General features: G+C 50.8%; 3 protein-coding genes across 36 annotated transcripts in view; 2 read left to right on the top strand and 1 right to left on the bottom strand.

Annotated features, from left to right (window-relative positions):
- Positions 1 to 574: 574 nt before the first annotated feature.
- Positions 575 to 66,027, top strand: DDC (dopa decarboxylase). The gene is made up of 14 exons (XM_007094768.3): positions 575 to 775; positions 3,512 to 3,625; positions 6,166 to 6,285; positions 11,815 to 11,949; positions 12,644 to 12,787; positions 27,694 to 27,760; positions 32,738 to 32,832; positions 37,982 to 38,049; positions 47,954 to 48,030; positions 52,871 to 52,890; positions 56,744 to 56,842; positions 60,220 to 60,321; positions 63,397 to 63,611; positions 65,622 to 66,027. Exons 1-13 carry the CDS (start codon positions 575 to 577, stop codon positions 63,595 to 63,597), a joined length of 1,443 nt encoding a protein of 480 aa, XP_007094830.2. The 3' UTR covers positions 63,598 to 63,611; positions 65,622 to 66,027.
- A 6,221-nt stretch (positions 66,028 to 72,248) lies between these two features.
- FIGNL1 (fidgetin like 1) lies at positions 72,249 to 79,169 on the top strand. Of its 4 annotated transcripts, none has more exons than XM_042963386.1 (2): positions 72,249 to 72,301; positions 75,464 to 79,169. In XM_042963386.1, the coding sequence occupies exon 2, from the start codon at positions 75,474 to 75,476 to the stop codon at positions 77,502 to 77,504; it is 2,031 nt and encodes a 676-aa protein (XP_042819320.1). In that variant the 5' UTR covers positions 72,249 to 72,301; positions 75,464 to 75,473; the 3' UTR covers positions 77,505 to 79,169. The 4 variants fall into 4 exon arrangements, with proteins under 4 accessions (XP_042819320.1, XP_042819335.1, XP_042819318.1 ...); XM_042963401.1 differs by having other exon boundaries at positions 72,261 to 72,275; XM_042963384.1 differs by lacking the exon at positions 72,249 to 72,301 and adding an exon at positions 73,207 to 73,573.
- A 32,562-nt stretch (positions 79,170 to 111,731) lies between these two features.
- IKZF1 (IKAROS family zinc finger 1) overlaps positions 111,732 to 121,896 on the bottom strand; it is a 102,208-nt gene continuing 92,043 nt past the window's right edge. For all 31 annotated transcript variants that reach the window (XM_042963260.1, XM_042963275.1, XM_042963256.1 and 28 more), the window contains one exon: positions 111,732 to 116,078. In XM_042963260.1, coding sequence (XP_042819194.1) covers positions 115,369 to 116,078 — 710 coding nt within the window. In that variant the 3' untranslated portion in view covers positions 111,732 to 115,368. The remainder of the gene's footprint in view (positions 116,079 to 121,896) is intronic.

Raw genomic sequence — 121,896 nt, 5'->3', positions numbered from 1 at the left:
AGGTTGCATACAGGAGTGCGGTCCCTGCTGGGCTGGCATCGTAAGGAAGCAGACACTAGCTGATGGGAACTTGCGCCCCCCGGGCTCCAGGCCGAGGGCCTGACGTGTGCCGGGAGTGCACCTCCACGCCTTCCTGAGGGGTCGGCATTGTGTGTCTCTTGTGCGGGCAGAGAGGCTCAGAAGGTTACGCTCGCTTGTCCCTGTCCGCTGGCTCGCAAGGGTCGAGGCCGGACTCGGTGGGTCGGTGGTCGTCATTAAGGTTGGGACGGGCCAGGAAAACGGTGTGTACTTCCCGCCCCTTTCACTGCCGTAGACGATGAAAAGTCGGGAGTGGCTGGCGAGCGGTAGAACCAGCGGTCTGCCGCCGTGTCCAAATCCGGTGGTGTATCCACCCATCTGGACACGGAGGGAGGTGCTCCTGACCCGGGATCTGGGGGTTTCCATGGCTGCCCAGGCGGTCCTAGCAGTCAGCTTGCTGGTAACTGCCCGACCCCAGTTGAGACACTGTCCTGTTTGCTAACTGATTTATTTTCTCTCGCGGTGAAGGTCCTGCCCCTGGCGGAGCCCACGCACCATGAACTCAAGCGAATTCCGGAGGAGAGGAAAGGAGATGACGGACTTTGTGGCGGACTATTTGGACGGCATCGAGGGACGCCAGGTCTACCCCGACGTGCAGCCTGGCTACCTTCGGTCGCTGGTCCCCTCTACTGCCCCCGAGGAGCCAGACGCTTTTGAGGACATCATCAATGACGTTGAGAGGATAATCATGCCAGGGGTAAGTGTATCCCCAAGGCTGGAAGAAGGGAGGGCTAGCCGTGAGGTAGCACCTACTGGGCACGGGGCAGGTCTCACGTGCTATTCTACCTGGTCCTCACAGCCCCCTTGCTGGAGAGAGACTTATCATTTCTGCTTTGTAGCTGAGGCAACTGACGCCCAGTGAGGTTAGGCGATCAGCCTGAGGTCACACAGCTAGTGAGCTGTGGAGCCAGGACCGCCACCCAGATGATGTGGGCTCCGAGGGCAGTGAGTATTCTTCCCCCCCCCACCCCGTCCCCCCGTAAGCCCCAGGTCAGGTCCCACCCCGAGCCCCTGGTACATGTGTGTGAGTCATACGACCTTTGGAGGACACAGGGCCCCGGTGGCTGTTTTCAAGGAAGTTCAGATTGAAGCACATTCCTAATATTCTTGTGTTTAGCAGACGGCACATATTTATTTCACTGGAGATGTGGGAGGCATCTGTTTCTGTGCAGACCCCTGTCCCCTGAAGCCAGTGCGTCCCAGGGCCACTGACCTGGGGCAGGGCTGCTCCTCAAGATGGAGAGCGCCTCTTTCAGACCCGCTGCTCACTTCTCATTCTCCCAGGGGTTTCCTTTGACATTTGTGCTTGGAGGCAAGTGCAGGATCCCAGTTCTCGCCCTGAGGTTGTGCAAACACGCTGAGCCCCTCCAGGGCAGGTGTGGTTAAATGTCAGGCCGAGAGGGCGCTCCTGCCAAATGTGCAAACACCCGGGGGCTGAGCGGCTCAGACAACAGAGGTTTGCTTCTGGGGCCGGGCCAGCGGATTTGATTCTTGGGGAGGATTCTCCCCCGGGCTTGCGGATGGCCGCCTTCTGGGCACATTTTCACCTGGCCTTTCCTCCTTGCCCAGACCCGCCTCGGGGTCCAATGGAGCCCTATTGCGCTCCAGAGGCCCCACTCCTAAGACCATCACAGTGCGCGTTAGGGCTTTGGCACAGGAATCTGGGGGCACAAACATGCCATCCACGGGGAAGGTGGGAGACAGCGGAACGTGAAGTCTTGGTATGAAGGGGGCGTTCAGTGTGCAGAGCCGCGCTGGGCAGTGCAAGGTCCTGGGTCCCTGGGTGGGATTCCAGCCCTCCCAGTGCTCTGTGCGGTTGCAGGGAAAGGAGGTGAGGTCCGGCGGGGTGGGGGTGGGAGGGACTCCGTCTGCAGGTCTTGCAGAGCGAGTGCAGGAACATCCATCTCGGGCGTGGGTGCGAGCTTGAGCTGGGAGGCAAAACAAAGTCATTCCTGTCCTTGGCCAGGTGTCCGGGCCGGCAGGGAGGGCACCCAGGGAGGGGCCTCTACAGGGCACTTATCAGTTGCAAAGGCATTGACTTAAAAGAGAACATAGTAGCATTAGGTTAATTTCTTTCCTGGCCCGGAGTGTTTCCTTCTTTCTTCTGATTCTTCAAAGAAATGAAAATGTTTTCCGGGCCCCTAAAATTTTCGTGGGGCCTGGACACTGGGCCCGTCTCAGCGCCACCACCAGCCTCGGTTGCCTGACCGCCACCACCCACCCCCAGGCTGGGGCTGTGCTCAGCTTCTCACTCGCTCCAGACCATCCACCATCTTTCACCGTCCCGCCGGCTGGCTTCTCCGTGGCTCTGCTGAGAGCTCCCGGCCACCCCCGCCCCCACCCCAGGCTGAATCGCCTCGTTCTCCCCGGGCTCCTGCTGCTCGTGTCCGTCCCTCCACCCCTCAGCGCTCCAGGCACGTCCCCGCAGCCCCCTCGTCCTCCTCAGGTGCTCGCCTGCGCTCAGCATGCAGATGTGGGGTGGCCTTGGTGGCTGTGGGACCGGTCTTAAGTCCCCAGGAGTCTGCACAAATCCTGTCGGCCGCTCCCAGTTCTCTGAGAGCTCCTGGGCAGCGACCTGCCCGATCAGGGGGTCTCTTGTGTCACGGGGGACCCTGTGGCCAGTTAGTAACTAGTTCCTTAGGGAAACGGGGTTTGCATTTTGCCGCAGACCACGAAAGTGACTCGTGTTGACAGAACACCTCCTCCACCTTTGGGGGTTTGGAGGCAGGCCACGAGAAGGGTAGAGGCGGAAACGCCCTGGTACTCCTTTTGTTTCCACCTGAGGGGGTGTCGGGGGCTCTGAGAGGGGCGGTCACCGGCCTGGGGTAACCCAGAAAATCCGACCGGCTGCCCGATTTGCAGTCCTGGGCGCTTTCAACATCCCTGCATTTGCTGCGGGCTGGATGGGGCGGTGCCGGGGTTGGGGGTGGCTGGGGGGCTGGGTCATGTCTCCTGGACACTGATAAAGAGGTGACAACCCCAAGTAGAGACTCCGTGACAATCCCTAGGGGTACAGGGCGTCTTGAGGGCTTTATTCTTTCTGTTGTCGCATGACAGGCATGTCAGCAGCAAGAACAAATTAAAGGAGCTAGAAGGGCCCCTCCCCCATCTTCTTCCCAAACTCTGGGGTATTCCCAGCCAGTCCTGCACGCCCTCCCCTAGATGTCCCCACTCCCAGTGGCCTTGCTGAGCCCCGGCTCCCCTGATGGGATGTGCCCTTGCACATCTGCTCCCCTCTCCCTGACACCTCGGCCCCAGGCCCCCCCAGCAAGGCTGGAACAGAAGAGACGAGGGGTGCAGGGGTGATGGAGCCATGGCTGCTGGAGGGGTGGCTTGCGTCAGAGATGGAGGAGGAGGGGGGCCAGCTGAAGAATCCTGGAAATGAGGGGCCCTGGGTCCTCCTCACGCGGGGCTGGGCTCTGTCTCCACGCAGGTGACGCACTGGCACAGCCCCTACTTCTTTGCCTACTTCCCCTCGGCCAACTCGTACCCGGCCATGCTCGCCGACATGCTGTGCGGGGCCATCGGCTGCATCGGCTTCTCCTGGGTGAGCTCGGGGGCCCTTGGGGGGCTCCTGGCAGTGCTGGGGGATCTGCCGTGGGGACCAGCCACCTGTGGGGAGCGGAGAAGGATCCAGCCCTGGACAGAGTGACCCCTAAGGGACTTAGGGACACAGGGAGGTACAGCCTCCTTTCCCGGAAGGGTGGCCGTAGGAATTCAAACCGCAGCCCAGACCCTGGAGTGTCTGCAGCCCAAGCCTGGGAATCTGCATTCTGCCAAGCATCCCAGAGCATTTCTGTGAACTCTGCAGCTGCCGGGGTCCTGGCCCATCTGTTGGCAGCCAAGGCTGCCGTGCCTAGAGAGGCCCCCTCCAGCCCATCACAAGTGGGCAGCGACACAGGGCAGGTGGCCCTGGAAATGGGGCCAGCCCGGCATCTGTGCCAGCTGTCCCAGGACCCCCGTATCTGGGGACAGAATGCCAGCGGAGTGGTGGGGCCGGCTCTTGCCTGTGGCTCCCTGCCCCCAGCCCTGGAGCTGCTGGAAGGATTCAGCTAGAGCCGTGCACTGACTGCCTCAGGGGCCCCGGGCTGCCCACACCAGGCTGACATCTTCCAAGGTCAGGGTCTTCTGTTGGCCTTCTGGGTCCAGAGTGCCACCTGGCTCGTGCCTTGCAGCTGAGTGGACGCATGAGCACTGACTCGTGCCGGGCTTGGCCTTGAGCATGTGAAAGAGGCGTTAGTTTGAGAACGAGCCGGGCCAAGCAGCAGGACCCAGCACCTGCCGGCTCGCCACTCCGGCAGGCTTGCTGTTTAGACAGGGGCGTCCGTCCATCCGGAGTTGCTGGGGGAGGAAGTCAGCCGCCCAGGAAGGATTGCGGGGGAGCCATCCCTGGCTCCTCTGCCGGGGGTCTCTGGACCGTCCCTCCGCACGTGCCCCAAGGCCTTCCTCTGCCCCCGGGACAGCAGCCTGGGCACTGACAGGGTGGCCTCGGTGCCCTCCCTGTATCTCTGCCGAGCACACCCCCTTCTGAGGGACGCCTTCTCTTATTAGATGCTGCAGCAGATTTCATTTCCCTCTGCCAGTCCAGAGCCATCGTGTCCCTTCTGGGTGACTCGGCATCTAGCCCATTGCGTGTGCTTTTTCTGAGGACACTGGTTTCTCTGGAAGCTTGGAGAACCGCCTCCCTGTCCCTCGCCTGTACTGGCCAGGACATGGGTTCCTCAGTGAGTGCAGGTTCCCAAGCCTGGAGCTGGTCGTAGCTGGGATGGGGTAGGACCTCCCCCGGGGCTGACCAGCTGGCTGTCACCAGCCGTGCATCATGGTGTGCACGTGGCCCTGGCACCCCAGTGAGACCCACCTGGCGAGAGGTGCTCCATGCATTCTCGGTGGAAACCAGGCCAACCTGCCCCATCCCCTGTGCGATGACAGGGGACAGTCCGGGATGGTAGAGCACCAGCTCGAGCTCCTAAAAGGCAAGGTCAGCGACCTGCCCCGGGGGCTCCCAGAGGACACGGGCCACCTAGAACCCACCTCCCCGACTCCGTCCAGTCTCACCGCACTCACTTGTGACTACGGAGGAGGGTCCACCGGTGCATCTTTCTAGATCCTTCTGTGAATACACAGATAACTAAACAGGGGCACACGAGGTGCTGGTGGAATGCAGCACAGGACGGTAGGGGCATTATGGGCTCTGCCTTCCTTCCCGGCCATTCTCCCAGGAGTCCTGGGCAGAGAGCACATGTTTGACGCTCATCCAGGCTTTTGAATAGCATCTGGGACTGGACTTTTTTTTTAATGTTTATTTCTTTTTGACAGAGAGAGAGAGAGAGAGAGAGGGAGAGAGAGGGAGAGCGTGTGTGCACGAGCGGGGGAGGGGCAGAGAGAGAGAGGGAGACACAGAACCCAAAGCAGGCTCGAGGCTCTAGGCTCTGAGCTGTCAGCACAAAGCCCGACTCGGGGCTCGAACCCATGAGCCATGAGATCATGACCTGAGCCGAAGTCGGACGCTCAACCAATTGAGCCACTCAGGTGCCCCCGGGGCAGGGGCACTAAACCCATCTGCTCCTGAAATTCTGCAAGACCGGGCCCCTTGCTCTGACGCCAGCCTCTAGAGATTTGTGGCAGAGAAGGGTGGGTGAGAGGGGGTGACGTCCCCAGGGAGCCGAGTCTGTGGGTGGAGGACGGTGAGGTCACCGAGAGGGCCGCACAAACCCTTGTCCCTTCTGGGGCACCTCTGGGATCTGGGGAGCGTGGCTGCGTCCGTCCTTCCAGAGCGAGACAGAACAGGGGTGTGGCGTGTGACATGGCCAGGGTGGCCCTCGGTGGTGCTTCAGAGCTGGCAGCGTGAGGGGTCCCTCTGTGGTGCTCACTCCGGGGGTCCCTGTCTCTGCTGGGCTGCCTCTTCTCCCCGGAACTGCCAGCGGGGAGAGCACAGTAATCCCGCCCAGAGACGGGCCTTTTGAAAATGCTGAAGGCTGTTGTGAAACCGATAGCGTCCAAGGGACAGAAGTGAGGAAGCGGGCCGCCTCGCGTCCCCATGGGTCATGGGCAGGCAGGTGGCTGATTCCTTTCCTCCCGCCCCGCTAGGCCGCGAGTCCGGCATGCACGGAGCTGGAGACGGTGATGATGGACTGGCTGGGGAAGATGCTGAAGCTGCCAGAGGCATTTTTGGCCGGGGAAGCGGGCGAAGGGGGTGGAGTGATCCAGGTAAGGCGGCGGGGGAGGGGCGTCCAGCATTCCGGGGGTGCTTGGGCTCCACTCCGGGGCCACAGCTGCAGGTGGACGAGAGAGGCCCTTGAACTTCCCGTGCGTCCTTGGACGCCTCCTGGAGAACCAGCATGGCTGAGCCCTTAGGAGCCCTCTGGATCTGGATTTGGGTCCCGGCGGTGTCTGCCACTCTCTCCCCCAGGCTCGGTGGATGGAACAGGGGCGGCCCCTGAACACGAGCGGAGGCTCGCGCAGCGTTCCAGGTGCCTGTCACCAGGCGTGAGCCCTCTGCGGGCATCAGCTCGTCTGATCCTACAAAAGCCTGGGAATCGGGCTGTTTTAACGCCGTTTTACAGGCCGGGGGACTGAGGCGTAGACCCGCAGGTGACCTGCCCGCCAGCCCCTGCCGGGAAGTCCCGGAGCCGGGTCTGAACCTACGTCTGCCATAGAGCTGTGACCTCCACCACCGCTGAGCGCCGTCCTCTGGGCGGTGAGTGCAGCCGTGACCACATCCTTCCAAGGCTCCTGGAAACCACTACATCAGTGAGAGCCGAGGTCCCCCGAAGATGCTGCCTTTTCTCCGCACCCTCTAATTCGTTCTCCCCATTGGACAAGTACCACTGACAGTGACCATGTGCCGGGGCGTGCCTCGAGGACATGACGGGCGCAAGTGACAGAGGTCTGTCCCACCAGGAGCCTCAGGACAGATGCCACCGAGGAGACATGGGCTTTGGGCTTTTCTTATTTCCTAGCCTGGACCATGGACTCTGTGGAAGCCACCACCCTCCCTGACTTCATTTTCCTCCGGTCAAGTGCCCAGTCGTGAGATTGAGAATGGAGAGTCAGTTACGGCGGCTGCTATTCTGCCCAGCGGCCCACGGAGACACGGAGACACGGAGACACGGGGGCATGTGTGGGCAGTCAGCGGCTGGCGTGGCCAAAGTCGCGTAGGAAGCAAGGGGTCCTGGGACCGCCCACCCAGACGGGGGCTTCTGACCTCCCGCGTGTCAGTTTTCGTTTGCTGCTGTAAATTTTGTTAGCTCCAAACGGCACAGACCTATTATCTTACAATTCTTTTTTTTTTTAATGTTGATTTATTTTTTGAGAGAGACAGAGCATGAGCGGGGGAGGGGCAGAGAGAGAGGGAGACACAGAATCTGAAACAGGCTCCAGGCTCTGAGCTGTCAGCACCGAGCCCGACGCGGGGCTCGAACTCACAGACGGTGAGATCATGACCTGAGCAGAAGTCGGGCTTTGTGCTGACAGCACAAAGCCTGCTTGGGGTTCTCCTCTCTCTCTCTCTCTCTCTCTCTCTCTCTCTGCCCCTCCCCCACTCCCTCTGTCTCTGTCTCTCTCAAACTTAACAAACTTAACAAAATAATAATACTGTACACGACTTACATTGTATCAAATCGTTCCCTTTATCAATAACACATCAGAAAATACTCTTTTAGGTCAAGGGGCGACAATATTCTAAAAAGATTATCAGCTTCCTCCTGGGGCTGCCTCCTGTCCAGATTCAGGATTCACGCTCCACCAAAAAATCAAAATAAAACAAAAATAAAGAGTGTTTCTGGGGTGTCAGATCTTACAACCAAAGCCATTTCTCATTCTCCTCCTTTCAACCGTCCAAGATGATTCTCGTAATTTGATACTTCTCACCAAGCTTACAAATACCCCATAATCTCAGGCGTGCCCTTCACACTAATAGCAGCTTTTTGCCGAATGCCCACTATGACCTATACTTATTCCTTGGGCTTCATGTGATCTTTTTTCAACCTCCAAGGGGTGGTGAGGGTTGCTGGCTTTGTTTACTGCAGACATTACTTTTTTGAACGTTTCTTCTTTTGAGAGAGAGAAAGAGAAGATGAGCAGGGGAGGGGCAGAGGGAGGGGGAGAGAGAGAATCCCGAGCAGGCTCCACGCTGTCAGCACAGAGCCCGACGCGGGGCTCGAACTCGCAAACCGTGAGCCGAAATCAAGAGTCAGATGCTTGAAGGACTGAGCCACCCAGGCGTCCCAGAGCGTGGATGGCTTTAGTGACGACTTTTTTCATAGGCGAGGAAGCTGGGGCCAAGAATGGGAGCGTGTGGTGTCCCAGGGCACAAGCTCGCCAGAGACAAGGCTAGGATAATGGTGGGCTGGACCCAGGAGCGTCCCTGACCATTTGCTTGGGTCAGAGTCTCCCGAGGTGTGCATGCTGGCCTGGGTTCAGTCTTTCCATGATCTCTACTTTAAAGACCGTGAGACCCTGGCAATCCCAATCCCAGCATCTCTCTGCCCTTGGAGTCAAGTCCTCTTTGGAGCCCAAGTTTTGCAGAATGGAAGCAGACACCCGTGTGTGTTTGCAGCAGGAGGCAACTGACAAGGTTGATTGTCTGTAATTTGTGAGGCCCCAGGGAGCACCCCAACTTGGTGACAGCCGTGGGGCTGGGCTGCGGGGGAGGCTGCACCCAGCTCCCCCCCCACCCGCCCCGAGCCACAATCCCAGCTACTAGATGTCCGTGCGGTGACAGGCAACAGAGTCAGACGGCAAGTCGTCGTGTGAGCTGCCCAAACTGGGCTGGAAAATGGTCTCTTAATTGGGTTTGAAAGCTCTTGTGGAAGAAAAGCCAATGCCTCGCCGTGTGCGAGGTGACACTTGAAAGGACATTTCTGGTCCCAGCGTCGGCTGTCACAGCATCTCTCTCTGCCGCGTAGCCGGCTTGCCATGGCAACCTTTGTCTGCTGCAGGGAAGAGGTGTCATTACGCGGCCCGAGCCCCGGAACAGAACCCCGGCTCCTTCTGCCCACTCCTCCCTCTGTTGGCTTCCCACAAAGGGCCAGAAATCTGCTCGAATTCCTGATCCACGGCAGGAGCTGGAACGTGTGGCTGCCATGGGCCTCTGAGCTCAGGACTCCCCACTGGCAATTTCTCCCGTTGGGCAATTTGTGTGTTCAATCACTTTCGGCTGCGTGGAGGGGGGGACTTTGCAAGGACCGAGAAGAAAGGCGACCCCAGGAGGAATCCGGTTGGTGATTCAAAGCCTTTCATTAGCATGTGGCTCAGTGGAGAACAGAGGTTGCGGGGGAAGGTGCGTTTCAAGGCCTCAGGCAGAGGGTGCCACACAGGGAGGGGGCTGTGATCCCGCGCGAGTGTTGGAGACAGAACCAGGCAGATGGATTCCAGCACCCGGGCGCCGTGCCTTTCAAGAAGCTTTGCGCGGTCCACTTCGGACGCGGAGTAGATGCTGGACCCAGGAGACACACGCCGTGGGGCGCAGGAGGAAACCCCCCACCCTGGAGCGGGAAACCCCGTGCCTGCTTTCAGGGAGCTTGGATTCCCTGCTTCTACCGATCTAGCATCACCAGCCCATGTTGACTGTTGATTTCGGCTCAGGTCAGGATCTCACGGTTCGTGAGTTCGAGCCCCACGTCCTGCCCTGCACTGACAGCACAGAGCCTGCTTCAAATTTTCTGTCTCCCTCTCTCTCTGCCCCTCCTCCCCCCTCTCAAAATAAATAAACAAACTTAAAAAAATACTACAATAAAATGACCGATAGTGACAATATGGCCCGAAGAAATGTAAAACCCACCCGAGAGGCCGGGTTAAGAAGATTGTATGTGTATATTTGAGTCCATGCATTTGAGCGGCAAAACTCCGAGTAAATGTATTTATGTTCGAACTTCACCTGTCTCCCCGGAAGATCTGAATTGGCTTAAAAGAATAAGTAAAAGCATCGAAATGGTAAAATAGAACAGGAAATCGGGTCAGTGAAGGGAAATGAGGATAAAACGAAGTTAGTGGGGGAAGTTGGCCTAATTATTTTATTGTGTATTTCTCTGCAAAATTCTCACATCTTACAAATCTCTCATAGTCGACCCAGATCTACCTTCTTTTATTTTATTTTTTCCTTTCTAATGTTAATACTGTTCAATTTGTTGGTTTCCTCTAGGATTTACTTAAGAGGTGGAGATTATGAGCAGTAGATGGGGGGGCATCGCTTCTAAATGTGGGGAGGCCCCCGTCCCCCTGCCACTTGCTAGAAGTTAGTTCCCCTCTTTCTTAGCATCCATTTCCCACCTGACAATGACCGAATTTAAAAACAAAGTTCTACCGGGGCACCTGGGTGGCTCAGTCGGCTTAGCTTCTGACATCGGCTCAGATCATGATCTCACAGTTCGTGGGTTTGAGCCCCGCGTCGGTCTCTCTGCTGTCAGCAGGGAGCCCACTTCAGATCCTCTGTCTCCCTGTCTCTCTGCCTCTCCCCCACTCACGCTCTCTGCCTCTCAAACATTAAAACAAATTTTTTTAATACATAAAAATAAAAACAGGGTTATTTTGCAAATTCTGCGGAACAGCATGGCGGGTGCTGAGTCCGTGTTATCTTTAACCCACTTGCAGCCTCCAAGGAGTGAAGACTGTGCCTTTCTTTTAGTTCTTTGCCAGGGTAAGTTGTTGAATTAGTCCGCTGGGCCGCCCTAACACAACACCACGGACCAGCAGCTTTAACAATAGACATTTGTTGTGTCCCAGTCCCGCAGGCTGGAAGTCGCCATCAGCGAGTGGGGAGCGATGGTTCCTCCTGATGCCTCTCTCCCTGGCTTGTAGAAGGCCGTCTCCTCCCCGTGTCCTCCCATGGCCTTTTCTCTGTGTGCGTGAATGTCTGGTGACCTATAAGGACACCAGTCAGACCTTTCAACCTAACGACCTCTTCAGACGCCTTATCTCCAAATACGGTTACATTCTGGCGGACTCGGGGTGAGGGCTTCAGCGTGCTGGATTGGGAAGGACGTAACGAACCCTGTGACATTAGTAACCGAGGGAGCACCTCCAAGGGCATTTCTGAATCTGGAGGGAAAGGCATCACATTTTGTAAACCAATACAAGTTTCTCTGCGTGAGTGGTTGTGAACACAGCTGGGCTGAGTGGCCGGTACCCCGGGTCCCAGTCTCCTCCTCTGGTGGACGTAGGACCAGCCCTCATTGGCCAGCCTGGGAGAACTCCATGGAAAAATGCATGCAAAGTGGGTCTTGCACTTGCTGCGAGCTGAGTGCTCGGAAGGGCCGGCCAACAGGTTACATAAAATAGACAAAGCAATGAATGATAAAGCTGAATGAATCTTAAGGCCTGCGGGCTGGGGGCATCTGGGTGCCTCAGTCCGTTAAGCATCCGACTTCGGCTCAGGTCATGATCTCACGGTCTGTGAGTTCAAGCCCCGAGTCAGGCTCTGTGCTGACAGCCCAGAGCCCGGAGCCTGGTTCAGATTCTGTGTCTCCCTCTCCCTCTCTCTGCCCCTCCCGGCTCACGCTCTGTCTCTCTCTCTCTCTCTCTCTCTCTCTCTCTCTCTCAAATGTAAATAAAAAAATAAAAAAAGAGCTGAAATGATTGTCACAGGTTGTTCCGATCTTTCCTGGGCGAAGGAGGATAAGCTTTGCAATTTCAGACTCATCTTTTAAGAACAGTATGGACAATAATGTCTCCCAGCAGTTTAGAGATTGATTTCTTTGCTGCACTTTGAAGCTCATTTTGACCCTTTCTTTGATCTAGGGAAGTGCCAGTGAGGCCACTCTGATGGCCCTGCTGGCCGCTCGAACCAAAGTGACCCGCCGCCTGCAGGCCGCCTCCCCCGGGCTGACACAGGGTGCCATCATGGACAAGCTAGTGGCTTACTCATCGGATCAGGTGAGTGTGTTGGCTGAGCGTGTTGGTCCAAAGCCCCACTGAGTCTCCAAGATCTGAATGTCTTGTTGGAGGTCAAATCAGATCAAAACAATACCATGCAACCTGTCAGTCGTTTTTATAACTGTGTTTGGAAGTGGACGTTCATTATTTTCTCAGTGTGCACGTGAGGTCTTGGAGGTCCACTGGGGTCACGGGGGAAGGGCCTGGAGTCCCCCCAGGCCCTCAGGTCTTGCGATCCCGCAACTGCTGTCACCAACTGGGAGCTGGGTCCCCATACCGGAGAGGTCCAGACCCCAGGATGGAGTCAAGTAGGAGACGGTGGCGGTGGGGGCCGCAGGGCAGCGAGGGGGAGCTGGCAGTAAGAACCGGCCTTCCTGGGGGCTCCTGAGACCCACCATCCAGGAACGATGCTGTGTCGTTGGCTTCTTCGCTCCAGACACCATGCACTGAACTTGGCCCCCGAGGTGCCCAAAGCCCCATGGTAAGAGGAACCCCCAGACAAGAAGCCGGGTGCTACCTCTACCTCAGACTTTATTTTGCTGCTCGTTCACTAAACCGCAAAGTGAGATTCCAGAATCAGGTGCAGGGGTGGGGGGGGCGGTGTGCAGCCCTGGAAGCTGTCTGCAGAGCCAGGGGCTCTGTCACCCGCACAGGACACGCACGCAAGAATCTAACTCTGCCGCTTTCTTTCCAGGCACACTCCTCAGTGGAAAGAGCCGGATTAATTGGAGGAGTGAAACTGAAAGCCATCCCTTCCGATGGCAAGTTTGCTATGCGTGGTTCTGCCCTGCAGGAAGCTATGGAGAGAGACAAGGCGGAGGGCCTGATTCCTTTCTTTGTAAGTCAACTATGCCTCTTGGGTAGCCCCCTGGGGGTCTCAGAGCCCTGCTTGGGTCTGGGGCAGGGTGCCATGCTGGTCACAGGATAGGCGGTTCATGCATCATCAGCTGACTGCTCCTTGAGGAAGGCTGGAGCATGACTCCATTTACATTTTTTTAATGTTGATTCATTTTTGAGAGAGAGAGAGAGAAAGCAGGGGAGGGGCAGAGAGGGGGTGGGGGACAGAGGATCCATAGCAGGTTCGGTGCCGACAACAACGGAGCCCGATGTGGGGCTCCAACTCATGAACTGTGAGATCATGACCCTAGCTCCAGTTGGACGCTCAACTGACTGAGCCACCGAGGCACCCCAGGAGCGTGACTCCCATTTATTTGTGCCTCCGCCTGCCTAGTCTCAGAAAGAAGTAAGCAGAGCACCCAGCCTGGAGGATCCTGGTTAAGCCAACAAGCCTTGTTTCTGCTCCTGTTAAATGCGACACCGTATGGTTGTCCCTTGACAGCACTCTGTGCCTCGGTAGGTGCTCTGTCGTGAGGAGGGCATGATGGACCCAGTGAACCACGTTAACCATAAAACACAGAAAGCCTTGGCCACCCAGACCGGTATTCTTAGCAGATACCAAGACGCATCACAAGCGATGTGTTGCAAGCCAGCACTGACTAATTCTAGGTAAAATACGTAACTGGCCAAATAGCACCAGGTTTTCTTGTGTACAGATGGGCATTTTCTAGCGGGGAAGAAATAGATAGTGTTACAGCGAGAGCCTGGAGTTGTCGCATCCGACGCGGCCATGGCAGCGTGCAGAGCTGAGGACTGATGCGTCACGCGTGATGACAATTAAGACGTGATCGTGGCCCCAGGCTGGTGGTGTCCAACCTGGCTGTATATTGGAGTTACCGGGGGAGCTCTGAAAACACGGTCACACCTTGGTTTGCGAGCATAATTCGTTCCGGAAACACGCTCGTCATCCAAAGCGCTCGTATATCAAAGCGAATTTCAAAAACCTTTAGCTCAGTTGTGATCATGTGACGTTCGGCATCACGTACGACTTGTATCACAAGACATCGCTCATTCATCAAGTTAAAATTTGCTAGAAACGTTTGCTCGTCTTGTGGAACATTCGCAGAACGAGTTACGCGCAGTCCGTGGTGTTACCGTATACTGATGCCCAGGCCCTGCCCCAGTTACTTTTACCAGAAGTTCTGGGAAGGGAGCTTTTCGAACAAACTGGGGAGATTTTAGAAACAAATCAAGATCCTCAGGTACCTCTTGAACATATCTGAGCATCTCCTACTTGTTAGAACAATCTAGGTGTGACAGACTTTATGGACCCCGTGTGAATCATGCCCACTCTTTTTTATTTAAGAATTAATCTTCGAGACAAGCTTTTATTCTCAAAAAAAAAAAAATTGTTTTCATCGATTTGAATCAACCACCACTCGTTGAATACCTAACGTGTGACCTGGGGAAGGCGCGGAAGGCATGATTTGATACAAACTTGGATCCCCACTTGTGGAGTTTCCACGGGAATCACTGTAGGAGTGAGCAGATTCAGACGTAGCTGGTAGGAGGGACTGACGGCCAAGGCAGCTGTCAGCCTGCAATAGGCTGAGCCAGAGGTCACCTTAGTCACCCTGTCCTGCTTCATTTTCCCATCTTGCATGAAATACACGTTTATTTGTATAGTTGTTACTGCCTCCCTCCTCCCACCACACTGTGAGCTACGCGGAGGGCGGGTCTGGTTAATAGTCGCTTTATCCAGCTCCTTGAACCTGCCCTGCCCCTTAGCAGAAGCACAATAAATATTTGTCATATAAAGATTCGGAAGGAAGATCCTTCTAGTTAGAAGGAAAGACTACCTTTAAAATTCCGACAGACAATCCCCTGATGGTCTGAAAGGATTCCTTTTACACAAGGTAAGCTTTTCTGCACCTATGCCATCACTAACTAAGACTCACCAGAATATCCTATCTCGGGAAAAATAAATACATTAAAACCCACTCTTGCAGATTTGAAGAACGAAGGCAATGGAATACACCACATAAAACGATGAGAAGATTTCATTTCATAAAAACCACAAGACTCGTAAACAAAACAAAAGGGCAAACGCTGGCAGGAAATACAGTATATATTATAAAGCAAATCTTAAAAGAAGGCTCAGATTTTCGAGAAGTCAAAGGACAACATTCCATTGGGAAAACAGACAAAATAGAAAAACAGTTGGTTCCCAGGTCAAGCCCAAGAAAGTGAGGACACAAAATCAATTTCAATCTTGTAACAAACAGGGCAATGCAACTTGTCTCCTTAGGGACGACTGGGAACATCTCAGCTGTGGCTTATAGACCTGCCCATGGCTTGTTTTATGTTTGACCCGGGTGTAGTTGACATATTTTGAAGTTTCTGTACCCAGCTGCACACGCGTCTAGAATCGTCAAACCTTCCCGCCGAACGACCCATTCGTCACCGCAAAATGCTCTCTTTATCTCTATGAAATCTGCATACAGTGAGGTCACTGCAGTTACATCCGGTTTCTATGGGTTAGTGGTCAGGGGATACGTTTTCCCAGTGTCTTCCTTTCCTTTCCTGTTCTCTTACACCTACAATGAGTCTCCTGTGTGCAGGCTACAGTTGCTGCTCGGTTTTTTTTTTTTTTTTTTCATTTGTTTATAAGTCCAACATGATAATTTTTCTCAAATTTGCCCATTTACTTAAAGTAATTGTTGGCACACTGAAGTGCATAGCTGTTTATCTGGTCCACCTCTTATATGATGGTTTTTCTCTGCTTTCTTGTCTTTTTTTTTTTTTTTTTAATGTTTATTCATTTTTGGAGAGAGACAGCATGGGGCAGGGGCAGGGAGAGAGGGAGAGACAGAATCTGAAGCAAGATCCAGGCTCTGAGCTGTCAGCACAGAGCCCGATGTGGGGCTCGAACCCATGAACCGTGAGATCATGACCTGAGCTGAAGTCGGACGCTCAGCCAACTGAGCCACAGAGGCACCCTGGTATTAACTCTCCTTTAAATGTTTAGTAGAACTCACGTGTGATGTCATCTGGTCTTGACTTTTACTTGTTGGGCATTTTTTGATTACGGATTCAATTTTGTTACTAGTAATCAATCTATTCAAATTTTCTATTTCCTTCTAATTGAGTTTTGGAAGATTGTGTGTTTCTAGGAATTTGCCCATTTCTTCTATGTTGTCCAGTTTGTTGGCATGTCATTTTTCATAGCATTCCAATACAATCCTTTTTATTTCTGTGGTATAGTTGTTACTTCTCCTTAATTTATGATGTATTTGGGTTTTCTCTCTTTTTTTTCTTATGGGTCTGGCTAAAAGGTTATCAATTTTGTTCATGTTTTCAAAGAACCAGCTCCTGGTTTTATTGATCCTTTCTTTCCTATTTTCTTTTTTTTTTTTTGGGGGGGGGAGGTCTCTATTTCATTTATTTCTACTTTAATCTTTATTATTTCCTTCCTTCTACTAACTTTACATTTTGTTTTTTTCTTTTTCTAGATCTTTTAGGCGTTAGATGGTTTGAGTTTTTCTTATTTCCTTTTTTTAATTATTATTTTTAATGTTTATTTTTGAGAGAGGGATAGAGTGTGGGGGGGGAGGGGCAGGGAGAGAGAGAGAGAGAGAGAGAGAGACAGAATCCGAAGCAGGATCCAGGCTCTGAGCCATCAGCACAGAGCCTGATGCAGGGCTTAAACCCACAAACCATGAGATCATGACCTGAGCTGAAGTCGGACACCCAATCGACTGAGCCACCCAGGTGCCCTGCCATTGATCTTTCTTTCCTATGTTTTCTTATTTTCACCTGGAATCATTTTTTTTCTGTCTGAAAAACTATCTTTATAATTTCTTTCCTATTTTGATACAATTCCCTCTGTTCTTGTTTCTCTGAAAATGTCTTTATTTTGCCTTCCCCTTTCAATATTTTTGCTGGGTCTAGAGTTCCAGGCTAGACGTTCTCTTCCTTTGGCAGATTAAATGCATAAGCCCATTGGCATCCTTCTCCCATCACCTCTGGTGGGATGTCACTCATCAGTCTCACTGTGACTTTTAGAGGTAATGTGGCAATGTGACTTCTTTCACCCTCTGATTGCTTGCAGTATTTGCCTTCTGTCTTTGCGTCTAGGCAGCTCTACTAGGATGAAAGTTGATTGCTTCTTCGTGCTTATTCTCCTTGGGTTTCACAGAGCTTCCAGAATCTGTAATTTGTCACTTGTCCTCAGTGTAGGGAAATTCTTACGCATAATCTCTCCAAAGTTTGCTTCTGCACATTCTTCCCTCCCCTTCTGGGACTCTGCACAGGTGTTGGGTTGTCCCTCCCAGCGCCCATGACCTCTGATGCTCTTCTGTATACCTGCCACCCATTCTTTTTTGTTTTTAATTTTTTTTAATGTTTATTTATTTTTGAGACCGAGAGAGACAGAGCATGAGTGGGGGAGGGGCAGAGAAAGAGAGGGAGACACAGAATCCAAAGCAGGCTCCAGGCTCTGAGCTGTCAGCACAGACCCTGACTCGGGGCTTGAACTCGTCAACTGCGAGATCATGACCTGAGCCAAAGTCGGATGCTCAACCGACTGAGCCACCCAGGCGCCCCCTGCTTCCCTCCATTCTTAAAATCCCTATGCTCAATCCCTATGTACAATTTACCCCTATTTATCGTTCACCAAGTCTTTCTCTAGTTATGTCTGGCTGATACATGAATATGTCATGTTCTTGGTTTAAAATATTGGAAGGTTTTAAGTTCTTATTTTGAACACTTGTAGATTAAAGAGAAAATAACAAGGTTCATATGCAGAGACCCCCCTCGTCCCTTTCACCCAGTTTCCCCCCGTTGTTACAGCTTGCACACGATAGTGCAGTAACAGAACCCAGAAGCTGACATTGTGTGCGTGTAGTCTTATGTCATTGTCACGCGTGTAAGTTCATGTCACCTCCCCCCACCCCCACAGCCAGGATGCAGAACTTCTCCATCACCACAAAGATGTCCCCTCCCCACCTCTTCACACACGCTAATGCCCTGCTGTCCTCACTTTGAGCGTGTTATACACACACAATCACAAAGCCTGTCGCCTTTTGCAGCCGGCTTTTCTCACTCGGCATAATGACCTTGAGGTCTGTCCAGAGTGTGGCATGAATCGATACACGGTTATTTTTACTGACTCACAACAGCAGTTTGGCACCACCTTCTTGGTAACCCAGCCTGTTTAACCATTTACCTACTGAGGACATCAGAGTTGTTTCCAGGGTTGGGTGATTGCACATAAAGAGTCCAAAAACACAAAACTGAAAATAAAGCTTCCGTGACCATTCACACATAGGTATTTGGGTGAACGTATGTTTTCATTTCTCTGGCAAAAATTCCCAAGAACGCAATTGAGTGTGATATGCTAGCTGTGAGTTTATTTACCTTTTCAAGAAACTGTCAAACTGTTTTCCAGAGAGGCTGTACCATTTTATGCCTCTACCAATGATGTGTGAGGAATTAAGGCTGTGCGTCCTCAACAGCATTTGTTATTCACCATTTTTAAATTCTAGGTGTTTTGGTAGGACAGTAGGGATATCATCGTTTGCATTTCCCTGATGACTAATGATGTCGAACATCTTTCGGTGTGTTTCTTTGCCACCCATATGGCCTTGGCAGTGAAATGTGTCTTCATGTCCTTTGCCCATGTTTAATTGGATGGATTAATTTTTAAAAAATTTAACGTTTATTCATTTTTGAGACACAAAGAGAGACAGAGCGTGAGCAGGGCAGGGGCAGAGAGAGGGAGACACAGAATTAGAAGCAGGCTCCAGTCTCCGAGCTGTCAGCGCAGAGCCCGACGTGGGGCTCGAACCCATGAACCGTGAGATCATGACCTGAGCCGAAGTCGGACGCTCAACCGACTGAGCCACCCAGGAGCCCCAGCTCTCTCTTTTTTTTTTTAAATCACCAAATAGTATCTCATTGTTTGGATGTACCTATTGAAGGACATTAATATCCCGCACCCACCTCTGACTCAGAGGTTTTCCAGTACCATTGAACAATTACCTCGATCTGATACTATCTACCTGGATAGTGGACTATTCGATCCCACAGTCTTACAAGACTGCCTCACTTCAGTTGCCAGTTGTAACTCCAGGTTGTCACCTGTCACCTGACCAACTGCTATAGATCAGAAATTCCAGCGACCCCCTCCCTTGGGTTTGATTAATTTGTTAGAGCAGCTCACAGAACTCAGACATCTTACTTGCTAAATCACTGGTTCGTTAGAGAAAGATAAAACTCAGGAAGGACCAGGTGGAGGAAACGTGGGGGGGGGCAAGATCTGGGGAAGGGGCGTGGAACTTCCATGTCCTCTCCTGGTCCCACTGTCCCCAAGTCTCCACCTGTTCACTGGCCCTCAGGTTCTACCAACCCGCTTTTGGGGTGTTATAGAGGCTTCATTACATAGGCATGACGGGTTGAATCACGGATCATTGGTGATTGAACTCAATCTTCAACGCCCTCCCCTCCCTAGAGGTCAGGGTTGGGACTTAACAGTTCCAATGCTCCAGTAACAGGATTGGTTCCCTTGAGAGCCAGCCAGCATCCTTAGGTGACCTAGCCGCTTCTCATTAACATGACAAAAGACGCCTTTATGGACTTCCTGGCTTATTCAGTTCCAAGGGTTTTAGGAGCTCTGTGCCGGAAATGGGGACAAAGACCAAATATATATATATTTCTTATTATAAATGACAATATCACAGACATCTCGGTTGCTTCCGAATTTCGGTAATTATTTGAAGAGTGCTATGAGCATCAAGTGCAGGTTTTTGTGTGGACACAGTTTTCAACTCATCTGGGTAAATGAACAGGAACGCACATAATTGCTTGGTCGTATGGTAAGAGAACATTTGGTTTTTATGAGAAACTGCCAGACTCTTCCAAAGCAGCTGTACCATTTTGCATTTCTACGAGCCATGAAATCAGAGTTACTGTTTTGCCACATCCGCACCAGCATTTGGTGTTGTCGGTGTTTTCAATTTTAGCCGTTCCCATAGGTGGCTGTTGGTATCTGAAAGTTGTTTTCATTTCAGACTCCCTACCGACGTACCCCGTAGAAGATTTTGTCATATGCTTATCTGACGTTTGAATATCTTCTTTGGTGAGGTGTCAGTTCCGATCTTTCGCCCCTGTGTTAGTTGGGTTGTTTATTTTCTTGTTGGGTTTGAGGACTTCCTTTTATAATTTGGATACCAGTCCTTTATCAAGAGATGCGTTTGGCAAATATATTCTCCCAATGGGTAGCTTTTCATTCTCTGCAATGTCTTTTGTGGAGCAGGAGTTTCTGATTTTCCTCAAGTCTGTCTCATCAATGTTTTCTTTCTTGGATCCTGCCTTTGGTGTGGTGGCCACAAATTCATCGCCGCACCCAAGAGGATGTAGGTTTTCTCCCGTGTCATCATTTAGGCATTTTACATTTTACATTTAGGTCTGTGATCCACTTTGAGTTAGTTTTTGTGAGGGGGGTAAGGTCGGTGGCCAGATGCAGTTGTGTTTTGGGCTTTGAATGTCCAGTTATTCCAACACGATTCGCTAATGGCAGGGATATTAGTGGGAGGCAGATGATGTATTATTTATCCAAAATGTTCCCTGCTCCCTTTTGCCCATTTATGTGCTCCTTCATTAGGATGTGAGCCTTTACTTACACTAGAATTTACATTTTTTTTTAATTTTTTTTTTTTAACGTTTATTTATTTTTGAGACAGAGAGAGATAGAGCATGAACGGGGGAGGGGCAGAGAGAGAGGGAGACACAGAATCGGAAGCAGGCTCCAGGCTCTGAGCCATCAGCCCAGAGCCCGACACGGGGCTCGAACTCGCGGACCGCGAGATCGTGACCTGAGCTGAAGTCGGACACCCAACCGACTGAGCCACCCAGGCGCCCCTTAAATTTTTTTTAACGTTTATTTATTTTTTTGAGACAGAGAGAGACAGAGCACGAACGGGGGAGGTCAGAGAGAGGGAGACACAGAATCTGAAACAGGCTCCAGGCTCTGAGCTGTCAGCCCAGAGCCCGACGCGGGGCTCGAACCCACGGACCGCGAGATCATGACCTGAGCCGAAGTCGGCCACTTAACCCACTGAGCCACCCAGGCGCCCCTAGAATTTACATTTTAATTACAGTCTTATATGTACCTGGCTTCGTGATTAGTTAATTCTGTGTGACTTATAATGGCAATACCAAAAACCAATGGTGTACTGAATGATAAGATCCCCCTCACCCATTTCCTCACCAATGTCAAAAGCTCTAATTTCTCTTAGTGCTTTTTTTCTTCATCTTTGATGGAAATCCAGATAGGTCTATGGAGTGATACAATGATCCAGAATGTTTTAGGGACGAGAGGTAGGGAAAGACTGAGTTTCATCTTATTTCATATAGAATTTTGTGGTCTTCCCTCGGGAATCGTGAGAAAAAAAAATTTGTATTGTCCTTATTTGAATATGCTCTACAGGATGTTGTCCCGAACACACATGTATTCATCACATATTCGTGATTCTGCACCAAGGAAGGGAGATCAGAACATGCGTTCATAATTCAGTGGTGGGATTTCGGAAGGCAGCATAGCATTTCACTTTGGCCACCGCTCTGTGCCCGTGACTTTGCGAGGACTTTGCAACAAGGCATCCTTTGGAGGCATTTCAGAGGGGCCGAAGCCTTTGTCGGGACATTTTAGGAGGCAGCTACCCTGAGTACGTTTTATAATCCTTGTTGGTGGGCTCTCAGGCAAATGGTGGACCAAGTCGTGGTCTTAGCAGCAGGTGCTGGATACATCCACTCGTTGTATTTCACAACTTACCCTGATGGGATGTGTAATAGTCGCCGATTCATTCACGTGTATTGGGTAACCGCTGCATGCTGGGCCTGTGGGCTGCGGATGACGGGGCCCTTGAGGATCTTATGGGTCAGACAGAGACGCTAAGTGAACAGTCATTCGCAGAAGGTGCAGCGTGATCAGCGAAACAAGCAAGCCAGTCGTTGTCACCATGGGAACACGGGGATCAGGAAAGAGTTGCTATGGGAGCCAGTCTTGGAAAAGTGAGGGATGTAGGCTGAGCCGGGGCGGGAGTGGGGTGGGGGTGCTGTTCATGGGCTGCTTGGGTCACACACTCCAGGGAAAGGAAATAGCGATGAGAATGTATTGCATCCAGCAGACCGAAGGGCAAGACAGGCTCAGAACTTGCTAGAGCCACGAAAGTTGCACTGTGACGTGATCCCAGAGTTCCCGCTTCACGCACCGTGTTGCACTGCTGTCCGCAGGAGGGCGGGGAGATCACGGATGTGAGGTCCCAGAAGCTGCGAGGGTCTTCACCGCCCGGGGCAGGAGTGTACGGAGGGGTGTAGGAGGCGGGCTGCAGAGGCAGTGGTGAGGAGATCATGAGGGGATGAGCGTGAGGAAGACGGGCCTTCCCTAAGGGCAACACATAGTCACTAAGGGAGTTTTTAGCTGAAGAGAGACACAGGCTGATGAGTATTTTCAGAACCCCTCTGGTGGCAGAGAGGCTCAGGTGGGCTTTGAAGCCTGGTGGGCAGAGCTCGGTGATGAATTGGCCTCCGGTGGTCTGTCCGTTATCACAGAGGCCTCAGACTGGGTGACTGTCTTCAGTCGGCATCAATTCAAAGTTACCCTACAAAACGACCCCCACACACGGCAGTGGCCTCCCCGGGGAGGGGGCGAGGTGGTGCAGAACACGGCGGGTGTGCAGAAATGAGCCCAAAGTGTGTGCCTACGCTCAGGGAAGAGGCCTGGTAAGAAGGGGAGATCCAAGTATTTGGGGGAAGACCACTCAGCGTCAGGAAGAACACACCCCAGTTTTATTTTCCTGAAGGGAGACTGGGCACCCGACGGAGGCGCCATGTTGGAATTTGGCTCTCGAGCCCAAGATTCCGGCTAACGTTTGAGGGCACCTGTGGCGGTCTGGCAGGAGCCGCAAACGCGGGCTGATCCCATGTTTCAGAGCACAGGCAGGTTTGCGGGCTCCTCCATAGGCACCTCCCTCTCTGTCCAGCGAAGGTCCGGGCCTTTAGGCCACGCGTGTGCCGGCCCCTTGGGGACCAATGAAGGGTGGGTCCCTTTCCCGAGGGAGTGGTTCTTGGTGGGAAGGTACACGTTCCCCAGTCTCTGCACTCTCTGGTCAGCGCTATACACACAGAGGGAAAGGGTGTGATTAACCCTCCAGGGGAGACAGGCGAACGCTTTGGCTAAGAGATCGCAGGTAAGCCGTGTGCTTAGGGGATAACGCAGGCAGCGCTGACAGGCACAGTCCCCTTCTTGTGGAAGAAAAGATTACGACAAAGGCACAGAGGCCTGAGAGGTCACAGGAGGCTCGAGGACCTGCGGTAGGTTTGGTATCTTAAACGGATCCCTCAACCAAGGGACCCCGAAGCCAGAGAGAGATCTAGAAGGGCTGCAGCTTGGACTTGGACGTATCGCCCGGTTGTTCCGTTGAAGCCGTCCATCCGGTGGGTCACAATTCTGAATAACAACCACGTGCATAATTCTGAGATGCAGACCCAACGCCTTCCGTACATTTGCGAAGTGACTGCAGACGTCTCAGGATCCGGGGACCTCTGCTGAGAGCACGGGCACGTTTGGCAGGTCTGCACCGGGGCCGATCCACGGACTTGCGTGGGGCTTGTAACAGTCTCCCTTTCTTCCCTGTGGGGGTTTGCGGTCCTTAGAGCCGACTTGACAAGGTCCGGCCATGGGCAGAGGGCTGTGCCCCCAGTGCGTGTCAGAGCCACGGCAACGAGGGCAGGGAGGCAGGTCTGCCCCCGAAGGGGACGTGCGCCTGGGGCCGCAGAACCACTGCGGGCTCTCAGGGGAGGGGTGCCTGCACTGTCCCTGCCCTCCCTCCCCCTGCACAAATGTGATTATGGCACCGAGGCACAGCCCAAATCAGGTTAGCGTCACTGAGCTGAGCCGGGGTAATCAGACCCCGGAGTGGAGCAGGTGCTGGGCTTCTGGGAATTAGGACGAGCTGACCGTAGCCATCTAGAACACAGCAGGCCAGGCCCTGCCACCCGCCAGCCCGGTCCTCACTGCCCGTCCACGGGCTGGGTCAGCGGGGGGCAGGGGGGGCCCGGCCCGGCTCAGGGCGCCAGGCTCTTTCTGTAGCTGGCAGGACAACGAGAGTTCATCACACCGGGGTTCATAATGCTGATCTGTTCCCGCCCCTCTGTGTGTCCACGATCCCCTGGCAAGGACTCACTTAAGCCAACTGTAAAGTACAGATCGTAGACCTACCCGGCTCCTGCAGCTCTTGAGGCCCCTGTGTATACTCTGCAGAGCCCCAGGCCGGGCCTAGTCAGTGCTCAGCACACCCACCCGCTTGCCTCCCAACTGAGGTCGCGTCCAAGACGAAGCAGGATTTTATTGTTTTGTTTTTTTTTACAGAAACGCTCCATACTCAGGACAAAAACATCAAGAATGAAGGTTTACCTTATGGGACCCAAAATCGCATCTTAAGACACAAGCACTATTGGGGTGCCTGGGGGGGGGGCGCTGAGTCGATTAAGCGTCCAACTTCAGCTCAGGTCGGGATCTCATGGTTTGTGGGTTCGAGCCCCATATTGGGCTCTGTGCTGACAGCTCGGAGCCTGGAGTCTGCTTCCGATTCTGTGTCTCCCTCTCTCTCTCTCTCTGCCCCTCCTCTGCTCGCACTCTGTCTCTCTCGAAAAAAATAAATAAACATTAAAGAAAAAGTTTAAGAGACAAGCACCATTAATATTTGGTGGATATCATCTCAGACACTCTCCTGTGCAAATGGTCACAGATAGAAAATAATTCTCACAAGGGGATATTTACCATATATGTTGTCTTTTTTAAAAAAAATGTTTTTTAATGTTTATTTATTTTCAAGAGGGAGAGAGGGAGAGAGCGCAAGCAGGGGAGGGCAGAGAGAAGGAGACACAGAATCCAAAGCAGGCTCCAGGCTCTGAGCTGTCAGCACAGAGCCTGATGCGGGGCTTGAACCCATGAACCGTGAGATCATGACCTGAGCTAAAGTCGGACGCTTAACCGCTGAGCCACCCAGGCGCCCCCCGTATATGTCATCTTAAAAACACAAGTGATTGCATTTATTTCGATTAGAATTTGTGGAAAACCAGATGAAACTGAAGGCACTGCTGAACAAGAGACAGGTCGTTCCTAAGAGATGGTTAAGATTGAGAAAAATACGTGACACACAATAGCAGGATGGTTGAGCCGTTCTGTGGTTTTTTTTTTTTTTAACCTGTATAATTGTTTGCTATTCCTTTAGCGACACGAAGCCTTTTAAGCGTCTCGGGTTCTATCTGCCAAACTGGGTGCCTTAGATGAAGCATTTTGGTCTTCAGTTTTAAATCAGGAAGCAAATGCAAATACAAGGGGAAAAGAGCACGCTGACCTGAAGTCCCATTAAATGAGTCATCTCGTGAAAATGAGGCGACGCGGAGGGTGGGTGACGAGGGGGCGCGTGCGGCGGTGGGAAGGAAGGGGGCTGAGGCACCACGATGTGGTGCATCTAGACCCAGTGGGACCTTGTAGGCTGGGCAGGCCCACCCCCGATGCCTTTGTGCTGTAAGTGGGCAAACAGAAGTCCGGCTGGCTGCAGGTGAGAGGCAGAGGTGGGCCTCCAACCCAGGTGTTTTTGCCCCAAGTGCATGGCTTAAATGTCGGTGTATTCATCGTGCATTTTTGTTTTCTGTATGTCTGAGGCTTTGACACCTTAAGGACCTTGCTCACCCTGCAGGGACAGCCCCTCCCAGGACTAGCCAATTCCTGGAGATGGTAATGGGTTGCCTTTCACCAAACTAACCAACCCAGAGCCCACACCCCAATCCATTTCCTCTATGGGGCTCTTCCTCTCCAGGCCTCTACCCCCCGCCCTCATCACCCCAGAGCCAGGGACACTAGGGACAGCTAGGGACAGCCCCCTTTGCCTTGGGGCCCATTGAAATTGATCAAAACAACCAACCCTCCACCCACTCACCCTGCCTCACCTGCTTCTTCCTGTGGGAACCGCAGGAAAGGTTCCCGTCCATGCTGCCCCTCTCCCTGTGCCTCCTGATGGTCCTGTACCTTCCCCGTGTGGCCCTGCATGGCACAGCATGGCCCCGCCTCTTGGGAACGGCACGGAAGACAAGCTATCCTGCCAACGGTACTAGGTTCCCAATCTGTTGGCTTCACCGCCCCTGAATAATAATAGAGCACTTGAAACACTCTGTTCCCTCTCAGGGGCCCAAATCCATTGCTGAGGTGAGTCCTGCCAGAGTCTGGCCAGGGCCTGCTTTGGAATCACTCCCTGCCGCTGGGCAGAGGACAACTCTGGTCCCCAGGCAGCTACTGTTTGGCCCAGGTGACAGTGTGAGCAGCGAGCCAGGACTTGTCAGCTGAACCATCCTTGGGGCAGGTACAATGCCTCCTTGGCAGGAGCGCTTTGATTTTCTCTGGCAAATTGGGTTCTCAGGTCAAGTGCAGGTGGCCCTCAGTGAAATGAAACCAGAAGGGCCTCCGACCAGGTTCTCAGGTTTACTAGTTTGTGCGGGTTTCTGCCCTTTGTGTCTTTACGTCTGTTCTCAGGGCCCGTGGCACCGCCGGGGTATTCCTGGGGGCTCGGGAAAGAGCTGAGTTGGATTCTCAAATCAGATTGAATGAAAATTCGCACTCTTGTCACACCGAGGGAGAAATTTCATCGTCCAGATGGCGCTGGCGTCGTAAATCAATTAGGCCCTTTGGTGTCATAAACACAACGTGCTTTTCATTCACTTGGCAAGTGATCGGTTCCTATTCCATGTTCAGCAAAGTGCAAACTCCTAGCAATACAAAGAAATAAGATGCAGAGGGTGCCTGGGTGGCTCAGTCGGTTGGGTGTCTGACTTTGGCTCAGGTCATGATCTCGTGGTTCATGAGTTTGAGCCCCACTGACAGTGCAAAGCCTGCTTGGGATTCTCTCTCTCTCCCTCTCTCTCCCTCTCTCTCTGCCTCTCCCCTGCTGGCGCTCTCTCTCTCTCTCTCAAAATAAATAAACTTAAAAAAAAAAGAAAAGAAAGAAAGAAGATTCGAACTGACCTGGCTTCAGCAGCTTCATGGGTCCAGAGAGACAGCCGTGGGTGTGGGGAAACCGGTCAGACGGTATCTGTGTTATCACCATGTTCCAAGGTGCTCAGAGGCCAGGAGCGGCCACAGGAATCGGGGCCACATTTCCCACTTGTGTGACCAACTGTGCCCAACGCTTTCTTGGAGCACACCTTTAAAAATTGTTTTCAGCATCTGTAGGGCTTTCTCATGAATCTAGGTAGAGCAAATCTGCATCTTTGAGGGTTGAAATTCCCTTCGGAGTGGTGCCATTTAGAAGGAAGGAGAGCGCATGAAAGCTGGTGGGCAGGACTCCGGGTCAAACTCTTGGGGTGGCTCTGAGCTGCCCGCGAGGCTGTTCCAGGGTGGTCAGAGCAAGGTTCCCACTGTTCTGCCGTGCACTCTGCCACACGCACCAGACTAAGACGGAGCTCCACACCTCCCATTCGCAGAAGCAACGATTCGCCATAACTGTAGTTCATATACATGCTCTTATTGGTCAACCAGAGCACAGGAGACACGGTCCGTGGGGCCAAGGGCTTCATTCCTGGATGCACGGGGAGTCCCGTGCAAATACTGTTTCCAGCCTCGCAGCCTAGTTTTCTGTGTGAAGATGTCTCTCCACCTGCTGGGAAGCTTCTGTGCGAAGACTTAAAGGTACATCCACAGATTCGTATCTTCAGCTAGCGGACGCTGATCGAACACCGAATCCGAAGCTCTGGGCTCGACCGGGGCGGGGCAGTGGTCGTGCATGAGGATGTTACGACCGTGACCAAAAAAAGGGAATAAAAAGAGGTCTGCTTTTTACTCTCCAGGTGGTGGCTACGCTGGGGACCACGTCCTGCTGCTCATTCGACAGTCTCTTAGAAGTGGGTCCGATCTGTAAGTACCTGATGGAGGTTTCTTTCGGAAAATGTTCTCAGTGTAGGAAGATATGAGGGGAACTCCTTCTCTGGGCTCTCCTCCTTCATAATATTAATGACATAAGTCATATGAGAGAATAATATGATTAAAGAGTCCAAGGCATGTTACAATATAATGTAATATGAACATAAAAATAACTTTATATGACGATGGTTTGCCGAACTCTCCTTGTTTTTTTTTTAATGTTTAAAAAAATTTTTTTAATGTTGATTTATTTTTGAAAGAGAGAGAGACAGAGTGTGAGCAGGGGAGGGGTAGAGAGAGGGGGAGACATAGAACTCGAAGCAGGTTCCAGGCTCCGAGCTCTCAGCACAGAGCCCGACGCGGGGCTCGAACCCACAAACCGTGAGATCACGACCTGAGCCAAAGTCGGACACTCAACCGCCTGAGCCACCCAGGCGCGCCTGCTGAACTCTCCTTGTATTTGCAATAGCACACATCTCATTAGCTTAAAGTGCACAAGCCCAGAAGGTGGCCCTAACTGGACAAGAGCTGAGCTTGGCTGAACCTGTACCTACACACTGTCTCCAAGAAAAGGTCCTTCCGTGCGTACGGAAGGGCTGCAAGGTTACGCCACCCAAGGGAATAAACTCGAACTTTTGGAGCGAGTCCCCCAAGGCTCATGGGGAACCTTTCAGTTAAGGCTTTCAGGTAAGTCCGACGTGTCTTCTTCTGGAATGACTGGAAGTGTGAAGCAAATGACCTAATGTGTGTAAGCAAATCAACACCAAAACCCTGGATTTCTCTGGAGAAGAATCTGCTGCCTGTGCTCTTCGGGGCCGCTCTCCTTCCCCCCCCCCACCTTCAGCACACAGGTGGTCTCCTGGGGATGACATTTCAGAGACTCCGAAAGATAGAACGTGAGTAAGGGCTCTGTTTCTAAAGGTTCCCCTTACACATGCGGCTCTGGGCACGCAGCAGGCCCAGGAGTGGGCGGTCAGGTGATGGAGACCTTCTCTTGGGCAGGGGCACGGGCTCATGACCCCTCCCCCATCCTCGGGGCATGGCCCCCCCACTCCTGTGGCTCTGGGGCAGCCGCCGCCTGCCCCAGGACGGCGGAGCTGATCATCCAAGCGGTCTGGGCTCACATGGAGGCTGTTCAAGGCCCCTGATCACGATCACGTCTTGGTGGCTTATGCTAGACAGCACTCCACCTGTGGGCACTGGCCCCCGGCCCCGTCTGCATGACCCCGCCTCTCCTCACGGGACCCCCCTGTGCCCACACTCGCACAGCTGGTGGCAGTGGTGATGGGCACGGCTTCAGGCCGTGGGCCCTCAGTTCCAAGCTTTGTCCCCCCGTCTGTACGGGGGTCGAGGAAGCAACACTTGTCATCGTCAAGCATCCGGGTTTCCCTCACAGGGCTCTTTAGAGGGAGCGCTTGTGCCCAGGAATTGGGTGAGACCCAGGGTAGCAGGTGTGCTGGGGACCGTCCGTGCTGAGGGGTGGCTGGCACGGGAGTGCCTGTTCCCACAGGATTTTTCTCCACCACATGTGATTTTTCACCACCACATTGGTGCAGAGCCCGGACTCAGAGGAGGGACTTGACCTACTGGCTCATGCCCGTGGCCAGGGCATGGGCCTCGTGAGCTGCAAACCCTTGTGAACCGGGCCAAGCCGCCGTGCACGCCTCTGACTCAGATGTCAGGCTGGGAACTGGACGTCCTGCACGGGGGCCGGCTGATGTCTCCCCGGGGCTCTTGGATTTCGGGGATTGAGGGGTTCGGCAGGGCAGAGCCCACATGGCCCCACAGGCCCTGAGCTCCAGGCTGGCCACCTGCCCACCTGCCCAGGCAGAGGATGGTCCAGCTGGTACAGTGTAGGGAAGCCTCATGAGGAAACACGCGGGCGGCGGGGACTCGAGGGGTGGGAAGCCTGAACCTTCCCTTCCGAGGGTGTCCACAATCTCCCGGCCAAGGTTCAGCTCGCTTGGGTGCTGGGTGGACCTTGGCCTGTGACAGGCGGCCCCCACGGCCTGGCCTCGGGGTCTGTGACCACCTGGCCTCTAGAGATACCCATGTTATCTGGAGGCACCAGATCGCTGCCAGCGGTCCCATACAAGACACGGATGGAGAGCTGGTGCTCTTGGCTCTTTGCCTCCCCGTGGACAGAAGAGAAACCCACCTGGAACTCCCCTTTTCTTGGGCACCTGCGAGTTCCTTCTGTGGGAGTTTTGTGCCGACTACAGGGACAGAGGGATCCTCGTGCCTCCGAGACCACCCTCAGGTTCACTAACCCTCCGGGAAGACTCACAGAATCCTCTGCAAGCATCTCATGGCCACGGTTTATTGCAGGCAGGAGGGGTGTGGGGCACAGTGTGGGGGGCGCCCAAACCCTTGTCCTCTCCCGTGAGGTTTGGGTGGCTGGCTTCCCCAGGTATGATGACTGTACACATAGAGTGAGACCCCCCCCCTCCACCAAGGAAGCTGGCCCAGCCCGCACCAATGGAGTTTTCTTGGGGCTCAGTCACTCGCTGCCCACCTGGTCGACCCTCAGTCTCCAGCTCCTGCTGGAGGTCCAGCTAACACCTGCCATCACTCGTTCCTGCAGAAGTCAGAACTCACATGGCCCAAGGCCCCCATCATCAGTCACACTGTCGCACCATCAGGGGACCAAAGACCCAGGTGGGAAAGGACTCCTATCAGGCAGGGCCCTCCACGGCTAGCGGTCGCCTCTCTGGAGCCAAGAGCTCTTCTGGACTAAAGTTAAGTCCCTGCTGTGCACCTTCCCCTGGAGGACCCCTGTCCCTGCCCTTCCGAGGACCCCGTCTTTCCCTCCCACTGCCCCCCTCTGGGTCTCTGATACATTCCGGAGTGGCAGAGTCCTGGGGGCTGGCATCATCCTGGCCCCTTCCTGAGGGCTTGGGCCGAACTTCCTCTCTGTCTGTCCTGGAGCTGACCCAGCTCACATTGGAAGGGTTGTGGTTTCTTTTTGCCTTCCTTTTTTTTTTTTTTTTTAATGTTTATTTGTTTTTGAGAGTGGGAGAAAGAGAAAGAGAGGCAGAGCGCGAGGGAAAGATCCCAAGCAGGCTCCTTGCTGTCAGCGCAGAGCCCATTGTGGGGCTCGAACCCCGTGAACCGTGAGATCATGACCTGAGCCAAAATCAAGAGTTGGACGCTTAACTGACTGAGTCACCCGGGCGCCCCATGACTTGCGGTTTCTACTCTTACCAAACGGTCCTCTCACAAGGGTGATGGAGAAGTGGAAGAAAAGAGAGCCCTTTCTCTTGCTGCTGGAACCTGGTCCCCACCTCCTACCCTCATGGCTCGTGTCCTTCCTGACTTGGCTGCCTGTTCAGGCCTTGGGGTCCTGCCCTGCCTCACCTCTTCCCTCGACGGTTCTGAACGGAGACACATGGGAGTCTCAAAGTCCCCCGAGGGGCCTCTAACAGAGAACGAAGTTTCCTGACCAGCGCAAACGGCCCCCTGGAGAGCACAGAGTGGATGTGAGATTTCATGTCTGTCCTATAAGAGCCTCTGAAGTTTCCACCTGCCCACAGCCTACGGAGCCACAGCAGTCGCACAATAAGCAACGGGAGCACTGTTGTGTTCCAGACTGGCTGAGCGGTGGTTTCCAAGCAGAAATCCCACATTGTCCTGAGGCTCTGTGCTCTCACTGGCTCCCGGCCACATCCACGTGGGGCCCTGTGGTGCCAGGGAGACGGCTCCACAAAGGGACCAGCCCACACGCCCTTCGCCTGTGAGACGTGCCTCCGGGTACACAGAGCTCACCCTCACCGTGACCCTCGGTGGCACTATCGCGTGTCCTTGGAGCGCATTTGGTCTGGATCCAACCGAGTGCTTTGATCCCTCCAATCCTGAAGCTCAGATGGAATCAAGGCTTTGAAACGCCTCTGAGAACTTGTGTCAGCAGAGCTCAGAGCCACCTGTCCCTCCTCACGGCATCGGGTGTGATTAGCGAGCATCACGCATGAGAAAGCGAGCCTTGCACCTATCAGTCGGCACAGATGCATTTGGCAGGGGCTGACTGAGCCCCGCAGGTGGTGTCTTGACCCAATACGGGCAGGGCGCCTCCTCCCCACCAAGACGCCCCAACCTTTCGTGGTTACGTGTCTCGTGATGTGCTACGTGCCCAGCACCCACGGAGGGACTCATCGCGATGATCACCCTTATTTCTCACGACCCCGAACTAGGTGTGGTAATAGGCAGTTACAGGCGGTATCTTGTCTCTCCCTGACGTTCCAGGTGTGATTTTTATACCCGTTTGCCTGGGAGGGGGCTGAGTTTGAAAGGACGTAAGGCCATAGAGCTGCTGGGTCGTTGGAGGCAGGGGTTGAACCCAGACAGTCCCAACTGAGGGAGCAAATTTAATCAGGATGCTATTCCACCTGTAAAGTCAGACGTGGTCCCTTCCGGCCAGGCTATTCTGGTGTGGTTGGAAAGCAGAAATCACATCCCAAAGGGGCCTGGGGTGGTTGCGGATGGCCTAAAATAAGCGAGTATGCTTTACGGGGGGATGGAATGGGGGGGCGGGAGGTCACTGGGGCCGCACACCCTGCTGATCCCCCAAGACTTTGTGGGGGAAGACTTTAGGACCGCTAATCCAGGAGAATGGGGAGCACATTCCCAGTGGGTGAAATGGCGGAAGACAGAGAAAGGCGGTGTGACTGCGAAACAGGAGCCCCAAGGGGTAGGGCGGGCTGAGCCCTTAGACCATGAGCATCCACCTTCAAGTCAAGCAGGGCGGGGGATCCCATTTTCCTTCCTTCAAGTCCACACATTCACTGAGCTCCTTGTCTGTGCTCTGCCACAGTCTGGGGTCAGCCACCTTCAGTTTCGTTGCCTTCAGACTCAAGGAGCCAGTTAGGGTCCACCATCGGGCCAGCAAATGCTGTTGATAGACCGTATGCAGCAAGTTATCAGGCCCCCGTGAGGAGGGCATCCATCAGGAACTCACAGGTCACCTCTGGATTTCAGGTAACAAGGAGGACATGTGGCTGCACATCGACGCTGCCTACGCAGGCAGCTCCTTCATCTGCCCTGAGTTCCGGCATCTTCTGAATGGAGTCGAGGTAGGTCGTGCTCTTTATCTTTAAGAAGATCACTGTTGAAAAGTGCTCTGCTGTCAGTGACATGTTCTCGCGAGGAGGTGACGTTCCATTTCTCATTGCTGGGGTTCATTGCAGCAGACGGCGTCCAAACACATTCCGAGATCGTCAGAAATTAGACTTCCTTATGATGGCGGTTGAGAATCTTCCCAGTCCTACGGCCGGTCTTCTCAAAATACACCGGACGTTTACAGCCATTTTTCAGTCTGCATGGGTCCTGGGCAAGGGTCTCATGACAGGATAAATGTTAGCACTGTGGGGAAACATTTAGGAAGGAAATAAGATCTTAATGCATTTCAGATCAAGAAGTAATGTACAAGGGCACCTGGGTGGCTCAGTCGGTGAAGTGTCCGACTTCGGCTCAGGTCACGATCTCACGGTTTGTGGGTTTGAGCCCCGCGTCGGGCTCTGCGCTGACAGCTCAGAGCCTGGAGCCTGCTTCAGGTTCCGTGTCTCCCTCTCTCTTTCTTTCCCTCTGCCCCTCCCCTGCTTTCTCTCTCTCTCTCTCTGAAAAATAAACATTTAAACAAATTTAACAAAAAGAAGTAATTTATAAGGCCAACCTACAACCCTATTCGATCTGGTTCAATATGATAGTCTATTCTGACCATGCAGTGGGCAAGGTGTTGACTTATTGAACAAGCAGCCACAGGTGCACTCAAATATCTTCTACTGCTTCTGGAAGTTGTAAAATGTGGCTTGTGATGCCCTTCAAAATACCTGCCGCTTCTGAGAACTAGTAAGCAAAACTATCGGCCAGTGCTCTGCTGCAGAGAGCCATGTGGCACAGACTAGAGGCGAGAACACGACGTGATGGTCGTGCTCTGATGTGTGATTTCAGACTCAAGGAGGATTTCGCTGTTGGCGGAGGCTCAGGGGCCGCAACGTTCCTCTCGGCCAGGAACTCAGTTGTAGCTGCAGGAAAGGGTCCAGAGAGAGCGACTTTGCAGGGAGTCCGGGGGAAGGAGACAGTGAGTCACTGGGGCCTCAGCGTTGGCTCTGTGCTCGGGGTCACGGGTTTCGCGAGCCCCGGGGCCACACGCGGTGCAGGGATTACGGGCACGGCCTTTGCCATTAAGTGACTGTTTGAATCCCAGCTTTACCCTACGACTAGCTGTGTCCCTGCGGGCACGTTAGTACCCTCCCTCCACCTCACAAAGTGGGTTTTGGTAGTGATCCCTCCTCCGAGGGGGTGTTGTAAGGATCAGGAGTTAATCATATTGAAAGGGCTTAAAAAGCAGCGTCTGGCACACGGCAAGGGCTGTGCGTGAGTTGGATTCTGTGATTTCGCCATGGCTGAGCAGACCGTCCCTCCAAACCTCTCTCCGCTGTCGGGCCACGCTGCCCATTCATTTGCTGATTACTCATGTGGATTCTCATGGGGCCATAATACCAGAAAAAGGGGTGTCAGGTATAGAATACCAGTGTTCCCCTCTTAGAAAAGAGTACCCTCTTATTACCAACGAATGAAATAGCATTCTGGTTCCTACCTCCTTCACGTCACATTCATTTATGTACTCTCTCACTCGGTATTTGCTTATTGATCGCTGAATACGGGCCAGTCCTCAGATCCGTCCTGGGGAGGGAGGGGCATGTGGGGCTTCCAAAGGCCCCGATAAATATTGGGGAGGGGGGTTGTGGCCTATGAGGAGTTCTGGTAACCATGCTGACGGCCAGCCCTCTGGGGTTCGCTGCCCGTAGCCGGTTTTGTGGGTGTTTGGGGCTGGGAAACGACAGACAGACCTCTTTACCACCTGCACACCTCACATCACAGAGACGGTACACATCACTGGCAGGGGAGGGCGTCTGTCCCCGCAGCCTCGGGGGACAGAAGGCAAAGCCATCTTCGGGGATGTGTGTGCCTGTACCCAAGGCCTGGTCTTTCTACATATCAGGTTTAGGATTGCACAATCTTTTCCCTGTGAACCCAGGACTTGGGGCTTTGGCTTTCTTGGGGGGGTGCTTGTCAGGGGGGACTAACTGTCAGGCCACCGTGGAGCTGGGCACTCTAGCAAGATCCTATCGGCCAGCGGCAGACGGGATTTCATGCCCGACGCTGAGTCATTTCCGTGTCTCCTGCATTGTTCTCTTCTGGCGAGGGCCTTCCTGCTCGGCTGGTCAGATAAGGGGCCTGCAATATCCTGCGAGGCCCCAGCCCCGAGATAACATCCCGTCGCTCTGCCAACAGGAGGAGCACACAGCGGGCCGGTAATGAAAGACGATCAAACAGACCAGCCCCTCCGGGAGGGAACTAATACAATTCTCGGCAAACAAAGCCCATCTTTCACGTGTTGTCTCCTTTTATCAACAAATGAAACCCGTTGTCCTTTCCCGTGTCTTGCTCCAAGTCACTTTGATTGAAACCTGGAAGGAAATGAATGTCCTCCCTGCCGCCCCGAGTGGGGGTTGACGTGCGAGGCGGCTGTCAGCCGAGCGGACGTCTCCGGGGTGGCGCGGCACCCCCCTGGCCCCTGGTGCCCTCGCTGCCTCCCTGGAACCAAACAGAGAAGAGGTCGGAGGCGGGGAGAGATTTCAGCCACCTGCCAGACTGGGACCTTTATCTCTGCCGCTGCCTTTAACTCTGCTTCCGCTGGGGATTTATGCGTGTGGCTGCATCCCTGGGCCTCCAGCTGGGCCCAGGTCTGTGCATCAGCCTGACGATAAACCTGGGCACGCCTTTGGAAGGATGTGAGAACTCCCCACTTACGATAGCTCCGTGGAAACACAGAGCGCCCTCCTCAGCCAGTCTCGGTTGTTGAGATCTTATTTTCTGTTTGGAAATGCCGCAGCACCTAAAATTGATGAACTCGGTTATTGCCTTTAAAAATAAAGACGAAGAGGGGCGCCTGGGGGGCTCAGTCGGTTAAGCGTCCGACTTCGGCTCAGGTCATGATCTTGCGGTTCGTGCGTTTGAGCCCCGCGTCGGGCTCTGTGCTGACAGCTCGGAGCCTGGAGCCTGCTTCGGATTCTGTCTCTCCCTCCCTCCCTGCCCCTGCCCCACTCGTGACTATCTCTCTCTGTCGCTCATAAATAAATAAATAAATGTTAAATTTTTTTTTTTTTACATTTAAATTTATTTTTGAGAAACAGAGTGAGACAAAGCGTGAGTGGGGGAGGGGCAGAGAGAGAAGGAGACACAGAATCCAAAGCAGTCCAGGCTATCAGCACAGAGCCCGACGCGGGGCTCGAACCCACGAACTATGAGATCATGACCTGAGCCGAAGTTGGACGCTCAACCGACTGAGCCACCCAGGCGCCCCCCCAGTTTTTTTTTTAAAGACGAAGATGTTTAGGTACACAGGAAGAGTAGTTGGTAATTACGTTGGTGTTGGTGAAAGAACCAACCAGTGAAATAAAAATTGGGGTGATCCCGATTACCACCGGTTAGACATGAAGTTTTCACCCTCCCAAAGCTCATGATGATATGCGTATACTAAGAACTTTGCCAGTTCGTGATGTTGAGGAAGCTGCTGGCAGGAAGTGTTTCATAGGCCAGATCGGTACGATGTCCTGACATAGTACATGCGAATTAGTATTCCACTTATTCCAAATAATCTCGTAGTTTGAAAGGTAGATACATTTCGTTCATTCACTCATTCATTCATTTGCTCACTCATTTATATTTGAGAGAGAGAGAAAGAGGGAGACAGAGAGAGGGCACAGGCTCCTGTGCATGCACACTCACACAAGAGCGGGGAGAGGGTTTGAGAGAGAGGGAGAGAGAGAATCCCAAGCAGGTTCCACACTCAGCGTGGAGCCCAGTGTGGGGCTCGATCCCATGACCTCGAGATCATGACCTGGGCTGAAATCAAGAGTCAGGTGCTCAACTGACTGAGCCCCCCAGGCGCCCTGGTAGATACATTTTATATGACTCCAGACTACATACGTTGGAAAGCGTGTGACATAAAATATCGATAATGTCTCATTTTATGAGGAAAAGTCCAACTGTGAGTTTTCCCGATTAAAAATTGGAGCTTTGCATTTCAGAGCAGGAGATCCCCCAGAACGTGATCCGGGTCCCGTTGCTGCTAGGGATGGGCGTCCTCCCAGGGCACAGCAACTCTCCGCGTCGTTTCTTGGGGTTGCGCTCGGATTATCTTTTGGGAGTCAGCATATTTTGAACGATCCAAGGTCCTCAACGTGCTTCCCTCGTTTCAGATGTGATGGCCCTACCCCAAGTTAGGATTAGCACGTAAATGAAAGCGTGTGTTCATACGAAGGTTCTAGATTGTCTCATTCCAGCCCCTCACTTATTTTTCATAGAGTTATTGCACCAAGGGCCCCCGGCCAGACGTGGAAGCACTGAGGCCAGAGTCTGGGGCTTTTAGTCCAAAGCTCTTTCTGTCCTAAAAAGAATGAGATCCTTCATATCACCCTTCATGCAAACACTTTCTGGATTTCTTCTGGGTGCCTGGCACCACGCCCCAAGGAGTGCCAGCAGTCCTGACGGCCTCCATGCCCCAGGGCCTCATGCCTCGCTCCGGTTTCCGTGGGGTGACCCTGTGCAGGCAACTCCAGCCGGACTCAGCGAGCACCGCCCCCTCCTCTGAGCAGTGAACCCAAGTCATGGTCCCCGACGCTCACTCTCACGTTGCATTCTGATGACGGCTCTCTGGTCGGACCTTCCCGATTCACCAGGAGCTGTCAGAAGTCCGTAGCCGGCCCAGCACCAGGCTGGCTCACTGGCCGCCGATCAGCCAACAGTCACAGCACAGCACCCGACCTGGCGAGTTTACCCCATGCCAGGAGCTGGGCTGAGGAGTTCGTGGCTGTGATGCCACGATTTCTCCATAAAATAGACATTCCCGTTCCCGTGCACACAGAGTGAGCCGTTGAGCTGGGATCAAACCCCCAAGTGTCTGGCTTCAAAGCTGCCCTCCTCACTTTGGGTGTCAGCCCGCAGTCAGGTCCGTAGCAGCTCGAGGGATCCCGAGTGTGATTTGTTATCCCCATTTAAACATGAATATGAAGACACGTGGGGAGGTCACGTGGTCGCCCCAGCGGGTTCCAGAGTCCAGACCCTCCCAGCTGTGAATTACTGTGCAGGGAGTCTTGTTGTACAACTAGACGTTAGTAACGGAAGTGGCTTCTTTTTGTTATTTCTCCTCGGCAGTTTGCAGACTCATTTAACTTCAATCCGCACAAATGGATGCTGGTGAATTTCGACTGCTCTGCCATGTGGTAAGTTTCCCCCACGGCTACATGTCAGTTACCCCATGCGCACCGCACTTTCCCCGAGTGGCCTTGTGGGAAAGAAGCCTGGCAGGTGAGGAGGATGCCATCGCTGGGCCATCTCACGTGTTACCTGCTCACTGCTTGCTTCCATGCTGAACCAGGGGCGGGATTCTTGCCCAACCTTACCTGACTGTGAACTGCTGATAAGAACATATTAGTGCGAGCCATTGGCACAAGGAGAGAAGGTTAATACAGCAAAATCTGTAGTCTGACCTACCTAGTGTTACCAAAAACAACGCAAGGACATTTCAGGACGTATTTCTAATTCGGTTGTTTCTGTGTCTTTCTTCGTAGATGGTTAATGAGTCTAAGGGCTTGAACACATTTGTTAAGGAAAAATAAAAGTAATCCCTTTTCCCATGAGATTCTCTGAAAATTCTTAATAGCATGCCAGAATTATGTTGGTTCTATTTAGAGCAAGAAAAAGAATTCAGAAATGAAAGTGGGTGATATTCCATCATGTAGATGATTTTTAAAGAAATAGCAGTCACTGGGAGCAGTGTGGGAACACAGGGTAATGGTTCTGCTATGTTCATTGCACTAAGAAGGAGGTAAATCAACCTTTGGACTGGGGGGGAGGGTTTGCATGAATTTTGTGCAAAATCATTCGGCATGTAATTGCATCAATGGGTTCTCACCTTGGAGGGGTGAAGAAAGCAGTTCTCATCTGACCCAACTGAAGTCTGTTCTCCCGGTTTACTGCGCGACCAGTGTGTCCCTTGACTAGTTTGTCTAAAGATTAAACCATATTTTCAGTGCTTTACTAAAAAATTGGTTCAAATCAATTCTTTTTTGTCTGCCTTGGACTGAAACTTTGATATGTGACTTTAAAGCCCACTGGTGGGCCCATTCTAGACGTGGCTTCGTCCGAAATACGAGTAAGGATCTTATAAGCTATAGCTGTTATGAACCTCAGTGTTCTTTCGTGTTCTTGTGGCTGCGTTTGTCTATTTTAACTGGAATGCTAAAGAATGGTTCATACGGTGTGTCCAAAGTCCCTCTCTTTGAGCTTTAATTGGCACTGAAATGTAATTCTGCTCTGCTGGTGTGTTTGGTCAGATTGTGGCTCGTGGGCACAGAGCTGGCACAGAGCCAGTAGAGGGCCCTTTCGCCTTTATTTGGGGAGGGGTGGTGGCCCCCGTGTGAGCTGACACAGGAGCACACAGGGTCCTTAGCTGGCAGTGAGGCATCGGGCCAAGAAAGCCCACAAAAAGACCGGAGGGTTGTCGGGGGTAAAGTGATGGGGACCGCCAGGAGGTGGCGGCCAGAGGGCCTCACAGCATGCCCAGGTGTTTCACTGATGACCTGGGGAAAATAATATCAGAGACGGCTGTTTCCATGGGCGGCCCTCAACGCCCTTTCTGTAACGTAAATCACTGGAGCTCCGGGGCATCCGGCCCCCTCATGCATGGGGCAACTGAGGCTACGAGGGACCAAAAGCATTTGGGGCCGCGATCTGTGATCACACACTGAGAGGTGGTAGGGATGAATATAACAACGTGGCGTCCTGCCCTTGGGTCCAAAGAGCCAGTGAGCCAGTTAAGGACGAGAGAGGACAGCTTTGTCAGCGGCGTGGTTGGGAAGGGCCCGAGCCCCTCACGGGGCGTAACCAGGCTGCCGGGGTCGCTCGGGAACAAGAACATCTTGCCCGGTTGAGGCAGCAGCCCGCAAAGGGAAGCCTGACAGAGCGGACGTGATGTGGAGGAGAGACCCGGGGCGCACAGGGTGAGGCCACATCACTGGGAGAAGGACAGAGGGTGAAGCTGATTGTCCGCTGAATAAAATCAAATATAAGATGTAAGGGCAACACCCAGTGTTTGAGGTTTTACCCCAGAGGAGGGCAGTCAGTTATCCCCGGGGCTGGAGGGCACACGGGAGAGGGTCATGAGTTGAGGCCACATGAACACATGGGTCCAATGTTAAATTGCAACAGAGAATGTGCTTTCCGTGTCCTGAGCCGCTGGGGTCCTGGACGGAATGGTTGTCGAGGATTTTGGGGTGATTTTGTGAGTGTGGGAAAATCGCTCCTACCCCAAACCGGGGGTGCAGGCCTTGATTTCACGAGCGTGTGGATTGGGTGACAGAGTTGGATGTGGAAGGATCTACGTTTCAAGACAAAAGTAGCCCCTGCCCGCTGTTTGAGGCACTGTGCCAGGGACGCTGTGACAAACCACCGCGCGCCACAGAGACGTATTTCCTCCTCATTCTGGAGGCTGGAAACCAGAGACGGGGGCCCAGGTGGGCGGGTCTCTGCTGACGCCTCTCTACCTGGCATGCCGACGGCCGCCTTCTTCCTGTGTCGGCACTCGGTCTTTCCTCTGTGGGTCTGTGTCCTCTTCTTAGGGACACACTGGTCACGTTGGCTTAGGACCCAGGCATGTGACCTCATTTTAACCTCCTTGCCTCTGTCCCCATGCGGTCACATTCTGAGGTCCTGGGGGTCAGGGCTCCAGCAGGTGAATTGCGGGCTGGGGACACAATTCAGTCCGTGATGGTGCTCGCAAGAAATTACTAGATAAAACCATAAGGCTAACATTTAGGAATTTAAACCAGGTCAGCTTATTTTAAACCATATACTTAATCATGCCACCCACTTCCTGATCGGTTTATTTGATTCTTATCAAACTTGATGTTTTCTTTTGATCTTGCTATACCCAACCACCTGCTTGCTCTCTCTCTCTCTCTCTCTCTCTCTCTCTTTTTACTACAAAGAAGTTGCTCTCTCCTTTTGGTGGGGACGATGTTTAGCATTGCCCTGCTTGCAGAAGGCCCTTCCCACAGATGTCCTACCCCCACCGGGGGCTGCACTGTGGTGGTGCTGAGGGACCAGGGTCCGAGTTGGGGCAGTGCCATCCAAACCAAGAATAACAAGGAGGAGGAGAGGTCTGATTGCATTGGAAAGCATTTGATTTTGAGCACCGTGGACCTCACACCAGAGGGCTGTTATCTCTGGGCTCTAGAGGTCTCAGCCGTGGGACAGAGTTTCCGGTAAATGCAATACAGCCAACGTGAAATGAGAAACTGAATAAAATCAAGTCCAGGCCAATGCAGCTTGAGGTCCAGCAAGCGAAGGGCTTGGGAAGAGAGAAGGCAGAGGTTCAGAGAAGCTTGGGGACAACAGGGAGCTGGAAGGTCGAGGGGGAATGTGTGAGTGGGAGGCCTCCATGGACCCATTCATTCTCTGCCCAATTGTTGGACACGGAGAGCTCAGGGAAATTCTATTTGGTGACATGGCATTTGACAAAGGGCCACACGAGGTGACAGAATAAGCAGTGTGCGTACCTGGGCCGGGTGGGTGATGAGGACTGGTAGTGCAAAGGCCCGGAGACAGATGCGTGCACCACAGTGAACTCAGGTGAATGCCACTGAAGATCATTCAGGTGGTCGACGTGGATTTAAATTTGTTTTGAGTCTGCTCTCCACGTGTAAAAGTTGGCATTTTTACAGAAAGAGGCAACTTTTTAATGTGTCACTAATTAATGAGAGCCCTTACAGCACCATTGCTGGGCTGAGTGCTCAGTCCTGTGGCCAGCGTGACCTTGTGCACAGGTGAGGCCAGGCTCCCGGAGCATGTGTACTTTAAAGATGATAGCTAGGGGCGCCTGGGTGGCGCAGTCGGTTAAGCGTCCGACTTCAGCCAGGTCACGATCTCGCGGTCCGTGAGTTCGAGCCCCGCGTCAGGCTCTGGGCTGATGGCTCGGAGCCTGGAGCCTGTTTCCGATTCTGTGTCTCCCTCTCTCTCTGCCCCTCCCCCGTTCATGCTCTGTCTCTCTCTGTCCCAAAAATAAAAAAAAACGTTGAAAAAAAAATTTAAAAAAAAAAAAAAAAAAAAAAAAAAAAAAAAAAGATGATAGCTATACCACAGCTAAACTAATGTAGGAATTGTTCTTCCTGATTTTATGGATGAGGCAACCGGGATTCTGCTTATGGACACACAACTCTCCTCCATGCCATGGCCACAAATGTTTAAGAGACGGAGAGAGAGAGAGAATCCCAAGCAGGCTCCGTGTCGTCAGCACAGAGCCTCACGCGGAGCTCAAACTCACGAACCGTGAGATCGTGACCTGAGCCGAAATCCAGAGTCCAACGGTTAACCAACTGAGCCACCCAGGCGCCCCGCGATGACGTGAGGTTTTAAAGACGAGTAAAGATCGTCAGATGCAGAATCACGAGTCTCACAGGATGCCAATTAAGAACACACACAGGAAAGCGAACACACATTTTACAAACACGCATCTAGATGACAGGCATTAGCATTGTTCCGGGTGGATATGGGGGAAACTGGAGAACGAGAGCTGTTCTTTGGGGCGGCTGAGGCAAAATCAGGCCCCGTTGTGTCTCCGTTCTTGTTCGGGCTGATCCCACTTTCCCTCTGACTACCGAAACTAGTCCTGGATTTTAGCCCAGGCATGGACAGCCCAAAGGCCAAACAGGAAGAGATGGACTGAAGCCACCCTCCCCTGTTTGTCTACCTGAGCTGTGGGTCCCCAGCACTCTCCCCCGCCCCTCTCCCTGCTCCAAGGTGGGTGGTCCCTCCCCAAGGTGGGTGGTCCCTTCCCAAGGTGGGTGGTCCCTCCCCAAGGTGGGTGGTCCCTTCCCAAGGTGGGTGGTCCCTTCCCAAGGTGGGTGGTCCCTCTCCAAGGTGGGTGGTCCCTCTCCAATGTGGGTGGTCCCTCTCCAAGGTGAGTGGTCCCTCGTGCTCATGGGCAGTGTGGTGACGGGCATTGGGCAGACAGTGAAGGCTGAGAGCCTACTCAGAGCCTTCTGCTCACTGTCCTGAACATCTATGGACTCAAATACCTATGTTTTGCTATTCTAAGAGGTTATTGCAATAAAATGAGGTGTCAACACAACAGAATACAGGTAGCAAGACGCTCGTTAAAAACCAGATTTCGGAAGGGGCAGGCATCTCTTTAGACCCCCTAAGAGCTGAAAGCAAACAAATCATCCTAAACTGGGAATTTTTTTATAGACGTATTTAAATTTTTTGCTCATACGACAAGTAAGATATAAATGGATTTTTTTTTTTATTGCTCTCACTGGCTGTTTTGTACTTCTTAAAATCAGAAGAGTCTCTTTTTTGTTTAATGAAATTTTGCCAGTGGTTAGTCTGTAATTTAAAGTAAATACATTGGTTATTTTCTCTAAATATTGAAATGGACAAGATAATTGGAGTTTCTAAAACCTGCACGTCATTATAAGCACAGTGAATAAATACATTTCATAATGATTTCATTATTCTGTTCATAAGTTTTTTTATTGTTCATTTGGTGTTTTGAATCTTTTATATGTAAATATAAGCCGTTCTGCTCAGACCTTACTATCTCTTTAGCATCAGATTTTTCTCCAAAGAAAGCCTCAGATTCACCCAGGACATGTTTTAGTCTACCTTTTTTTTTTTAATTTTTTTTTTAACATTTATTTTATTTTTGAGACAGAAAGAGACAGAGCATGAATGGGGGAGGGTCAGAGAGAGGGAGACACAGAATCTGAAACAGGCTCCAGGCTCTGAGCTGTCAGCACAGAGCCCGACGCGGGGCTTGAACTCATGAACTGCGAGATCGTGACCTGAGCCGAAGTCGGCCGCTTAACCGACTGAGCCACCCAGGCGCCCCTAGTCTACCTTTAAAAAGAGGCTTGATGTCTTTTTGCAAATAAAAATTAAGTTTTATCACAAATAGTTTCACAGCGTTTGCACGCTTCTGTTACACTGGGTTTCTTGGGAAGATGGTCAATCACTGTAGTTATGTAACACTTGATTCTAGAACTTGCTTTATAAGTGCTAATGCACAGTTTTCTACGTATCTTTTTGGTTTCTTTGCACTTTGGCGCCGTGCCATATCTTGAAAGTTTTCTTGGTCACCGACTGGCACCAGGACGTACCATGAGCCCTCATTCCATGAGCCCTCATTCCGTGAGCCTTACGCGGTATTGTAGGCTTAGAAAAAGACAATGTAGACTCCCAAACAACACAGGAGTCCCCTTCCCCCATCCCCCAGGACCCTCCCTCAGGAATATGTCTGGTGGCAGGAGGACAGTTTCTGTCCCATGAGGCCCATTCAGCGGGAGGTGACACGGCCACCTTCACAGGCCGGTTCTGTGTGTGCCCGCGTGTGTGTGTGTGCGTGTGTGGGGGTGCAGGTGTGTGTGTGTGTGTGCTCGCACACATGTCTCTGTTTAAATAGCCTTCCTTTTTAAAAAAAAAATTAAAAACATATTTTTAATGTATATTTATTTTTGAAAGAAAGAGAAAGAGAGGTGGGGGAGGGGCAGCGAGAGGGGGAGACACAGGATCGGAAGCAGGCTCTGGGCTCTGAGCTGTCAGCACAGAGCCCGACGCGGGACTCAAACTCAAGAACTTCTGAGATCACCACCTGAGCCGAAGTCAGACACTCAACCGACTGAGCCACCCAGGTGCCCTTCAAAATTTTTTTAAGTGTTTACTTATTTTGGAGAGAGAAAGCACAGAGGAGGGACAGAAAGAGAGGGAGACAGAGTTACCTAAAGCTAAAGTGGGCTTTGTGCTGACAGCAAGAGAGCCTGATACAGGGCTTGAACTCACAAACTGTGAGATCGTGACCTGAGCTGAAACCAAAAGTTGGACGCTTAACTGACTGAGCCACTTGGGCACCCCAAACTTCCTTTTTTTTTTCTTAAAGCAAGAAGCTCTTATTTATTTATTTTTATTTTATTTCATTTTAGAGAGAGGGAGAGAGCGCATGATCGGGGAGAGGGGCAGAGGGAGAGAGAATCCCGAGCAGGCTCCACACTCAGCACAGAGCCTGAGGCAGGGCTGGATCTCAAAACCCTGGGATCATGACCTGAGCCATAATCAAGAGTCGGACGCTCAACCGACTGAGACACCCAGCCCTAAATAGCCTTCCTTTTGCAACACTGTCAAACGTCATGCCCAACGTTGCCTACGAATGTCCGCATTCAATGGCCACATCAAGCATATGAATATGCTCCAGAATAAATAGAAAAATGCCCCAAATCTTACAGCTATTAAAGACAATTATATACAACTACTTTAATATAGCTATATTCGATATAGTTATTAAATTATTGTCAGAAGTTAAATTTTTCACACAACGGAAGCATCCAAATTCTCCTGAGAGCAAACTCTACCAAGCTGTGAAGGCATTTATCAGTCTGATCATAAATGCACCTCACAGAAAACAGTAAGGAGGACACACTCCCACTGTCATATCATAAGTTAGGCCATCTTGGATTCCAAAACCAGATGAGAGGCTGAGGGAACAAAAAAAGGTATGGAGAAAGAAAAAAAGAAAAGAAAAGAAAAGAAAAGAAAAGGAAAGAAAAGGAAAGAAAGAAAAACAAAGTTTGTTTCACTCACAAATTCCAATATGAAAATTTTGAAGTCAAATATTAGCATGTAGTGATGTTTCAGGAAAACGAGATAGTATATCATGACCAAATGTGTTTATTCCAGCTACTCTGGGGTGGTTCACAGCTATTAGAAGGTTTTGAAATGTCATGTGCCATGTAAAGAGTCAAGGAGGGAAGAGTCATCATTGTATTAGATGCAGAAAAAGCATCAGGTGAAATTCTACATCCCCGCGAAACAGAAGTTTTAAGTAAAATAGGAACAGAAGGGAACTTTCTCAATCTGATGAGAGATATCTACCAAAAATATTACAGGAAACCTATTCTTTTTTTTAATGTTTATTTATTTATTTTGAGAGACAGAGAGGCAGAAGAGAGAGAGAATCCCAAGCAGGTTCCACACTCAGAGCCCAATGTGGGGCTCGACCTCACAGACCGTGAGATCATGACTGGAGCCAAAATCAAGAGTCAGACGCTTAACCGACTGAGCCACCCAGGCGCCCCCTGATGTGATTTATTTTTGAGCAACTTATTAGAAACCATTTAGAAACGTGCACCATTTAGAAACGTGCAAAACAATACCATAGGTTATGAAGGAATTTGTGCAGAGAATTCTGTAGAACTCTCTGGGAGTGGCAGACCCACAGGCGGCCCCGTAGCCTCCTCCAAGGACGGCAAGGCGAGGGACCTACAGATTTAACAGTGCTCGGGTTTTGTGTCATACTCAGCGAGCTGTGGGTATTATTATTTACACTTTTTTGCATGGCTTTAACACCGCGCAAATGTTTTGATTAAAAACACACGGGCTCCGGGGTCATCGCTGGCCTCAGTGGGAAGGAGAATGTGATCTTCATTTACAAAGGACGGAGTTCTACCCCCTTCTCTCTCGCTGTCCCTCTTTAAGGCTATGCACAGAGTGTTCTCCGGTACAGAGAGACCAAAGGGAGCTGTGCCAGGGCTCCCTCGTATACTGCCCAGAATGTACTAGAATTCCTAGATGCCCATGCATAAGGTCAGGTGCAATCCATTTTCTTGCACAGGTCAAAGGCCAAGCCAGCCCCCGACAGCTTATTATTGCTTATTGACATAGTCTGCCTTCTAACTCTTTGAAGAAATAACACTTCCATTGCTTTTCCTAAGTACATCTGGGCTCTTGGTCCTTCCTCGTTGTGGCTGAGTCACATCCCGACGTGCTATTTCATGCTTTCTGGTTTTCTCTCGCACGGACTCGTCCACACGGTATTTGCGTTCAAGCCCAAGCTACTGTCAGACGGACGTTTCTTCCCCGGTTTGCCCTAAGGATGGTCCATTTGCCATAAGATTGCTTTGAGACGGTGTCCATGCTGCCAGATGAGGCAGAGAGGCGATTATCGTCAGGCTCAGACCTCAAACCCCAGCCCAGAGGAGAGTGGTGACCTGGGTTATCCGGGACTATCATTTGTACCGAATCTGAGGGTGGTTCGCGGTAGGAATGCCTCACCTCTGGCCCCTGTTCATCCCGCACACGCTGGTGATGCCTGCCAGTGGCCCGATGCCAAGCCTGGACCGACAGAGGGGACAAATGTTCCCCTGTTGGGTTTTGCTTCCTGACGCCAGTTCACCAGCTCTCTGGACACCAACTGGGCGTCCCGTAATGGGACTCCATTCTGACGCTAACCATCTGGAGTCCCCACAGACCCCACAGGTAGAGGGGCTCGGTCCCACAAGGTCCAAAGGTTCCCGCCCTTCTGTCCAGCTTGCTGTAAAGTTGGGGGTTCCCGCGAACCCCCCGCTCCTTCAGATTTGATAATTTGCTAACAGCTTCGAGCGCTCAGAAAGTTGCGCGACTTACATTTGCTGATCTGTCACAAAGGAAACGAGCGAGCAGCCAGAGGGAAGGGATGTGCAGGACAAGGTATGGGTGTGGGTAGAGGACACAGAGCCTCCCTGTCCTCCCCGGCTGCGGCTCCGTCCTGGCACGTTGATGTATCACCAACCCCGTCCTTCACCACGTAGGTATGGTTGATTGCGTCGTTGGTCATTGGTGGTTAACTCAGTCTCAAGTCCCTCCCTCTCCTGTGACCACCCCCACCCCAGAGACTGGGGGTAGGGCTCAGAGTTCCAGCCTCAAATCTCCTTGGTTTCCCTGGCAACCGGCCCCCAGGGGGCCCTGAAGCTCCCCAGGGGGCAGGGGGAGGACAGTCACCTGTCTTCTCCTTGGCTTACCAAAGCCATTCTTCACCCTCCAAGAGATTCCAAGGGTTTTAAGAGTTGTGTGCCAGGAACCAGGGATGGAAAGCAAAGATTTATTTTTTATGATGCCGCCCCCTCAGGTGCTGGGGTCCTGTGGGTGTCGGGCACCCAGGTGAGGGATGCGCTGGCAGAGCGGGGTCCCAGGGAAGCGTCCCAAAGCGGGTGTGCCTGTGCTGAGCCTGCTGGAAGAGGGACCAGGAGGGAGGGGCTGCAGGGGGGCTTGTCCCAGTGGCTTCCTCATTAAGCCCCACCCTGTGTTCTCTCAAACCAGGGTGAAAAAGAGGACAGACCTAATCGGAGCCTTTAAGCTGGACCCTGTCTACTTAAAGCACAGCCATCAGGACTCAGGTACTCTGCGGGGGGGTCCCTGCTTTCTCGGTGTTCTGGTTTTGTTTTCAGAGCGCCCTTTCTGCCAGGAGCCAGAGAGGAAGGTTCCAGTCCACAGAGACCAGACCATGGGAGCTGCCTCCCCAGGAGGGTGGTGAGGGGTGGGGAGGGCTGCCTCGGTGCCCCCCCCCCCCCGCTCCAGAACTGCTCAGTGCAGGAGCCGGGGAGGGCAACCACACGGCCAGGGGGCACAGCTTTCCATGTGGGGTGGACACCTCCTGGGTAGAATCCTTAGAAAGAATGATTGCCCTCGTGTCTGAGAACGTATGTCTGCTTATACCCATACCACCATGGGGAAGAGAGCTTAGGGGGACGGTGGGGGGAGGTGCTGGGGGTTCAGGGAGTGAAGGGAAAACTGGTTGACTCCCGGGCAGGGAACACACGGCTGTGTGCCTCTCATCCATTGGACTTTCAAACCTGCCCTCTGTACGGGACACGAGCCACCTCTGTGCCTATGGAGTCTGGCGGGGAAGCCTGGGCAGGTGGCTCTCCGAGGCCACAGTGGGGCTCAGACACAGATGCTGGAGGGATTCCTCCAGGGCCTCCTCGTGCAATAACCTGTCATGCAACACAATTCCTAGAAAACGCAAAACAGCCCCTTCATTTTCATTAGAGAGAGAGAGAGAGAGAGAGAGAGAGAGAGAATCCCAGGCAGGCTCTATGCTCAGAGCAGAGCCCAATGCAAGGCTCGATCCCACGGCCCTGGGATCACGACCTGAGCTGAAATCGAGAGTCGGACGCTCAACCGGCTGAGCCACCCAGGTGCCCCTCTCTGAGATTCTTGTCAAAGAAATAAGAGCTGCATATTGAGAAGAATGATCCCAGCAATACAAAAGTTGTTTGGTTTTTTAGTGCAGGGAATGAAAATTTTCCAAATGTAAATAATACTTATAGCTGGATGGTATAATGTCTTGTGAATTTTCCTAATTTCCTCTACATTTTTGCAGTTTAAAAAAAAAATTTTTTTTGAACATTTATTTATTCTTGAGAGACAAAGAGAGACAGAGCACGAGCCGGGGAGGGGCAGAGAGAGAGGGAGACACAGAATCGGAAGCAGGCCCCGGTCTCTGAGCTGTCAGCACAGAGCCCGACGCGGGGCTCGAACTTACAAACTCGAACTCGTGACCTGAGCTGAAGTCGGACGCTTAACCGACAAGATACGCAGGCGCCCCTATATTTCTGTAGTTTTAAAAACATACGTAGAACTATTACTTTTAAATGTCAGTGTTTTCAGGTCTAATACAGACACTCACCCCATTGCTATTTACAGTTTCTACATACCTGCTCCGTTTTGCTCAGGACCTAAAACGCCCTAAAATTAAAAAAATAAAGTCTAGTTTTTAAAGAATTGAATTGGCATGAAACAGTGTGAAATAATGAACCAACTGCCAAGCTCTTATATTTAAAAATATGTATTTCATGTTCGGATCATGAAAATCTTTGCAATCATGACAGTTAAAAAGCAAAATGTTGCCCTTAAACCATGAGGTGATCCTTGGAATGACTTTACGCCAAGGGCATCTGAGGAAAGCTTATTACTCTAGACATACAATAAATTATTTTCTTCCGCTTTTATAGAAAGGCTCTTTCCTATTGAAATATTGGCTATGGCTGTTAGAGATGAAAAATATTAGTTATTTGGATTCTTTCCCTAAAAAAACAAACAAACAAAAAACCAAAAAAACCCCACAAAAACCTCTCTAAGTCAACAAAAACAGTGTCCCGTTTTGCATTTAGCAAGTAGAGCACCGAAAATCAGCTTTAAGCTCTTGTGGCCAGTGGATGTAAGGGCTTATTTAATCTGCGTGGGTTCAGCTCTAACGTTGCTAAGCCCTCTGCTCCTTGAAATGAAACCTTCTTTAGAGTTTTTTTTATGGTCCTTTCAGTTCAATAAAGAAATCTCCTCTTTATTTAACGATTAAAAAAACCACTCACGACTGCCCTGTGGCCCCCTGCTCAGCTCGCAGGACCACAGCAGCCCGCTGTCCCCCCTGGGGGTCATTAGGATGCCTCCCTCTCATCACTGGGTCCAGGACGAGAGGTCTTCCCGGGTCTCTGCACGGAGGCAGATGCCCTCCTGTCCCTTCACCCTTGTGGCTCCTTCAGGGCACGTGACTCTCGCCACGCAGCCACCTCGATCACTGGTTTGTGACTGTTGTCCCTCCGCCTCCCCTGGAACCTCAGATCCAAGTGTCCTGCTGTTGGAACACAGCTGGACCAAGGGGGAGGTGGCCAGCAGCGACAGTGGGACAGCAATGTGGGAGTGGTTGCCTTTCTAGTACATCCCCACGTTTCATTCCCGTGTTTATGAGTTTGTCTCACTGGGCGCCTGCCAGCTACGGGTTGACACTGACTTTGAACTAGGACCAAACCATGTGGGATGGTTTATATATATAACAGACAATCCTGTCAAAATGCAGGTGATGGGGAAAAGTGGCCGCACCTGTGACACAGACTTTTCAGACAAACTCTTCCATTATAGAAACTGTACATTTGGAAACTAGAAGCATAAAGCGGGGGGAGCCAGAAAGTCCCCATGACCCCACCCCCCCCAGTGCAGATGCTGTTGTCATGTGGTGTTATTTCTTGCCAGTCTCATGTGTTGTTTTTATCGTGCCATTTGCAAATTTAGAGGTTGCTCACCCCCTGTGTATCCTCTGTAGCCGTAAAGACTGACCAGGCACATAAAACTTATTATTTGTTTTGGGAGGGTGCCTGGGTGAGTCAGTCGATTAAGCATCTGACTTCGGCTCAGGTCATGATCTCGCCGTCTGTGGGTTCAAGCCCCACGTCGGGCTCTGTGCTGCCAGCTCCGAGCCTGGAGCCCGCTTCGGATTCTGTCTCCCTCTCTCTCTGCCCCTCCCCCACTGGCACTGTCTCTCTCTCCCTCTCTCTCTCTCTCTCAAAAATAAACATTAAAAAAATTTTAAAGTTATTTGTTTTCTAAATATGTGTTTATTTTCGGGAGAGCACAATCAGGGGAGGCAGAAAGAGGGGGACAGAAGATCCCAAGCAGGCTCTGCGCTGACAGGCTGACTGCACAGAGCCCGACGTGGGCTCGAACTAACAAACCTCGAGATCATGACCTGAGCTGAAGGTGGATGTTCAACCGACTGAGCCCCCCAGGTGCCCCAAAGAGCTCAGTTTTTAACTGTATTTCACTGGAATGACATTTGAATGGCCACACATGGCTGGTGGCTATGGGGACGGCACCGTGACATAAACTAAAAGGGAAGGACATTCAACTCCATTCACGACGTCATCTGGTGTCATCTGGGTTCTTAACAGACTCTTACTGAGTGCTCCTCGTGCACCACATATATTTTGGGTGCTGTTATGTTATGTCTGCTGGTGTCTATGCCTCCCTGTCAGGCCACTTCTGGTGACCCTGCTGTTGATGTTTGACAACCCCATTTCACATGGTGCAGACAGTGGTGGCTGGGAGTTGACCTGGGCTGTGTGACCTTGGGCTTTCATCACAGGGTCCCTCCTAAGATTAGGGGGTGGGACCTGGCACAGTGGCCCTGAATGTTCTCCCATCTCTACCATGTTATGACCCTAAATAAGAAAACGCCTGGAGGGCTCGGTCGGGTAAGCATCTGACTTCAGCTCAGGTCATGATCTCACGGTTCGTGGGTTCGAGCCCCGCGTCGGGCTCTGTGCTGACAGCTCGGAGCCTGGAGCCTGCTTCGGATCCTGCGTCTCCCTCTCTTTCTGCCCCTCCCCTGCTCACACTCTGTCTTTCTCTCTCTCTCTCTCTCAAAACTAAATAAACATTTGAAAAAAAAAAAAAGAACAGAAAAGAAAACGCCTACTGTCTCTGGATGATAGTCAAAAAATCAATAATAAGTGTCGACTTTAGATTTCCTTGTAAGTATAGTGTAGACCCGTCTACACAGCGGGTGAAGAGCCATCTGTGACAGTGGGTGTGCATTGCATCAGACTCCGAGCCGTCAGCACAGAGCCCGGCGCAGGGCTCGAACTCACGAACCGCGAGATCGTGACCTGAGCCGAAGTCGGATGCTTAACCGAGGGAGCCACCCAGGCGTCCCTTAACCATCCATTTTTTTGTAACCACTATGAAGCCATTTGAATCCAGGATAACGACATTGATCGAATGTACACTCAGGTATCTGCTCCATGCCAGATTCTGTACTAAGATCCGAGAATACAGACATGAACACTCATCAAAAGTTTGATTCCTTTTTTTTAAGTTTATTGATTTTGAGAGAGAGAGAGAGAGAGAGAGAGAGAGAGAGAGAGAGAGGATCCCAGGCCAAGCAGCTTCACACTGTCCTTGCAGAGCCCAGTGTGGGGGCTCGATCTCACAAACCATGAAATCATGACCTGAGCCAAGATCAAGAGTCAGACACTTAACCGACTGAGCCACCCAGGTGCCCTAAAAGTTAGATTCTTGTCTGATATCCTACTCACTCTGTATATCACAAATTCACCTTCCTGCGCATGAATGAGTGCACGAGGAAGGCTTCACTTGCTCCGAATGCCGATACCAGAAGATAGCTCGGGTTTTGTGCTTCTGTAACCATAGAAAGTGAAGCGAATGGGAATCCAGTTGTAATCTGGCATTTCCAATTTGTCCTGGGAACCCTGCTCTCTTGGAAAGCCCCTTGGATTTGGTACCTTGGGAAGTGCCCCCCAAACACCCAGCCTCCTGCCTTCTGCTGGTGCCGGAGGTGAGGGACGGGACACAGGAAGTTTACCTTGAAGGTGAGAAGGAATAGATGTGAAATCGACCAGTGTGTCTGATGGCTTCTCTTTTCTATTTCTTTCTCTTTTCCAGGGCTTATCACCGACTACCGGGTAAGTGGGAGATTTGACGCGCTGAGTCCAGGGCTCAGGTGATCGAAAGTGTGAACACAGAGAGGGGTCCTGTCATGGGCTGTAACTCCCGCTACCCTCCTGTTCCGCTCAGGCTCAGAGTCACCGTAGAGGACACCTTCTAGCTGGGTCCTAAGCCAGGCCACAGACAGCTGTGCTGAGCCCACCGACTCCGGGTCTCGGATCAGGAGGAAAGGATCTTGCCTGCGCCCCTCGGAAGGAGGCAGGAACTTCTGCCCCCAAAATCCTCTGTAAGAACAGGTGTTGTCCTTAGACCACACGGCCCGTCCATTCCACACGGCTGCCGTGCGCCTGGGGCGCACACTCTCCCCTTAGGGCAGTGGGAGATCAGAGTCAGAGACCACAGCGGTGCTTGGATGGCCCTCTTTGTCAGCCGGGAGCTACGCACGGCTCTGGAAGCTTCTCAGAGATGAGTGAGGCCCCATGCCTCCCTCCCGGACCCCCAGGCTACCGAGGGAGACAGGGGCACAGATGACCACACACGCGGGGATAACCATTCTGCACACCGCTGTGAGCCGCCGTGCTGAGACAGATCTGGAACACGCTGCTCCTTGCTGCTGGCTGTTGCCGGCCCGAGGGAACATGTTCCAGCTGGTCAGCTAGGGCCCCGTTAGCTTCGCTTAGACTCTCCTTGTGCTGTTTATGAGAACCAAGTCCCAGGCATCATATGCCGGCAGCCTATGAACTGTAGGTCGTGTGTGGGCAGCTTCGGGTTGGTCCACCTGCTGTTTGGGAAGGACCTGGATCCAGGCGGGCGTGCGGCACTGTGGCAGCCCGCCCTCGCGGCCGTCCCCCCTGGCTTGGGAGGACGTGCTTTATGTCCTGCTGCGCGCGCCCGCGGAGAGAGCCAGGGGGCAGGCGCATAGTGTATTCTCTGCAGGCATCTCGTGGTCCGTGAATAAGCAGATGAAATTCGTGGAGGAGCAAATTAGGATGGGGAAATTATTCTGGAGCAGAGAGTCCTCTAAAAACTGATGCACATAAGTGAGTCCTTAGAAAAACAGTGCCACAAAGTAGGAGAGATCAAGTGGGGGCAGATGCAGGGCATTCCCACCAGGAAAGAATACGCAGGTCGGTGGGAGCCTCAGCAGGGGAGCCTGTGTCTGGGCCCTGGCTGTGCAAAGGGCCTGGGGCACCAGTCTTGCCCTATGAGTGTTGTTCCTTCCATCCACTCCTCACAAGTACGTGTCACCCGCCTCCCACCCTGACCCCCTTCCCTGTGCCACAGCCCTGGAGAGCCCCTGACCGTATTTTCTGGCAGTTTTACTGCTCTCTTAGCTAGAATGTAGGGATATCTTTCCTTTTCGATCCACATATAGGTACTTCTGGAGCTCTTTTATGGTTTCTTCCTTTAGAGTGAAGTCTGGGCAAATGCCCTGGGGTCCGGGCTGTTCTTGACGAGGGAGTGCTGGGCTCAGCAGATGAAAAAAATATATATATCACAGACATCATCATCATTTTGTTCAAAGATGATGGAAACTTCAACCTGAGGTGGTCACGGCCTCCAGGTTGCAGAGGAGGCCCCCCCCCCCGGGAATTCTAGGCCCCTGACCAGGCCAGTCCGGGAAGTGTAGGGTGAAAGGCATGAGCAGCCCCTGGCAGGACGGTCAGCCCTCAAGGGATGGGGGCACAAGGGCAGACTCAGCACCAGGAGGAGGGAGTGGGAACACCTTGGCAAAGGGGGTTTTACATCATGTCTGCTTGTGAATGACCAAAGAGGGAACCGTAGCAGCATTTACCTACCATTTATTTACCTGGTCTTAGGCAAAGTGGGCATCATTATACCCATTTCACAGATGCGGAAACAAGAGGTTCGAGGTCAAAGAATTTGCTGAACCTAATTTAAAGAGAGCCAAGAACCTGGGTCAAAAGCCCACTCACTGAGCCTCACAGCCCCCATGCTATCTGAGTGAGGAAAATACATCTTCTGGTCCATTTCGGTGGCTTATCAAGAGTGGGACGACACACAGGACAGCCTGGAGATAAGGTTTTAAAATTTTCAGTTGTGGAGGGAAAAGTACCCAGAAATAGCTCCTTTGGTGTCCAAGAAACCTCGAGTACTGACTGACTTCCACATGCAGAATCATTTTAGGTGGCCCGTGTATGTGGATTTTCCTCCTGACTATTTAAGTACAGTGGTCAACAATATTCCATAAAGCCTTATGACACGTCCTGTCATCTCTGAACTTACAGGCTGGGTGCAAAGGGAATTTCTCTTCCGGGGGACATCTACCCCGGTCCTGCCCCAGGCTCAGGACAGGTGGTGACAGCATTCTAGGGCAACGTTTGAATCAGCGCTCGATTAAACTGTGTGCATTTTTACTCCAGGACCGCAGAAATTAAGTTAGGTCCCAAGCCATTCCTCCCGGTGTAAAGATTAACTAAGCCATTCATGATTCATTAATGAGGCTATTCCTCTGAGTGTTAGACCTCAGTCCTGTCTTGATCTCCAGGACGTTCGCTGACGCGGTGGGGAATGATTTTGGAATGCAGCATCTGTGGTGAACAATGCCAAGAAAGCACTGCCCATCACCACCACAGTGGGGGTGGTAGGCTTTCTGACTTTCCAGAAAGGCCTGTGAGTGAGTTCGGTTTTCCCCCAACAACCTGCAGACGTGCTGTCCCTTAGGGCGGATCTGTGTCCGCGGGGGCCATCCGGGCTCTGGGGCGTCGCACGTGGCCTCCTAGCCTCTCCACGCCTGCTGTCCTCCCGTAAGATGAAGACACAAGCCCCGGCTTCACAGGCGTGAGGGTGATGGGGTGAAATGCTGCGTGAACCCGCTGGGCACAGTGCCTGGTGGACACAGGGTGACACCGGGTCCGGTGCCTCTGAGCGTCAGTAGCAGGCCCCTGTTTCTCTTTGCAACTTGAGGGGCTTCCGTGAAGCCCTTGCTGGGACCCCCTGGTGATGCATTTGCCCTTCAGAAGCGGCGTGGCCTGGGCATGCTCAGCACGAAGGTTCAAACCCACCCGCCCGCTGCGCTACAGAGGGAGCAGGGCCCGGACAGCCCCACTGTGCCCATCACGGATGCGCTGGGGGAGGGTCCGGGCTGTGCCCCCTGCCCCGATACAGCCCTCCGCGAGCCCTGCCCTGCAGGGAAGGTCCAGGGAACAGAGAGGGAGCCTGAAATGCCCTCAGCATCTTCTCTGTAGGTGACAGAACCTGACCATTTGAAAAGTCACAATGAAGTGCCCGTTTTATGGTCCCAGAAGGCCCCCTTGCCCTCCCTCCTTTCTGGGTCCTTTCTTGCTGGCTTTCGTGCATTTGCAGCCATTGCGGGGGCCCCACAGCTGGTGGAGTGCCAGCCGGCTGACAGATTGAGGAAAAACTAGGGAAAGCTTATTGGAGGACCGGCATGTCAGGGTTGTATTTTCTAGTGACCGTCTTGCGGGTCATTCTGTGGCAGCGGGGGTGGGGGAGGAAGAGAACCCCTATTGTTCTAGAAAAGGGTGCCAGAACAGCACAGGGAACACGCTGAGCCGAAGGGGTGGGTTTCGGCCTCCTCCTGCCCGCAGTTGCAGACGCCCGTGCCCCCGCTGGCTGGTGAGCTCCATCCGTGCGCAACCTGCACACATATGCTCCGAGAACACAGTGCCTTCCCAGGAAGCAGCCTGGTCGGTCCTCGTCTGTCTCGGGGCTCTGCAAAGAGAGCCTCCAGCCGTGGGCTTTGCTCAGCCCGCATGGTGGCCGGACGGGGAGGGGAGGCCTCCAGGGAATCAGCTGTCTCCAAGAGAAACAGGTGCCCCAGGAGCCAGAGGAAAACCAGCTCGAGGTACCTTCCTCCCTGACGCAGCGTTTTCTGTTCTGTTTCAGCACTGGCAGTTGCCGCTGGGCCGAAGGTTTCGCTCTCTGAAGATGTGGTTTGTTTTTAGGATGTACGGCGTCAAGGGACTGCAGGCTTACATCCGCAAGGTGACCGTGCTTTCAGTACCTACCTGGGGAACGTTAGGCAGGCCTTGGACACTAGAAATGGAGGAAGACGGCTTAATAAGCAAATACATGATAAAGGTTAGTTTGCGTTACTGAGGGTTGGCCATTCACAAGATGGTCAGTGCATGATTATGGGCCTTCTGGACGCTTCCATGAAGACCACAGGCCGTCAGGTCCAGGGGACTGCAAAGTGAGTACACCACACAGCCGGGACTGTGGCCACACCTCACCTGCAGCAGGTGCAATGACAGCAGGGCAGTCATGAGAACACAGTTCGTTTCCCTCCGAACACTGCCAGCACGGCAGCACCTTGGAGCTTCTGGAAACAGACAGTCTCCAGCGTAGGGTTTCTCAGTGTGTCCCCAACCAGCAGCACATGCATGGCCTTGTACTCTCGGGTGGGTCCCAGCAACCTCTGTTGCTATAAGTGAACCAGGCCGCCGTGATGAGCTCTACAATGTGAGAACAACTGGTCTACTTCAAGCCCCATCACCCTGCCATTTTTTTTTTAAAGCAGTTGAAGAAACTGAGGCCAGAGTATGTGCTGGGACTCCCCCAAGGCCCACCCACTTAGCTGGCTGCAGAGAGCTGCCGATTCCCAGCTGGTCCCTCCCATGCTGGTGTCCTTCCTCAGCCAAGATGGCGCCATCTCGCTGGACAGAGGGCCTCGGGCTTCATGGAAGCAGGGATGCCTGTGGTCTCTGACTAGTGACCGTGACAGTTTGGGTCCTGGTGCCTCAGCTTAGTCTGTTGTGCAGCTGTGGGCAGCACACAGTGGCTCCAGGCTCTTCCTGTGTGCGGGGCACATGGCCTGTGGAATGCCACACGGTGCCATCTGTCTACCTTATGAGGCCCGTGGGGGCCCGTGGGAGCTGGTAGTCACCAGGAGGATCTGTGGGGTAGGGAACTAGGAAAGGAGTGTTTGCGTGTGAGTTTATGGGTGCAAGATCCCCCTCCCCATGTGAGAACATGCTCTCAAATATAATAAGGATTCAACTTCTTTGACAAAAATCAAGTGGTCTTTGTCACCATAGCTTAAGGCTCTGGGGCCCCTGGGTGTGATTAAGCTGCTTCCTGTAAAAACACTCCATGCCTCTTATATTTGTAGGTCCGTTTCTGGGTTCTCTGTTCTGTTCCACTGATCTGTGTGTCTGTTTTGTACCAATACCATACTGTCTTGATGATTACAGTTTTGTAATACAAGCTAAAGTCTGGGATTGTGATGCCTCCCGCTTTGGTTTTCTTTTCCAACATTGCTTTGGTCATTCGGGGACTTTTCTGGTTCCGTACAAACCTTAGGATTGTTTGTTCTAGCTCTGTGAAGAATGCTGATGCTATTTAGATTGGGATTGCATCGAATACGTAGAGTGCTTTGGGTAGTATCGGCATTTTAACAATATTTCTTCTTCCAATCCATGAGCATGGAATGTTTTCCCAATTTCTTTGTGTCTTCTTCAATGTCCTTCATCAGCTTTCTATAGTTTTCAGAGTACAGGTCTTTTACATCTTTGGCTGGGAATTTCCTAGATTATTTTATGGTTTTTGATGCAATTGTACCTGGGATCGATTCTCCGATGTCTCTTTCTGTTGCTTCATTATTGGCGTATAGCAATGCAACCGATTTCTCTATGTTGATTTCATATCCTGTGACTTTGCTGATTTCATCTATCAGTTCTAGCAGCTTTTTGGTGGAGTCTTTAGGATTTTCCACGTAGCGTATCATGTCATCTGCGAAGAGTGAAAGTTTGACTCCTTCTTTGCCAATGTGGATGCCTTTCATTTCATTTTGTTGTCTGACTGCCGACGCTTGGACTTCAAACACTGTGTTAAACAACAGCGGTGAGAGTGGACATCCCTGTCATGCTCCTGATCTCAGGGGGAAAGCTCTCAGTTTTTTCCCATTGAGGATATTAGTTATGGGTCTTTCATACATGATTTTTATGATGTCAGGGTATGTTGCTTCTATCTCGACTTTCTTGAGGGAGGGTTTTCATTAGGAAAGGAGGCTGTATTTTGTCAAAAGCCTTTTCTGCATCTATTCACAGGATCCTATGGTTCTTATCCTTTCTTCTATTCATGTGATGGACACACTGATTGATTAGTGAATATTGAGCCAGGCTTGCAGCCCAGAAATGAATCTCCAACTAAGGGTTGATCGGGGCGGGGAAAATGGATGATGGACATTAAGAAGGGCCCCTGTAGGCATGAGCATTGGGTGTAATGTCTAAGTGATGAATTACTGGGTTCTACTCCTGAAGCCAAGACTACACTGTATGTTAACTAACTTGAGAATAGAAAGAAAGGAAGAAAGAAAGAAGACAAAAACACAACAACAACAACAACAACAACAACAAAAAACAACAAAAAACACTCCATGCCTCACCCTGAGAGGGCTCCCATCCAGCCTGACAGGAAGGGACCGGGATGGTCAAAGCTTGTCCCCAGGCAGGTGGACCATGGAGGGAAACAGCACCTGCCAGCATGAAGTCTTTGGTGCCCTCTAGTGGCACCATATTTATTACGGGACGTGGAGCTGCACAGTCCAATGAGACTTCCTTCCCCACAACACTCCCCAGCGGGGCTTCTGCTCAGAGATCCCCCCCGCCCCCCGCCCCCAACCCCGGCCCCAGGCACCTACTTGAGAGCACCGAGCACCTAGCACTGAGCACCGAGCCGAGCGCCTGGGTGTGGAATGAGCGACACGCACGCAGACCGTGGCGAGCTTGTTCTCCGTTGACATACTATACGAATCCCCTTTTGCGCTCCACGAACCCCTACAAGTCAAATAAGGTGGTGAATGCAGCGAGAGGGAGGCATTTATCGAACGTGACGGGGACTGTCATTCTCTTCTCTTGGTGGCAAGCGCTGTTGGATAACAGCACCGCAGAACCGAAGCTTCGGTGACGGGCAGCTATGTACGTCACCGTCACACCCTCGGTTTCCTTATCTGTAAAGCGGGCATAACCGTGGCAGTGCCTACCCCATGGGCTGCATGGGGACAGTAGGATGGTGGGGACCTTGGGGCTCAGCACAGGGCATCTCAGTAGTGGCTAGCTACCCTGCCTTTACCAGGATGTTTAAATAAGATTTGAGATTATAAATGATTGTTTTGGTGAGATTAAAACAGTCCCCTGAACAAAAGACAATGGCAGTGTCTTTCTGAAGACACTCGTCCTTCCCTCCTGGTAAACGGGATTTTTTTCCTAACTGGCTGATGTGGAGGAACGTACGTGCTCGAAGAAAACGGTTGAGAGCATGTGAATGAATTATGCATGGGCCGTCTAATGAGGTTTTCTAGGTGGTTAAGTCCTGAGCTGAGTGGTGTCGGGAAACTCAGACAGATGCCCTTCCCTTTCCAGCACGTCCAGCTGGCCCACGAGTTTGAACATCTGCTGCACCAGGACCCTCGCTTTGAAATCTGTGCAGAGGTCACTCTGGGGCTGGTCTGTTTTCGGCTCAAGGTACGTTTGTCTCCTTTAGTCTCCTTCATGGTCCGTGATGGTGACTGGCGAGAGAGTATCGTTCATTGCCTCCGAGCACAAGACCGGCAGTTGAGCTCCCCAGAAACCACGGAACTCAGCACGCATTTTCCAGTCTTTGCTGTTTGCCCCTCCAGGCCCTGCCCCAGCCTGACTGCCCGCTGGGCCCCGAGCACTCTTCTCCAGGAGCCGTCTTCTGCCGTTCCTCGAGCAGACTGAGGCTTCTCGCTTGTGTAGACCCTTGGCCCTGGAGTGCCCTCCCCTTTCTCCACGCATGTATCTCTGCCACCGGGGAATGCTCTGGGCGCTGGCCCGTGTACACGCTCACTGATGCGAGTGTTGTCCCCCGACTGGCTCTGGCCGCAGCCCAGACCTGCAGACTCTGCACCTTAACCAGCCCCTGCGGGCTGCTGGGTGCACACAGGGGTATAAGTTCTGGGCGCTCTGCCGCCTGACGATGAGTGCGTTCACCGTGGGACAGGGAGCTTCCCCGGAGCGTGGCGGGCACCAGCCATCGAGGCTGGGAATCGTGACCACATTTCTCAAAAGGCCCGGAAAGGTGCAGGACGGGCAGGCACCTTATTAGTCTAGCTCGTGACCGAGGCTGGATGGGGGCCTCACACTGACCGCTCTCAAGCTGGCCATGCATTCCAGAACCTACTTTTCCCACAGGCCTCCTTGTTCACAACCACGGAGGCCATCGGGAGAAGCAGGGGTGGGCCTGGCTGCACCGTCCACGTGCTGTAATCACCAGGTGGCCCTCCGCTCACCATATCCTCCTGTCACTGCTTCTCAGAGCTTCTGGGTGGCTATGAGAACCAGACAGAGAGAAAGCCTGGACTCTACACAGTTAGTGGGGTGCTGGGGTTCTGGTGCAGGGCTTGGCGACGGGGCCATGCACTCTGTGCAGAGTGCAAAGTGGGGAGACCCTACGGGGCACCTGGGAGGTTCAGTCGGTTGAGCGTCCGACTTCGGCTCAGGTCACGAGATCTCGCGGTTCGTGAGTTCAAGCCCCGCGTCGGGGCTCGCTGCTGTCAGCACAGAGCCTGCTTCAGATCCTCTGTCCCTCACTCTCTGCCCCTCCCCCACTGGCACTCTCCCAAAAATAAATAACTTTTTTTTAATTAAGAAAATAAAAACAAAGTGGAGACACCCTAGAGAAAGTGTGCAGAGGGCAGAGGGGCACACACATGCCGGGTGGACACGGGGGAAATCTCAGAGCACGGGTGTTCCAGCCGCAGGGTCCCCAGAGTGGCCTCGGGTCGTGGTTCCAGAGGCACTGGTGTTGACAGTGTGTTTTGCTGTGTTCACCACGGACAGACGTTTTGTTCTGTTTTGACTGCCGGAGTTCTGGCAGGACTTTCGCTTAACTTTCATGGTTTTATTGAGATGCAACCCACACACCACACACTTTGTCCGTTTAAAGCACAGTGAGGGAGTTAGGGGCCCAGCCCCCACAAAGTGGAAAATCCACTTCTGAATTCCCCCAAACTTAACTGCTAACAGCCTACTGTTGCCCAGAAGCCTTATTGATAACACAGTCGATTATCACACATTCTGTATGTTCTGTGTATTACACACTGTGCTTACAAGAAAGTAAGCTAGAGGACAGAAAATGTTACTTTTATCTTTAAAAAACTTTTTTTAGAGAGAGGGCCAGTCGGGCAGATGCAGAGTGGGAGGGAGAGAGAATTCCAAGCAGGCTCCAAGCTGTCAGCATAGAGACTGATGTGGGGCTCGATCCCACCAACCTTGAGATGTGACTTGAGCTGAAATCAAGAGTAGGATGCTTGGGGAGGCTGGGTGGCTCAGTCGGTTAAGTGTCCGACTTGGGCTCAGGTCATGATCTCACAGTTCACGAGTTCGAGCCCCGCATCGGGCTCTGTACTGACAGCTCAGAGCCTGGAACCTGCTTCAGATTCTGTGTCTCCCTCTCTCTCTCTGCCCCTCCCCCGGTCATACTCTGCCTCTTTCTCAAAAATAAATAAAACATTAAGAAAATTAAAAAAAAAAAAGAGAGTAGGACGCTTAATGGCCTGAGCCACCCAGGCAGCCCGGACAATGCTATTAACAAAATCATAAGGAAGAGAAAATACATTCCTAGGTACGTGCTGGGTTCATAGAAAAAGTTCCACCCATAAGCGGACCCGCGCAGCTCAAACTGGAGCGGTGGGAGGGTCGGCTGCACACACGATGAGGATTTCAGCAGAAACCAGGGTCACAGCCACTGCCAGGATCTCAGATCCTCGTCCTCCCGAGCGGTGTCCCCAACGCCATCCTTCAGTGCCACCCATCTGCTTTCGGGCTCTACGGCTGGTCCAACACGCGCATTCCCACAAGTGGAATTGCCAGCTGGGGGCATCTCAGCCTTACCCAGGTCCCCCACAGGCGCACCTGCGGTGGCCCCGCCCCTTGCGCACGCGCAGCACAGGGAACACCCCCTCCCTGTTCCGGAAGCCCAGGGCGCTTTGCAGCCCGTAGAGGTTTCTTCCTGAGCACACTTGCTTGCTGTCTCCATTCCAGGGATCCTGGTTCTTCTCCGGGAAGCATCTTGTTCGGGCTCGTGGTTCATTTCTGTATCTCCATGCCTACCACCTGGTCCTTCCTTTCTTCTCTCTGTCCCGTTCTTCTCCGGTCTGGATTTCGTGTTCTCTTCATCGACGGCTTCAGCGCACATAGTATGACTTTCTTTAACGCCCAGCACATAAACTGTAGCTACTGCGTCCTTGGTTTTCCGTCCTTCACCCCAGTTCATCTCAACCACTCCTGCTCATTCAGTGTCCTCACTCAGCCCGTTTTTCTTCTTATTCTCTTTCTTCCTCTCCGTCCTCCCTTCTCCCTCCCCACCACCCTCCTTCTCCTCCTCACTACCCCTCTTCCTCCTCCCCTCCCCCTCCCCTTGATGGCCCTCCCCCTCTTCCTCCTTTTCTCCTCCCTCTCCCTACTCCTGTAAAGTGGCACAGAGCAGTGTCGCCTAATGCTGGCCTTGCGCGGTGCTCAGCTGAAGCCCGAGTCCTCGGGGACCTTAGCACGCCCCCCCCCCCTCCGTCTCTGCAGGGTTCCAACAAGCTGAATGAAGCTCTTCTGGAAAGAATAAACGGCACCCAAAAAATCCACTTGGTTCCATGTCACCTGAGGGACAAGTTCGTGCTTCGTTTTGCCATCTGCTCCCGCACCGTGGAATCTGCACACGTGCGGCTGGCCTGGGAGCACATCAGCCAGCTGGCCAGCGACCTGCTGGGTGCAGAGAAGGAATAGAAGCCTGGCCCCAGGTAAACTGCCCTCCCGGCCCCGCCGCGCAGCACTGCTGGGCCCGGATTTCCTCCAAGGCGAGAAGGGGCAGGACCCTTGCGCTGCGAGGATTCCTTAGGGACCTTGACCCGTTCTTCCGACTTTGCATTCTTTTACATGTGACGATCAGTCCCGCACCTCTGTTGTTTGCCCTCGGAGTTCACGAAGCAGCTTACTAGCATAACAAGATTCTATATTAAACTGGCAGACTGCGGATAAAGATGAAAGAGAACATTACAAAGGGAATTTGACACGACTGAGGATTTATGTTTCTCTCTCTCTCTTTGTCCTTGTTGCCCCATTACCCATATATCACAACCCACGGGGGATGTGATACAGTTTTACCTTGTTCGCTTTTTTTTTAATGTTTGTTTTTTATTTTTAAGAGCGAGAGCATGAGCGGGAGAGGGACAGAGAGAGAGGGAGACAGAGAATCCAAAGCAACTCCAGGCTTGGAGCTGTCAGCACAGAGCCCAATGCGGGGCTCAAACACACGAACCGTGAGAGCATGACCTGAGCCAAAGTTGGACGCTTAACGGACAGAGCCACCCGGGCACCCCTTACCTTGTTGGCTCTTAATCTTAACTGGGAATACCTGAACAAATGCTCAAGAAATTGCATGTTAAAAATTGTATTTCATTTATGCGAGAGGTGGATCTGTCGTTCCTGCCCATGAGATAGGTCAGAGAGGCACCTTTCTTGGTCAAATCCTGTCCAGAAAGACGAGATCCTTTTCCTGGTACAACAAGGATCTTTCTTAAAGAGGCCATCCTGTCCAGAGCTTGAGCATTTCTGGAAGGTGCTGGGGAGAGACCAGAGTTTCACATATTTCCAATCTGCTTAGATAAGGATGTGCATCCAGGTGCCTGGGTGGCTCAGTCAGTTATGCATCTGATTGTTGATTTCGGCTCAGGTCATGATCTCACCATTTGTGAGTTCGAGCCCTGAGTCGGGCTGGGCACTGACAGTGCAGAGCCTGCTTGGGAGTCTCTCTCTTTCCCTCTCTGTCGCCCCACCTCAAAAATAAATAAACTCTAAAAAAAAAAAAAACGTGCATGAAGTTGGGGGGGGGCGGAGGGGGCATAACTGCTGTTACACAAAAGGAAACCATATCAGGCAAACACTCCTGATTAACCTTTCCACAGCCCTGTGTTTGCACAAATCTCATCAGGATGTAGCATAGCAGGATTCTGTTCCCATGTGCCCACAACAACACAGAGAGAGGCTGTCGCCCTAAAAAATTAGCAGAAGCAAAGTCGCATTTCTGACAGAAGTCACAATTACTGTGAAGTCATATGTGTTATCAATCCAAAAGGTACAAATGAGATTAATTTTTTTTTAAATATAGGACACAATAGGGGCACCCGAGTGGCTCAGTCGGTTAAGTGTCTGACTTTGGCTCAGGTTGTTATATCACAGTTGGTGAGTTCGAGCCCCACGTCGGGCTCTATGCTGACAGCTCAGAGCCTGGAGCCTGCTTCGGATTCTGTGTCTCCCTGTCTCTCTGCCCCTCCCTGGCTGGTGCTCTTTCTCTCTTTCAAAAATAAACATTAAAAAAAAAAAATATATATATATATATATAGGACACAATAGTGACTCATAACACATGGAATTTTGGGGGCCAGGTTAATTAGAGCCATGAAAGTCTGAATGCATGGGCTTCACTTGGGCGCCCTTGAGATAATCACATCAAATCCACATGGCCACAATTCTAGGGAAAGAAGGAACTATTCCTATTTCACAGAGGGTGGTAGGAAACTGGGCACAGATTCTGGCTGGCATTGATCAAATGTGCTGGAGAGAAGCCAGATCGGTCATTCAGTCTCATTTCTGACAAGTCGTATTCATCTATATTACATGGTTCCCTCCAGCTCCCTGGAGAAATGGCATCTTCTTTCTGTGTGTTCTAGAGAAACATACGAGATATGGATTCTTCCATTTTTTTTTTGAATGTAGCCTTATGTTCATGTTATTTTTTTTTTCCCCTATAGCGATCAAAAGTTGAAAAGAAATATATCTGAACACCGTGGAAGAGAATAGAAGCATGCTAGCTCCGTGGACCCACACCCACATGTGGCCTCATGTTTCCTTCTCTGAAGTTCTCCAGAGCCCTGTGTTTCTGTCTGCTCACCATCTAATCAAGGAAGAAATATTATTTGCTATGTGAAAAGTTAATCCAGTGGATGTAGCTTTTGTTCATTATTTGGCTGTGACTTTTCTTGATTCAAAAATCATAGGTTTTCATGCTCTTGAAAATGTCAGTGGTAGGAGAAGCTTACTGAAATATTTTCCAGGGCATTCTAGGATCGTGGGACTTGAGATTATACCTTTAAATTGTGGCCTTTAAATTGTTCCGTCCCGTGGCTCAATCCTTAATAAACAATTTCAAGTGTGGTGGCCATTGTGTCTCGTAAGCATTCTTTTTGATTGCACATTGTACCCAATTGCTTCTTGTGATATGGAATTAACCTTTCCAAACAGCCAAAGATGTGGTGTCCCTGGATATTTTTAAATGGCGCTCATTGCCATTCATTCAACGAATGTTCATGGAGTGCCTAGTAGATGTCAGGCACTAGATGCATTAACAACACACAAGCTTTACTCAGAGAGGACTCCAATTCTTGAAGAAATAAATTCCACAGACCAAATGCTACTGGCATGATGGGAAAGACTAACCTCCAGGGTTTCAGATTCCTCGTCTGATCAGTCCCTCTGCCCTGTGGGATCGTGACTGATAAACACAGTGCTCGGGTGCCTGGGTGGCTCAGTTAAGTGTCCGACTTCGGCTCAGGTCATGATCTCCCAGTTTGTGGGTTCAAGCCCCACATCGGGCTCCGTGCTGACGGCTCAGAGCCTAGAGCCTGCTTTGGATTCTGTGTCTCCCTCTCTCTGCCCCTCCCCTGCTTGTGCTCTGTGTCTCTCAAAGATAAGTAAATGTAAAACAAAAACATAAATAACCAGAATGCTCTTACGAACCTAAATACCAACAACATGCTGTATTTCCTCAAATAGCCTATCTTTGTCTGAAACCATTTTTGCTGGTGGAAACACCTGCATGCTAATCCCAAGATGAGGGCTTGTCCTTTAAGAGCCAAAGTGCTTGTTGTTTAAGAGCCAATAGAACTATTGAAACCAAAGCACTCTTGAAAAGAGCTCTCGGGCTATTAATAAGTCTATTTGAATTTCATAGACCTCGGATCCCTAAATGCAATTAAATTACCTGTCTTTCAGAAATCTGGAAATATACCAGATGCCATGGAGTTCTCCATCCCACGTGGTCAGGTCATTCCTTCTCTACCCATCCATGAACAGTCACAGCTCGTGATCCGTGCCAGGCGCTGTTATAAATATTTTAAAAATATTAACCTGTTTAATACTTATTTTAAAATTCTCAGTTATTATACGTGACAGATGGGAATACTGGGTTTTCTCAAGACGGTTAGTGGCTTAAGGTCCTGCTGTTAGTTGGTGGCCGAGCCAGGACTGGAACTCAGGAAGTCTGGCTCTAGAACCCACACCTTTGCCCACTTAAGTGTGTTGCCCAATATGCTGTCTGCTCTCCAGGATGAACCATTTCTCAGGATAACTGGCAGTGAGGACATTCATATTCTCTTCTGGGAAAAACTCGTTTTCCCCTCGCAGGTAGTCTTGGGACCCCAACCTGACAACCCCCAAATAGTCCCATAGTTTAAAAAGGTCTGGAACATTCTGCCCAATCTTTGGTCAATGTATAGCATCTTTACATAAATATATGTTCAGTTTGGCATCACAACATAGTTCATAGACCACTGCTGCTACTGGAATTTGATGCAAACCCTATTGCTTTCTGGCATCTGATAATGGTACCTCCTGCTGAGTGTTGGAAAAACCCAGGCAGATCTGGACACAACAGAATCCTAGTACCCAAACTATTTTTAGTCACAATACTTCTGACACCAAATGAGAAGACCTTACCCCCCACCCCCACCCCACCCCCTGCCCCGGTTCCAAATAGCGATGTCTCTTCCAACACCACCTCTCCAACTCTGTGACACGATCTAACTGGAGTTAAGTGTCAGATCCCACAGTTCAGGGCTCAGAACCACAAGACCACCCTCCACCTTAGAGGCCAGTCACAGTCCCGGGCCTCCCGTACTTCTGACCGGCCATAAAGCAGGGGTTCCCGTGACCTCCTCCTTTGGTTCGATACTCTGCCAGAACAGTTCACAGACTCAAGATGTCATCTCACTTGTGTTTACCACTTTATAATAAAGGACACAGCTCGGGAACAACAAACCAGAAGAGCTGCACGGGGCAAGGGAAGGGAAAAGGGGGCTGGAGCTTGCCAGAAGAAAGCCCTGGGAGAATAAGTTGCTTGCGTCAACTGGAGAAATCTGGAACTACTATTTTAGAGAAACTTGTGTGTGGTTCTGCAAAGCAGAGATGTGAAATGGATGGTCGAGGGAAGAGAGAAGAGGAAGAAACAGAGTAGGGTCACTTACAGGAGACCACGTGAGTCCAAGAGTGTCCAGAATGCAGACCCCAGACCTTGCCGTTTATGGTGATGCCCTCCCCCCCACCCCCACCACCATCAGAGAGACGCTGAGTCACGTGAGGAGGGTTATGAGTGAAAGCCTCATGCAGGGGGAAAGACTCAGAGAGGAAGGACCTGGTGCCCGTATTCAAACGCACTCTCACTTCAGCACGAAGAGTCTTTGCGCCTCCAGATTGACCGACAGAGGCAGGTTTGGCTTCAATGTGGAGAACCCAAAAGTCAGCCTGTCGGTGACCAGAACATGCCATCTCACAGGGCAGTGAGTTCTCCACCCCAGCGGGGGGTTCAAGTGAAGATAGGAAAACCAAGAGCTGAGAGATGGCAAAGGAAACTCCAGTATGAGACAGAAAACCTGAAGACCTTTGAGCCCTCTTCTACATCTGAGGTTCAAGAGCCTATGAAAACAAGAGAAGTTGGGCTGGTTTATTAAACGGCAAGGCCAAGGAGCACAAAAAATTGTGCTCCTGCACCCAGGAGGGGGCGTTCTTCCGTGATAAGCTCTACCCAGGGCAACCTGCGTTTCGTGACCGGAATAGTGCCCAGCACGTGGGTGGTGCTTACTGGGGCCACTCTGGTCTAAATGCTCTTCAGTTATCAACTGGGTTTATCCCCCTCAGTCACTCCCTTAGGTAGCTGGTGTGTAGGGTAGCTGGGATTTGAACTCTGGAAAGCTGACTCCATGGGGCCATGCTCCTAATTACCCCATCACCCTACCCCTAAGATGGTAAGAATACAGTCTACTCATTTCCTCGGGCTGTTGGACCATTCACTGGGAGTCTTAAGACAACAGAAGTTTATTCTCTCAGAGTTCTAGAGGCCAGAATCCCAAAATGAAGGGCAATGCTGCCTCCACAGTATCTAGGGGAGGGTCCCTCCACACCTCTCCAGCTTCTGGTGGCCCCCCCGTGCTCCTTGGTTTATGAGTGGATTACTCCAACCTCCATTTCCCCTCTGTACGTCTCTTCTTTATAAGTCATCATTTACATTGGATGAAGGCCCTCTCTAGTCCAATATGACCTCATCTTGACTGCATCTGCAAAGACCCTAGATCCCAAAACCGTCCCATTCCCTGACAACGGAGGTGAGGACTTCAATACATCTTCTGGGGATACGATTCAGCACACAACTTACAGTGTCAGACAAGAGGCACCTACAAGTGCTAACTCAGGTTGGCTGTGAGGTTCTGGAGGAAAACGGCCACGGCAGATGGCTCCTCTCAGCTCTGCCCAAGCCAGTTCAGGGGAGGGCCTCCACCTGCCCTCTCGCCAGCTCTGTTTACCATGGCGATGCCACAGGGGCCTATCCACGGCCCCTGTGATCCATCCAATGTGGCCCATGAAAGCCCTTTCTGGAACCATGCATGGCATTCTGTGTCCAACAAGTCTCTCGTCTCCAATGGAGGGCAGAAATACTTTCTTGTCACTGAGCCGGGGAACCACAAGGCTGGAAGTCCATCAGAATCCAGCCACACTTGGGAATCTCCCCATGAAGGAACTGAGTTAAGATTTGGTGGTTCAACCTGACTCTTGTCCTATCTGCTTCCTTGTCCCCTCAGACCATCCACCTCCCTGCCACCTCCCAGATACACTGACAGACACACCTCTTTTCAACTCAGGGAGAGTAACTTTCCTGGCACACAGGGATGCACATTATTTGGGGCCATATTCTCCTGCTGCTCAAGAGCAAATGAGATCACTGAAGTGTACCCTGGTGTTTATTGGAGACCGTGTTTATAATATTCATGAATATGGAAATAAGCAGCCATCTCCCAGAATCCCTCACGCGAAGAACTGCCTGGCCCTCAGTTTGTGGTGGAAACCGCTTCCCTTGCAAGTTCAAAAACTTCTACCCAGGGGAAGAAAGGCCAGCTTCTATGATCTTGAAAAGAAAGTTTATCGGCAGAGCTCAAGTAGCAAACTCTTCCACAGGCTAAAGTATTAGGTAGGATTCTAAAATATCTCAATTGTAAAAGATGAAACGTCTTGATATGGTGTAAGAGTCTGAATCCCAATGAAGCGTTAGTATAGCAGTAAACACAACACAGCATCACAGCTTCTGTTGAATGTACCAGCTGCTGCTCTGATGATTTATGATATCTCCTATTAATTGTAATCCTTAGAACAGCTTCCTGAGTTAGAGTTTATTCGCCTTTCATCGATGAGGAGGGGGCTGAGTTCAGACAGGGTACAGCCCTGCAGGGAGATGGAAACGGCTGGACTAGGAAATACTTTTGTATCAAAAGGCACAACAGTGAGGCAGTAATGGCTAGCTGTCACTTGACGAAAAACAGTTAGCTCTGGTTGAACAAAAGACTCTTAGGAGGGAAAGACAGTGGTTTCTGGGAATTCTCCAAACGCAATCATTAAAATGTTAGTGATGAAACTCACCCAGAATTGCCAATTACCCTCACAGCATTTACATGGCGGCTTCTATGCACCAGCAGAAAAAACAGGTAGTAAACATACAACTGAGCCAGCCTGCTGATAACAGTTTTCATTTTCTTTTCTTTTTATTCTATGTATTTTGGGTAATTAGGATAATTATAAAATTAGCTAAGAAATTATGAACAATTCGAATAAAAAAGTCTTTGGTTACTACGTAAGCCAAGAAACGAGCTGTGAGCGGTTTTCACTGTACCTCTTGCCTATTTAAAAAATACATATATTGTCCAATCCCTTTTATTCTGTGCCCATTTTAAAAACTGTTAAAATCTTGGAAAAATTTTTTGCCTCGAATTTCTTCATATGTTGCGTCTCTTACTTGCTACTCAACATTTTCTCCCTCCCTGTGCAGATATTCACTTTCTCAGCGAGGATTAACCCAGGACCCATGAGCCAAGGAGAGGAAGAGGAAGGCCACTCCAGCTTTCTGGGAAAAGGCTTCTTCCCTTTTCGGAAAGGGAAGTATTCGCGGGTGAAAGGTCCTTTTTCCCGTGTTAATTAGGGCTGTGAGAGGCTGGGATCCTTGGCCTGTGGCGGCCCCCTTGGAACAGTGAGGTGACAAGCCTGGAGGGGAAAATCACAGGGAAGTGGGGCGAGATGGCAGAATGGAAAGATGTCCCCTCAGGACATCCTTAGGGGGTGTGATCAGACCCAGAGCTGTCTCCAAAATCATTATGTGACTTGATGACATTAATTACAAGGTAGGTCACTGCCAGTGGCTATTCTGTTTCTTGGTCTGAAAACGCAGTTCATTGAGCCCTGCTCCAATACAAAGTCTGAGGCAATAATGGAGTGTTTTCCGAAGGCGTCCTTCCACGAAAGTGTCCTCCCTAAAGAGCGCAGGAGAAAGGGGTGCGTTGGCTGAGGGATAGATCGGAGTTGTGAGACTCAGGCAGAGCCCTTAATCTGTCTTTAAAACGCAGTCGATTTGCACGCGCCTCTACTCAATCGTCTTAACCAGGGGGTAACCTTCCCGGAGCACCCACCTGCTAACGTGCAGAACAGACGGGGCAGGGCCTAAGCCTCCCCTCGCTCGGAGGAGGGGTGCCGGCCCCCTCCCCACCGCTCCCTTGTCAAATAGACCCAACCACCTGCCCGCGCCCGGCCAGCGGCTGGATCCCCGGCCCTGAGCTGCCCAGGTGAGCGCGGGTAAAGGCGCCTTCAGCGGGAATCCTCTGAACTGGATTCAAATCCCCAGCGCCCCCGAGTCTTTACCTCGGAGGACTCTGAATAGGAGGTGCTGGTGCAACAAAACCATGCTCATCCCTCTCTGCGAACCCGTCGTGGAGAACTTCCGCATGCAGCCCCCGCCACCCCAGCCAGAGGCCTCCCTCCAGGACCGCCATCCCCAGCAACCCCCACCATGCAACCCGCCATGTCCCTCGCGCACGCCCCCACCCTCGCCAGCACTCCCGCGCGCTCTCGCGGCGCCCTCCTGGCCAGCCCCCTGCGCGGGTAGCGCCCCTCCGCCCTTTTCCCCGCGCGCACCCCCCCGCGCCACCCGGAGCCCCTGCCCGAGCCCCGCACGCCCCCGCCGTCCCCCCACTCCGTCTCTAACCACCGCTCCCCGCGCGCCCCCGTCACGTACACGCACTCACGCACGGCGCGGGCCCGAGCACGTAAACAGTGCGCAGGCGCACATCGGGCCGCGCGCTTTTCGGAGGCCACAGGTCGGCTGGGAGGCGGGGAAGCGCGGGTAGGCCGGCTCCGAGGCCGGTCCGAGGCCGGGGCGGGGGTCGCGGAGAGCTCGCGGGGGCAGGGTCCGCAGGGCCCGGGGGCAGAGGCAGCGCGGGGGACCGGGCGGCCGGGCTGGGGGAAGGCCGGAGCCCCGGAGTGTGTCCCGCAGGGGGCGTGGCCACGGCGCCCGCAGGTTTAGGTGAAGGTCTCCTAGGGGAGGGGCGTCCGGCCGGCGCGGGGGCAGCGGGTTCCCGCACCTCCCGGGCGGGGGACGGGCTGCTCTTGCAGGGGGTGGTCCGCGGCCCGGCCCTCGGGGTGGGGGAGGCTGCGGTGGGGCTGCGGCCAAGGAACCCTGCGCTCCGGCGTCCCCGGCCAGTGCGCCCGCCCCCTTGGAGGCAGTATTGCGAGGGCTGAGGACGCGGAGCATTTGGTCGAGTCTGTTCTAAGTGCTGAGAACCGTTCTGAGTGCTTTGCAGGATTTAAAGCCCCTGTTAGCTAAGTCGAGTTGGCTGGTCATGGTCAGGGTCGTGGCTGGTGGGCAGTGGAGCCAGACTTCAGACCCTGTGCCTTTCTGCTTCTGGGGCGGGCCCAGCGTCTGCAACGCGGTGGGAGCTGCGTGGGGATTTCAGTAGTTTTTATTCCAGTGGATACCCAGAAACCCAACTATTTAGTTAGACAAATATCACATTTTTAAAATAAGCAGAAAATGATCAAAATAAAAATAAAAGATTGAAATGCAGCTCATATGTAAGTGTTAATTAGCCATAAGTTTTAATTTCTTTTTTAACGTTTATATTTTAGAGAGTGTTCGGGCGCACAAGCGGGGCACGGTCAGGGAGAGAGGGAGACCGGGCTCCAGGCTCTGAGCTGTCAGCACAGAAGCCAACCCAGGGCTCGAACTCACCAGCCCTGAGATCATGACCTGAGCTGAAGTCAGAGGCTTACGCGCCTGAGTCACCCAGGCGCCCCTGACCGTAAGTTTTAGGTAGAAGAAATGCCATAACAAAGTGACAGAAATGGTAACTGTGGTCGATGTTTGTGTCATTGATCAGTGCTGGCGAAACCGGTGTTTGGGTATTCATGTCCATATTTGTTGGGTAAATGGTTGAGTTGACAGGAAGGAGACTGGGAAGGTGAATTTCGAAGACAGTGGTGAAGGTGGAAAGGAAAGGAAGGCATCCTGGGAACAGGGAGACTGGAGCTCTGAGCTGTTGGAGGAATCCCAGGATTGCAGATGCTAATAGGGGGATGAAGCCATGGAGAGGAAGAGGGTGTTCCTCCTGAGGAGAAGGTTGGTGATCAGTGTTTTCCAAGTTCCCTCTCAGGTTCTCACTTTCAGTGTTGGATCAAAGAGGCTAAGCTAAAATGGTATAGTGGGAAGAGGGGTGGCGGCTTGTCAGAAGTCAGTTCTACTTTTGACTCGTTTATTTAGCTTTATTGCTTGAAGCAGATTAGAATCTCACTGGATCTTAAGGCTTTTTATTTTTTTTTCTGAACAAAGATTTATGAACACTTACCTATGATGTGACAGGTTCTTTGTAGGGTATTATGGGAGATACACAGCTGTATTAAACACGGCTTGTACAATAAAGGGACCCACAGATTATTATTAAGCTATATTTATGGCAGTTTGGGAGGTAGATTTTTTTTTAATGTTTATTTATTCTTGAGCAAGAGACAGAGTGTGAGCAGGGGAGGGGCAGAGAGAGAGAGAGAGAGAAAGGGAGACACAGAATCTGAAGCAGTCTCTAGGCTCTGAGCTGTCAGCACAGGGCCTGATGCAGGGCTCAAACCCACGAACCATGAGATCGTGACCTGAGTCGAAGTCAGACACTCAACCAACAGAGCCACCCAGGCACCCTGGGAGGTAGACTTTAAAATACAGGAGTTCTTAGTTTTTACAACACTCCTTTATTGCAGTATTCCTCGGAAACTCAGGAGTTTTCTTACAAGATCGAGAGGTAAATTCTACACATCTAGCAAAACATGATTACAATCATCTGTAATTCTGGTAAAATAATTTTGACTTAATGTAAGGAGGCTTATAAAAATAACTTGAGAGAAGAAACCTAAAATAAAAGCACTTTACTGGCAGACTGTTTAGACATAGAGTGTTTGTATGTTAGCAGACTTGTTCTCATAATGACAGTTCCACTTTTTAAAAATTTGTCTTAATGTTTTTATTTATTTTCAGAGAGAGAGAGAGTGAGCGAGCAGGGAAGGGGCACAGGGAGAGGGAGAGAGAGAATCCCGAGAAGGGTCTGTGAGTTAGCACAGAGCCTGACATGGGGCTCAAACTTACAAACGGCGAGATCATGACCTGAGCTGAAACCGAGAGTCGGATGCTTAACGGACTAAGCCATCCAAGCACCCAGACAGTTTCACTTTTAGCACTTGATGTGAACTTGGAAAATTGTGAGAGACAATCGGGCATCCTGTTTTCCGTGCTCATGCTTGAGTAAGTCCCTAAGGACAGTTAGTGTAGGATGGCTGCTGCTGATTATGATCCGTGCTGCTGTGACCTTTGGGGGCAGCAGCTGGCGGGGCCTGTGCGTGGTGCCCACTCCCTGCGTGAGCATGCCCGAGGGTGAATTCCGGCCTGTTGCAGGCTCGCTCTGTGATCTCCAGTGAGGTCTCGACCTTAGCCTCAGCTTCTATATTTGTGTCATAGGCATGAGAATGGTAGTTTTCACCATATTTTCATCTTCATTATTTGACTTGATTCTTATGATTTCTCTCACGAAGCCGAGGGCTCAGTGATAGAGGCTTGGCTCAGATCATCTGCTTTTTCCTAAGGACGGAACTGAAAACCTCTGCCTGGTTTGTCCTGATTTGTTCATCTGTGGTTCCATGGCTCTAACGTGTTGCCTTTCCTCTACTGATGAATTTTAAACCGTTTTCCATCAAAACGTCATGAATGTTTTCCCTGTGTGCAGGGAAAATTATATGACTGAAACCATCTCACCCATAACAAAGCATTATTGAGTCAGCTCTTAATCTTGAATGCTTGACATCTCTGATTCACTAGCTATTTCTCTTACAAGGGGCCTGTCCTCATAAACGAGAAGTCCAGTATACTTTCCGAGATGAGCAGAGATTTAAAAAGTATGCCTACAGTATTGATTGCGTCCTTGCTTCCTTCTTGGTACTGATTCCGTTTCATTTTTGTCGGTTGTTACAGAACCTCCAGCATGCAGGCCCCCAGCTCTAGGTCTGTGCACTTGAGTGAATGGCAGAAGAATTACTTTGCCATTACATCCGGCATATGTACATCAGGACAGAAGGCGGACGCATACCGGGCACAGATACTACGCATTCAGTACGCGTGGGCAAACGCAGAGATCTCCCAGCTCGGTGCCGCTGTGCTGTTCAAAAAATATGCAGAGAAATACTCTGCAGTTATTGATTCTGACAACGTCGAGACCGGCTTGAATAACTACGCGGAAAGCATTTTAACGTTAGCAAGATCTCAGCAAACTGACAGTGACAGGTGGCAGTCTGGATTGTCAATAAATAATGTTTTCAAAATGAGTAACGTACAGGAGATGATGCAAGCCGGCCAGAAAGCCAGAGAGTCTCTGTTGGCACCTGACGACGCGTCGGTATTAATCCATAAAGAGGCCGCTGTCCTCGATCCTCCTAAGTTTAGTGTTTGTGGTGGCTCTGGGGACAGGGGCCCGTTAACGGACTCGGCTCATAATACGAACGGGACCCAAGACATCCCAGAGGGCACTCCTTCGCCGTGCCCTCTGAATGCCCGGCCACCTGCGCTGACTAACACCAGTAAGACGTGTCCTACGTCCTTAACACCTTCCGGTGAACTTGCTGCCGCAAAATTCCATGCCACACCGCTGTTCGGAAGTGTCAAAAAGGAAAATAACAGCTCTCCCACAGCCAACATAGGACTGAACAAGTCCTCACCTAATCAGTCTTGTTTGCCCTCTGGCTGTGAAAATCCATGGGCGCAGAAAGCTTTTTATGGTTCTGGCATCATCGATGCACTTTCCACCCCAATAGTGAATAAGGCTTTTAGTAAAACAGAAGATAACGGCCAGAGAGAAGAGAGTAGCCTGCCTACTTTTAAAACTGCAAAAGAACAATTATGGATAGATCAGCAGAAAAAGAATCCCCAGCCCCAGCGTGTATCAGGGTCATCGTATGGCGGTGTAAAGAAGTCTCTGGGAGCCAGTAGGTCCCGAGGCATATTTGGGAAGTTCGTTCCTCCTGTACCTAAGCAGGACGGGGGAGAGCAGCATGGGGGAATACAGTGTAAGCCTTCGGGCACAGGCCCTGCAGAACCAGCACACATAGCTGACGAGCGTCTGAAGAACCTGGAGCCAAAGATGATCGAACTTATTATGAACGAGATAATGGATCACGGGCCGCCGGTAAATTGGGACGATATCGCAGGAATAGAATTTGCCAAAGCCACAATAAAGGAGATAGTTGTGTGGCCCATGATGAGACCGGACATCTTTACTGGTTTACGAGGACCCCCTAAAGGAATTCTGCTCTTCGGGCCTCCGGGGACTGGCAAAACTCTGATCGGCAAGTGCATTGCTAGCCAGTCTGGGGCAACGTTCTTTAGTATCTCTGCTTCCTCCTTGACTTCTAAATGGGTGGGAGAGGGGGAGAAAATGGTCCGGGCGTTGTTTGCTGTCGCAAGGTGCCAGCAGCCGGCTGTGATATTTATTGATGAAATCGATTCCCTGTTGTCTCAGCGAGCAGATGGTGAACACGAGTCTTCTAGACGGATAAAAACTGAGTTTCTGGTTCAGCTAGATGGAGCAGCCACCTGTTCTGAAGACCGTATTCTGGTGGTGGGGGCGACCAACCGGCCCCAAGAAATTGACGAGGCTGCCCGGAGAAGGTTGGTGAAAAGGCTTTATATCCCTCTGCCAGAAGCTTCAGCTAGGAGACAGATGGTGACGAAGCTCATGTCCAGGGAGCGGTGTTGCCTGAGCGAGGAGGAGGTCACCCTGGTGGTCCGGCAGTCTGATGGCTTCTCGGGGGCTGACATGACACAGCTGTGCAGGGAAGCGTCGCTTGGGCCCATCCGCAGTTTACAAGCTGCTGACATCGCCACCGTGACACCAGATCAAGTCCGACCAATAGCTTATATCGATTTTGAAAATGCTTTCAGAACCGTGCGACCCAGCGTGTCTCCTAAAGATTTAGAGCTTTACGAAAACTGGAACAGAACCTTTGGTTGTGGGCGGTAGACGGGACACTTGAAGTTTGAAGAGGGCACCTGGGTAACACGGCCTTTCCCACTTTGTAGCTTGGGAAACTGGGGGTTATTCATCGTACTCTCAGTGTGTATTTTGAATTCTACACCTCAGAAAAAATAGAGTAGTAATAGTTGCAATTTTACAATTGATTGGCTTAGCCCCTGTTAATAGAAGCTTGGGTTTCCCTCCAGTTACTGCCTGATGTGCCAGCCTATTTGTACAAAATATGAATGAACGTGTTTCTTTTGTTCAAAGCAGGTCTTTGTTTTCAAGATGGACTGTATGATGACTAGTGAGCTCACACCGAAACTGGGTTCTCATTTGTATGTGAGGAGGCATCTGATGGGTGCGCGTCTCCCGCTGAAGAAGGTTCCTTCTGCCGACCACGTGACTTGCGCGTTGGCCGGGGTGGTGGTTTACATTTGAAGCCGCTTCGCTTGGTGTGCAGGGGATTTAAGGTCTCCCCAAACAGCCAAACGAGAGTGCCAGTTTTTTGTTCTTCTTCGTCACTGCGTAACAGTTGCCTCCTGTTACCAGGGCTGCCTGCGGGAGACGCATTCAGCGGTAGCCAGGTGTAATCTAGTATCAGAGACGTGTCCGCAGACTTGAAGGATGAAGAAGGTGCATTTTCCCAGGGGGTAGAATGTGTTTAAGATTAATATTTTATTTGGTAGTACTTCACCGCCTGTAGCATCGGTCTCTCAAAAGTGAACGTCTGCAGGTTTCTACGTGGGACCCTTTTGTAAGCAGTAGACGTTCGTCATCGAAATACCAGGGCAGAGAGCTGAACAAGACGAAGAGGAGGAAGATCGCGGTCATCCCAGCCAGCACTTTGGGGAGCACGCTGTCCGTTCTTGCAGACATCTTCTGCAGGGTGGGGCTGTACGGTCGCCTCCGTAGCCTGCCTCTCTGTCACTGTCGCTTCCCGTGTGAACGTGCTCTGTTTACAACATCCTCCCTCAGGATCCCACGCTGGATGGACTGTAATTTATCCAGTCCTCTGCTCGGGGACGCTCAGGGCAGGACACGAGCCGGTTTCCCCTTTGTTCATTGTACACCAAAACACGTTGAATGCCTTAGGGATCTTTTTTAAAAACAAATACGCCTCTCCTGGGTAAAATTCTTGCATTAAATTCTTGCACGTTTTTAAGGCTGTTGGCACGTGTCCTGAATTGTCCCCTAGAAAAGTCATGCATATGTGGGATTCCTCTCCGCAGGAAGCCACCATGCCTCCTTACCTGTCCCGTGTGGACATTGGGTCCCCGCAGTTTTTGTTAGTGTTCTGCTCACATCCGTCTGTTCTAATGGTGCTGGATGCCAGCCGGTGTTCCAGGCACTGAGAGCAGACCGGTGAACAGTAGGCAAAGAACCTTGGTCTTATGTAGGTGACATTCAAGTTGTAATGTTTTCTCTTGACAGTGCAGGTGAAGATGGAATTTGACAGGTGACTTTAGGCCGTTGTTTTCATTTTTGTTCTTGGCTCGCCTTCTATTTCTGTACTCCCTTGAAAGCTTTGTTTTTCCAACTGTGAGTTTTTCCCTTTGAAACATGCCATTGCCTTTTATTAGAATTTGGATGTTAAACTACTCGTCTCTGGTTTTAGGTAAATATTTTAAAGTGTAAAGCATGTCGCACATTATTAAAATGTAAAGCACGTCTCTGTCCTGTTTCATTTCTGCGTAAATAGCACTACAAGTAACCTGGGATTCCTAGGTGTTGATGTCCAGGAATTTCTGTGGGTTCTTCCCTGAATCCTCTCCCAGATCACCCCTCCCCTTTGGGTTTTACTCTTGCCACAGCTGACTAGGTCATCCACAATCGCCCAGGAGGTGTTTGTGTCTTACTGAGCTCTATAGCTTGGCCGTAATGTTGACAGTTGGTTTTTTCTTAACAGCCACTCCTGCCAGCCCCCACCTTCAGCAGCCTTGGTCACCAGCCACGGGCCCCTTCTCTTTGTGGAACTGAGCTGGGATTATGTCCAAGACAAAAATCTCTGGGTGGCTCAGCTCGTCTCGACTCAGGCGGAGCCCACGTCTCTCTCTCCAGAGTTAAGCTCTGCTCTGTTCAAGTGAGAATCTAATCCTGATGGGAAGGAGGCAGGAGGTTCTGAAGCTGGAGAGAAAGTTTGAGCTGGGGAATCCCTGCGTGGTCGTTTCAGGCTTCTGCCTCATGGAAGTGTTCTTCCTCTCCCGCCTTCTGGGATTCGGAGTATGCCTTCGGGTAGGAAATTTCCAGAAACTTAGAGATGTCTTTGTATCTCCACGTCATGATTAGATATGAAAATCTTCGGCTGAATTCTTCCCTCCTGAGGGTTTTGTTTCTGCTGCAGTGTCTTTAGCCATATTGTTTCATTAGAGAAGTGGACACTCACCCGGGTTTTCACGTCTTTGGAAGATACGTTTCCTTCATGGAAATACACGCACGGTTTTACCAGTGCATGTAACTCGTTTGTGCATTCGTGCCTAAACGAGTTGGTAGGAATACAGTAATTAATGGGAATTTTTAAATATCAGTCCTTTTAACGTGTTGGGGTTGCACATACAATTTCTTTCGTTGTGTGTTCTTCAGGAAATTATCTGTTCCAATCTGTGGTCTTCTCTCATTTTGAAATTTGAATTCATTTTCTCAATTCTAGACTTTTGTCCAGTTGGCCTCCACCCTGACCCCTGATGAGGTTGGAGTCCGGGGAAAGGGCCTGGGCTTTGGAGCCGCGTGGGCCTGCTGCTGGAGTCTGACTCTGGGCCACCTAATTGTTCAGGCTCCCTTCTAACGTGAGGGTGTCTATGCCTACCCTGTTGGAGAGTGAGGGTCAAATAGTCCAATACAGGTGGGAAAGGCTTGGATCGTGGTTGCTCAACAACGTGGATGTGGTGCGTCCTTCTGTCTGCCCTGACTCTGCCCATGTTGACCTGCAGGGGGCATTTTCTTCTTGGCTGTTTTGCGTGCCTGTCTATTCTAGCACGTTCTGCTTCGTGTTTGTGATACTTGTGTTTCATCGTACATACTGTGTCGTCTAAACTTACAGAGTAAATCTAATTAAATAAGTGTCTTTTAGTTTTGTTACTCTTTTGAGACTTCAGAACTTTTACGTAGATCCCAGATTATGATTTTCCACTTACTCATCTTTAAGTCCTATTTCTTGGCCTCCAGAATTACTCCCCAGTGTTTTTAATTAAAACCCACCTCCAGAGAGCTGATTGGAAGATAGGATTCTGTCCAGGTCCATGGCAAGAGGGCAGGTCAGATAAGGATACTTTTTTTTTTTTTTTTTTTGAGGCTTTGGTTTAAATTTTAAAATTTCGGTTAGTTAAAATGTAGTATAATATTAGTTTCAGATGTACAGTACAGTGATTCAACTCTTACGTACATCACCCGGTGCTCGTCACAGCAAGTGCATTATTCTCTTTTTTGAGAGATGCTTATTTTTTTGTTAATGCTTATTTTATTTTCGAGAGAGAAACAGAGCATGAACAGGGGAGGGGCAAGAGAGGGAGACACAGAACCCGAAGCAGGCTCCAGGCTTCGAGCTGTCAGCACAGAGCCCGGCGCGGGGCTCGAACTCTCGAACCACAAGTTCATGACCTGAGCCGAAGTCCGATGCTCAACTGGCTGAGCCCCCCCAGGCGCCCCAGCAAGTGCTGTCCTTAATCTCCATCACCTATCCCTCCCCCCGACTTCCTGTCTAGTAACCATCAGTGTGCTTTCTAGAGTTTAAGCGTTTGTTTCTTGGTTTGCCTCTCTATCTTAATGACACATTTTTTAACTTTTTTCATGGATTCCTGGCTTTTGACCTCAAATCTGGAGTTGGTGGTGAGCAAGCCAGTGGAATAGTTGTTTAAAGTCTACCCAGCTGCCTGTCCTTAAATAAAACTTTTATTTTCCAACATGCAGTTTATAATGGAGAGAGTTTTGGGGCACCTGGGTGGCTCAGGCAGTTAAGTGACTTCCACTCAGGTCATGATCTTGGCGGTTTGTGGGTTTGAGCCCCAGCATCGGGCTCTGTGCTGACAGCTCGGAGCCTAGAGCCTGCTCCAGATTCTGTGTCTCCCTCTCTCTCTACTCCTCCCCCCCCCCACTCAAAAATAAGCATTAACAAAATTTGTATAATGGAGAGAACTTTGCAATGGGCTTTAGAAAAAGACAAGTGACTGATCTTGAATAGTTTGTAATACATTCTCAGGCAATTGCTTTCTTAGTCATAAAAGTAAGGATGTCCTATTAGATAATCCCAAAGACACACCCAGATCTGCTCTTCTGTTATCAGTTACCAAATATTTATCAATTAGACAAGTGCTTACAGAGTACCAGGTGTTGGGTACTATGGGAAGTATTGAAAAAAAATGTAGTTCTGCAAACTGTTACCTGTTTACTGTCACTAATTTGGCTCATGATAGAAACTGGGGGTGGGGGTGGGGCATCTGGCTTGCTCAACTGGTTGAGCATCCGACTCTTGGTTTCGGCTGAGTTCATGATCCCAGGGTCATGAGATCGAGCCCTGAATCAAGCTCTATGCTGACGGTGTGAAGTCAGCTTGGGATTCTCCCTCTCCCTCTTCCTCTCTTTCTCACTCTCTCTCTCTGCCCCACCCCCACTCTCTCTCTCTCAAATAAATAAACTTTTTAAAAAAACTTAGAAACTGGGAAGACGTGAAGGGAGAGCTTTGGTGACGAGTCAAGTCAGCAAAATGTACTAGTGAATATATGAATCATTTAAGAGAAGGGGAAATATTTTTCAAATTAGGAATTTGGTGGCATCGGAGGCAGGTACGCTGTGGCTAACGAGGCACCAGACCCCGGGTGTTTTGTCTCGGCCCGCTCAGGCATCTCAGCAACCCGCAAGGTACCTGTGACCACTGGGGCCAGGCCCGAGGAGCCCTTCGAGCTGTCCTGATCTGTTCAGCTCTGAAAGATTGACCTGGGCTAAAATTAGTCTCTGCTTCCTTAGATTTGGCTAGAGCAAGCATCCTGCAGAGCAGAACCCGTGGGCTCTGCTGTCCCCTCCACCCACGGCCTGGACCTCCTCTGATTGACCCCAGAGCAGGCCTTGCTATCTTGCTGGTCCCATCCTCCCAGGTCAGAGGGTTGCTCCCTATGTCTGTATCTAACATCTGCTGCCCAGTCGCCCTTAAAATGCATGTAGAAAAAAAAAAAAACAAACTACACCAGCTTTTTTTTTTTCCTCCCAGAACAAAATAATAGCTTCGTAAGAAAAGGCACAATAGGAAGTTTGTGTTTAAAATAGCGGACTAGGCCACACATTCATCTTTTCCGCCTACTTGTGCAAAAGTCTGCACTGAAAGGCCAAAGGCAGAAGTGAGCCTGACTCCAGTACGGTGTTGGAGGAGAGGGGGAACACCCCCACAGAAGCAGACGGCCCGGTCTTGTGACCACGTGGAACCGGATTCTGCCAAGGACCTTGAATGAGCCTGGAGGTGTTTCCCCTGCAGACATCCCCGGTGAGAGCCTGGGCAAGCCGACACCTTGATTTCAGCCGTGTTCAGGCAGCCGCTACCCCCCCCCCCGCCCCCGATGGCCAGATGATAGATTTGAGTTGCTCTCACTGTTAAGTTTGTGGTGACGCGTGAGGGCAGCCATCGGACGCTGATACAGGCAGCCGGGGCCTTCACGCCCTCTGCTCCCCGTGTCCTCCTGGTTGGTGCCTCATGTACTGTGTCTTTAGAAAGGCCCTCCCTGAGCCCCGTGTAGGGCAGCCCCACGGACTCCCAGCCTGAGTCCACCCACCCCTGCCCTGACTCCTGGCTTTAACTGGTGAACGTCACTAACTGGAGTATTTACGCTTACTGTCCTTATGTCCCTGACACCTGCCGGCCTCCCCATCACAGCCACAAAGAGTTCCTAACAGCCGGGCATTTTCTCGTTCCCCCCAGAACCACGCGGGATTCACCAGGCATCTCAGAAGACCCCGCAGCTGGGGAGACACCCAGAGAAGCAGGACAGCTCATCCCCAGGAAGCCTGCAAGTGCGGGAGACTGAGCACAACCTGGAAAACTCCTGACCCCAGAAGACACAGTGGCCATGAAATAAAAACAGACAGCTATGCCATTACAGGAGTTACTACAGTGGGGTAACTATCTCGCCACAAACACAGTGGCATAAAACCGCCCATGTGAATGATCTCTGTCTCCGTGGGCCAGGCCTGGCCGGGCCTCTGTGGGGGGCGCTCACAGGCCTGCCCTGGAGGTGTCGGCAGGAGCTGCGGGCTCAGCTGAGGCTCGACCGGGGAAGGGGCTCCTTCCAGGCTCCTGGGTTGCTGGCAGCGGGCAGGACTGATGACCTCGGGGTCTTGCTGTCGGCTGGCCCCCGCTCCTGGTCATGCAGGCCTTCCCAAGCAGCTCCTTGCTTCTCAAAACCAGCCAGGGAGGGAGTCTGCCAGCAAAACAGGCATTAGAGGCGCCCATGGCACGGAGACACCAGTGGCCCTTCACACCCCTGCTGGACCCACTGGGTCACGGGCACCACAGCTGTGAGATAAAGACTCAGGAAGCAGGAAGGACTCCTAACTGTCCAAATAAAAATCTTAGCGGAGGGACAGAAGTGTAAACTGAAAAAAGGCTGAAACCAACCTAGTGACGTGGGAAAGCAACTTGTGAGACTACTTTGGACCGTCAAGCAGAAGGATGAAGAGAAGGAAACTGGGAGTTAAGTGGAATGAAAGATAGATTCCAGGAAATTAATTTCCACGTAAGGGGAATCTTACGGAAAAGGAAAAGGAGAGAGGGACGTCGAGAGTCACATTAATAAGAGGAGGTTTTTCCTGAGCTAAATACCTGAGAATTCACGTAAAATTTAAAAAAGTCCACTGAGTACCCGGCAAGAATTGAGGTTGGGGAAGGAATGCTGAGGCATCTCTGAGGGTATTAGGGCTCTCCAGAGAGATGGCCCAGCAGCATAACAGAGAGGTACAGGAGACTGATGGTAGGAATTGGCTCCATGGAGCTGTGGAGGCTGTGGAGGCTGTGGAGGCTGAGACACCCCATGATCTGTAGGAAATAACAGGTTAGTCAGGGCTCACAAAGTTCTGGGGGCAAATGATTTTAAGATCACAGCTGTAAACCCAGGCTGTTACATGTAGGACTAAAAGTCAGACTCAGCAGACCCTAAATTATCACTCACACGTTCTTTATGGGAACAGGAAAACAAACCCTCAAGGATACGTGAGGCAGAATGAAAAGGTGGTCCGGATGCGCAAGTTAACAAAAGGAAATACGCTGCATGTAACTCACAGCCGTGAGCAAGGGAACCAGCGAAATGGTGTTTGCAAATGGACCTGTAAGGTTTAATGAAACTGCTAAAAAGGATTCCTAAAAATAAGAGCATGATGTTAAGAATTATCCACGGCTAGTATTACAGGTGATTGCAACAAACAGGTGACGGGAAACAAAAATGGAACACCTGCTGGTTTTTTATTGTGCGTTTTGTTCTGTTTGAGGGAGTTAGGTATGTATTCTGGTTAAGTTTTAATGGTGACGGACAACATCTGGGTTCAAGGTCCAGGCTGCACGCAGACCCCACGGCAGGCCCATGGGGAGTGATTTGAGGTTCAGGCATGGTGGGCTGGAGAGCGGGGGGCTCAGACTCCTGCCACGTGGCACCAGGGGCTGGGGTAGCCACGCAGGCCACCGGGTGAGGACATCTGGGGAACTTCATCCCCTAAGCTTTGGGGACAGTGGAAAAAACAGGGGGCCCAGATTTCTTTCTGAAATAGATAATATGGTCAGGATACCGGAATATTACTGTCCAAATATGAGGACCAAAAGAAAAAGTCAGGATTTTTAGGGAGCACTTAGGGTGAGTTGTTATAAACTCCTAAGGCCCTGAGCACTGAGAGGACAGGATTCGTGTTTTGTGCAAAACTGGAGGGAATCCAGAGTCAGAAACTCGGCCAATGGTGGCATCCCTGGGCCTTTTGATGAATTTGGAACCTTCGCTAACAGCTAAACCAAAGGAAGGCAGCCACAGTGTTGCCAGGATACCATCTGTCTCAGTAAACAGAAGGGAGACTGTCTCCCATGTTCTCAGAGATACGCAGCTGAAGACCCTGTAATGGGGTTAGTCTCCGCAGGCCTGGAACAGTCGCGGCTGCTGTCATGGTGGAATTAGGGGGTTCCAGGCAAAGCATAACCAGCGCACGGACTCTGAGCAGCGTGGAGTCTGTTCTGGAAAGAACCTGCTGTCAATGACCGCTCTTGGGAAATGGTTTCTCCGTCGTAGTCCCAGTTTTCCGGCCTTTCATCTCCCGAGTGGGTGTAGGAATTCTAGAACAGAGCTGTCCAATAGATATGCACAGTGGGAACCACCTGTGTGATCTTAAGTGTCCTAGTAGCAACATTGAAAAGCAAAACTAAGAAACAAGTGACATTAAAACCCAGTTCTGTCTTTCCAGTATGTAATCGATGTAAGGTTCTTTATGAGATATTTCACTTTCTTTTTTTTTTCTCATACTGAATCTTTGAAATCCGGTGAGGATTTTACATTCACAGCACATCTCAATAGAAGTGACCACAGTCAAGTGCTTGACGGTCACAGGTGGTTAGTGGCCGCCATCGTGGAAGGGGCAGGTCCAGAAGGTTTTGGGTTTTGGGTTACAAGCATCAGCCCATGCTTATAACTAAGTTAAGCAGTTTCCCTTAAAACTCTGTGCGATATATACACAGGCAGCCCCTTGGAGTAGGAAATCATTTAATTTCTACACCATTAGAGTGAACATTAAGAATCCAGCTTCTAGAATTAGTGAGCTTTGTGGAAACTGACTTCTGACCTAACGCTGTCCTAACACTGCTACCCCAGAGTTGCTATGAGTTTTGACACTGATCTTTAAACATGCCCGGTCTTCCTTGTCACCGTATCTTGCTTCAGCCCAAGCTCACTCCGTCACCTGCAATCATGTGATGAGAATTATACGATAGAAATCATTGTCATAGGAAAAGGTAAATGGCATTTTACCTATGAGTAATTTAGAAGTACTTACTATGTATTGAGGGAGCAAAAAAAAAAAAGGGAGGGAAAAGCTATATAAAAGTAGAAATACTTGACATTTAAAAATGTCTTTAAGATTGTTAATATCGAAGTTTGGAACTCACACAGTAGCATTTAATATTGCATTATAACTTGCTGGATCATGTCCTTATGTTCTGCTTCACTTGGGACAGATGACTGCATGTTTCTGACCGATCATCAACTATTTCTCATGAAATAAATCCTTTAGAATAATTAAATAATTAGTATTTGAGGCCCCTGGGTGGCTCAGTCGGGTAAGCGTCAGACTTCAGCTCAAGTCATGATCTCACGGTTCATGGGTTCGAGCCCCGCATCGGGCTCTGTGCTGACAGCTCGGAGCCTGGAGCCTGCTTTGGATTCTGTGTCTCCCTTTCTCTCTGTCCCTCCCCCACTCATGCTCTCTCTTGCTGTCTCTCTCTCTCAAAAATAAATAAATATTTAAAAAAAATTTTTTAATTAGTATTTGATCTACATTGATTAAACATCTAGATATGTAATATATGAGTATATGCATATTTAAATATATGTATGTCCCATTAAATTAAGGTAACAACAAAATGAATATACATGATGCATATGTATGCATATATGAGTTATGTATATGTGTTTCCCTAAATTTGTTGGTCTAAAATGTAAGTGAAAACGTTAGTAAAATAGAAATAGGGTGTAGATCAGAAAAGAGATGTGGAACTTCCAGATCACAAGAGAGAAAAATAAAAACAAAATCTGCTCAATCCAAAGGAAAGAGGAAAAAAGATTTTTTAAAAAAAGGCTGAAGAGGGTTTCCTGGGTGGCTCAGTCAGTTGAGCGTCCGGCTTCGGCTCAGGTCATGATCTCACAGTTCATGAGTTCAAGCCCCGCGTTGGGCTGTGTGCTGACAGCTCAGAGCCTGGAGCCTGCTTCGGATTCTGTGTCTCCCTCTTCCTCTGCCCCTCCCCTGCTCACGCTCTGACTCTCTGTCATTCAATAATAAATAAACGTTAAAAACAAACAAACAAAAAGACAGTAGGGAGCTTCTCAGGGCGCCTGGGTGGCTCAGTCAAACATTCGACTTCTGCTCACGTCATGATCTCTCGGTTCGTGAGTTTGAGCCCCGCGTCGGGCTCTGGGCTGACAGCTTGGAGCCCAGAGCCTGCTTTGGATTCTGTGTCTCCCTCTCTCTCTGGCCCTCCCCCACTTGTGCTCTGTCTCTCTCTCTCTCTCTCTCTCTCTCTCTCAAAAATAAATAAACATTAAAAAAAATTTTTTTAATAAATTAAAAAAAGCTAAGAGAAAAAAAGTTTAATAATAACAGAAAACCTAACGATGTCAGGAAAAGGATTAAATATCTCAGGGTTCACTCTAAATGTGAAGAACTCCCCATTTAATAGACAGAGCCTCATGGATTAGGCAAAAAGGCAAAGGTCAGTTATCTTTGCAAAATGGACAGAGAGATTGGAAAGAAAGGGAGGGGGCAGGACGGGAGCCAGAAGCACTGACAGTGGGCGAGCAGGAGAAACACCTTTCATTCCAGAATCAGGGTCAAAAGCAACCCACTGAATCAGGAAATACATTTTATGCACATAAAAGTTTACTACCTTTCATGCCCAACACGAGCCTTCATACACTGAGCCTTAAGCAGCAACATGAAAAACTCAAAGCCAAAAATGATGAATACACTAGCAAAAATTGGAAAATACCAATGGCGCCCAGCCCTGGGGAGGGTTTGGAGAGCAGGGCATTGCAACACGCTGTTGGGGGGAGGGCGTATCGGGGGGCGTCCAGCCCTTCTTCCAGGCAGTTTGACCCAACCGAACAGTGATTCCACTGCTGGGCGTCCATGCTACGTGAAGAAGTTCACGGAAACCTTGTAATGTATGAAGAGATTGCCAGCCGAAATAGCCGGCGGTGGGGACTCCTCAAATCCGCTCCGTGGGGCTGTCTGCAGTGGTCTGAAAAAACCGGAGTGGATGCATGTTTACACACTGACGGCTCCAGACACTGCCGTTAAGTGAAACATGCAAGTTGCACAGTAATCATACCTGTCGAAGTGCAAGAACAGGAATGCAAAAAGGCCCCAGAGGGACATACGATTGCAAATAAGAGGGCTCACCCGCTGCCGCTGGGGGTGGGGGCTGGGGGAGTGAGGAGTTCTCATGTCTGACTTGACACGCACAATATAGTTGTTTCGATTGATTTTGCTTTCTTTGTATTTTTAAAAACTCAGTGAAGTCATATTTTTTAAATATGTCAAATAATTAACACTGTTTTTTAAAAAAAAAACACACACACACACGATTATAGTTGCCATCAGCTTTGTTCCTAAGTAGTGGAGAGGCGAGGGGAAAGGACCAGAAGCCCCTATTATTCCTCTTAGAAAATGTCATGCATCACATAGGGAAAACGAGGCTGAAGAGTGATGATTGGATTGAAAATAAGTCTTTAAAAAACAGTTTGCGAGCATTGATGTTTTGCACACATAGAAGATGGTATTTAGAAGTAAAACTCTCAGAATCAGAATCCATAGCAAATAGCCATTCATCCAACTCCAAATTGAGCAAAGCTGTCAAAATTGCTTTAAAAAGTAGCCGTGAGGCCACTAGAGAGTTCATCTGCATTTTAAGAAACAGAATGTTCAGAAACCCATTTTGCACCAAAGTCTTGGAGCAAGCAACCTACACGAATAACGTTACATCTGTGACCACAGAAGTGGATAAATTCTATCCATCAGAGTTCGGGGTGCAGATAATGTCAGCCTCTCACATCTGGAAGAAACAGGGTGGCCACGCATGTGCTTCGGACCCAGGGCAATACCGCAACCCCCAACGTGTGCTGGGCTTCTGGAGACATCATTTCACAAAATACAGAAAATTGCTGTAAAACTAGGGCATGATTGCAATTTAAGGGAAATGGTGCAGATAAATCTATTTTAATGGATAAGCTTAGTAGATGCAAAATAAATATGTCAGTATTTCATTATTTATTCCTTTCAACCAGTCTAAATTAGAGTGGAAAATGCAGACAATCTCCAATCTGCAATTGTACACATAGAAATGAAAAAAAAAAATTGCTTCTCCTCAGCCATTTAAGTACTTTGGAAAAACTTCTTCCCACTGTATAATTAATTTCAAAGGCTCTTTTGGACTCTTTCGGTTCCACTGCATAATCCATTGTGCACTTCTTGGCTGTCTCACTTTACCTAGGCCATCAAGTTGGTCACCACTGAATGGAGTTCACAAATTCTCTTTTGATCAGTGGGTCTCTTTGGACGCTTGGGTCAGTATTTCCGTTCAGCAAAAACTAGGTTAGTGAGATTCAACAGGGCCATCTGCCTGGCATCACTGTCAGACAAAAGGCCAGGGGTAGTGGGCTCAACCCAAGGACCCCCAGAGGCTGTGACACCTTCCAACTTGGTAACTCTTGATTTATTGAGCAACGTTATTAAGCAGTGAGCAAGGCTTACCTTTCTTGCTGTCTGCTACAGATAAAGAAGGAGAACGAAAAGGCTACTAAGACTCTCCTAAAATTCTACCCCAGTGGAGGCATCAAGATATAGATATATCTTCTAAGAAATAGAGAATTCAATATAGCATTTCCTTTATTGGAGTCAATGTGCTAATTTATATAAAACACAGGACACGGTTTATAATGTGCTAGAGAAAATATGACATTTAAAAACATCAGGGAAACAATCCCTGATAACTTGATAAATGATGTTATCAGCTTAAGATGGATGAGCTCTAAGATAAGCTATCAACTCAAAACAGGAGAAACCATATGCAAAGCTGAATTTTTCATGAGCAAACGGACCGACATACTTTCTGATGGAAACATGGGTGCAGGCCCAGGGTCAAAAGGTAAAACAATTGGAGTTGACTCTGTTGAGCATAAAGCTCTAGAAAATAAAATTCTAGGCACTAGAATTTAGGAATCTTAGTGTTCCTTGTCTCTTCTTTACATCCTCTGTGTTTTATGTCATGAGGATAATGTTTCCTGCATGAAATATCACGGTAAGAAGTCAATGAGAAATATGTATTTGGAATGATCAGGGACATGTCAAAACATTGTTTCTTTTCGTCCTTCCATGCTGCCTTTCCTTTTCCCCTGTATTCTCTGTATTTTTCTTCAAGTATTATATGAAACTTCTTGATTAGTATTTGGAGAAATAAAGTCTTCAGAGTCAGAAAACTTAGCTTTGCAAACATCACGAGACTCCAGTTAGTTTTCCTTATGGATCCCTTGTGATAATTCCCACATGGGATGGATCCCTGCAATAAATTCCAAGCCGGAATTCTCATCACTGATTTTCCCATTCCCAACCATTAGAGCAATCTTAAATTAAAAAAAAAAAACACATTGTAATGCACATAAGGAATTTAATTATTATAATATACGCTCCCTGACGAAAACTGAAGAAGTACACATCACAGGGAAGAGAACACACACAATTCCACCACGCAGAGTGTTTGGACACACTTCTCTCCCGGTCATTCCCTCCATGACACACAGAACACATTTTTGTGTGGCTCAAATTGTACTGCAGACACAGTTAGCATTAAAATTTAACAACATGCTGTAGGCAGAACTCCAGATACCTACACACTCTTCGGGGTTGCGTAGTATTCCACCAAATGGATGCACAAGGCTTCATTCAACATTAGTCCTCTGATGTTGGCCTGTTGTGGGGACAAGATGGTTGCGTTTTGACAAAACTCTGATAAGAACAGCAGTGAGCTGCTTAGACTTCAGAGAAAGAGGCTGACAACCTTAAGAAGAGACCCGAAAATGCATTCTCCTCAGCACCTGAGTTAGAGAATGTGGCGTGTTTCCCATGAATCAGCAGCAGCGGTGTCACGGGGTGGGGGTGGGGGGGCCCACTCTAGACCCATTGAATAGAGCACCTGCAGTTTAACAAGCTCCCCAGGTGATTCACATTCATGGTTTGAGAAGCTATGGCTTAATCAACAGAGGAAATTATGTAACTGGGTGATGCTGGGAGATATTTTCAAATGACACACAGTTGCCTTTGAATAGGATTCTTGAAACCACTTCCAGTATATTGTTCACCAATATATCAGGCTAGATTGAAGAAATAGGGTTTGAGTTTTGAAATATCTCAAAGTTGGATATTATGATAGAAGGTCACTGGAAGTTGATTTTTCATCCGTCAAATCTTTTAATTCTGTGTTTTGTGATTTATAACATAGCTTCGTATTTAGAAAGCCTCTTTCCAGACAGAGATGGGATACTTTTCATAGATCTTATATTTATATGTACATTCTGAGTCAGAGGACCCAGCTGACCTGTGTCTACACTCCAGACCCATAGACTCTGTGTTATTTTGAGCTGTGAAGTTTGTGGTAATTTGTCAAAGAGACTCTGGCCTCTGGAAGTGGACTGTCACAAACACCTGTAAAGGGGGGGAGTGGATTTGGAAGGGGACCATGTGGGAGGTGGAGAGAATTTTGAGGAGTATAATAAAGCCTGAGTCACCTTGAACAGACTACCACGGGAGATATGGATTGGACATTGCCACTGGGGACTCCATGTCAATGGAAGTGAAGAACATGTTATTATGAACCAGAAGAAAGGGATCCTTGTTATGTCATGGCAGAAAGTTGAGCAAAATTATCTCCCGAAGTTCCATAGAAGGCAGGACTCGTGATGACTGACTATGTAGCTAGAGGGATTTCCCAGCAAAGTGTGGGGAGGCCCACATGGTAAGAAGAGAGGGAGGCCTCTGGTCAGCAGGGAACTGGAGGCCACCACATAACTTCCCGAGAGGAACTGAATCTTGGCAACCATGTGAATGAGCTCGGAAGTGAATCGTCCCCCAGCTGAGCCTTCGCATGAGACCCCGGCCCCAACAAACTTGAACCTATTCTTGTGGGATACCTTGGGCCAGAAACCCCTGCTGAGCCACACCTGGATTCCTGAGCCCTAGAAACTGTTGGATAACAACTGTTTCCTGTGGGAGGCTGCTAAGTCTGGGGATCAATTGTATATAGCAATAGATAACTAATAAACCCAGTAAAATGACATTTCACATAGGCCGCCCAGGCCTTTGCAGAAAAGACATGCTACCACACCAACAGCAACAGCAGAGGCAACAAGGAGAAAACACAAACTGGAGAGTCCAGGGAGGAAGGGAGTCACTATTTCAGCTCAAGCAATAACAATTGCTTGTTATTGTGCCATCTCAATAATGCGCCTGAAGACGTCCCAGGCACGTGACTTGACACGCGAACATGGGCAAGGTTCTTTCTGTTAAATTGTGGATTCGCTCTTGCTTCACACCTCTCAGGAAGGGCAAGGGCACTTGTCTATAGTTTCCAAGTTTAAAATGCTGTAGAGATGTTTTGTGTAGGGCGAGGCATGTAATCAAACACGTGTAGACTGACCGGCTCCCGGCAAAAACTCAGATGACGTCATTATGGTAGAGCAAGCACTTAGGTACCACATTGGAAATCGTCTGCTGGGGAGACTGGATGATGAACTCTTTGCCCAGTGGTGCATAGAGCTACCCTGCCAGTCAGCCACCCTCCCCGTGTGGCGATTTAGCGCCCAATTAATTAAAATGAAACGAAATAAAACATTCCGTTCCTCAGTTGTGCTAACTCCGTTTCAGTTGCTCAGTAGCGCCCGTGGCTGTGGATTCTACATTGGCCAGTGCAGAAGTAGAACGTTTCCATCACCACAGAAAGTTCTACGGGACAGGGCTGGCCTAGAGAATGCCGGGATCTGAGGGGGGGAAAGAGGGAAGGAAGGGTAACGCAGAACGTGAAAGGAGATATCACATGACACGGGGAATGCACCAGGGTTCTCTCAATATTGTTTTTTTTTTTAATTTTTTGTTAAAGTTTATTTATTTTGAGAGAGAGAGAGAGAAACAGCATGAGTGGGGGAGAGGCAGAGAGAAGGAGAGAGAGACACAGAGAGAGAGAGAATCCCAAGCAGACTCCACATTGTCAGCCCAGAGCCTGACCTGGGGCTCGAACTCACGAACTGTGAGATCATGACCTGAGCCCAAACCAAGAGTTGGACACTTAACCGACTGAGTCACCCAGATGCCCCTTCTCTCAATACTGTTAAAGGTGACAATGGCGTTTAAATGGATTTTTTCAAATAACTCATGAATTATCTCCTTAAAAGTTTTTGAACACTCTTTCTATACACTGATATTTCGAATTCCTCCTTTATTAGTCTTGGGGGGCTTTGTGAAATCCCTACCCTTTGGCACTGGACTCCCGGCCTTTCACCATGAGACGATTTTTCTTTTTTGAGGACCGAATGGACTTTGAATGCTGCCCTGGGAACACATGGCCCCACAAGCTGGGGTGGCTCTCGGCACAAGAAGCACGTTTTGTATAGCAAGGATGAGATAAAGCGAAATAAAAACAAAGTAGAAGACAAAGGCTGAGATGATCTTTGCTTTTCCACCCTGCCCTCCGAGGACAGAAGAGTGCACGAGCTCCCGCCTTGCGATGTCCCTCTTGGCGTAGAGCAGATGGTCCAGTGTTGGAAATTCCCTGGGATCTGGTCTAGCGTAAGGCATCAGTCTCCGGAACCATTCTGTTAAATACAGTGAAAAATGATGCTGGGTCCTTTCCAGAAGGAAGGTGGCCACCTAGCACATGGGCTCTGGTCCCTCCCATAAGACCACACCACACGAAGCCCCAGCCGCAGCGTTTGACAGGGGCCAACGGAGAGAAGCTGATGTGTGTCACATCCCTGCTGCTGGAGCTCGCTGGCCATAGGCTCCACAGGGCCGTCCCGATGGCCCCGCCTCCTTGCACCCCATCTGTCTCCATGTTGCAGAAGCTGTTGACCTCAAAGCGCAGGATGCTTTGCCCCGGTCCCTGATCCCGTTGCTCCTGGCCCCCAAAGGACCCTTCCCTGTGCCATAGAAGGTCTTTCTTCTCTGCCTGGGGAGGCTACAGAGGGAACAGTAACCCCCTTCAGGGCAAGCCTGCACCCCAGACCCCCGGCCAGGCCATGCTGGAGGCTGAGGGGTGGCTCGTCTCCCGCTCGTTTCGGGGTGCGTGTGCGGGGAGCGCTCCCACTGCTCCCAGAGCAAAAAGGAGGGTCTGCATCAGGGGACATTTCACCATCCACCCCAGAGGCAGGCGCTGCTGGTGTTCCCCGCTTCGCCGATGTCAGTGTAGAAGCTGGCCGTCACCCCTGCTGTGTCGGTAACAATTAGCTGCGTCATATTAGCTAATGTTTACTGGGTGCCTATGATGCTGTAGACACCTGCTAAGGAAGGTCCTTTGTGTGACTTGCATGATTTAATCAGCACGACCACAGGCCGGTTCCATGAGTTGGAATGATTGTGTCAAGGTCTGCTTTTCAGAAAGTTGTGACATGACTGACGAATATTGTATTCGTCCCCAGGGCTGCCGTAACAAATACCACAGACTGCGGGGCTTAAAACAACAGAACGCAGTCCCTCACCGCTCTGGAGGGCAGGTGTCTGAAACCAAGGTGTCCGCAGAGCCACGCCCCCTCCAAAGGCTCTAGAAGAGAATTCATTTCTTGCCCCTTCCAGGGTCTTGTGGCTCCCGGCGTGGGGTAGCAGCACCCCGCTGTCTGCCTCCTTCTCCACGTGGCCCTCCCCTCCGTGTCTGTGTGCCTCTCTGTGTCCTCTCCTCCTCGATAAGGACACCCCCGGTCTTTGAACTGAGGACCCACCCAAAACAGCGTGACTTCATCTCAAGATGCTCAATCACACCTGCCGAGACCCTATTTCCAAAGAAGCCCACATTCTGAGGTTCTGGTGGGGACAATATTCAACCCACTGCACAATCATAAGTCTGGACTTATCAAGGGACTGTTTGATCGATTGAGGGGATCAGAAGGGTGTGAAGCTGAGTCAAGGGGCATTTGAAAGGCTGAGGATACATATGTAGCCAGGAAAGGAAGGCTGCGGCAGGCTTGCTAGATTAGGAACAAAACTCGTTGGCACACCATCTTCCGTCTTCCGGCTTGCATCGTTTCTTTTTTGTTTTTAATTTTGTTAATGTTTTTATTTAGTGTTGAGAGAGAGAGCACGAGCAGGGGAGGGGCAGAGAGGGAGGGAGACACAGAATCGGAAGCAGGCCCCAGGCTCCGAGCTGCCGGCACAGAGCCCGATGCGGGGCTCGAACTCACAAGCCGGGGGATCGCGACGTGAGCCGAAGTCGGACGCTCAACCGACTGAGCCACCCAGGCGCCCCTCGGCTTGCATTGTTTCTGATTAAAAACATATGTATTCATCTTTGGTCCTCTCTCTATAATATTTCTGTCTTTCTCTGGGTGCTTTTAAGATTTGTTTTTAAGGGGTGCCTGGGTGGCTCAGTTGATTAAGTGTCTGACTTTGGCTCAGGTGATGGTTGCACGGTTTGTGAGTTCAAGCTCCACATGGGGCTCTGTGCTGACAGTGCAGAGCCTGCTTGGGATTCTCTCTCCGTCTCTCTCTCTGCCCCTCCCCCACTTGTGCTCTCTCTCTCTCTTTCTCTCTCTGAGTGAATAAATAAACTTAAAAAATTTTTAAAAAGATTTAAAAAAAAGAGTTTAAGCAATTTGGTTTTTGTGTGTCTCAGTGTACATTTTATCATGATTCTTGTTGACCTATAAACGCTGTGGGTTTGTAATCTTCACCAAATTTGGACAATATTCAGTTGTTTTCTCTTTTCTACAATTTTGGCTTCCCCATCCCCCCCCCACCCTTTCAAGGACTTCAACCAAATATGTAATAAGCTGCTGAAGTTTGGACTCTCTTCTTCATATTTTAGTTTGTGTAGTTTCTATTGCTATATTTTTAAGTCAACTAATCTTTCTTGTGCAACGTGTAATCTGCCCTTAATCCTAGCTAAGTTTTTTTGGTTTTGTTTTTCTGTTTTTTGTTTTTGAGTGTGTGTGTGTGTGTGTGTGTGCGCGCGCGCGTGTGTGTTTATCCCACACATTGTAGTTTTCAGCTATCAAAGTTTTATTTGCATCTTTTTTGCAATATTGTAATTTTGTAATTGGCTGTGTCCACGGACACTGCACAGCAGGGGGCAGAACCAGGGTACCTGAGGTCAGAAGGCACCATCTGCTCTGGCCTAAGGATTATTTTGAGCCAAAGGCGATTGAGCAAAAGTAGTTCCAGGAGGAGCTGTCTGCCCTCCCCCACCCTCCCGGAAGCGGAGCAGAAATTCTCCGTGTGGAGGCGTCCTCCCCCTGCCTGAACTTATCTGCCCTTATCTGCCACCGCTTTCCCCCTGTATTTGCTGCCTTACAAATCACTGCCCCTGAAGTACGGTCTCCCTCCTTTGTCTTTCACGTTTCTTTAAATGTAGGTTCCGGGGCACCTGGGTGGCTCAGTCGGCTAAGCGTCCGACTTCAGCTCAGGTCACGATCTCAGGGTTTCATGAGTTTGAGCCCCACGTCGTGCTCTGCAATGACAGCTGGAGCCTGCTTAGGATTCTCTCTCTCTCTCTCTCTCTCTCTACCCCTCCCCGGCTCTCACTTTGTCTCTCTCTCTCTCTCAAAAATAAACATAAAAAAATAAAATAAATGTATCTTCCTTTGTCTGAATGGCACAACCTACCCACCCCCCCGAGCCTAACCATTTTCTTCTTCTTTTTTTTTCCGTGCCATACAAACCTTCCAACACCAAATAAAATTCTACACCTTTTCTCCCGTTGCTCTGTCTATTGCCAGTTTATTCCTAGACCCAGCCACTGAAACTAGTATGGCAGAGAGAAATGTTCTCTCCCCTGCAAGATTCAGAGATCTCGGCTCCGGGAACCTGAAGGCCAAGGGGTGAAAGGTCAGTGGGAAGAAGAATCACGGTCTGAGCTACATTTTTATTGAGTGTGAGCTTCTGAAGCTCCTCGCCCAGCTCAGGGCATAGCTCAACAGAGGTCAAGGTGGCTCACCAGGTAGACACGGGTTAAGAGCATCTGTCAAGGTCAGCAGGGTCCTGGGCCAGAGCGAGGGCAAGGGAGATCGCTCCCCTCCGTGTTCACACAGTTTATGCAAGGATTGATTTCAGGAGGCATAATGGCTGAATAACAGATCTAATGGGTCATTTGAAAATCAATCCACAAGCGAAGGATGCTGATATTTATCTGGTAGCGGGCTGGTTCCCATCCTTTCCTGGCTGAGCAGGTGGGGTACATGTTTCCTGCCCCAGGACTCAGCTTCTCTGTCCCACAGTCGGGGGAGCTGGGCTGGGTGTGGAAGGGCTGTTCCCTGGCCCCAGCCTTACCTCCTGCTGGAGACAGAAGACTGTCCGTCCGCCCCCACGTTTATTCACCGCTAGATGGGGAACTTCTCCTAGCTTTCCCCCAGGGCTCCAGAAGTCCCTGAAGAAGGTAGTGCACATCCCTTTGAATTTAGATACCATTTCAAGGAATTATTATTTCTGACGTCCAACTCAGACGTCAGAAAACATTCAGTTCATGAATTTGCTAAAACCTCAAATTTTGGGTTTCTTCACTTTTGTCTTTTTTTTTTTTTTTTTTTTTTTTTTTTTTTTTTAGTGTACTGACTTCAAAAAAAAAAAGTTAATTAATTGGACTTTCAAACTGCTCTGGCCTGTTTTAATCGCTAGGAGATTTCCAGCAGAACCTTCACTGATGGTGCTTGCTCCTGCATAAACCGAAAGTGACTGGGGGTCGTATGCAAAGCGATCTCACTGGGTTTCTCCTTCTGAAACCAATGCTACGCTGTATGTTCACTCACCTGAGTTTAAATACATGAATGTAAACAATAAAAAAGTAAATGGAAAGTGACCGGATCCCTTTTAAATAAGCTGTTCTTTCCTGGGTCAATGGGACTTGATGAATGGGCGGGGGGCGGGCGCAGGGGAGGGAGGGAAGCAGCTTCCTTGCAGCCTGCGTGCTCTCGAAACTTCTGTTACCTACAAAATTTCTATTCCCAAGTCCTGAGCGCAGAGATAAACACACACAAAGCGGCTGAACCTCGTGCAAGTACTTTCTTTGCCTACAGCATCTCACTGAATCCTTCTTCTTAGGAAGCGAGCTTTTTGAAGCTCTGGTTTGAAGCGGAGGAAGGTGAGACTGAGTTATTAACCGGTGGGTCCCACTGCAGCCCAGCGCACACAGAGGCTGGGATGAGGACGGCCTCAACTTCCTTTTTGTGGCCCTGCGTGTGTGACGGGTGTATACACAGCCTTGTATTTTGCAGCGGGGGCTCAGGGAAGAAGCCCCAGGTCAGGTGGAAACTTCCAGAGCTGCGTCCCGACAGTCCGGGGGAAGAGGGAGCGGATGATCTGAGCTGGCATGGGTCTTCAAGCCCAGACCAAGGATGGCTTGCCCTCCCGGGGACTGGAGCGGGGAGGGTCCCGAAACCCAAACGCCTCCCGGAGCCTTGCTGTGTGAATGTGTGGAAACAGTGGCTTTCACAAGGAACATTTCTCTGAGTGCAGAGGAAATGAGGCAAGCAGTTTATTTAGGAGAAGCAGAAGCAAGAGGAAAGTGATTTGCCTTCTTTTCCTCTTTTGCTCCTGGGAGGGGAATGATCCTGCAAGAATGTACCAGCAGGGTGTAGCAAGCCCTTCCCTATTTGCTGGAAATCCCTCCCTCCCTCCCAGGCTCCTCAGTTTCTGTTTTGCAGGTTGCTGCGCCCGCCCGCCCGCCCGGAGGGGACTGCAGGTCAGGGTGGCACCCTGCCAGGGCTCAACCCGCAGCACAGGGAATGCACCGGGTGGGGGAATCAAGCGGGTCCGGCCTCCAAGGCACAGGGAGGGGTGGGGGAGCCGTGGTCCCCACTTAGCCAACACCTTGGAGGCAGCCGGGAGCCTGCTTTTTACAAAGCACATGTCCTCAGGCAAATGTCATTTCCCTGGTGGCCAGAGTGGTCTCCAAAGGGGAAGTGAAAGTTGCTGCATAATTTGAATATTGAAGGCAGCCTTCAGGATTCAGTACCGAGGGCAGGCTTCATGGGGAACAAGCCGGGAGCGCCTGGTTTACTTGGGGAGGGAATCAATGTTTGCCAGGCACCACCCTGTTCTGGGTGCCGGGCTGGACGCTGGGGCGGGAGGGTGGTGCTGTGGATCAAGGCTGGCCTGGGGGTCTCATCATCTGTCTGCAGTAGAATTTCCATGGCGTGGGAAGGTTCCACACCCGCGCTGTCCAACACGGTAGCCACGGCCACATGTGGCTCATTGAACACGTGGAATGTGGTTCTTGCCACTGAATTTTCCATTTTCTTAAATTCTAATGAATTTAAATTGAAGGAGAGCGGCTAACTGGCCCAGTCGGTGAAGTGTCCGACTCTCGATCTCGGCCCAGGTCATGATCTCATGGTTTGTGAGTTCGCGCCCCGCCTCGGGCTCTGGGCTGACAGTGCGGAGCCTGCTTGGGATTCTCTCTCTCCCTCTCTCTCTCTCTCTCTGCACCCCCCCATTTTCTTTCTCTCAAAATGAATAAATAAATAAACTTTAAGTAGCCACATGCCTAGTAGCTACCATATGGAACAGTGGTGTTCCATGTAGAACCTTTGTTTGGGGACCGAAATAATTGGGCTGTGACGTAGGCTCCGACATCTCTAGCCAGTGGGGGTGCATTCGGGGGGCTTGCGTGTACCCAGAGTGTCTGCCAGTGACCAGGTCACGGAGGGTAAGAAACGATTTGACTTTTGCTTGCTTCACATGCTTCTGTACATGAGTTCCAGCCCAGGTCACGGAGGTGTGGTGACAGGTGTGGCCCCCCGCCAGCCGGGGGACCCCAGGCAAGCGAGGTCCAGGGCCCTGTTTCATACAATCCCTAGGATAGGAGGTAATGACATCTTTGTCTACGGCCTGCTGTCCGCACTGTCCCTGTGGCATTCTCTGCTCTGTGCGTCCGGCACCCTTGGAAATATTCATTCAGCCCTGGTGTCTCTGTGTCTGCTCTCAGCCACCCAGGGGGAGGGCTGTTCTCACCCTTCGTGAGGAAGGCCTGGCACTGAGCCCCTGGGGTGCACTGGAGATGACGGTGGACTGTGGAGCTCTGCCTTCTTTCCCCCCGGATAGCAGGGCAGCATGGAAGGTTCTCCATCCCGGCCTATTTTCCTGCAACCCTTGGTCCTAAGAACGATTTAGATCAACAGAAATGCTGACATTAGAACGTGAAGCGAGTGTTTACAATGATTTCACAAGCCTGCCTTGAGCCCCTACTGTGTGCTAAGTTAAGCGTTCATTAGCCCCCCCCCCCACCGGGGGGGTTGGCAGGTGGTGTGGTCGGTTGTGGCTTGGTAAATGTACTTTTTAGCACTCGGAGATCTGCTCCGACTGGGGAGGTTTAGCTGTATCCTGAGGTTGGGCTAAGGATTTTGTGAGATTCAAAAACGCAGGGTATGTCGAGGAAATTCTCTTGGAACCCCACTTTGTCCGAGAGGGCCAGCTCTTGGCCCCTTGCGCTGGGCATCTGTTTATTTTTTAAGTTTTATTTTTTATTTACTTTGAGAGAGAGAGAGAGAGCAATGAAGGGAGGGGCAGAGAGAGGCAGACAGAATCCCAAGCAGGATCTGTGCTGACAGTGAGGACAGATAACTTGCCTGAGACTGAAAATCATTACCTTGTATCGACAAGTGCACGGGATGCATCTTTTTTGTTCTGTGCAGATTTTTTTTCCCACTCAGTTCTCTACTACTTGTGATTCTCTTTCTGAATCATTAGTCTTTCTCAACACGTCTCCACTCCATCATTCAGATTCGGGCGCGCCCTGTGGATGTGAATTTTCAAGTTTCTTTATCATGTTTTTTCCCGAAACAGTTCCGTCCGCCTGCCCACTCCCTCCCAGCCTCCCAACATGCAGTGTTGTAAGCGAGATTTACATCACCCAAGTGAAACAATTTTCAGGGTTCTTCCTCATCATTGCTGGTTGCCAGAGGTGGGGGCGCAGGGTGAGGAAAATGGGAGAAGGGGATCAAAAGGTGGCAACTTCCAGTTATAAAATAAAGTAGCTACAGGGTTGCCCTGCACAGCATGGCGACCATAGTGATCAACGCTGTGCTGTATCAGGTATCTGAAAGTTCCCAAGATAGTAGGTTAAGCGACTGACTTCGGCTCAGGTCATGATCTTGCAGTTCAAGAGTTCGAGCCCTGCATCAGGCTCTGCTGATGGTTCGGAGCCTGCTTTAGATCTTTGGTCTCTCTCTCTGCCCCCCCCTGCTTGTTCTCTCTCTCTCTCTCTCTCTCTCTCTCTCTCAAAAATAAATAAACATGAAAAAAAATTTAAAAAGAGAGTAGAGCTTACAAGTTCTCATCACAAGAAAAAAAATGGTTAACTGTGTATGGTGATGGATAAAAAAATACGAGTCTGAACCAAAAAGGCTGTACTGAAAAACAGAAATACAAATAATACCTAAAAGGTGCCGGGTCGTGGGCAACTATTTGGAAAACAAAGAGTAATCGATTAGTGTAACTGATATCTTTCCTGGCCCTTAACATTCAGCATATTATGTTACTAAGAAGTTCTATAAACTCAGTGTTGGTGTATTGCTTTTATTTTGTTGTTGTAAATTGCGTTATCCTGGGTATTCGGGATCTGTGAACGCTGTGTGACGTGGAGAAAATGACCTGTCCCGTCTGAGCCGTAAGGCTCCGTATCTGTAGGTGGGTGCAGTGGGACCTTGCAAGAATCACAAGAGAACCGTGCTCTCTTGTGCACGGTCCCAACTCAGTGCATTTCTTTCCCTCTCTTTTTACCCCCAAGTGTTTTACAGTTCATGTAATGGTATTTTTCGCCCAGGCCTGAACCAGGAAACAAATACGGAAATGGTATACTCCTCCTTTTCAAATGCCCAAACCGATATACAGGCCCTCAGTGTGTGCTGAATCACCCAGGCCCTAAATCAGGTCCTACATTTCTTTTCTTTTCTTTTCTTTTTCTTTTCTTTTCTTTTCTTTTCTTTTCTTTCCTTTTCTTTTTTCCAAATTAAAAAAAAATGTTTATTTATTCTTGGGAGAAAGAGAGACAGAGTACGAGCAGGGGAGGGGCAGAAAGAGAGAGAGACATAGAATCCAAAGCAGGCTCCAGGCTCTGAGCTGTCAGCACAGAGCCCGACACGGGGCTCAAACTCACAGACCACAAGATCATGACCTGAACCGAAGTCGGACGCTTAACCGACTGAGCCCCCCAGGTGCCCCATCTTTATCAAATTTTTAATGTTTACTTATTTATTTGAAAGAGAGTGCAAGCAGAGGAGGGGCAGAGAGAGAGAGAGAGAGAGAGAGAGAGAGAATCCCAAGCAGGCTGCATGCTATCAGCATGATGAGGTTTTGGGGTGATGGGGGTTCAGAGCTGATGGCCAAGAAAGAATTCTTGACGTCTTTGGTGCAAAAAGGTGATTTTATTAAAGCACGGGGACAGGACCCGTGGGCAGAAAGAGCTACATTGGGCTTGTGAGGAGTGACTGCTTATATACTAAGGAGTTGGGGGAGGTAAAGTCAAGAGGAGGTTTCTTAAAGGGATTTTCACCTGCTAAAGACTCACAGATCACTGGAGGCTTAGCTGTTGTCAGGCTAAGATTGTTTTCTGTCTGGCAAAGAATTAGGGTTAAGCCAGTAGGGAACTCCCTGGGGCACCTGGGTGGCTCACTTGGTTAAGCGTCTGACTTCAGCTCAGGTCATGATCTCCTAGTCTGTGAGTTCGAGCCCCGCGTCGGGCTCCGTGCTGACAGCTCAGAGCCTGGAGCCTGCTTCGGATTCTGTTTCTCCCTCTCCCTCTGCCCCTCCCCTGCTCACGCTCTGACTCTCTTTCAATAATACATAAACGTTAAAAACAAATTAAAAAAAAAAAAGACAGGCTATTGATAAGATGGCCCTTTGCTTTTGTAACTGTACTAAGATATTTGTAAACTGATAGAGACTTTTATCAGTTAACCATTTCTTTTTTTGTCCTTTCCTTTGTCCTTGGGCAGCCAGCAGAGCCCGAGGAATCTCACACATATCCCACCTGTTGGGGGGGCGGGGGGACGGGGGTGCTAGCTTGTGCTTGGCTCTCAGCCTGCCTGCGGCTCCTTCTTCAAGCGGGGAGCTGATGCGAGGCTTGAACTCATGAACTGTGAGATCATGATCTGAGTGGAGATCAAGCATCAGAAGCTTAACCAACTGGGCCACCCGGGCGCCCCAGGTCCTACATTGCAGAGTCGGGTCGAAGCATAAGGAAGGGGAGGTAAGTAAGTGTCTTGCCTCTTTTTCCTGCCAGAAAGAGAATGAGACTTACTTATGTCCCCTGTGTCAACTCTGAAATGCCCCTGCTTGCTGGCTGTGGAAGACAAGTCCCTGAACCAATTCTGCTCTCATGGAAAGACCAGCTTCCAGAAGGCAGGAGACAGCCCATAAGAGCATCCTTGTGTGGCAAAGGCACCCACTGGTTCCACAGGGCGCTGGAGGAACATTGGGACCAGGGGCCTGTGTTCTCTACCAGGCCTGGGGACATCCCCGGGATGGGGACATCCACCAAGTCACGGAGCCACACCTGCGTCTCCATCCCTGGCACAGGGCCTGGCGTTGAGGGAATAGCCTTGCTGGGCAGCGTTTTGACCTCAGCACTGGGGCATGACCAGAGGGGCAGGTCCTCGGGGCAGGGACCGCTGGGTGTGGTTCGCCAGGCCCTCCTAGAGTGACGTGCATAGCGGCAATAAAAAGGGGGCGGTGGGGATTTAGGGGAGTTAAATCCATTTTCAGGAATCTGGATTAAATACACTACGTTGCATTCTTCTTGGAGCCTTTCTGATGCTACCCTACAGCGTGACTCTCTGAAAAGCTCCAGGAGTGTGGGACTCTTCCGGAACCCCTCTGTCCCATTCTCCTTTTTATACTGTGCATAATGGGCTTTAGGAAATATGGCTCAAGGGTGACTCTCTGTGACCTTGAAAAAGGCCCTGGGCTTCCCTGGCCTTGGTTTCACTACCTGAAACCCGTGCTCACACCCATCTCTGCCCCTTCCTCCCCAGCTGTCACTTAATGTTAAAGGTCCAGCAGCTCTGGGACCAGCATGGGGCTCACTTTGCACCCCTCTCCTTGCCCCTGCTTAGCTTTGACGATGAGGGGACCCTCCTCCGGCTCAACTTGGTCTTCCTGCTCCTGCTTATCCCCCAACCCGCACGGGGCTGGCCAGGGGTCGCAGGCCCAGAATGCCGTCCTGGGACAACTCAGCGGCACTGTGTTCCACACTCTGGCCTCTGCACCTGGACTCATGCTCTCCTTTGCCTTGGGCTTTCTTGCCTTCTCTCTTCACCCAAATAACCCTTCCAATCTTTCAGTGTCCCTGGGTCCACGCTGATTTTCTGCCGGCTGGATCTGCCCGGTTCTGAGAGCCCACAGCTGCACGTGGGGACTCACCTCTTTCCCCTTGCATTTCTATCCACTTGGCCTCACGTATTTTGACGCCTTGTTGTTTGGCGCATGCATACACATTAAGGGTTATGTCTGCTTGGAGAACTGACCCATTTATCATTATGTAAGCCCCCCCTCACCCCGCCTTTGTCTCTGATAACTGCCCTTGCTCCGAAGTCCGTTCTGTCTGAAATTTTGATACAGTGACTCCTGCTTTCTTTGGATTCGTGTTACTGTGGTGTCTTTTTCACCATATCTTCCTTTGTAGCTTATTGCCTACATCTATATCATCTATATCTAGGTCTAAGTCTGTGCCTATATCTCTTATCTATATCACAATCATCTGTTTATTTTAGAGAGAAAGAGGGAGAGACTGCAACTGGGGGAGAGGAGCAGAGGGAGAGAGAGAGAGAGAGAGAGAATCTTCAGCAGGTTTCATGTTCAGCACAGAGCCCAATGCAGGGCTCGGTCCCATGACCCTGAGACCATGACCTGAGCAGAAATCAAGAGTTGGATGCTCAACTGACTGAGCCACCCAGGCGCCCCACATGTCCTTATATTAAAAAGGGCTTTTTGGTAGATAACATGCAGCTGGGGGCTTGCTTGTGGATCCACTCTGATAATCTCCGTACTTTAATCGCTGCATTTATCAGTGGCACTTAAAGTATTGGTACAGTTGGATTATTGTCTACCACATTCTTACTGTTTGTTGTGTATTGGCTTTCTTTCTTTCTTTCTGTCTCTCTTTTTCATGTCTTCCACTCTTTCTGCCTCCTATGGTTTTAACTGTATGTTTTGAATGATTCTGCTTCTTCTCTTTACCCTTATCTCTCAAGACTTGGCCCAGGGGACCCTGGTAGGCCTGCCTTCCCTGCCCTCAGCCCCTCTCACTCCACATCAGTGGCATCCCCTCAGGAATGCTCAGCCTGTCCCCTGGATGAGACACCCCCGTGAGGCCCCCAATGCAGACAGGACCCTCCTGGAGAGCCTCAGAGAGCCGGGAAGCCTGGAACCCGGGTCCCACTGCCTCCTGCTTTTCTCCAGGGAGAGTGACACTGGCCCTGAAGCAGGTGGAAAGACGAGAGGGGGGTTCAGGAGGCGGAGTCATGGGCTGGGGGTCCCAGATCATCACTGAGGGCAAGGTCTGAAGGTCCACACCACACACCATGCACCATGTGCCACTCCCGGAGCTGCGAGGGCCTGACTCTGCTTGCAGTTGGGGTTTGGGAGATGCACCCTCCAGAAGCTCACAGTCCGATGGAGGAGGCGGGCACTTAACACCCAGCACCAGGAGAGCCCCCAGCACCACCCCAACAAGGATTCCAGGAACACAGAGGCCTGGACTTGAGGCAGCTCCAAAGATCAGCTCAGGACAACGGGCTCGGTCTTGTCACATGTCTGGTTTGGCGGCGGCCACCCTGCAGGGACCACGTGGAGTCGGGTGCTGGTCAGGCTGGATGCTGGTCCGGAGAGTGTGGACTTGATGCCTAGCTCAGCCTCCCCGCTCCCACACGCTGGCGGCACTCTGGATGCCTGAACTCACGCTGGATGTAAACATGCAGCCAGTTTCCCTCTGGGTGGCACCCAGCAGTTTTGTAAAGGCATCCCGATGCGTCCAGGGATAGGACTGGGGTGTGGGTAGGGGTGCCGCCATGGGCCTCATGAGGGGGCAAGGCCCAGAGAGGAGGAGGCCCTAAAAGGGGAATCAGATGAAGGCCCCAAAACCACAGACCCTCCTTGCTGTGGGGCCCGGCCCACCCTCGCCCACAGGAAGCAGGAGGGAAATGTGTTGAGGAAGCTACGGCAGGTGCCGGGAGGGCCGCGATAGCCCAGAGGTGATGCCGCCCCAGGGCAGGGCTGGGGGGGCCCTCCAAGGAGCCCGGGCCCGCCCTGCTGGGCGTGGGCGTGTGTGCATGTGCCCGGGAACACCCAGGGAGGGGACCCCGGCGCGTGAGGCCTGGGGAAGTGCGGTGTGGACGGGAGGGGGCCCGGGGCGCACCCACGAAGGGACACACAGAACATCTCGGGACAATTCACACACTCAATGTCACATCTAGTTGGTTTGACAAAACATGGGAAAGAAGAAGTGAGATTTGTTAGCTGTACCCGGATCCATGCAGTTCACTTCAGGGGACAGTTTTGGTACCAAATTATCCTTGCTATGCAAATTTCCTCCCCAACCGGCTGGTTCCCGGTCGTGCAGGGGGACCTCGGTGGCTGCATCCGCTTCCCGCCGTGCCGATTCACCGGGCAGCCACAGCTCATCTGCTGGGCGGCCAGCACCCAGCTGCCGGGGAGGAGGGACCCTCCGGAAGGCTCCAGGCGCAGGGAGGGGACATTGGAGACGAGGGCGGCCAGGCTGCAGGGCTCAGGGTGGTCAGCCTGGTTCCTGTCCTTGGCCTTCCCAAAAAGTGGAAAAAGCAGGGGACCTCACCATGCGGTCGGTTCCTTTCTCCCTAGGACAATACTGCCCAGAATTTGGCATTTTTAAAGCACTGGTCCAAGCTGAGGCCCAAGGAGCAGTGGATCCTCACTTCCCCTCCGTGAGGTGCTCCCTGAACGTCCCTGCGAGGGTCCTGGACCCTCCTCATTTCCTCTGCCTTCATCGGACCGGTTGGGGCCTCTCCTTCTGCCCAGAGAAAATCTGGGATGCTGTACGCAGCTGGCTTTCCTTTTCTCAGCTCGTCAAAGCCCCTGCCCAGCCTCCCGGCTCCCTCCTCAGGCACGTGGCCCATCTGTCCCTTTCCTGACAGTCACCCATGTGCTGGTGACTCTCAGGTCTCGGACCTGTCCTTACAGCTGACCCGCTCTCCTCATCCAGCCGCTTAGATAAGAAGAAACCACGCTGCCCCTTCAAGCCCTCTGCCCTCTCCTCTTTCCTCCTAACGGCTCCTATAGGAGATGAGACTTGGAGTGGATGCCTCATTATTCCTTCCATGAGTGATGGATTAAATCATCCCAAATAGAGGATTGTGTAACCTGTGTTCATTGAGCACCGTCTCCATCCATGGGGCTGCCGTAACCAGATGTCACAGGCTAGGAGGGTTTAGAAACAACAGCTACTGCCCACCGTTCTGGAAGCTGCGGGTCCGAAATCAGGGTCGGACTGAGGGCCCTCTTTTGGGTCACGACTTCACGTTGTGTCCTCACCTGGGGATAGGAATCTCTCTGGGGTGTGAATCCCATTCCTGAAGGTTATTATTCCAGCACCTCCCAAAGGCCCTGCCTCCTCACGCCGCCATCTTGGAGGCTGGAGTTTCAGGCCATGGACTTGAGGGGACGCCAACATTGAGTCCGCAGCAGCATGGAGTCCGGAACATTGATATTCCGGGTAATCCTGTTGATGCTGAGGATGTAGCAGTTAGCTAAAAAAAAAGAAAAAAAAAATCCCAGGTGCTCCTGGGTGTCCTCAGTTGGTTAAGTGTCTTGAGCTCAGGTCATGATCTCGTGGTTTCGTGAGTTCGAGCCCCACATTGGGATTCTCTCTCTCCCTCTTTTTCTGCCTCTTCCCCACTTGCGCTGTGGCTGTCTCTCTCTCTCCAAAATAAATAAACTTAAAAAATTAAAAAAAAAAACAAACCCAAACCACCTAGTTCATGGAAATCACATTCTAGTGGCAAGAATCCAAGCCCTCCCCTCTTTGCTTTCCTCTTCTCTGGACTCTGTCCAGTGTCAGCACCTTGACCCCTGCCAGGTGACCACGTAGGTCCTCCCGTCCCTGGTTCCTACAGCATCTCCCTTCCGTGCCTCCAGTGGCTCCCTATCGCCTGCTTGGTCGCTTCTCCACACTCGTCCGGAGGCAGGAAGTGAGCACACCTCCTTTTGCTCTGCTGGGGTCCCCTGTGCCCTGTCCCACAGGGCAGGGGCTCTGTCCTTCTGGGGGTGCAGGAACTCAACTGCTGTCTGCATCCAGGGAACCAGTTGGTCTAATTCAGGGCAAGGGGAGGGGTGCGGTGGCAAGACAGCCGTGGTCAGGCACTGAGCTGTGTCCTCTAATCTAGCTTTTATGGGAAACACAGCAATGTATTTTGGTTTTCCACTCTCTGATTCTTATCTCTGAGTTGTTTCAAACTCAAGAGGGGAAGAGACAGACATTCATTGTTCTTTCTTCCTAACAAAACAAACCCAAAACATAGGTTTGGGCTGAAGGAGAGGGTTAAGCTGTAACTACCTTAGGGAGAAACAGGATGGGGAACCAGCTTAGTCCAGTTTGGGGGTGCTGGTTCCACACCTGGGGGATAGACTCCACGCAGACCCCCGGCTCCAGAATGATCACGAGTGGGTCTGCGGAAACTGCGTTTTTAACAACGATCCAGGTGATTCCAAGTTACATTTGGGAACCAAGGTCAGGGGAGAATCCTTGGAAGCATTGGCGCAGGGGGAAGGTGCAGGTGGGCAAGGAAGCCTTGAGGCAGCTGGGGATTGGGAATTTGGGTTAAGCACAGGAGAGTGCAACAAGGGGACAGGAGCTTGGCTGTGGGGCGGAACTGTTATTCTCGGAGCCAAGGGTCTCACTTGCCTCCTGTTAGAGGGCTGGAGGGGCAGGCTGTCTGGGGAAAGGCAGGTAAGAATGCCATCAAACAGGTGACATCACTTTGGCTCCAGCCCTGCTGCTCCCGGTTCTGGGGCCGAGAAAGCCCAAAGGCATCAGAGCGGTGCCCTGGCCTGTGGAGGAACATGGGGTTCCCTCACTGGTGGCCCCAGAATCCCGCCCCGCCCATCTTGTGCTGATCGCTCGGTTCCTTGAGTTTCCTTTCGTGCCTTGCTCTGCCTTTGGAGTTGGGGAGCCATGCACAAAACCCACGACTTATGGAAAAGCCGAAGGGATTCTGTTCCTTGAGAATCCACGTGCTTTTTGATGAGGACGCACGCTGCCACCAAGGAGTCACGAAACGTCCAAGACATTTGATTTTGACAGAAAATATGACTAATTATTTAGCAATGGGATCAGGGAGCGCCCCCCCCCATCCTGATTTTCAGCTCCCCCTTTTCACACTAACATTTAAAACATAGAAGTACCTGGGGGTCTCAGTCAGTTGAATGTATGACTCTTTTCAAAAAAAAAATATTTTTGGGAGAGCACAAGCAGAGGAGGGGCAGAGAGAGGGAGACAGAGGATTGGACGAGGGCTCTAGGCTGACATCAGCTGACAGGCTGATGGCAGTGAGCCTGATGCGGGGCTTGAACTCAAGAACTGGGAGATCATGACCTGAGCTGAAGTTGGATGCTCAACCGACTGAGCCTCCCAGGTGCCCCAAATATCCAACTCTTGATTTTGGCTCAGGTCATGATCCCAGGGTCATGGGATCAAGCCCCACGTTGGGCTCTGCATTGAACATGAATCCTGCTTGGGATTCTCTCTCTGTGCACTCTCTAAAATTAAAAAAAAAAAGCAATGCGATTTTTACATTCACAGCACTCATCGGGAACAGAAGTGAAGTGCGCGAGAACAGCAAGTTCTAGTGGGGAGTGATAAAATGCAGCCCCGGGGACTCCCCATGAAGACAGAGAAGGCGGGGGACTCCAGGGCTGCCCCAGGTGTGCTGGGAACAAGGGCAGGGGCATCAGTGTTACATCCAAGCATCACTTCCACTCAGCTTCTTCTGGATTCTCTGCACCTGCTGCCAGCTCTTTGCACCTTGCTGCACCCCACCTGGAATCCGGTGTCCTCCAGGGAGACCCCACGAAGAGGGCACCCTGCCCTGGGTCAGCCTCTCCGGGGTCGGGGGGACTCGTCATTTGGGCCCATTGAGTGAATGCCGCCCACCGCGGTGCGTGGGGACCAGGGGAGGACACATGGACATTCAAGTGTCAGTGCCAAAAGGATGTGCCGAGAGTAATCATTCTTACCACGCTCAGAATAAAGCGTCGTGAAAACCAAGAGACGGAGGCAATCACCCTGCTGGTGGCTCTTGAAATCGAGATTTGAAACCTCACCCTCACCCTGTGACCACAACGGGGGTTCCAGGATAAGCCTGCAAGGTGTGCAAGCGAGGGCCGGGGAGGCCCAGGACGCATTAGTGCCATGGACGCCTTTCCTCTGGATTCCCGCAAGTTGTGTTCATTAGGCTTCCTAAGGACGGGAGCTGCACAGATGTGTGCAAACCTGTTCCTCATTCTTGATTCCCTGCATCTGTGATCACTAACAAGGCACGGCCGTAAAGCAGTGGAACCGAGTGGTTCACGCTCTTGCGACCTCGCCCGAGGAGGCTTCCTCAAGATGCTGCCCTGTCAAGTACTAGTTTTGAAGGTCTCCCTGGGGGACTGATGCCAGGGCCTGATGGGAAAGAGCACAATCTATTTCACTAAAGTTTCACCTTGTTTGGATTACATGTTCTACCGTTCTAGGCCTACCGTGTAGGCCTAGTTACCCCATTGTGTTTGCTAGGTCTGAGCCCATCTGATGTCGGGCTCTCTCTCTGAAAGGGACAGAAGATTTCCTCCCAGAGCATCTGCTGTAACTCAGTTCTGCTGCAAAGATCAGATGAGCCTTCTGGCACTGCCTGGCTCTGGCCTAAGGGTCAGAACTGTGACAGGTGGCCACCGATGGTCGGTCACTGTCCCCCTGTGCCTCCGTAGCCATGGGCCCACCCCCAAAGGCATTATGCAGTGGGCTGTGAAGAGCGGGGGGGTTGTGGTGGTGGTGGTGGTGGTGCCATATTTGTTGCCCACTATTTCCACCCAGCCTCAAATCCACATTCTGAAGCCAAAGACGGGGACTCAGCATCCCAGGCAGAGCACAGCTGCAGACAGGAGGCAGACGCTGTGCTGAGCCCGCTCATCTGGGCTGCAAACGCATCAGATGGCCATGATCCCATGGTTCCCAACTGGGGCTGCGGCCGCCTGCCTGCTCTGACGGGCCGAGCGTGTGGTTCCTGGCCGCTCCCAGGTCACGGGTTAGGACAGACAAAGTGTTTGTTGCATTTATTGTTCTACCACTACAGAAAAAAGCATTTCAAAATGTGTACAAAAGTATCCTCTATCCCTCCAGGGGCACGCCCCTTGTTCACAGCTAAACAGAAATAATTTAACATCACCAGAGAGGCGGATAGCAAATACAACAGCATTTTTTTCTCATTTACAGTCCTGTACACATATTTTCCAGAATGGTGGACGAAGACCCCAGGTGGCACTGGCTACACACACAACATCATAGAAAAGTGTATTAGAAAGTATTTAAAACAATATTGCATATTAATTTCTGGCTACGTCTGTTCACAGTGAATGCCACCACACCAAGACCACACCAACTGTGGATGTGCTTCCGTTTTCCCAAGACTGAATATCTTAAATAAATCTGAGTTTGGTTCATTTTTTAAGTAAGACACACACACACACACACACACACACACACACACACTGAACTGAATATGACAGCTATCGGGATTTTTAGATAGAGCTGACCCTTCATTATTGCTGAAACTTAGGAAGTGCAGGATAGAGTAATACTTTGCTTCCCAACCTATGTAAGTCCATTAGGTGTCGCTTTTGTTTTGGCAAGAGCGTGACACTCATCAGGGTTACACAGTGATGAGAACAAACAAAAAAAAAATCCCCACAAAAATAGAAAGAGCCCCCCCTCCCCCCCCCAAAAAAAAGAACAAACTCGAATGCCCGTAACAGTAGCTTTCTTTCTCAATGAAGACTCTAAGATGTCATGTGGTGGATGCTACATTGACAGTGGAACACTCTGGTCTCTGAAGTGACAGGCATACGCCCCTTGGTGACGGATGAAGAAGAGTCACAATTCTTTTTTAGTGACTCTTTGGACAGGGCAGCATGTGCTCTAAGGCATACGGCACAGAAGGGACCTGGATAAGGAGCAGGCATCCAGGCTTTCGGTCCACAGAAGCTCAGAGACAGAGGGGCAGCGATTTCTTACCATAACCCACACATCCACCCGCGAGAGCGACGCTCTTGTCTCTGACGTTTATTTTCAAATGCGGGGGCACGAAGCCTAGGCACACTTCAGAACACAGCGGTTCTCAAGACACACATTCACACCATCCAGCAGCAGAACAGACCACAGAACAGAAAAGGCGTGAGGTCATGCACAATCCTACGTTGCTCGGCTAGAAGAAAAACGTGAACGGCTTTTGGTACAGAATATGACCACCTTCCTAACGTAACTTAGTTACCAGCTGACATTCTATGGGACCGTTACACCTCCAACACGATAATCTCAAAGAAAAACGGTGTTAGCATAGAACACCACAAGAAAAGGTGTGTAAATAGATGGTTACATTGGCTAGAAAAGGCAGTGAGCGGAGGGGAAGCGCTTTAGAAAAGAACATTTGTAGCCGCTATTTACAGTTCTGGGTTAAGCTTTGTTTGAAGCCACAGCGAGGGGCGGGGGTGAGAAGTTTTTTTGGGGGGGGAGTTAACTCCTTTCAACCAACTGGCTCTGTGGGATGATGGAAGGGAACAGGGCGGGTCTGAGTGGCCCCAGCAAACAGGAAATTTGTGTCTCTCTCACTTTCTCTGTGGCTGCGTATGGAACCGCCCGCGCCCCCTATCTGTCTCTACAGCACTTTACCCAGGGCCTTTGCATGCCCCTGCGTCAATGCAATGTTACTTTCCAGTTTCAAAACACTGTCCCCATCCTGTAAGCCAAGAAACGTGTGACTCAAGGATGGGTGTGGACTTCATCCTCTCAGCAGAACCCAAACGCGCACAGGAAGGTGGGATAAATTCATTTCTAGAATTTGCGATGAACACAGAGGAACACGGGTCAGGGGCTACACGGCAGAGGGGGAACATTCTTCCAGCGTGTTTCTCTTTGGAAGGCTTCCCCAGACCTTGGACTGGCCTAGAACGAGAGCAGCGGTTCTCGACTAGGGAGGATTTGCTCCCCAGGGGATATGTGGCAACATCTGGAGAGATTTTGGGGTGTCGAACGGGGGTGCTACTGGTATCTGTTGGGTAGTGACCAGGAAGGATGCTAAGAACCCACAGGAGAATCCCCCACCACAAAGAACTGCCCAGCCCCAAATGTCAAGAGCACTGTGACTAAGAAACCTCGATTTAGACTAAATGCAGAGGGGCCAATGGACAATTTTTCCTCTGTTTTCTTTTTCCCCGTGTTCACCTTGGCTCAGTTTTGGCGAAGACACGTAAAGGTGTGAAGCCGTGTGCTCTCATTTGCCTAGGTGGTTGGGGTCATTATCCTTAACGACAGGATGAACCTTGAGGGTGACCCCTGTGGGTTGGCATCCGAATCACCAAACACCTCAGCGGGGCTCCCGTCATGACTGAGGAAGGTTCTACCTCTGCCACCACCTGCCTCTTTCCGGTCAGATCCCGCTGGCTGGTTATGCGATCGCTCCCGACCGTTCCACATTCCCAGGAAGAAGGGACGCGGGGCCACACATCATGTCCATGTGCAGGCAAACAGGGACTGCTCTGTCCTCACGGGGGAGTCTCATTCTGTTTCAAAGTTTGGTTTCCAAGGCATGGGTCCTGTGTATGAACAACGTCTCCTGGGCCTCGCCTGTCACGTTCCCTTGCTCTGAAAATTAATGACCATCCTGAATCCTGCTTTCGTGGATTTTAAAACCTGAATGATGCAGAATGAGGGCAGGGAAAGAAACTTACCGAGAAACAAAACAACGACACAGTTGAAGTGGGGTCTAGGTTGGGCCTCTGAAGGAAAGGCAGGCTTCTGCCTGTCAGGGGAACCAGCCAGGGAAGCAACGGGTGTAGAATTTGGAATCAAGCCTTGGTTTCGCGGTAATTTGACCCTTTGAGAGGTTCAGAGGAAGTGAGGTCCAAGTTTTGGGATGGATGTTAGAAACACAGTGATAGACTCTGGGCCATGAAAGGCACGGACTGGAGTAGGCAGAGGGCAGCGGTCTCCACACCTGCCTCCAGGTGTTCAGACTCTTCTGCTCGCCCGCCAGCCTTGGAAGGCTAACGCGGTTTTGAAATTGAGAACCAGACCAACAGGTTCTCTGGCCCCTCCCTTTGTCCGAGGAGTCCAACTTTCCTCCAACAATTTGCCTTTTGTGCGGGCTGTGACTTACAACATCTCTTAGAAACTGCAGGCCTCCAACCCTAGACGCACACGGCCAGAAGCTATGACTTGGGTTTCTAGACCCTGCTGCGTTGGGAGGGGGGCGCCTGGAGGTCTGTTCCCCGGCTCATTCCTTCCTGGGCTCTGACCTGTTTGTATCAAACTTTCTCTGAAAGTGATGAGTCTTGCGGAGGGGGGCGGGCGGGGGCTTCCAGGAAGCCACAGCTAGAGGGGACTTCAGCTCACAGTCTATGGCAAACATCTAGGAAGAGAGCAGTTTGGGGGGGGGGTGCTCCAAACGTAACCCTGCATCTAACCATAAAAAAAAAATCGTCTCGTGTTCCAAAGCAAATCAAACCCCAACCGACTGAAAACTACAAAACAAAACAAGAGAACCACCGAGAAATCAAAAGCACAAGGTTCTGGTCCAGTCCGTGCTGCTGGCGGGAGGGGAGGGCCTGGCCACCCCCCCCTCCCCCCACCCCCATCCCCACCCACGCGTGCTTCCTCTGCGGGCCGGCGGCCGCGCGGGGTTTAGCTCATGTGGAAGCGGTGCTCGCCCCGGGTGATGTGGGACGAGAATTCGTAGCGGTCCTGGCTGTGGTAGCCGCACATGTTGCACTCAAAAGGATCACGGAAGCCGTGACAGCCCATGTGGATGGTGTACATGACGTGGTCCAGGAAGAGCACCCTGCAGTGTTCGCACTTGTACACCTTCATGGGCTCCCCGCCCGCGCCGATCACGCGGCAGGCGTCCTGGGAGCCGTCGGAGGCCGCCCGCAGCACGTCGTAGGCCGCGTGCTCCTCCTTGATGGACAGGCCGTTGCGCGCATGGGGCGTGATGTGGTTGGTCAGGTAGATGAGGCCGCCCCGCTGCTCCTCGGCGTTGCTCTCGGTGTCCGTCGAGTCTTGGCAGCTGTTGTTTGGGGACGCCTCCCTCTCGGAGGACACGGACTTGGCCTTGGAGAGCAGCAGCAGGTTCTCCACGGCGCTGTCCTGGGCCGCGTGGTTGGACCGCGGGGGGCCCTCCGCGTGGGGCTTGTGGAGCTGGTACATGGGGCTGATGCCCGGGACGACCTCCGAGCTGCCCGGGGGCGTCTGCACCAGCGGGCGCAGGGACTCAGCCCCCAGGTAGCTGATGGCGTTGTTGATGGCTTGGTCCATCACGTGGGTCTGCATCATCTCGTTTTCCTTCTCGTAGCTGGCGCCGCCGTCGTAGGGCATATCCGACAGACACTTGTCACCTGTGGGAGGCAGGCGACAGTCAGTGAGGCCACGTTACCTCTGCGCACTACAGGGGGCGGCTGAGATCTACAGCAAGGCCCCCCCCCCCCCGCACATCTGGGTGTCCTGGCGCTCAGGGGGACGCGCGACTCAGACACCTCCCAGATGGACAAGGTGGAGGCCTGTCTGTGGTCACCCAGCTCAGGGCCCTGCTTGGAGTCAGCCCTTAAACGCACCTGACCCACCACACGAACCTGTGCACCCAAGTCGGTGCACGTCAACAGAAACAGCAGAAACCGTCCAACTAAATACTAAACCAGCACTTGGGTCTTTTACTATGAACGTCACCATATTCAGTTTAAGATGAAAACTTAAATGACGTATTTTCGATATAGTGTTCTAAGTGATTTGCAATAGCTGGTTAATTTCTCATAAATTTATGTAATTACCATACGCGAGTGTATCATTCACGAGCGTGTGCGATATGCTTGCTTAAAAGTGTTATGGGACGGGGTTCTGAATTCATAACTTCAATACTCAGAATAAAATTTGATCAAAAGGTAAGATTTCTGGTAAGATCTATAGAAAGCCGACTTCTGGCTCAGAGAGGAAATGGACGCTCAGAGTCCGGTGTCCACATCCTCCCCAGTCCCGGTTCCACTCGCCTGTCCGTCACTGGCAAGACTAGAGCCGTGTGCCACATGGGTATGTGCGGGGAAGCTGGGCACACAGCAGGGGAGTAAAGGGGAGGGGGTGTGCCATTCACCTGTTCTTTCCAAAAATTTCCGAGCATGAACGATGCTCAAGGAACCACTGCCGAGGACTCTGGGTGTGCGAGCGTCCCCTCAAGAAACTTTCAGTCTGAGAGCTCCCTCCCTCCCCGGGGATGGCGAACCCTGAGATGAGCTCGGGCTTCTGAGCAAACATTATCATGAAGAAGTAAAACAAACTGCCTTGAAGATGCACCTTCTCGACACACTGGTTATAGGTTCAGTACGAAACCGTGGCGCAATGAGCAAAGTCGCTGTCTGCACTCTGTCAGGGCTACTGATTTGCTTTCTGTTTGCGTGCAGATTTATGGATAAATCAAAGCACCGGAGGCATGCCTGAATTGTTTACATTTTACCCCTCATTCTGTTTCTTTTCTTCCTCCAACACGTCTATGCTGAGCATTGAGTGTCTACTGGACCGGACAGGAGGGGCAGACAGGGGAGCTAGTAAAAAGGGTCCCCATCCTCAACAGCTAACAGGGGACACAGCTATTAAAACACGGCTGCAAAAATGGTGTATCCCAGGCAGAGAAGTTCTAGGAAGCAAATAGAAGGCTTGGGTACTGAGGGCTTCTGACCTAGAGTTGGCCGGGTGAGTGGGGCTCTTGTCCTACACGGGGGGCAGCCAGGGGTCCTGGCCAGAGCCTGGGTGTGGGGCAGGGCGGGGGCGGTATCTACCAAGCAGAGACTTTGTCTAGAGGGAAATGAGAAGCCCCTGAAGGGTCTGAAGGAAGGGCCCTTCTCAGTAATGGGCAGGAGTACAGGTTGTGAGGGGCAAAGGTAAGTGAACTCAGAGACTCCCTTAAGAGCCCAGGGAATGGCTGCTGATGGCCCGTGAGGGCGGTGGCGGGGGAGGATCCCACACCTCCCACACTGACACCTGACATCAAGGTCTCCTGCTCATTCTTAGCAACAGGACAATAAACCACTTAGTAGTTCAAAACCTTAACTAATCTTTCTTAAAAACATTTTCCGACCACGGATGATTGTCCAGGGATATCCCCCATCATGCTGTAGAGTATCTTGGGGTCTCATTTCTTGCTTGCAAAAGAGACTTATCATAAAACAGCCCGCCTGCATTCATTCTAATCTACTGGCGGTCAGGAGAGACATGTGGCCTGATCGTGGTGAAGTGTGATCCTCAGATTACAGAAGGAAAATTTGCTGGTGGCCGGTCACACCCTCTGCAGAAACTGAATAGAATGGATGGAATCTCTCCACAAGGTGGGTGGGAGGGAACACGGAAGTGGTGTTTATGCCCATTAAAAGTTAGAAGAAATAACTTGATAGCATTGTTGAATCACGTTTTGAGGTCTTTGTGTTGAGGTGCTAAATATCTTCTTGGTCTAATTCTAGAACAGAATGGATCCATTCTGGCTTATGCGCCCCCATCTGTCCCTCTACCAAACCCTGGTAGGGACAAGATGGGGCATAGACTTTGAGGACAATTCAGATACATATCGAAGTGCTTATAGCCCCGTCAAAAATGGTGCTTTCCCGCCTAATCATCCTGTTTCTCCCCAAAGTTGTGGCTCTTTGGTTTCCCAGGCAACCACTGAAATCCATTGTTTTTAAAACTTGGTCTTAACAACAAATGGATGTAGGAAAAAACACATATATTTCAGATTACTGTGGCATATTGAAACTATCCACAGAATTTCTCTTCCCTAATACTCCACAAAGTGAGAAAAAGAAAAAGCCACGCAGTTCACTTTGGCAATGAGCTAAATAAAAAAACACATTCTAATGAAACACATAGTTTTAAAAAAAATCAAGGAGCAAAGAAAGAAAATTCTGGCGTGAGACATACAGTAAAGGGTGGCCGCTGATCTCACTTCTAAAAACCTCAAGTGTGAGTCAACGAAGTCCTCAGGGTTCTCCCTAATATCCTCTTTTCTGTAGGGAGCCAATTCAAATACACATCCTCTTCCATTTCTGATCCCACAGCAGTGGAAACCTCTGCTAGCAAGAACCAGGTGAGTGTGAGGTTGGCTCTCTCGATAGGAGTGAGGTCTTCTAGGCTGGAGCTGAGGGGAAATGGCCCTAAGCCCCTAGTGTCCTTCTGTGGGGCTGGGAATCATGCTCCAGCCAGGTACAGTGAGTGGTAGCTGGTTTAGGGCATTTGACCAAATCTCAGAATGAGAGAGAGAGAGAGAGAGCACACAGAAAGTCTTTAAACAAAGACTGCACTTTGCCTCACCTGAACTCCTCCTTCCCCCCTATCCTTGGCATTCTTTCAGGATTTAGAAAAGTCGATAGCTCTCACAGGAAAAAAAAAAAGCCTCACATACAGTGGGAAAAATGTCCAAACGTCAATCAAGCTCTATCAGCCCAAGGAGAATAAGCAAGTGACAAGAAATGTCATGATCACCATGAAAATACTTTCTAGCAACTCAAGGGAGGAAAGGAAGTAAACAGACCAATAAGCCCATCCTAGGAAAAAAGCTCAACTCGAGGAAGAGAGGAAATGTGTCAAAATTACTTTGTGAGATGGACTCCATAAAAAAAAGCGCTGAAAGACAGCATGCTAGAACAACAGAAAAGAGGTGAAAAAAGGTTTCAGATCTCAAGAAACAAAATGAGGTCCATTTATCACAGAATGAATCCATGGATTAGAAGCAGTAACAGAACATAACCTACTAAAAATGGAATGACTGACAGAGGAAAAACACAAGATAGTAAGTGTGAAAAAATGTGAAAAAAAAAGACAAAAAATAAACTGAAGGAAATGCTAACAGATATGGAGAACAAATTATCCAGCATAAAGACAACTGGTATCCCTGGCCGAGATCGCAACAGATGGAAAAAAAAAAAAGATGTCTACAAGGAAGATTATTTCTCAGAAATAGAAAACAAGGGACTCCCCAGATTAAAATGGCAGGAAAGTTTTTATTCAGAATGCAAAATACCAAGACACATCCTAGTGAGGCTATTTACCTTTTAGACTATTTAACTTAAAGAACTCTTCAGGTGTTCAGAAAGAAAATGGAAGTCACCTTTAAGAAATAAATCTCAGACTGGCCTTAGACATCTTCACGGCAGCATTCAACTAAGCAATGCCATCATGGCACCACACATGGTCAAGACAGAAAGGCAACAGGCAGACATCCTCAAACACATGGCAACTGTGGAAATGGAGCATCTATAGGACCTCCTTGAAAAAAAAAAAGTTGCTTGAAAGTTAAGTCCAATCAGTCAAGTGATTAATCACAATAAATAGACTGAGTTGAGGCTTTGAATCTATTTAAAGAGAGAGTTAACGAAAAGTAGCTAAACTTCTGTGAGAATTAGGCTTATGGGAATAGAATGTGACTATTAGGAAGCCGGACGATGTAAAAATAATATAATTGAACACTGGGGAGTAAAATCGTGTCTTTATTTCCCAAAGCTGTGAGTCAGGAGATACTGCGTAAATGGAAGCAAATGGGTTAAAAACCCGATGAAGCTCATGTTTTTCATGGTGCAGTGTATCTTTTTAATCTTAGATTAAATCCTCTAAAAGTATCTTTCTGTGAGAAAATGTTCATTTGAAGATTGGCTATGCCTCCAGTTTTACTGGGTTCTTATTCACCTCTTAAATTTAAGACATCCATACAAATGCTATTTGCATTTTGAAGTGGCATGTGTGATATGACAGAATCTTTACAGAAATATTTATTCCACACCTATCAATACACCTGTTCATCACCCTAGCCCCTCACATACATACATATGGATAAAAAGACTTTTAGAATAATGCTCAGCTACCCTTAATATTGGCAATTTCTGGATGTTGGGTTTTTGGGGTGATTTGAAAACATTCATCTTTGCCTTAAAAATCTTTATATTAACCATGTGTCACTTTCATAATGCAACACGGTTGTTTTTTACTTCCAGAGGAAAGCAACTATACCAAAAATAGTTATAATGGGTAGAGAAAATGTTAATTATTGTTATGCTCCCCTATTTCCTCTCCTGTATTTAAAAAACTTCCCCAATCACCAAACAGACGAAGAACACAGCCTTGCTGTGTAATGTGACCATCCCCTTTCTCATGGGGCTTCATCGATCCTGTTGGCTTCTATCTGATTATCCCGGGGGATGAGATCTTTGGTGACACAATGGTGAGCAATGTTCTTGGCAGAGTTCTCTTACACTCAGGCCAAAGCTCAAGGAAAAACTTTTAACCATAGATCCCGTATCCATTAAGCAAAATTATGGGTCATTTGGAGCAATGTCCCTGTGAAAATCATGGCATCTTACAATTTTAAGGTGCTTTCTCAAGTTTTGATCTTTTGATCAAAAGATCAAGGGATCTGATCATCCCTTTTGATCTTCAGACTGGCACTGGGAGGGATGCAGGGTATGAGGCATCACGCCCATTTCACAGATGGGGACACTGAGTCCAGGGATGTGCTCAAAGTTGCCAGCCGGTCACAGCTGGAGCTGGACCCTGTCCCCAGGTCTCTTGAATGTCAGCCGGGAGGTCTTTAAACTGCACCACCACTGGCCCGTGTGTATGATAACGAATGATAAGAACCGCACTCCTACACACTTCAAGAATTCATATAAAGGATAAACCCAGCATCTAGAAGTTAAGAGGGACCCTAGAGACCCATCATTTTCTTTTCTTTTCTTTTTTTAATTTTGGAGATGGAGAAGCTGTGACAAGTTAGGAGCGGTTGATTGAAATTCCATTGAATGGAAGTGAGGACAAGGTAGGCATTGGGGGGCAAAAGGAGGCGTTATTTTAAATATGCTGAGTTGGCTGAATCACCAATATTTCTTGGTTTTCTTGGGAAAACCCATAACAGCATGCACAGCCGCTCCTGAGCCCTTCCTTCCAACCTCCATGCTGCGGTCCTTACCCTACTGTTCCCGTCACGCTTCTGTGCCCCCTCCCCTCTGGGGACTTCTTTCTAACCTTTGCTGGGCTTGATCAGAGCTTTTTTTTTTTTTTTTTTTTTTTTTTTTTTTTTTTTTTTTTTTTTTTTTTTTTTTAAACACGGAAGCATCTAAATCTCAAGACAATGCCTAACTTGGGGCCTCCTCCCAGGTGGCTGCAGGGGAGGCTCACGGTTAGTCTGGT

Source organism: Panthera tigris, chromosome A2, assembly GCF_018350195.1.
Source record: "Panthera tigris isolate Pti1 chromosome A2, P.tigris_Pti1_mat1.1, whole genome shotgun sequence".
Lineage (NCBI taxonomy): Eukaryota > Metazoa > Chordata > Mammalia > Carnivora > Felidae > Panthera > Panthera tigris.
The sequence above is the reverse complement of the archived record's forward strand: the minus strand, read 5'-3'. Positions and strand labels throughout refer to the sequence as shown.

Excerpts from the sequence above, each read along its gene's own strand:
- DDC (XM_007094768.3), top strand. The coding sequence starts at position 575 with ATGAACTCAAGCGAATTCCGGAGGAGAGGAAAGGAGATGACGGACTTT. Across the intron at positions 776-3,511 it reads AGAGGATAATCATGCCAGGG|GTGACGCACTGGCACAGCCC; the intron begins GTAAGTGTATCC and ends GTCTCCACGCAG. Across the intron at positions 3,626-6,165 it reads GCTGCATCGGCTTCTCCTGG|GCCGCGAGTCCGGCATGCAC; the intron begins GTGAGCTCGGGG and ends CCGCCCCGCTAG.
- FIGNL1 (XM_042963384.1), top strand. The coding sequence starts at position 73,539 with ATGGAGAGGAAGAGGGTGTTCCTCCTGAGGAGAAG. Across the intron at positions 73,574-75,463 it reads GTGTTCCTCCTGAGGAGAAG|AACCTCCAGCATGCAGGCCC; the intron begins GTTGGTGATCAG and ends CGGTTGTTACAG.